Source organism: Bombus huntii, chromosome 2 (genome assembly GCF_024542735.1).
Source record: "Bombus huntii isolate Logan2020A chromosome 2, iyBomHunt1.1, whole genome shotgun sequence".
Classification (NCBI taxonomy): Eukaryota; Metazoa; Arthropoda; class Insecta; order Hymenoptera; family Apidae; genus Bombus; species Bombus huntii.
The window spans coordinates 361,900-506,078 of NC_066239.1; the positions used below are offsets into that span (position 1 = coordinate 361,900).

At 38.0% G+C, this 144,179-nt stretch overlaps 2 protein-coding genes and 1 pseudogene across 2 annotated transcripts; 2 read left to right on the forward strand and 1 right to left on the reverse strand.

The window, feature by feature from the left end:
- The first annotated feature begins 855 nt into the window (after positions 1–855).
- Positions 856–103,597, forward strand: LOC126873505 (lachesin-like). The gene is made up of 11 exons (XM_050634445.1): positions 856–1,326; positions 23,416–23,503; positions 51,989–52,095; positions 54,551–54,736; positions 87,465–87,548; positions 90,543–90,666; positions 92,650–92,678; positions 95,468–95,582; positions 95,700–95,819; positions 98,605–98,772; positions 100,663–103,597. Exons 2-11 carry the CDS (start codon positions 23,434–23,436, stop codon positions 100,956–100,958), a joined length of 1,299 nt encoding a protein of 432 aa, XP_050490402.1. The 5' UTR covers positions 856–1,326; positions 23,416–23,433; the 3' UTR covers positions 100,959–103,597.
- Positions 103,598–108,058: 4,461 nt separating this feature from the next.
- Positions 108,059–108,177, forward strand: LOC126878406 (5S ribosomal RNA; annotated as a pseudogene).
- Positions 108,178–108,997: 820 nt separating this feature from the next.
- LOC126873548 (farnesol dehydrogenase-like) lies at positions 108,998–113,284 on the reverse strand. Its single transcript, XM_050634552.1, has 5 exons — positions 112,945–113,284; positions 111,725–111,851; positions 110,539–110,671; positions 110,122–110,256; positions 108,998–109,581 (listed from the first exon to the last, which is right to left on the reverse strand). Exons 1-5 carry the CDS (start codon positions 113,237–113,239, stop codon positions 109,522–109,524), a joined length of 750 nt encoding a protein of 249 aa, XP_050490509.1. The 5' UTR covers positions 113,240–113,284; the 3' UTR covers positions 108,998–109,521.
- Positions 113,285–144,179: the final 30,895 nt, after the last annotated feature.

Below are 144,179 nucleotides of genomic sequence, written 5' to 3' on the forward strand. Positions count from 1 at the left end.
CTCTACTGTGAACCTCTTCTCAATCCTTTTCTTATCTGTCTTTTCCTGTTGATCATTTCGATCATTCCATGATTCTTCGCTATTATTTCTATCCTCTTCCTTTTCTCTCGCCGTTCTTTCTTACAACGTACAATTAGAGATTTTGGCAAATATTACTATTTATTTGGATTCAAACAGAAACGAAAGATGTCAATTTGAAATAATTAATCGTTTCGATTACTTTATTCTTGCTACTTCAACAATAATGTAGGAAGAAATTAACATAATTTTGCGTTGCGCGAGATAATAGAATCAGGAAATATATGAGAGATTATTTTGAGAAATATGTATTCGTATACGAAATAACAAGTAAGATAAATAAACACTGAAATAATTCTAAAAATAATACTTTGCTCACTGAGATAGTGGACGTGTAATTTCAATAAGTAATAATATTTCAACGGATTTATTGAAGATAGACATCAAATTTTGCAATATGAACGGCGTGCATCTTGCATCTCATTTCTATCTTTTATACCCTTCGTTAGTTCTATTCTCACCAATGTGACGTCCCTTCCTCTCCCGTGGCCGCGTGTTGCTCTCTGTCACTCCTGCGCTTCAGCGGGCTTGCGCACCTTACCCTGTACGGAAGAGGTTTTCTCGACGAAGGAAGATCACCGTCAGGATCACGATCAGTTTACCGGCATCTCTCAATCCGTGAGTGCGTGTTCGGTATCAGTAATCCATGTGCTGTTGAACACGTGCATCCACGCGAGACGTCGACTCTCACCACTCGGACGATCACCGTGCGATCGCGCGACCACATAGAGAAAGAGAAAATAGAGAATCAAATTGGTTAGTTTTCACACAGGATGTCGGAAAAGTTTCTACATACGAGGTTAACTGACTTGTGGTTCTCTGGAAGATTTTAAGATATGAGGAACTTCCACGAGGGTATCGGAGCAGATTTGAAATAAATTCATTTAAATAAAATAAATAAAAAAATCTGATTCCCTTTATTTCACACGTGCAATCGAAAGAGGGATGAGTTTCGCGAATTGAAAGAAGATCTCCGCGTGTTCTTCATATGTACATACATATTTTGTGACAAGTCGTTGACAATGAAAACGGGACGAATTTTTTAGTTACACTAGGAGGATGTTTTTCTATTCGGGATAACTCAAAAATTCAGTGAATCATTGTGTATCGATGAAGATCGATGGAGTTGAGGATCTATGTAAGTTCCATCGAGTCTCGAGTAGCACTCCGTCTCGATGCTGATAACTCGATTGTGGTTATGTTAATGGAAGACTGATCGCGAATGAGGAAACCATCCAACGTTTCACCGTGAGTATATTAACGCGTACAGAGAAAGAGAGAGAGTGTCTGCCCGACCCTGTTTAAACATAAGAAAAATAGTTTCTTCTTTTTTTACTTCGAGGCAAAAATTAGTTTATGGTATTCTTTCGCTATCCTTGTTTCAGTAGAAAACATCATCTTTGTTCTGAAAACTACGTTTATTCCTCAATTATTTCATTTGAACACAGTTAGCTTTTCGTGTCAGCCGTTCCATGATGCGTTTGGAACGAAAAGGATTAAATCCCTTAACCTATAATGTCGTGTGAGAGACATGATACGTCAATCGGGCCAAACATAAACAACACGTGTGAGAGACGCGGTATGTGGATGTTATTGATTTATTATTTACTTCAAGATAATAAATCCTTCATGTTCAATGATCAATTGGTAGTAACAATTTACCAAACATCTTGCAAAATAAAATTAGTTGTACCTTACACATGCATTTACATATCAAAACATATCAATTACATATCAATTTGCACAACTCGAACGCTCAGCCAAACTGTGAAAAGGTTCGACGTGTGACCAACCTTGTTGTTTATGGCACGCCCCGAATTTTCCAAAGTTACTACAGCAATTTTTCCATAATATGTTGAGTATAGGAGACATTGTTGTTCTGAAAGGTCTCCGATATGGGTAGGTAGGTCTCGGAAAGGGTCGGATATTGTCGGGCAATATTTGACTTGAATTTCTAGAAAGTTTTCTTTGGGTAGCTATATAATGTTTACGATTCTAAAGAATCTAATAACACTGACGTACTTAATCGCTTTTTACGATTATTTATAATTTGCAAAATACAGGAACAAGCGAATGTATTACAGTGTTATAATGTGCAACGAAACTAATTTCTAAGGGGCTTCTTTTCGTGATTTTCGTGATTTTGAGTCCTTAAGCAGGGACATAAATGGTGAAAACGCCACGGGAATGACTGGATAACTGTTTCTGCTCGGTTTCTTCGTTATCTTTTTTAATTGAGACATATTGTACATGGAGGCACGTGCTTGGTAAGCGTGTCTGTATTTGCATGCTGACCCCGGAATATACACTAGACTATAAACTATAAAACGGTGCAACGGCTGTGGTTGATATTACCGTATCGGGACCGGTTGTCGAATTCTTATGAAAAATAAAATTCCACGGGCGGCGTAGCTGCCGCTTCGCTATGGGGCCTTGCGATCGTCTTTGTAATTTAAGATAATTGAGCAATTAGCAGGAGCTTCCTAATCACGGGGGATCGCGTGAAACAATACGAAAATTGATTTACACCATACGCGCCACTCCCAGTTTTTCATGAGCTGATCTCTTATCAAATTCTCTTGCTCTCGAGTCCGTATGCGCGATTATTCGTGTAATGCATATGTGCGACAGAGGGAATTTGTCAGACATAAGAATGCAGAGTGAAACTTTGTAGTTGCTCGCATCTCGCATTTATGCTTCGATGATTCTTAAATGTAATTTACGACACGTTATCGTAGGGCTGTGGCTCTAAGTTAACAATGGGTTCTTAATTGTATTACTTTGCAAGTTCATTCGCTTTTCAGATGCGTTCTGAATTCGGTTTTATTCTTAAAAACCTATTTGACGGTACAAGTTTGTAAATATCGATGATTCAACTGTTTTTTCCTTTTCTATATGGACCTAATTAACCTTGGATTGAGAAAGTCATAATATATCGTAAATATAGGGAAATGGGACGAGTTCATTTAGAACGCCAAGTTACTGTAGATGTACGTACAATTTACAAGGTAACCCGTCTATTATGCATATTTATAATTGTTGATACGTAACAAGCTCCATTACCATTTAAATAAAATAGAGTAGGATTATGTTCGTTTCCGAATTCAATTGTGAAACATTACTATTTATTTTACGCGAAAAACCGAGCTTCTTTAACGCGAGCTATATTCAAAACAGGAGGGAGAAGAATATTTTTTTTATTGCAAAATCACGTGAATCGGCATATAACAAGTTGTGGTTTTAATAGAACGTCCGATTAATAATTCGAATGTGTACATTTCCAAGTAAATAATTCAGTTCCCTCATCGTCAAATTATCTTTCAACATGTACAGAGTCAAGATATTTATTATACATATTGTATAATATTTGTAACTGGTAAATTGAAGCTAATTATAAAATCGATATGTACTTGTTACACGCTCAAAATATGAGGTATTTATATTACTTTCATTGTAATATGAATGTAAACGATTAAGTAATCAAGCTACTCGTTAAAATTACTACCCGCTACTGCCCGCTACTATGATAGGAATACTTCCTACCTACTTCCTAGTATTGGTACCTGGTTATTTATTGATCAACATTCTACATGGCTAAATTAATTTTTTCACCGTCTTTTTTACAGTCTTCTTAAACTTTTTACATTGCTACTATTATCTAATATCAAAGCAACAAATTTTTACGAAAATTAATTTACAACAAAATTGAATAAATGAAACGATCGTCGATAATCGTATTTTCGTTTGTAGTCTTTGGAATAATCGTTATCCATAACGAACCCTAATTACATTAACGATATCGGAAAATCGAGAAGGACGTAACTGATTTCAATAAAATGATAACAGTTAATTAGTACAACCTATACGAATTTTATTCGTTTGTATTTGTTCGAATTAGGCTAAATAAATCCCAATAAAAAAAATCCAGTTCCCAGGAAAGTAGGTCGCGAATGCTTGACTATCTTTCCTTGTAACCGCTAATCCCGTTAATCGTTAAGAAAGTTACAACATGCCGTTAGTTCAGCGAAAAGATCATAATTTTGCATTTGTATAAAATATTTTCTTAATTTTTTCAATTAACCGCATGTTATTGTTCTTTCAAAATGCAAACATATATAAATATATGTCGGAGATGAAAGAACACCGGTGCCTTGGAATTTTGGACAATCCCGCAACATTGTAATCTAGAGTCTACTATAGCTGTAATTAAACAATTGTAGTTATTCAATCCGATTGTAATTGTTCGAGAGTTGTGATAATGAGCTTGGGCTCGAGGCGACAGCCAGTCGCCGGACGAGGCTGCGGTCACGGGATGAAAGTTTTATCTAACAAAGATATGGAGTAATTTTACAGCTCTCCTTAAAAGAAATATTTGTAGCGGCACGCGACAGTAAACATTCCAACGGTTTCTATTCTGTGGCTCGCCACACGCAGATCCTATTCTTCGGGTATGATGGTTACCAGGTGCCGACGCGCCTCCACAGTACGTGATCAGCTAGTCCGGGGGCCGTTATAAGCACTAAGATCTAGTTACCTAAAGTCCTTCAAACAGACAAACAGTCTTTGCCCCAACTACGGAAAGATAGGGGAGATCTATTTTTTTCAACGAACGACATCTCCCACTAGCAACTTTCTCTCGAGGGCGGCTAGCATCTTTTTCTAATCACCGATATGGAGATTGACCAATTAGCAGAAATTTCCCTTACTTTCTGAACGAAGGCTATCCTCGACGAATCCGATGATCTCGTGTCCTTAGACACACTCCATCATAGCTTTCCTCTGTGGCATCATCGGGACGGAAAGTCATTCTCTCTTGCGATCTCATCGACGGAAAGAGTAACGCCTTACGATCAGTGAATATTAACAAAGAATTCAGCATAGATTTCGTAAGCATGTACATCTATCATCCCGCTGACCGCGGATTCGTTATCGAACCTAAGACCATTGTCACTAGTGTCGCCTAATCGCTGTGGTTGATTGTCAAGTCTGTAGTATCCATACTTGTGTTAATAAACCGTACCTTTGTTATACCATAACGATGGCTAATTTCAATGAAGATTTATCAAACGCCCACAACTCTATTCCCGACGTTACCCCGACATATATATAAACATGAAGACTATGCCAAAGATTAGAACGATGCCGTAAACTGCGATGCGGTGACTATTTTTTCCGGTTTTGGTAAGTTTGGACAGTTAAATCTGATATTAATATAATATTTAATGTGCCCTTAATTAACGTACAAAAAGTCACGCAAGTACTCTTTAATCTTTTTTTCTAAAATCAATTAAAAGTTGATGAACATTCAATATAAAACATTAGTACTAATAGATACTCTTGTAAGAAAAAGCTACTTACCAGTATGGAAGACAGTATACTATCAAACTGCTTAAACAAGCCAAACTAGACATATAAACAATCGTCAAGTGAATGCAAAAAGTGATTGAGAAATGTGTCGAAAATAGCAGTAAAATTCTAGCATCATTTTCGGGAACCAATTGATAAATTTAGGAAATCTGTGTCTTCTACTAAGAAGACTATTATTAAATCTAAAATGCAAAATCACATCCCACCGATAAAAATAATTAGTAAAGACGAAACATTGTACATAAATAAAACAACAAATATTTCAAAACCAAGCCAATTAATAAACGAAGAGCAGGAATGCTCAGCTACAAACGAAGTCGAAATGGAACCAATACAAAACAATGAAGAAAACCAGTAACGAACTAACCCACCAGGATGAAAGCTGGAAGGTGGCAAGTTATAACAAAAAACAAAAAATATCACCAAACACAAACGTTAGGAAAGCTATAGAAGCAGAAAAACAACAATGGCTATAAGAAATCACACTCCGAAACTCCTTCAGCGCACTGCCAGAAGAGAAAGAAACTGACCCGGCCGAAAAACCAATAATCCACATCGCCAAACCACCGCCAATTTACATCGAAGCCCAAATAATAAATCCTCTAATGGAACTGCTAAACATCACGGCAGGTAAAGAAAATTACAGCATTAAGCAACTAAAACTGGACCAGGTAAAAGTGCAAACTAACACCCCGGAAACTTATAGAAAAGTGGTAAAAGTGCTAAAAGAGAAAAACGCCGAGTATCACATTTACCAGCTCAAAGCTGATAAAAGTTATAAAGCAGTAATCAGAAGATTGCATCCAAAAACAAATACAAATAACATAATGGAAGAACGAGCTAAAATCGGGCATCAGGTAAGAGCAATAAACAACATAACCAGGTACGATACTAAACAACCATTACCGTTATTCCTAATAGAACTCGAACCTAAAAACAATAACAAAGAAATTTTTGAAATAAAAAAGGTTCTAAACACAATAGTAACAGTGGAGCAATCTAGATATAAAAAAAGACATACCGCAATGCACACAGCGTCAGCAATATGAACACACAAAAAATTACTGCAACAGAATCCCGGCGTGTGTCAAATGTGCAGAAAAGCATCTAATAACAAACTGTCCATACATAGGAAAAATAAATGAAGTAAAATGCTACAACTGCAATGGAAACCACCCAGCTAGCTACACAGGCTGTGTAGTCAGAAAGCAACTGCAACGTAAACTGTTTCCGCCGTTTCGAAACAGGACACGCAACAACTATCACGCGCAACAGGATAGCACAGAAACTCTGACAACACAAATTCTACAGCACGTAATGAACAATAACCACAGTAACACCAACACCGTTGGTAGCCGAAGCTAGGCGCAAGTAGTCAACCAATCGTCATCCTAAGACAACTAAAATCAGAACAACAACAGCAATGACACTACAGAAATCAAGGAACTGCTCAAACAATCCATCAAAAACACCGAAATGCTAAAAAAAATGACAAGCGCCAAAACGCAGTTCTCAGACAGCAAACGTGACAAATCACAGTCATGCTACAACTACTTACAAACATGCTAAGCAAAAAATAAAAACGGACACGCTGAAAATAGCAGCCTGGAACTCAAACGGCCTGCAACGACGGGCCCTAGAAACTAAAACATTCCAGTATAACAACAATATAGACATATTACTAGTTTCAGAAACACACTTCACTCCAAAAAGCTACATAAAAATACCGCACTACATATATGATATATGATACTACACTACATATATGATACCAAGCATCCCTCAGGAAAAGCACACGGAGCTACCGCAGTGATAACAAGAAACGATATCAAACATCACTTACACAGCCAAGTAGGAGAGGAATATACCCAAGCAACCACCGTTACAGTACAAACTAGCAGCAACCACTTCCAGTTGTCAGCAGTATATGTACCACCGCGACACAAAATGACAACACAAATGTAGGAAGAGTACTTTCAACACTTAGGTAATAAGCATATCGCAACGGGAGACTATAACTCAAAGCACACACTATGGGGATCAGGAATCACCACACCTCGAGGCAGAACCTTGGAAAAATACATTAGGAACCACAACCTCAATATATTATCCACAGGAAGGCCGACATATTGGCCGACAGACCTGAGCAAAATTCCTGACATACTCGATTTTGCAGTTACAAGGAGACTAAACGCAAATAAACTAACAATAACACCCAGCCTCGAGCTTAGCTCCGATCATACACCCATAATAATTACATACAGAAACAAACCAATACTTTACAGCAACTCAGAGACACTATGCAATAAAACCGAGAGCAAAATCAACTGCAACATCCCATTGAAAACACCCGAACACATCGAACATGCAGCAACAGCATTGACAGAAACGATCCAAGAAGCAGCATGGACAACCACTATACCTGAACCAACCAACAGACAAATAAAAATAATTCCACCAGACATACTTGACAAAATCAGCGAAAAAAGGAAAGCGAAAGCAAAATGGCAAAAACATAGAACACGAGAAAAGAGAAAACACAAACAAATTTGCAAAGGAAATAAAAAACAAAATAAAAGAGCACAACAATAACGAATTCACAATATTCATAGAGTCACTCTCTGCACACGAGAACTCCAACTACTCCCTATGGAAAGCCACGAAAAAAATAAAGAAACCAATAAAACTAGTCCCAGCAATCAGAAAAGCAGACAACACATGGACAAAAAGTAACGAAGAGCAAGCTAAAGAATTTTCCAACCACATTTACAACACATTTACACCACATAATATCAACAACAGCAACCCCAAATGACATACCCCAAACCACTAGTACCTCAACTGACAAACACTACACCATACCTAAAATAACAGCACAAGAAATTAGAAACACAATCGAGAAGTCAAAAAATAATAAAGCACCAGGAATCGACCTAATCAATGGTAAAATCTTGAAAAACCTTCAGCCAAAAGCGATAAGATTAACTACAATAATATTCAATGAAACACTAAGAATTCAATACTTTCCTAAGTTATGGAAACTGGCACAGATCATAACGTTACCTGAACCAGGCAAAGACCCACACCAAACTACATCATATAGACCAATATCATTACATCCTGTTTTCTCTAAAATACTAGAGAAAGTAATTTACGACCGCATAAAACCCATAATAGAGAAGGAAAAATTAATATCGGATCACCAATTCGGATTCAGAAACAAACACTCAACTATAGAGCAAATGCACAGACTGGTCAACGAAATAATACTAGCACTAGAAAACAAACAATACTGTATAACCCTCTTTATGGACATAGAGAAAGAATTTGTCAAAGTAAACCACGAATGCCAGCTACAAACAATCAGGAAACAATTCCCGGAGCAAATATACCAATTAATAAAATCTTACTTAAGCAGCAGAACCTTCGTAATAAAAATCAAGGACACATACTCCAAAGTCAAAGACATCAAGGCAGAGGTTCCGCAAGGAAGCGTCTTAGGATGAATATTATACACACTATACACGGCCAACATACCAACAACTACCAATAGGAAAATACTGACCTTCGCGGGCGACACAGCGGTACTAGTCAGGCACACTAACCCTGTAACAGCAGTCACATTACTACAAGAACATATGAAAAAAATAGAAAAGTGGCTACAAGTTAAACAAATTAAAGCAAACCCCAGTAAATTCGACCATATTACATTCACACTGCGAAAACAGATACCACCAAACATCTTTCGTAACGGCACGCACGTAACACAAACAAGGCGAGTCAAATACCTAGGACTCCACATAAATACACATCTCACATGGAAGCAGCATATCAAATCAATCACAGACAAAATACAAACAGCAAGGAGACAAATGTATTGGCTAACAAGTCGAAAATCCAAACTTCTGGAAACCAATCTGGACGGATTACCACTATGTGGGACAGCAGCAATGGTCCATATAAACAAAATAGAGACAATAGAAGCTAGAATTCTTAGAACAATAGTAAACGCCCCATGGTACGTTAGAAACGAGGACGTACGGAAGGACCTGGGAATACCAACGGTCAAAGAGGAAATTAGCAGATACGCAGGAAAATACAAAGAAAGAATAGAAACACACCCAAACCGGCTAGCTGCGGAGATGATCAACACCTCAAACATGGATAGAAGACTGACAAGGTAACACCGAGCAGACCTCACAAAGGACACAACCTAACAAATACGAAGATGGTACCCCGCTGGGGGTAGTTACCTACATGATAATCAAGTAGCCAATAAATTCTACCAAATGTCCAAATCGGACAAATTGTGAATGTTAGCAACTAAATAAAAAAAAAACGAATCGTTGGATCCCTTATTTCTTGCGGGATAATAATGTGGGAATATAACTCTTTTATTAACTGGTTATTATATATTTTGACTTATCCAACAACTTCAGTATGATACAAGGCTGAATATTTGATATGACAACTACGAACGAGTGCGACCTGAGACTCCTTTCGTGTTGACGATGATGATGACTATTTTCGACTTGTTGGTTCTTGCTGGACTTCCGACTCCTGCCGTTCCTTGCACTGGCCTCTGACTCAAGTTGATTTAGACTCCCTGATGAGATTTGACTGTTACTTGACTGTTCTGTTGACGTAGGCTCGAAATAGACTGACTGGTCACTCTTATGTTGTTACGGAGGAAAGTTTGGTGTGGGCGTGACCTTTGAACGAAGAACGCGGATTCGTTGTTCACACTTTCCGTCAGGAAAGTGAGGGTAACGATCCGCGATGCCAATTGGTTATGACCCACGTTAATGCATGAAGATATGAGGGGGAAGCCTCCTACCAACGTGGCTCGTGGGTGATCTTGTTCATGGGAAAAATCAGCTTTTTCGTTAGACAAACATTCATTTTTCCCATTAGGTGACTACCCCATTAGGTGATATTTTAGAGCGCCTAATAAACCCAAGGACTTTTCTAAGAACCAGCTATAAACCGAAAACTCTTATAGGATTAGAAAATCCTTCCGAATAAGCACATTAACTTGAAAACATATGTTAACAATTAAGTTAAAAAGGTTTATGGTGGGTCCTTAGGTTTATTGAGGTTCGGAGTGACGGTACGTGGACCGTAGGCTGCCAGGCAATGAAGAACGTCGCACAAACCATCTCATGCTACGTAACAGTTACTATTATGTATTAGTATGTTACTGGTATTTAATTCCGTATAGGTAAGTTCGGAAACGCTGAGTCACGCAAACGATTGCTAGTAACTTCTTTTCCATTGTATTATAATTAATTTCGGCTTTTTTAACCACTGTACTTGCAAAATCTTGTCCGTAAAACAAACCGGTAAAACACTGGATGTTGTAAAAATGATGCAGATGTAAACTTTTCTTTAAATATGTCAAAAGCCTTTTGCTTCTGATCAGTCCATAAGAATCCTTTATCTTTTTTTTTTTTTTTTGTAACTGCGGCAGTGGACCCGCGATATTTGAAATATATACTATAAATTTTTGGTTATAACCTACCAAACCTATCTAAAAAAATTTATGCCGCTTCAGTAATTACATGTCTTAGATAAATTGTGTTTTTATGCAGAAATTGGCATTTATTAGATTACAACTTTAATCTACTCTCTGTCACTTATTTTTTAAGAAATTTACTATAATCTTCTTCAATGTGCTTTACATGAACGTCAATGAACAACTATATCATCCATATACAGTATACACGAAACATTTTATTCCGCGTAACCTTTCTAGCCAGCTCCATTGCTCGTTGGAAAGTTGGAAGAGCACCCTTAAGCTCGGACAGCATATGATTAAATTCAAAATACCCATGCTGTGTTAAAAATGCCATTTTCTCATGATCCTCAGAGTCCATGTCAATCTGATAAAAACCTGTTGATAAATCTAACGTGGAGAAATATATCTGTTGGAGATGAAAAGAACACCGGAGCCTTTGGAATTTTGGACAATCCCGCAATATTGTAATCTAGAGTCTACCATAGCTGTAATTAAACAATTGTAGTTATTCAATCAGATTGTAATTGTTCGCGAGTTGTGATAATGAGCTTGGGCTTAGGGCGACGGCCAGTCGCCGAACGTAGCCGCGGTCACGGGATGAACGCTTTGTCTAACAAAGGTATGGAGTAATTCTATAGCTCTTCTTAAAAGAAATATTTGTGGCGGCACGCGACAGTAAACATTCCAACGGTTTCTGTCCCGTGGCTCGCTATACGCAGACCCTATTCTTCGAGCAAGATGATTGCCAGATGTCGATGCGTCTTCGGAGTACATGTTCAGCTAGCCTGAGGGCCCGTCATAAATCTTAGAATTTAGTTGACTAAAGTCCTTCAAACAAACCGTCTTTGTCCCAGCTACGGGAAGATAGGAGAGACCTATTTTTCAACGAACGGCGTCTCCCACTAGCAACTTTCCCTCGAGGGCGGCTAGCATCTTTTTCTAACCACCGATATGGAGATTGACCAATTAGCAACATCGCCAAATTCCCTCACCTTCTGAACGAAGGGTATCCTCGACGAAACCGATGATCTTATGTCCTCAGACACACCTCATCATAGTTTTCCTCTGCAGCATCATCGCGACGGAGAGTCATTCTCTCGTGAGGTCGTATTAGCGAGTTACTTAGAGTCTGTACGCTCGGTGGATATTCCCCGTTTTCGCAAAGAGTCCGACTTAGATTTTTGTAAGCACGTACATCTATCATCCCTTTGACCGCGGATTCGTTATTGAACCTAAGACCAACATCACTAGTATCGCGAGTGTCCAACCGCCGCGGTTGATTGTCGAGTCGGTATCATCCATACTCGTATTAACAGACCTTCGTTATAACAGTACCTTCGTTATAACACGACGATGGCCGATTCCAATGAAGATTCATCAAACGCCCACAACCTTATTCCTGACCCTTCTCCGACATATCTAAATGATCGAATATTTCAGATATATTTGGTAGAGAAAATGAGTCTTTAACCTCTGAAAATCTCCATCTCATACAATTCCATCAAGGTTTCTCTTCGTCATTCAAATTGCTTTTAAAATCTATCTTTATATTATCACGTAATTTCTTCACTCTGTCTTTCCTAGTCAACGCTTGGGTATCGTGTGCTCGCATAATGTTGCGGTCTTCAGCGGCGATTTCGTCAGATAGATCAGTGTACTGTACTGTTGGTAGTGTTTACAGTTACATTATCGGAAGCTCTAACCGTATCGTATAAATAGTCATGTTAATTATTGATATGGGGCACGTGGCATTCCTAGCCGTAGTCAAATAATTTTCTGCATATACGCCTATTTCTATCATTCATTTCTCTACTAATCCTTGTCCATTATTGTTTGTAAGCTCGTATTATGGTCTCTATACGTGATTGTATACTAACCTTTTATACCAGTGGTCAATATTTGCTCGAAGTTTCTACGCGTGTTCTCGGTTTAATTATTGCCTTGCATTTACTTATGTAATTCTAATATTCTATCAACTTCTAACAGGAAATTTCCTTCTTTTTTGTCCTTCACTACAACACAATATATAACGAACCTGTTGCCTATTCTCACGTTAATGTCAATTTTGCAAATCGTAGGAATTTCTGTGAGTCTTATACCCTTCATGGTTATTATTTCGCGTGTAGTATTTACTAATCCTATTTGCTACTATCAGAGTAAAGTTATATCTGCTCCCGTGTCGATTAACACATGCTCTGTCGCATCTTTTATTTCTTTTCCTTCTATTTCTACTATATTCTTTTATCTAAATCTTTCAAAAATACAATTTACCTGATAAGAACTAATACTTCGTCTCTCGTTCGAACCTGATCCTCGAGGTCTATTACTTGCTTCACTTGTATACGATCTAATTACTCTATTTCTGCTTACTGCTGTCATGTCGGTTTCTGAACGTTTCTCTGCTATTTCTACTTTTCGTTTCTCCGTCGTTGACTGGTCAACGTTTTATGTGCAATCACTCAGGACATATCTGGAGCTCTTGCAGTAGACATAAACTATTGCAGCGCGATGTACCTCCCGTTGCATTCTAAAGTTTTAGCGATTAGACGGAGGGCGATCAGGTGGTGAAACTAATCGTAGAATGCTTAAACGTGCATAAAAATTCTTTGCAAGTTCCCCTTATCTATGGCATTGCCTACATTCTGGAACATTAAATCTGTGGCTTCTGCTTCCTCTAAAATTCTGGACCTTCCTGAATTTTCACAGCTACGCGTGGAATTTCACCCTAATGCCTGCCCTTTCTTCATCAAAGTAGTCACGGCTCCTTTAAGCGCACCAAATTGTCATGATCTTAATATTACTCCCAATTTATCTTTTAACTCTAAGCTAAGAACGTTTGATACCTGCTCGTTCACCAATTTTCTTAGAGACATGTTTACCACGAACTGCTTTCGGCTTTTGTCATCAATTGTGACAATTCACAGTTAGTTTCTCTAACGTGATCGCGAATGATATGACAGTCCCGTCGTCTCTTTGCCGAAATACATTAAATTCAGTTTCTACCGCGCATAATAAACATTTCTTCGTAAATAATGATAACAAGGATATGTTTAGTGTGTTGAAGCTGTATGTATTTCAGTATTCTAGTTGTATTCCTCTATCTTCTAGTTTCCTTCTATCCTCTAGTTTCATCCTTAAAACTGCTCGCAATAATAAAAATTACTCTTCAGTGCAAACTAACAAATAAGAAAGTCCACAAATAAAGCCGTAGTGAACGTATTATAAACGTATTATAAAATGGAATTTAATATCGTGATAATTAATATTCTTTATAATATTAATGACGAATCATTATTTAGATTATTTTTTCTTATGTATTGTAAACTATACTACCTTAAATATTTTTTAAATTAAATTAATTGAAGAAATATTGCTCTAGATTAAGATTTCATCCACACCCAATTTGCTCTATAAAATCATTTGTCTTTCAACATTTTTTAATAATTATTTACAAAGCGGTTGGCCTCACTGATTTCAATGGCCTTGAAATATGTTGTCAAGACCAACATTCTGAACAGTTTCTTCTCATACATATTATTGTTGCCGGAAATTAATTTTCGAAATATTTGCAAAAAAAAACCGTTCAATTTACGTTACGATTACAGTTCATTCTGCGATCCGTGCTTTTGTATAACATAACACAACTCATTTTTGATAATTATTTTCAACTCACTTAAAAACGAAAAAGTAATGGGGTATTTTGGGTAACTATTCGACTACATTAAGGCCGCCGATAACGCTATTGTGTGAAATAAGGTAAGGTATTAAATAATAAGACAGATACAATACATATTAAGGCTAATATTATATCATCGTTATTCGAAATTGGAAACACTTCCGATACGATATTGAAAGAAGCGAATAATGTTTACATGATTCCGCGCTAGACACGTTCGATATGTTATATCTTACTGTCTGGATCAACAAAATTTGGTTTATGAACAATTAAATGCTTACATCCTTCTTTATCCAAATCCCAGTAGAATTTCCAGCAATCTGAGATAATGATGGTTCCAGGTCTAATAAGGAATTACTTCGATAAATAAAACCTTTAGAAACTCACTGGCTAATAATGAGTCGACCGTCGTTGAATTTTCTCTTTACAATTTTCGTCTCATCAACTTCTACAATCTCACTCTCACCACCAATTTGAGTCGAATGTTTTTCCATCCATAAGATGCACACTTCTTGACAAAAGCTTGCCCAATCAACGACTGTTTTCAATAATAGTCCCAATTCATTCTTTAGAAATTGCTGCTGTCATGCTCCTAACATCAAACGGTAAATATCTTGTACAGGAACATGTATGCTACTGAATTAAGACTGATAGTATGCACTTATTTTCGTATTACATTTGGTCTGGTGGTACTTTATGACATCTATACATCAAGCTGTCACGATGAAATTTCATTGCATTTCCACATTTAATGCAATTCATGTTATCATGAATTACACTCTGCTCAATTAAAAAATTAATTAATTCATTGCAGCTACTACACATAAATATGTGTAATATTCATTTGATACTATTCGTATAATTTTATTTTATTTAAATATATTCATTTAGTAGTGAATCTTAATACGATATTTCTGTGAAGAATTAAATTACTACATCGGTACTGAAGCAAACTTCTGAAGGTACTACAATCTTGCGATACATCATTTACATGCAAAAAAGTCTAGAGCTGCGTGGCTTGTAATGTAGAGTATCACAGACCAGCGATATACATATTGTAACAGTAAAATATGAATCGGACATATTTGTGCGAATATCTCGGAAACTAAAACCGAGCAACGATAACATATATGGGGAAAGATTGTTTAGAGTGTCGACTTAAACAACATATTTCATATTGAAATCAGTGAGTCCAGCCGCTTTGTAAATAATTCTTGAACAGTTTAAGTTTTCTTTTTTAATAAAACCGTTTCGATCATAATATATTTGCCGGAGAAGGAAAGACAGCGGGATTTCCCGTCCGCAATGTTGGGACAAACCCCAATACACTAGTCCAAACTTTCACTATAGCCGCCCTAAGTAATAAAAATAAGAAATAGTCTTAATGTTCCAATCTAACTTTATGACGATGGGTTTGGGCTCGAAGTGACATGACAGGTCACCGGTCGTAGCCACGGTCATGGGAGGTCATGTACCTGACAGAGGTATGAAATGATATGGCTTTCCTTAAAACAAAGATTAACCCGAGAAGCGGGGACAGGAGTATATAAGGGCAGCCTCTTTTGGATTGACGGAGTTAGTTAGTGAGTCGTTGGACGATTGAGTTATCGGGAAGTTATCCGAATCGAGTAGCACGTTGATACGAGTCCTCCCGTGGACCGTGGATTCGTTGTCGAACCTGAATTCGCTGCCACCATCATCTCGACTATCCTATTACCATTACTCCTAGCCCCTGGTAGCGTCCACATTCGTACTGATAGAGATTGGCTACATTCGCGACGGTAAAGTAAGTAAAGGTTCATCGAACGCCCAAGTGCCAACCTGCCTCCGACATATTATTAATTTCCTAATAAGGCAGACTATTTAATATGAATTAATATCCGCCCAATCATAGTGACAGAATGCTTTTTCCCTTTCTCTTTACCACATTTCAGCCATTTCAACACATTATAACACTTTCATGAAAAATATCGGCAGAAGGAAGTATAGTGAAAATAAACTGCTGGGAAAGAAACTTTGAGTCTCCAATAATTTGGAGAATCCATAACTATTAAGCGATTGAAGCTAATAAATTGCTTCAGGAATCTTTGCACTTTCTGCTATTAAACATCAAGAAATACATCACGTTAGGCTTCGAAAGAACTCTGTTGAGTTTCCGATTGAGAAATTTATCTTAGCGTCTGAAACAGTATTTCGGAGTAAATATATTTGTCAGATTTGTGTAGAATGTACAGAGTATATACATACATAGATATATATATGTTAATATAACGAATATGTTAATATAGTAAGGTAAACAGTAATAAGGATGGGCTCCAAATAGTACCGAAAAGTGCCGAAAGGTGAGTAATAATAAAGGTCTTGAAATGCAAGTATCATCTCCCATTATATTTTCGATCTAATACTACAGCAGAGATCTGTATTTATCGCACAGAATAAAAACAAGCATTTTTATTAATAATTCGTATCATTTTCAAAGATTTCATTTTTGCCAGTCATTTTTTCATTATCGTCCAAAAATAATAAATTTTTTATTGTATTTATAATTCAATTTTTATAATAAAAGGTACTACTTAAATGATATCATAGCAATTATGACAGCTGATATATGGTATAATTTATTTTCGTTAGAAATAATAGGACACATTGAAACCTACGGGGTCTGTAAATATAAGTAAAGAAATTGTTATATCCATGAAATTGGAAATTCCAATGACATGTCCTTCCAAGTTAACAAGAATACAAATTCCGCGTTAATCACGCTATAATCACGAGTCAAATTAAAATTCCACCGAGGAAATCACTTTTCGTGTGTTTTGTGGCAAAGGTGAAAAAAATGTATGAAATATGTCCCAGCTAGGCGAAACTTCGATATATGTATATGTTTCGGGCGAAGTCTGCAGGACGCGCGGCATCCACTTTGCCCCAGTAATGTCAACTATTACGTCCTGTGACACAAACCATATTCCATCTCTCGGTTAAAATGCTCAGCAGATGTCTAAACATCCTTATTCGGACCCGCAATAATCCTAAGGACCGACATAAATTTTAGTACTATTTACAATCAAGGCCCTCAAGTATCTTTCAAGTCAAAACGTTCCTTAGAGTTAATGTTCATTCCGAAAAAAACACGGGAAAGCGGGTTTTTTTCCTGTGTACAATGCCACTCATGAGCGACCTTTGGTCCAGGGCGGCCAACATTCATCCATTTTTTTCTTGTCATCATCCAATTAGTAACGATGACGGTTGCCCTCAATTTCTTAACGAAAATTGCCATCAACGAATCTGGTTGTCCAGTGTGCTAGATACACCCATAACTAGTTTTCCTCCTCGATAGTGCTACACACTTAAAAACAGTATAGTAGGGTAGACAAAACATCCTGCATATCACAGCCATCGAAACAATAACCAGATAATAACAGAATAGCCGCGTCTGATAGACAATTACTTTTTTAACTACTCAACTTACAACTAATAACTCACAATAACTCAACAACTCTTCTTTTTTACGTGGAGAGAACCTTAATGGGCACTCCGCGATCTGCGGAGAGGGCACAGAATAGCGCCAGATTCATATCCCCACGATGATCCTCTTAAGCGCATCAGGAGGGACCCTGAAACCGCAAAAACACACTCACGAGTCCCTCCCCCTCCTTGAGCTGATGACCGTCCTCTCTCTTCGAATGCGCGAAATGCTGTCATACCATATCGCGGCTCATCCTCCGTGTCGGCGTACAAGATTGCCCGATTACCTAACCAGACATTCTGGTAACACTGCGGTACTGATATCGGTCAGAGTCTAATGATCTTACCTGCGAAGTGGAGCTAACTTGCCTTACTAAGACGCGTCCACGACCTCTACCCTATCTTCGCCTATCGATCCACATTGGATGGGATCTTTGCTACCTTTTCCTTTCCGCTGCCTCCTTCCGGAGCATCATCTGCTCGCAGAAGTAGGTAACCGCACTTCTACCATTCTCGCTCGTCAGCAGAGATATAAGCACCACCGGTGGCGAGAGATTTACACCTATTTCCGCGGTGAGAGCAAACGCCGGGCAATTTTCCAGCGTGGACTGCGCCGAGTCCAGCTTCTCATTGTAATAGTGGCAGCTTGCGGTCGCCTCCTTCCCTATCCGATGCAGGTACTCACCGAAACACCCGTGCTCGGTAAGCGTATCTCAGTACATCATGGGAACCCGGGGGGGTTCACCCCCCCCCCCCCCCCCCCACCGGCTCCGGAGGGAGCCAATCGAATGTTCCACTTTGGCAGAACGACATCGACGACCCTAAGTGCGGACACGCCCACTCTCTCATGAAAGTTGGTCCGCTAATTCTTCGGTTCTATCACACCTGGTCTCTAATGTCGGCACCCGCAGGGTCAACCCCATCCACCAGATTTCTCGACCAACAGGAGGCGGTAACGGTTGGCCCTCAAGTCCGCCGCTCAGACCGGAGCATTAACCGCACCACCCCGGCGTGCAGTCGGTGCCCCCTACCTCCTGGCCCGCAAGTTCCAAGCAGTAAACGTCATAAGGCATTCGTCGTGTCCTCAACCAACGGTATTAGGCGCTACAAGTGGGCACCAAAGGTCCAGTGGCTGTCGAGAATGTGACCCATATATTTCATCCGCGTTCCCACCTCGACCTCCATTCCTTCCAGTCTCAGACGATACCCCGCTGGAGGCGTCCCGCGATCTGCCTGACTACAAAACCGCAGGGCTTCGGTCTTTTCAACGGACACCTCAAATCTCAATCCCTTGATGGAGCCGACATCATGGACAGATGGTCCCCAGATCAACACCAACGTGTCATCTGCGTAACACGTCAGTGCCGATTCCCGGCATATTGTTTATCATCTCTCCTCCCCCGCCGATATAGATGATACTTCGGTCCCGGACATACGCACGAATTATGCCGTGCAGATAGGGAGGCTCCCGATAGAACTCCAGGGCTTCCTCTATTTTCTCCCAGGGCAAATTATTGGAGACAATGATAATGTCCAATGACACCGCCAATGCCACATCTCCTTGTCGCTCGGCCTGAAGAACTAGGGAGCGAACGATAGCATCGGTTGTAGAACGCTCCCTCGCCAGCCATATTAGCCCGGACTCTGGATAAGTGCTCCTCTAGGTGGACAGCTATCACTATCTCAAGCAACTTGCCTGCCTTATTCAGCAGACACAGCGAGAGGCCGAGAGAGAATACAGAGATCTCCCCGGCTTCAGAAGAAAGACCATCCGTCCCCCCCCCCCCCCCCCCCCCCACCACCGGTCGGAGAATTCACCCCAAGCCAATTCGCCTCAGCCTCGGGGCCAATTCCTCGGTAACCCCCCTACACAGGCGGCCTGGGACTCCGTTGGGACCCGGAGATTTGCGCGTTCCGATCGTCCCTACGGTCCCTGCCCACTCTCCTGCTGACACCGGCAGGTACAGGTTCCAGTCCTCCGTAACGTGCTGGGAACGTAATGGTCGCGCCTTCTCTCCCCCTGCTCTTGACAAACAGAGTATCGACGACCCATTTCAGGGACTGAGGGTCCATCGCTTCCGTCGCGTGAGGCGTCAAAGGGCGGAGTATTTTCAACACCACCTTGCAAGGATGTCCTCACGGGTCGGAATCAAGGGTGGCCAGGAATTCATCCCAGGCCCGCTTCTTCGCCTCCCCGACAGCTCGCTGCTTAAATCCTCGCGCTTCGCGGTAGGCCACAAGCGTACTACGGTGGCCTCTTCTCTTCTCCGCCTGCGGTGGGCTCGGGTATACCGGCGTCACGAGCAGATACACGCCTCTCAAAGACACGCAATCTCCTCGAACCACCAACACACGGAACCGGCACAGCGCTGACCTCCGACCCGCGGCACGTATGAGTAGCACTTCCGTCCATCCCCTCAAGCGACGACTATAGCAGCCGCCGCCATAAAATCCTCATCGCGGTGCGTCGAACCCCACCGCGGCAATTTCATCCGCCCTTCCCGGCGGACGCCCGGGCCCCTTTAGCCTGGACGGGTCCATTCCGCTTCCATTCTGAAACAAGGTTGATGGCTGCGTGGTTCGTCCAAATGAGGTCCACCATGGACTTGCCTATCCGCGTGTTAGACGACCCCTCAATATAAAAGTCGGAGGTCCAGCGCAGCGGCCCACTCTAACACCATACGCCCGCTCCCATTGGAACTACTGAAACCCCACGCTGTTGCATGAGCGTTAAAGACTCCTAGGACCCGTGATGGACGGGCTTGTAGACGCCATGTGCAAGCCGCAAGTCTACACAGCAAGAAGGCGTACTCCGTGTTTCTAATACTGGGTGACACATATACGGTCACAACGGCCAGGTCCCCCCAATATACCGCTACAAAGCCCCGTACCCGCTCAAACTTCGAGCAGGTGGGGCTACCCCTAATCCCAGTCCCAAAAATGGCGACTAAGTTGTCCCAGTCCCCAGCGCCTTGGGTCTCTTCGAAACTGTGGTTCAGTCGTCACCGTCAAACCGATCACCCGCTCCACCATGCTCTGTGTCAGCGATTGAAGTTAGTCTGTAGAAGTTTATTTAGTTTGGTGAAGGTGTTATCTCCATGGTTTCTTCCAAGCGTTTTCACACAGTCAGCTCGGCTGACTCTACCTTCTCTCGTTTTGCCAACCGAGCCATCCCTCTCTATATTCCACCACCGATGATACTGGTGACGGTGACAACGCTTCTCCTCCTTTTTGCCGGAGCCGTCGCGGTCACGTTCACACTGGTACCCTCTTTCTACCCCGCGTCGATATATCATCGTAGAACTTCCCGCCTCCACGTCACAAAGAAAGCTTATCGTAGGAATCCCGAGTCGCTCCCCCCAAACCCGACGCCTCCGATATATCGGAGTTTCTCCGGCTAATCTCTTTCTTTGCTTCCTCACCAGACGCAGAAACACGTCTGGAGGCCTAGCTGTCCACCCTGAGCGGCCGTGGTCGTATGATGACGACATGGTGGGATCCACTTTACTACCACCACCTACGACGATACTAGGGCATCACTCCCCTGCACCGTACACGTTGCTGTTTTGTTTGTCCATATCCATGATTTATTTTCTGTGGTCCAGTCGTAACGAGGAATTCACGTCTCACTCACTCCTTCGCAACCTACCCCGGTCAAGGCCGGTGTACGGTGACAGGGAGCCCCACAAGAGGGTGTGGTGGGCGGTTTTGACCGGTATAGGCTCATCAGTTTCTACGAAATTCTCCACACCGGACTGGCGTTAGGACAAGTGTCCTAAGGCACCGATCGGTAACTACCCAACTATAAGAAGATATCAGATCCATTGGGGTTCCCTGCAGCGTGGTCTTACTCCATGAGAATCCATACCCGTCCCATGCTCCCCACAACTCGACAACTCAAACCTCGATAACTCACGAGTAACGATTAACACGCACCTTCTCGCAATTTACTCGTAAGAGCAACTAGTCGCAACTCAATCTTATCTACAATTGTAATTATTAATCACTAAGCATTCTCTCCACCAAGATGTCCCCTTTTATACCAAAGTCTTCAGTACTCGTACAACATACGTATGTTCCACAGTTGTGGATAACCTAAGATGGTCACCGACACCTTTTTTAATTGCCCAATGTCCTAAACTTCCACGGACATATGGCCAATTGGGATTTTCCATCCTTCCCGGCCTGTCAGCACTATCACTGTCTTCTACCTGTAGTTCTTCAGGATTTTGCCAAGAATTTTCCACGATAGTGCAATAATGTGAAGTAAAGTTTATTACTAATGCTATATAATTGGAAATATTTCTGTCATTATATTGAAAAACAGAATTATTTAGTTGTCGACATTATGCGTTCCGCGAATCTAACTATACAGTTTCACTGAAAACCTCGTTCATATTTAAATTATGCGAGGCTATAAGAAACGTTCTTTGAAAATTTTATTTGCACAAAATCTGCTTCAACCCAATACCAATCACATATGCAAGGCAAAAATTGTTAACAAAAATATTTTTTGGCCGAAAATCAAGCCGCCTTTGTTTTGTGTGAGATTGGTATTGAGTTGGACTAGATTTTCACAAGCGAGCAGAGCAAGCGAATGGAATTGAAGTAAAATTTTCGAAGATACTTCTTATAGCCTCAGATACGTAGTTACGAACGAGGTTTTTGATGAAGCTGTATATTCAGAGTTATAAAATATGATAAAAAGATAAGGAGTTCAACGACTGGATAGTTCGATGGATGCAAATGGGACATTCCGCGGCGCACGGAGCGATGAACATGTCAGTTATGCGTGTGACTGTGTCACAAATCGCACATGTAGGCATAATGCATTGTAGTGATACCGATAATTTTTTGCAAATACTTCAGAAAGTAGGACTGCGCAGCAGTTACATGTGTACGAGGGATTTGTCCCGAATGATGATTTTGACAGTATATTTTAAGTTCATTGAAATAAAAAAGGACCAGTTTTCCTCACATTGACCTCCCTTTACTATTAGCAAAATGATTGCCAAGGTCGGTTTCCGCCAATCGAAGATTTTTATATCCCTAACCCTATAACGATTCTTTGTTTCAACAGGAATGTCTCTATGATGACTAAATTAGGAAGAAGTTAAAGTTAGTGTTGCGCTACTCATATTGATTGATTATTATCCAAAATGAGATATGAAATTAAACGGAAATTTCACACGTAAAGTTAAGAGTTCTACTTGTTCTAAATGGTTAATTACTGCCGTTTAATTATTTCGAATATTGTGTTAATCCTTTCTTTTTCATGCGTTTAATTACCTTTTTCTATTGTTCTAGCTAGATCGATAACCGTAACAAAATGGTGAATCGGCAAAAAGCACTACTGATGACGTTAATAGCTCTCTTAATTTATCCGAACGACATTTTTGGTAAGTCTTTCGCAAAAGAAAATTTTAATGAAGCATTTTCATTTCACAATACACTTGAACACACACAATGTTATAAATATTTCAAATAAGTAACTTAGTTGGCACATTTTTCGACAAGTGTTAAAAATAACACGTATGACATCTGTCAAAATATTACTTGAAATTTCGTCAACGAACATAAACGAACAACACGCCACAATAATTATCGTCTTATATGAAAGAGCCACATTTATATCGGCAAATATGAAACATAAATATTTCAAATAATATTAGTAATTATATTAGTATTAATATAAGTAATTCGACTAGTACTCAACAAATAATACAGAAACAATAATCAATACCATTTTAACATGCCTTGAAGTTGTTTTCTTAATCCTGCATTTTCTGAAGTATTCTCGATAAGAAACTATCTAGCTTATAAGAAAAGAGCCAAGACTGATTAATTAATCTTGTTTCTATGTAAGTGTAGCGGCACGCGAGCAGGATAAATTCAAATCTTATTGTTGTTTTGTTTCGGAGTATCATGACCGTTAGGTCACGGGTATTGCAAGGAGTAATGAACTCCGAGCAAAACAATGTCGCCGCTACTTTCAACCGTCAAACGCAGTCGAGTTCAAACTTTCCGACTGTCCACCGACCAGTATAAATAAACAAACGAAATGACGAGCGAGAGTTCAGCGTAAGCATATCGACGCATCATAGTGTATACGGAGTCTCTTGACACGCGCGTATTTATTTCGATAGATTATTATACCTGGACTTGCGCTTCGTATCAAAGTATACCTTTAATAAAGTGCTCACGACATATAGACCGTTAATAGTGATATTTGAATAGATCCATCCTCTACATAAGAATTGCTATTATTTTATCGGATTTGCTAATATTTCCAAATAGAATCCGCAAATTGATTGTATTTGAGATTGCAATCTCGACTTGGTGAAAATTTTTAGCGCACAATCACAATATCACATAGCGTTTAATCTTAAACAAAACATAAATGACGAATGTTTTGGCACACGATCAATCTTGTTTTTAACGAAAGTAATTAAGTTTAAGTGGAAACAATTGAAGTAAGGAACTATATATATAGTTATTTATATACGATACGATGTACGTGCGAGCAACTTCTCATCTATTCCTCGAGACAGGAAAACAAAATTATCTTAACTAACAATATTCAGCAACCAGTTTCTGAGATCGTTAATTACCGTGGAAAATTATTTCCATATGAATTTGAAAAAACGAACAAAATACAACGAATGCCGCGAGTTATTATAATGCATCCACAGATTGCATGATCAATTTTACTTCTAAGCTGTTCTTTTCACGACCACTTGTAAATACAACACCGAAACTAATCCGCCTTTGAAATGCGCGCTATCACCGACAATATGCGTTGATATTGACTTTACGGCATTCCCTCCCAGTGAAATATTAGTAATACTTTTTGCGAACCGAGCCAGCTATGCTGTTCTCTTTTCACAGACAAATCGAATAAAGCGGCAACTTCCCAAAAATACTTGTATGAACCACATAAAAAGAACGTGAAACCCACCGTGGTTGTAAATGTACACGTTTTTCCTTCCTTCCACTGCTCTCCTCTTTTTTCACACTTGTTGCGATTTTTCTTAGAAGTTTTCGATATTTTCGCGTGTATGAGATAACTTTTAGTAACGATAGTAGGCTACTATAAAAGGAAGTAATTACAAAAATGTGCAACATTTTCTTTGTATCTTTAGAACAAATACAAAAAGATATTCTATTATATTTATAAGTAATATGTTACAATTTGCTCCACACTTAGGCAGATTTGTATTTTTCATTCGTACAATTTTTGATCACTTGGTCTGCGAATTTTAATTTCGCAAAAGAGGTATAATGCAACTAAAATGCGACAATTTATTGTCAAATATCAAATGTATTTTACCAAATGTCCAAATCGGACAAATTATGAATGTAAACAACTAAATAAAAAAAAATATCAAATGCTGCAATAGATCGTTTTTAACAAAAGAATACGGAGATATTCACCTGTAATGCGAGATAGCATTTAATTACAAGCATCCTTTAATTTTTGCCGATTTCCGTAAAAAAATGAACTTATTCAGTGAAAAATACTCACATTTCTATGTACAAGGTGTATAAAAAGGAAGTGTAAAAATCATATTAACACGATTCTACGCCCCTGGCTCGGAAGAGATTTGTGAAAAAAAGTTCATGCAAACTTAATCTTCAAGGTCAATAATTTTTATGATTTGCAACGAATTCTACTCGTCACGAGGAACAAAAGTCTCAAAGGTACCATGAGTCGCAAATCATCCCTTCTCCCGAAAATAAATGTTAAAGTATTAATAGTTCTTAAACTAGCTTTGTTCGCAATATGTTTACATTTATATGTCGGGGATGAAAGGACATCGGAGCCTTCCCTTCGGAACTTCGGGAAAATCCCTTAACACCGTAATCTAGATTCTATCATAAGCGTAATTAAACAATTATCGTCAATCGATCTGATTGTATTTGTTCGAGATTTGTGATAATGAGCTTGGGCTCGATGCGACAACCAGTCGCCGAACGTAGTCGCTGTCACGGGATGAACGCTTTGTCTAACAAAGGTATGGAGTAACTCTATAGCTCTCCTTAAAAGAAATATTTGTAGCAGCACGCGACAGTAAACATTCCAGCGGTTTCTGTCCCGTGGCTCGCCATACGCAGACCCTATTCTTCGAGTATGATGGTTACCAGATGCTGACGCATCTCCGTAGTACATGTTCAGCTTGCCGGAGGACCGTTATAAACATTAAGATCTAGTTACCTAATGTCCTTCGAACAGACAAACAGTCTTTGTCCCAACTTCGAGAAGATAGGGAGATCTATTTTTCAACGAACGATGCTTCCCGCTAGCAACCTTCTCCCAAGGGCGGCTAGCATCCTCTTCTAGCCGACATGGAAATTGACCAATTAACAGCAACGTCAATTTCCTTCACTTCCTGAACGGGGGCTATCCTCGACGAATCCGATGATCTCGTGTCCTTAGACACACCCCATCATAGTTTTCCTCTGCAGCATCATCGCTACGGAAAGTCATTCTCTCGTGAGGTCGTATTAGCGAGTTACTTAGCGTCTGTACGATCGGTGAATACTCCACGTTTTAACGAAGAGAGTTAGTTTAGTTACACTTCCATCGTAGCCAAGCAAGTCGAGTACGATTTGGGCTTTGGAAGAAAGCACATCCTGTTATCCCGCTGACCACGGATTCGTTATCGAACCTAAGGCCATTGTCATTAGTGTCTAATCACCGCGGTTACTTGTCGATTCTAGAATATCCACACTTGTATTAATAATCATATTTGCACTAGTCAATGTCTTCTCTATTGCATAACAACAATGTGTAATCCTAACGAAGATTCGTTTCACGCCCCTAATCCTAATTCTAATGTAAACCCGACATATATTTATATGTAATGAAAAAGTAGCATATTATTTTCGAAGCGACGGGAAGTTACAGACCAGCTCGTGAAATGTATCAGAATATAGAAATAATGGAAGATATGTAGGGGACATCCCGTAATATTGCGATTTTTAGCGGCTATGTTAATAATGTAGTAATCAAGAATAAATTACGATATCTGATGATCGATCCTTCATTAATTGGTGTAAAAATGAACCGGTTAATTATCGCTTTTCCTCGTGCTTATCTGCTATTAGACTTACATAAACTGGTTCGGCAATCACATGAATAATTCGAGAAAAAGGCTTACAACCTTACAAAATTCGTCGAGTTCAAGCACTTCAAACGAATGATTATACTACTTAATGAAGCTTTTGTCGTTGAATGCTAGATAAGTTACAATTCGTCCTACACTTTTTGGAGCATATATTATTTACGGATGAAGGAAGTTTTTTAAGTTGTAGTATCCTCAATCGACAGAGTGTCAAAATTTAGGCATATAGATATCCACATGTAGTGGTTGAATGATTTAACTAAGGATGATTCACCACAAAAGTATGGACAGGAATTATTGGAAATCATATTATGGACCATATTTTCTTACTTGCATCGATGAAGAGTGCAACATAATTGCAAATTCCATGCTAACATCTCCTAAGCGAATTACGTGTAATTATACCACAATAGAGTCATCACTTCACTCATTTTATGCACAATGGTAATATACCTCACCATAATCGACTGATATAGAAATTTTTAAACGAATTGTTTGAGATAAGATTGATAGGGCGTAGACCTGTTCCTCATATGTGACCTCCCTGTTCATGGGATTTTATGGCACTGCACTTTTTTCCTTGACAAAAGAAATTGTTTATAGTTCAAATGAATAGATTACACTCGTTAACCTCTTAGGTACGGCTGAATTTTGCGCGGGGCTGTTTCTCTGTACGGCAGAGTTTGACGCGAATTATGCGTGAACGATACACCACTACAGAGTGTGACATTTTACACAAACACGTCGGAATGAAGTTTTTGATATCTAAATTATAATTTTTCTTAAAAATATGATGCATATATTTTAACTTTAATAATTTACTTTAATAATTAATAATACAATTGTGTGTGATATACTTTAAAGCATGTGTCACGTAAAATAACAAAATAAAAAAAGAAATTTGAGGTGAAAAATAAAAAAAAGGAACTTTATTTTTTTCTAACAACAATCCACTTTACAATCCACTTCCGAACTCTACGTGTGACTTTCCAAGACTGAAGCTCTTACAATTTGACTTTCGATCGGATCCGATTACTTTCTTTTGTCATCCCTCAACATCCCCACCGTCCATGCATTTGCTCGGCGTCCGCGACCGTTGCCACGTGCTCTTTCTTCTAGAACCTTCGGTGGAAGCACCGTTCGGATGTTGATGGTTCATTAGGCACTTCAGCGATATACATTGTCGCTGAGTGCCGCCACATCTTTATCTCCATCGTCAGTCCATCGGATTTGAAGTGCGCAGATCGTGACACTCTAACCGTCGCTCGTGGTACTACAATGTCGCAGACAGATCGTCTTATATGACCGGCGAAATATATACAATCTAGCGACAAGCGCGTAGTTCTCATCAAGCAGCGAGTTCTAGAAACGTCGATTCGCCTTCGGTCCGTTATTTCATATACAATAAGAAGGTGGCACACGTGATCATAGGCGCTAACGGTGGCGCGACCCGAGCATAGTGAGGGTCGTGTCCGAGAGAAGACAAAGAAAAGGATCGAAGGGCAATCAGTATCATTTGAGGATTCAAACGGAACGCAACGAGAGGTACTGACGAATAAAATCGCTTAGTCTAACGAATACATCAAGAAATATTATAAAGTCGGGTCGAATTACTAACAAACTAATTGTCCCTATCATTAAATAATTTGTGGCGTATTCATTACATTACTTTTAAATATTGTCAAATGTACAAGTTTATGTTAACCCTGTTAATTCAGTGTTAAACTCATTCTAACCACCTCTGTTATCTTAATCGAAACAAGGGAACGACTAATTCGCGGCATCTATTATCCGAACCGTAGCGAGAATTTACGCCTCTCGCTGATGCGTTTTCCTCGTGACCGCGTCTCTCCGCGATCAGTCGTAACATAATTAACAGGTCTATTTTATTTCTCTATTGTTATCGTTACCATAGATTGATAATATTTATCAAACGCATTACAGAATATCAATTCTCAGAAACAGTATGAAATTCGTAAAGATCGTCATTTATTATGGACAACAAAACAAGAGAATAACAGCAGAGAAGATCATATTCCTCGAATTCGTGACACACACAGATTTTAATTATTCTTTGACGATTTCACACGCTGCGTTACGCATAATTCACAAGCAGGTATCGTAATCGCATTTAAGATGTTCTGAGAAATGCGTAACGCTTCCAAAGTCGCATTTCGATCACCAAATACATCGAATAGTTGGCGATGTTGGAACTCGTTCGAAACAAGCATCGGGTCTTTTTAGTGTAAGGACGGAACTACCATTCCGCAATCGTGGTTATTTCAAGTACATACTTCTATTTTCACAGAAGCATCCGCCTCATAATAAGTGCAGATAGCATTTCCTTGAAGAGGAAGTAGAAGAAGGACATGCTGAAATGAAAGCATGTGGCTTAGCAATTCGTAATGACGCCGCTTTCTAGCATCAATTCCTATCGATTAACCGAGGAGTTCGGTGAGTTCGGTTTTATACTAAAAAAAAAAAATATAATTTTGTAGTTTTTCTTTGGTTGAAATGTCTGTTCTATTGCGTACTACGGCAAGATTTTCTTCTACATGTTTAATGTCTGAAAAATGTAAGCAAAAAGTGATGTATTTTCACTTATTATTTAAACAATTGTCATTTAAACATATGTAAATGTCTATGACGTACTAACAATCCATATTATTTTATCTGGAAGAGTCCAGAAAATTTTTCGTATTGAGAGCAACTCAATAATTGCTACTGTAAAAGCGCTAAAAATCTCCATAGTAGAAAGTTTATAGTGACAAACAATTGATTTGTTTCAAAACTGTATATGGGTATTTGTCGTTTGTGAATTGGTATTTAGCCCTCAAAAGTCTACAAGAATCGCCTATTGAAAGTTACAAAATTAGAAGAGTGTTATTCAAAGCAATAGTTAAGTGCGCGTCCATTCGATAAAAATTTCAAACTCGATTTTCTCGAAAACGGAGTCTCAAACGAAAAAATGTTATTCTTCTTTTCCTACTTAATCTTATATGTATCCTGTACCACCCGTCCGACCTGACTCTGTACATATACACATACATATACAGGCGCACGCGTATAAAAGAAATAATTTTTCAATAAAACTAAGATCTTCTGTGAATTATCAATTACTTGAATAATTCTATAAGCTCAAAGTGCTTTCGTAAGTTCGACAAAGGTATCCAAACAGACGTTCAGAAGAAGATATAAGAAAGACTCGAGTAAATCATGCTTATAAAACGATTTTCGATGGGAACAGATTTACGAGAAATAATAATTCTGACCTAGCTAAGGATGGTGAACTTGTAAAAAGGGCAACGGGCGCGAAGAGTTCAACATGTTCGTTATATCGAATATTGAACAACAATGGCCAACAGTGAATGGGATAAATAAGATTCTGAAGGAAGGTGTGAATTCATGAAGGGAGGCTTTTAGTTAATTGGGAACTTGTGCTTATCGCCTGCTTAATTAGCAGCAAAGCGAAAAGGGAGGGGCTATTCAACTCAAGAATAAGCAGCTATACTCAAAAACAAATTGAATTGAATCAGTTCTGGCTGCTATTTATGGCCTTGTTCGAGCGTCCTTTTAACGGCCGCGATGAAATTTTTTACGTTTTAAAGAGCAATCGAGATGAAGTGAAAACAAACAGAAGAAAAATGAAGAAATGAAAAGTTATCAATAGGATTTTAGGAAACCGGTACATTCTTTCGTTCCTTTTTTCTTTTTTCATCGAAGCAATAACAAATAATTAACTGCGGATGCACATTTCACTTGCCCCTTCCTCCTCTGCTACGCTCTAATTTTTCACGAATAAAATTATGATAATTTATGTTTCTTCAACAATCTTTGATCGTTTATTACACACCCAAACCACATAACTTTTCATTTTGTCGTTCACAGATGGTGATTTTACTATTAGAACTTTCAAAAGTTAATGTACAACTGAATCAGGTATACTGTCGTTTAATTCTCATTTTAATTCTGCAACTGTTTAGATGCAGCTTTTATAAGCATAAGGTTAGACCAACACATTTTTGCATTCACCTTGCGATTACCTTACAAGATTAACAATAGCTATACATATACAGGACGGTATTCTACTATAGACCTTTAAAATAGTCAATATATTTTTCTTTGTCTTTCCTTAAGGAACATCATTTCAAAAGTGAAAAGCTCTTATGTCAAAAATTAAGTAAATGAATGTTAGTGCGGTAGTTACTTCTGGCTATTTAAAACTTTTCGAATTTAGCGGTCAAGTTCAAAAAAGGGGTGAAACTGTAATAATAATAAATAATTTTTGGATATGTTGCTGAAATCAATATTTTGAACAACCTTTTCTTGTATATGTAACTATCGGTCGGCCATAACTTTCGAGATGCGCGCATAAAACTATCGATACCATCATACTGAATTCTACCTATAATTGTGCGTTCGTAAAGGCATATGAGTTAGCATCGGTTGCCGGCAACCTTGCGGTGGACGGATATAATAACTTAACTCTTCTCTTCTATTAATTGCATACACATTTTAAACGAGAATTGGAGGAGCTCGAGTAACTAACTAGTGCACAGCTGCATATGTGAGACTGTAAGAGATGTCTGTTATAATTGAATAAAAACCGAATATCATCAATGTATTGGATTTTCATTTGAGTTAGTTTCCTTAATCTGGCTTGCGTAAAATAATAAAAGTATTTTTTTTTCATAATTTTCAATATTCAATATTAATTCATTTACGATTTTTATAATAAATTTTTTCTTATTGCACGCAAGCATTGCAGGTTGCTTCATAGTGGCCGAATTGAAAAAGCTATCTCAAACCTGATACATCGATGACATTCATTTTTAATTGAATTATAACAGACATTTTTACAGTCCCGGGCATGCAATTGTACATGGAGCTTTACCCGAGCTCACCCCATCCTCTTTTGTATAAATAAACAGAAGATTAGTGGTAGTTTTCGACCAGGTCACTCTATCCGGCTGTTGGAAACTAATACAGACGCATACGCTATGGACACACAATTATAAAGCAGAATTCACTGTAGTGGTATCCATAGTTTTTTGCAAATATTTCGGCAATTATTCCCGACCAGTAGTTATATGTAAAAAAGAAAGTTGCTCAAAATGTTGAACTTTGCAGCACATTTAAAAATCATCAAAATCGGAAGGGACGTAGGTTTTCTATAGTTTCAACAAAAAAGAAAAGTGGATTCTGTACGTTACAGAATCTAATATAAGGATAATGGAAAGCGATAGTTTTCGTAATTTTCTTCTATCTATTCATAAATATTTGCAGTAAGAGTATTGCAATCCTAAGTGTTTTCCTCTCCAGCATTGCATTTTACCATCGATATTTATGACTTGTGCAATGAAATGTACGTAGCATGCATGTAATAGTGACAGGTTCGTCTTGAAATTGAGTTCACGCTCGTGTCCGTTCTCATTTCATCTGCTTTGGAAAGTAAAAGAAAAGGAAAGAAAGAAAAGAAACAAAAAGAACGGAGAGAATTGGATAGGAATGAAAGAGAAAACATGACACAAAATAAATGTACAAAAATGCGGTATTTTAGAAACAATGTCAATTAAAAAGAAACAAGCGAAGCGAATTGGAGAAAGATGAAAGACTAGAATAAGCAAGACAAGAAGTGGAAAGCCGATTCATTAGAAGGACGACAGAACTTTTAGTCAAGATAGGATAACTAGGATATTAAGGAAACTAATTGTAAGATATAGAAAAGTTGGGAAAGAAAAATATACGAAGAACAAACGAGAAATTACAGAATACCGAAGAATTGGAGCAACTAAAACTTAAAAGACTACAAAATGCGGGTAGCAATAACAATCACACAGCGAAAAATGTTCCTTGATTCAATAAATACTAAGTAGATATAGAGAAACACAATACCAAAGCTGTTAAAGTAAGGAAAATAATTTCTCAACATTACAAATCGACTTTGCGAACATTTTTCTACCTACATGTGAATAACTTATTTGTATAGTGCATTCGTAAGAGTAGTTTCGCATCCCACTTCCTATATATGATGTTTTATAGAAGATAATTCAAATCTTCCTTTCAAATATTATAACAGTTCTGTCCGAGCAGCCGAGCTAAGCGGACGTGAAAAACAGTGCTTCAGAAAAGTGCGGCGAGTGGGGAAGAGAAAGTTACGAACGGCTACACCCATAACTAAATGGTGGAAACCCTGGTGTCTTCTACTAAGAAGACTACAAGCAAACCTAACATGAAAAAACAAATCTCACCGATAAAAATTATTAACAAAGACGAACAATGCTACATAAATAAAACAACAAACACATCAAAAACAAGTCAACAAATAAACCAAGAACAGGACTGCTCAGTTACAATCGAAGTTGATATGGAAACCAATAAAGAAACAACTCAACAGGATGAAAGCTGGAAAGTGGCGAGCTACAATAAAAAACGAAAAATAACAGGTAATCTAGACACAGAAAATCAGCGATGGCTGCAAGAATTACCATTAAGAAACTCCTTCAGCTCGCTAACGGAAGAAATAGACGATGACCCAACAAGCAAAACCACAACTCAACCAACACACATTACAAAACCACCACCAATATTTGTTGAGGCGCAAATAATAGTCCCGCTTATTGATCCACTAAACAATATAGTTGGGAAGGATAATTACACAATAAAACAAACAAAATTAGAACAGGTAAAAATTCAAACAAACACCCCAGAAAATTATAGGAAAGTGATCAAAGAATTAAAGGAAAAAATGCTATATACCACAAATACATATACAAAATAATTATAAGAGGATTACATCCAAAAATTAACACAGAAACATTAAGTGACGAACTAACAAAAATTGGCCATCAAACAAGAACAATAAACAATATCACAAGATACGATACGAAGCAACCATTACCATTATTCTTAATAGAACTTGAACCCAGAACCAATAACAACGAAATTTATTCAATCAAAAAAATTCTAAACACAAAAGGCCAGTATATATGCTAGCTACTTCCAAAAATCACAGGTGTATTTTTATTCAGGGGAAAAGTAGTAAATTAAAGCCAGACATTTTGTTTTTTATAATGATGCTAAAAAGGGGGCTGGTCTATCCGATGAGATGTCATCCTATTATAGTTGTTTGCGCAGAACCGTAAAATGGTTAGAAAAATTGTAATAGAATTAATATGCGGGATTTGCCTCGTAAATGCATGGTATGTATTAGGTTGTCCGAAAAATTTCTATCGTTTCATAAGGTAATAATGGATGAACAACAATTTCTGTTTTATATTATTTTATTGAATTAGGCATGTTCCATTTCGTTCTATTACTATTATTATGTTCGTGCATAATTCAATAAACTAATATAAAACAAAAAACATTGTGCGTCTATTACTTCCTTATAAAACAAAAGAAGCTTTTCGAACAACCTAATATATAGAAAATGGGATACTAAAAGTATTAAAATTTTAAAATTTCGCGAAAAAAAGCTTGATCGCCTTTTAAGTACAGTGAATCGCCACAGAGACGAAATACCAAGTGAAAATGAAGTACAGCCTAAAAATCATTCACATTTTCTGCAGTCGTACCAAGGGCCCGCGTGAAAAACGAGACGGTGGTGTAAACAACGTTATAAACGTATTTCTAGAATAAAAGGTAGAGAGTATGCTACGAATAATGCCAAAAAAGTATCGACATATTGTAATCGTTGTAAGGACCAGCCGGCACTCTGTCTAACATTTTTTAAAAAATTGCATAAAAAGTAAATAATTATGTTAAGTTTATAATATTCAATTGTTATGTTCTTATTATTGAATATCTGTTTATAATGTTGAGATGAAATAACATGAACCTATTTTGTACTATCTATTTTGTGAAATACAAGTGCGACCCACCGTGATGCGCTCCGCCTCACGGAACAGACACGTGTGACCCACCAGTAATGCACGTCGGCGTTGTCACGTAAATTCGTGATAAAAAAAGAAGTAACTGAGCAACAGCTTAACTTGACTGTCCTTTTATATTTTTGTAGGTTTTTATTCACAAAAGTGATTAAATACAATATTACAATGAAGTAGCGAAGTTAAAATAATTTTTATATGTTAAGTTTGTAGGAGTTGAGGGGCAAGGAGAGGATCCTGACTGCCCTACGTAATGGGGAAAATTTAGTGTTGGACCATGTGCAAAGGTTAGGTCAAGGCCTAACTGTCATCGTCATTCCACACTTCTTGATAATAAACTTTTAGACTTTGACCTTACCTTTACACACAGCCCAGCACCAAACTTCCCCGCATCACGTAGGGCACTCAGGATCCTCTCCTTGCCCCTCAACTGCTACAAACTCAAACATATAAAACTGCGAGTATTCAGTCTTGGGCATGGTCTTGGCCGCGGTTTGAACAACCACTTTAATACTTTGTAACTTCGCTACTTCATAACATTGTAATATTGTACTTAACCACCTTTGGAATAAACCATATAAAAATATAAAAGGACAGTCAAGTTGAGCTGTTGCTCAGTTCTTTCCTTTTTCTTCTATTTCCTCATCACGAATTTTACGTGACACGAACCAGAATGAGTAAATAAGAGGACAATTAGTATAAACCAAAAATATTACGAATTGGTATATACGACATATATGTACGATGTATAGGTGCGACGTATTGGTATATAAAAAATTTTCCGATGCAACGGTAGGCTTTTATTTTATAATTTACTATCAATGAAGAATGACGTACAATAAATTAGGACATGCCACAGTGGTTTAGGAATTAACAGAGTAATTGAATATATTTCCAGAATTTGTCGGTTTTTGAGTGTGTCAAAATGTCATGAAATACATATTGTCAATGATTGACGGTTTCACATAATTTTCACCCTTATAAATCTACAACGGCAATCGAAACAATCAAACACTTAAGGGCCTATTTTCGTAATTATATTATTAGAAATATACCCCATCATATAATAAGTGATTGCGGGACCCGTTCCTCTTCGGACACATTCAAAATTTTTCTTAAATAGTAATTAGTTAGGAATATCTTTTGATCGCAATCGTAACACCTCATACCAACGCAACATACATGTTGACGTTTTAACCGCGTTATCGCACTCATATTGGTAAAATTATCCAAATATTCAGAAGTGATTTAAAATTTTAAATAAGGTAAAGTTTGGACCAAACAATTCTGTCTGTCGTTCGACTGGTGAAATACCAAGTCGTTTGCTATTTGGGATGGATCAGTTAAGGTTACGTTTAGAATTAGTAACGATATTATAATATCAAAGTAGAAAGAGTACCATCCCGCGCAAAAAAATTTGGTGTATGTCTTATTCGATTAGGAACAAAAATCAATTTTCTCGAAATTTATCTTTACCATTTCAAGGATCAAACGTTCTTATTTTAAAACAGCAAATTTTTATAACGAGGTACTATTAAGACATTTTGAAAATAAGAGTACTATGTAATATCAGATTCAACTTTTTATATTCATTTTCTTTTAAATTAAGGAAATAGAGTGCTTTCAAACTACATTGTTAAAGCTGTCAAATTCGTCAAAATGACGCATTTTGTCATCAGTGAGAATTCGGTCATTCTGTTTGTGCAATTATCTAAATATGTATAAATGTTTTTGATGCAAAATTGTAATTATTTACACGCATTGTATGAAAGTACCTACACGCTAAAGAGTACATATGAATCCTAGCTACTTCAATCCAATTTCTTTTTCAAAATAAACTAAAAGATATATATAATAGCGATACATATATGCACGTCGCTCCTTGAAAAATTGTGTTATTTTATACACATTATTTCTTTTCCTCTGTTCGAATGGAAAGAGCACTCTTTACGAATGACTCATGAAAATAGCTAGTACTCCTATTCTCGAATAAATGCAAGAAGCCAGTCCATTTTCCTGCAACTTCTCAAAACCGGGTCAGAACAAAGAATGTAAGCACATCGAGGGCCATTCAAGAATTTATGCCAATCTCAAATTAAAATAATACAAAAGCTTCCAGTTTCAGACTCAATACAAAAATCTTATTCCTTCCCGGTTCGGTGCTGAGGGAGTGTTTATTCCTCGCTTTTATTTCCACGTAATACAGCCACCATCAATTTACTTTGCTCCCTGCCACTCGGCAGACTGCTTGTCCCACGGCGATTGTTATTTCTACTTATAATACTTTTTGATCTTATTATCGCTGTTATAAGATAAATAGGTCAACCTTGTTCTCTTCAAGATCTCACGGCTTGATTCTGGGCTTATCTTTGCTCCGGAATCTTTCCACCCCTTTTGTCCTGCAATTTACCTAACGAGCGCTACCTTGCCCCGTCGAACGAAAATGTGTCGTGCCTCTTATTTTATTATCTCGCGACTTCTCAGTTCGGCTCTTTTACTTAAACTTTCCATTCTCTCCTTCCCTTTCCTTATCCATGCCCTTCTTGTTCTTTTCTATTAGTTGTTGTCGCTTAACATTTGTTTTCTTCCTCCCTGTGTACTTTTGACATGACGCAGAAAAGGGATTTAAAAGTCTCGAGCTTGGACAGCGTCGGGCTAATTATTGTAATTTCATGCCCTTGTGATACCCTCTGCAACCGGCAGCTTCTAATTAGTCTTGCACTCTGCTTGTCAACAGCAGCTTTTGAGCAAAAATTTTGTAAGACAGCGACGATAATTGTCATGGAAACTTCTTTGAGCTTATTTATCACAAAAAGAAAAATGATGTTTAATAAAAAGTAATTGGGCAAGGAATCATATTCCTGTGATTTTTTGTCGAATATTTCTTGTTGTCCCGTTGAACGATTCGGATAAAATATTTTGATTTATTTTTTGGATACTGCCAAAAAAAATTAGCATTATTGTAGGATCTTACTACAATTAGTTTATTTACAATAAATGGATTAAACAGATGTTGGTTAAACAGGAAACGATGGTTGTTTAACATGAACTAGTCACAATGACGTACCATAATTAAGACAACTAAATAGTTGATTTGCAACTCTCGTCACTACGGTTCTAACGTTTTCTCTCACGCAGACCACACTCTCTGGAAAACGCTAGCAACACTATCTCGACAACTCAATTCGCACTCTCTGACTTCTCAACTAATACTCTGTGGCTTCTCAACTAACACTAACTGTTGATTCGTCTTTGACTCTTAGCATCCCTTTGTCTTTTGTCTTAGCCCCACCACGCACGTATTCCGCAACCGCTAGTGGTTAGGGTCACGCAGGCTTTTTCTGCGAAACTATTCGATTGAAGGACCGGCGGTACATTATTGGGCCTGTCGGCACTTCGGCTTTCTCGCGACATTGTTTGTAGTTCGCTCGATATCTCTTAGGCCTTTCGCCCACGATACTATATTATTGACCAGTGAAACGGAAAAATGGATGACGACAAAGCAAAACGTACTTTAGATTCTAGATTAGCATGTCAGATGTAACAACGAGCAGTTACAATAATTACAAGCTACAACCAAATTGTATCCAACAGACTAGCAAAAAGTACGATTCTTTGTTCGGAATTCAACGCTCTTGAAACTTACAAAACCACGAAGCGTCTCTAGCAAACTTGTTAGTTACATGTATGTATGTAGAAGGACTTTAAAGTTTCTCACCTGGAAAACAAGTTATTTCCGAAAGAATAAATTAATAAAATTGCAAAATTTTACATCGTTTCTATTCGCTGAAAATGACATACCGATTAATACAACTAGTACAATCAATTTATTTAACAATAAATGAAAAATTTAAATAAATAGTGATACGTTAATTTTTACGAAGCATGTATGTATTTATGAAATTACATATTTTTTAGCTATAAATTAATTCCATATAAATAAGTTTGTTCACTTGTAATTAGACAAAAAAGTAAAATTACTGTATTATAATATATATCGTAAATGTTGTTATCTGTATTGTTGTAACTCGCAAATGAATTAAATGTTTATATTATTGTAAAATATATTACATTGATATCGATACTTCGTTGTATGTGCTTAAAAATTTATGCAGTTGAAAACTTTGTTCAAAGAAAATTTTTTAAAAGATACGTTGTTACAAACCGAATTTACCAATACACATCACGGGAAACGCAAAAATGTTTCGTTATGCATAGATGAAATATTCTATTTGCCAACCTAATAGCTTTACGAATCTCGCGTAAGCAAATTGTATAATCGATACTGGAAAACTGCTTATACATTTTCAATGAAGAAGTATGCATCAACACTTTATTGTGATTGAAACGCATAACAATTAAAATATCGTAAATATCGGGATGCTTCAGAAATTGTATTCTCATATCAACGTTGAGCTTGCATGATAAATAATATACATGTATCATCATTATTATTATTCGCGTGTATATAACTCTTTAGCATACAAATTCGGTTACGAGTCGTTTGTGGTACTTTACTTGTGGTACTTTGTCGTACTTTATGTGATATTATTAAGTTAAACATAATCAAACATAAATTTAACTGATTTTGCATGTCCGAGAAAACGTGATAATACGTTAACCGCAGATGACTAAACGGAAAAATCGATGTGTATTTTCAAACATATTACAAAGGTAATACTGATAGAAAGGCGAGTCTGCTGATCAGTATTGCAAGTGAGGAGGAATACACGGATAATAAGACAGAATTCTTAATGTACATGTTAACGTTCTTAAATAATCTAATGACTACGTATGTTAGGAAAACCGGAAGTTTTAAATGCACTGCTGGTTTTATTGAAGAGGTATCTAGCAAAAGAGAGGTTTGACGAAAAGGTAACGTCAATATCATAAATATTATTTACAACAGACAACAGAAAATTAATTATGCAATAAAAAAATGTATGTAGTGCTTTTTCTATGTGTGTAATGAATAATACTGTTTCTTAAATAGATTAAGAGTTAATTTATTTCGAATCAACTATAATTCTAGGCTGGTAAGGTTCGATTATATAAGTAGCTGACTGCGATAATTATCAATGGCACGAAACAGCTTTAAATCACCCGCAAACAGCAAGAACAGGCAATATTAACCTTTAATTGCGGAGTCTAGTTTCGAAAATCCCTTACGGGGTGCGCAGATAAAATCAAACAATGACGAGTACACGTCGAGAGCAGAGTAAATACTCCTGTTATAAATTTAAAGAAAAAATTAAAGCAAAACAAGGGAGGATCACATTTTTATTCGATAAAAAGCTAACAATTGATTGTTGAAAAAAGGTATTGTTATTAAAAACTTAAAAATTGTCAAACAATAATAAAGTAAAGTACACAAAGCAATTCGGGGAATAGCCGATGCATTGAGGAAAATAATTAACCGAATTTATAAAAAGCAATACATTATACGGGGCATAATGATATTACCATAGATATACATATACCAAAGAGCATAATCAAATAATCAAACTTCTTGTTTCGACCGTTCGCGGGGAGACGCGATCTCGAAGAAGTGCGCCAACGGGTGTCGTAAATTCCTGTTACGATTTGAATAATCGACGCCACGAACCGATCGATCCCTTATCTCGATTAAGACAATAAGGGTGGTTGAATGAGTATAACGCTGATATTAACAGGTTATAATATATATTTTCAACAATCCAATAACTTCAATATTTTATATAATTATGCGTATGTTGACTGCCATACTACGAGTGAGTACAACCTGAGATTCGTTTCGTGTTGGCAACTATGCTGATGTGACTTCTGTCGATTGAATGTCTTCGATTTTGGCGACTGTGATGACTGATTGTTACTTCTGAGCTTCGATTGTTACTGTTACTCGAACTGTTTGTAGAACAAGTCTAGAGATGCGGTGACTGTTCTGTAGTGTAGCTCAAGTCCTAAGAACAAGTCTAGAGATTAAGTGTAGTTCGTTCCCGTGTTATCACGGAGGACAGCTCGGTGTGGGTGTGCCTTTTGAACTAAGCATGCGAATTCGTTGTTCACACCTTTCATTAGGAAAATGAGAGTAACGATTCGCGATGCCCATTGGTTATAGCCAACGTTAATGAATGAAGATAGGAAGAGGAAACTTCCTACCAATGTGGCTCGTGGGTGACCTTGTTCATGGGAATAACCAGCTTTTCCCGTTAGGTAAATACCCGCTTTTCCTGTTAGATAACTACCTGCTTTCTCCGTGATTTTTAAGAGCGTATAATAAACCTAAGTGTTGAAGTGGTTACCACTTCTAAGAAAACTCTACATCTGGTCTTTTTTAGTTTTCTCAAGCACTGAAGCCATCGACAGCGTGTAGACAAAAGACTGCGACGAAGTCAGGCCATAAACAGTAGACAGGCGACGTTGGCTTCGGGGTTTTTCAGTTATTAGGTAACACAGCTAGCGTGCGGATCTGGACCAGCTCAAATTGTATTTTTACTTATTACACTTCTATTTAAATATATTTTCTACCTTACAATTTATCCACGTGTTTTCTCTGTTTACACACCGAATAACCTCAACAGGTTATGGGCCCAGGGCTGTAAATTGCAAGGTAGCAACGTGAAATGAATAAATTGTTAAAGTGTTGTGCTTAGTAAAATAAGGGATAGTGCTAAAATGGAATCAGCAAGTGCGAAGGTCGAGATGTTACGCGGCGAAGAAAATTGGCTCCAGTGGCGTTTTGTTATTCGTACACTTTTGGAGGAAGATGACGACCTGATCAACGTGTGTGAAGAGAATTTGTGTCATCCAGGTAACAGCGCGGAGAAAGAAATCGCTCGTGGAAGATTTTTGAAAGCAGATCGATTAGCGAGAAAATTAATCGTGACCTCAGTAGGAAAGAAACCGTTGGATCTTCTTTTATGTTGCACGACAGCACATGAAATGTGGAAAAAGCTGAATACAGTATATGACATGAAGTCGGATGAGAATTTAAATATGGTCCAGAAGCAGTTCTTCGATTTTAAATGGGAAGAATCTGAAAATGTCTCTTACAACCTATCAAAGTTGGAACTCATAGCGGCGAAGATGAAAGTCCTTGGGAGTGAAATTGGCGAGAAAATGCTGATAACACGCATTTTATCGGTGTTACCAAACAAATTCGATCATTTTCACAGTGCGTGGGATTCCGTGGAAGAAGAAAAGAAGACCTTAGACAGGCTTAGTACCAGGCTGATGACGGAAGAAATTAGATGGAAGAAAGACGACCAGGAAACATCGGTGGCACTGGTAACAAAAGGTAATAATTATAAAAGGGAACAGCAGAAGCAGTCAAGTAAACGTGAATACGAGAAACAAGGACCAAGTTGCTTTAACTGTGGAAAAGTTGGTCATCTAAAGAAGGATTGCTTTAGATGCTTTATATGCAAAAGGAAAGGCCACACCAGCAAAAACTGTTTTAAAAATAACAAAAGAAGCAACAATAGAGACAACCAGGAACCTAGAAACCAAAATCGGGATCACAGCGGAATTGGTCTATTAGGAAGTACCTCAGCGATACAAACGGCAAACGCTGATGTTTGGATAATCGACTCAGGAGCTACGGATCACATGACAGGACGACGGGAATGGTTCAGCGTTTTCGAAGAATTCGATAACACGGTGAAGATAGAGATCGGCGATGGTCCGTTCATGGATGCGTGCGGCAAAGGAAAAATCAGAGTAGAGACTTTTGTGGACGGCAAATGGGTAACATGTACAATGAACGATGTTCTATACGTACCAGGTATGAAAAGAAATCTGTTTTCGATTAGATCTGTCGCAAGAAGGGGCATAGATTTTTGTATTTCAAAGGAAGGGACCAATTGCATATTTTTACAAAATCAGAAAATAATAGCAAGAGGTTCTGTTATCGGAAATTTGTATAAAGTAGATATGCGAGTTATCATACCGTCAGTTTGTAATTTTAGCAATAGAGCGGAGTCAAACGCGGACACATTGCAGTTATGGCACGAACGGCTATGTCATCAGAACATCAGACATGTTAAAGAATTCTTAAAGAATTCAAATATGAAAGTTGTAGAGGATAATAACTTTTTCTGTGAAGGTTGCGCGTACGGGAAACAGCATAGATCGAGTTTTCACGAGAAAATCAATCGGGCGACTAAACCTCGCGAAATTATTTATACGGATGTATGTGGACCTATGGAAGTCGAGTCATTAGGCAAGAAACTGTATTTTCTGACATTTAAAGATGATTTTTCAAAATTCACAAAGATTTACTTCTTACGACGTAAGTCAGAAGTAATTGAAAAACTAAAAACCTTTCGCCTAGAAGTTGAAAATCAATTTAAGGATAAAATTAAAGAAATTCATAGTGATGGAGGGAAAGAATTCCAAAATAAAGAAGTCAAAGAATTTTTAAGAAGTCAGGGAATTAGGCACACGATTAACGTCCCATACACTCCTGAACAGAATGGTGTCGCAGAAAGGGAAAATAGAACAATAGTAGAGGCAGGTCGGTCGATGTTATATTCGAAACCAAATCTACCGCTGTTCTTATGGGCCGAAGCCATGAACACAGCAGTACATGTCATAAATAAGACGGGGCCGACAAGACAAGATAAGAAAACACCATATGAACTGTGGTACGGGAAACCGCCGAATTTAGAAAAGTTTAGGGTTTTCGGTACTGAGTGCTTTGCTCACATACCTGCGGAGAAAAGGACAAAACTTGACAAAAAGGCTAACAAAGGATATTTGGTAGGCTATTTAGATGACGGACGAGGGTATAGAGTGTACGTGCCAACAGTAAAAAATGTAATATTAAGCCGTGACGTAATATTTAAGCCTGAACTAGAAAATGCGAAATTCGTAAAATTAAGTTTACCGAAAATTGTCGAGCGCGAAGATGTGAGTGCGCAGAGCGATAGAGCATGTACGTATGAAAGTGCAGAGAGTGAACATGAAAAACAACCTCATGGAACTAGCGACAATATGAGACAATTGAGAGATAGAGATAAGATCAAACGAACCGATTTTTATGGTAACCCAGTAACGTACGTGGCGGAAAAATTACCGGTGGATTTTAACGAAGCGATGAGATCCGAAAAGAAAGAGTTATGGGAAACAGCTATGAATGATGAAATGAAATCGCACCATGAAAATAAGACGTGGATACTTGTAGAAAAACCTAAAGATCAGAAGGTACTTAGCAATAGGTGGGTTTTAACGATAAAGCTAAATCCGGACAACTCGGAACGATACAAAGCGCGACTTGTAATAAGAGGGTGTTCACAGAAAGAAGGCATAGATTATAATGAAACATATAGTCCCGTTGCTCGGTTTGACACAATTAGATTAATGCTCAGTATTGCAGCCAAAAATAATTTACACCTCGGACAGTTCGACATTAAAACCGCATTCTTATATGGAAGTCTGAAAGAAGATATTTATATGAAACAACCTAAAGGTTATGATGATGGTACAAATCGGGTTTGTAAATTGCTAAAAAGCCTATATGGCTTAAAGCAGTCTCCAAGATGTTGGACGGAACGTTTCACAAAATTTATCTCGAACTTAAAATTTTATCAGAGTAACGCAGATCCTTGTTTTTATATTTATACAGAAGACGACAAATTAATGTTGATGACCATATACATAGACGATGGACTGGTAGCAGCTTCAGACGAATCTTTAATTGATAAATTCTTCGATGATTTAAATAAAGAATTCAAAATTACGAGTTCGAAAGAAGTAAAGAGTTTTCTTGGACTTGAAACTAATAGATTAGAAGATGGTTCAATATTCATTCATCAGAGTAGGTATATCGAAAACATATTGGAAAAATTTAATATGAATGAGGCAAACAGTGTTTCTACACCTATCGAGACTAATTGGAACGAAAGTAACATAGGCGATAATGATTGTAACGCACCATACAGAGAAGCCGTAGGGAACTTAATGTTTTTACAAACCGTAAGTAGGCCAGATATTAGTTTTGCAATAAATATAGCGGCGAGACACTTAGAGAATCCAAACCAGTATCAATGGAAATTAGTCAAACGAATTTTGCGCTACATAAAAGGGACCGCAGACATGGGACTCTTATATACAAAAGCAGGCAGTCTCGAAACCTTTAGCGACGCTGACTATGCAGGCGACAAAGAAACAAAAAAGTCGACATCAGGCGTTGTATGTAAGTATGCGAATGCGGCCATCACATGGCAATGTAAGCGACAACAATGTATAGCTCTATCTACGACCGAAGCTGAATATGTCAGTGCAGCCTCAGGAGCGAAAGAAATTATGTGGTTAAAGAAAATATTTCTTGAATGTAAATTAGAGATCCTTAAGTATATGCTATGTGTAGACAATACTAGTACCGTGAAATTAATTAAGAATCCAGAATTCCATCAAAGAAGTAAGCATATTGACGTAAGATATCATTTCTTGCGAGATTTATACAATAGAGGCGAAATTGATATAACGTATGTAACAAGCGAAGAGCAGTTGGCAGATATATGTACAAAGGCGTTGCCAAAACCGAGATTTGAATATTTAAGGAAAAAGTTAGGTTTGAAAAGTAAAAAAGATATTAAGAGGTAATTGTTTGTAAACATGTAGAGTTTTTAGGGAGGGTGTCGAAGTGATTATTACTTCTCAAAAAAAAAGAGGAAAAACTCTACATGATCTGTTTAGTCTTCTAGTTTTTTTTTTTGTGTGTAATAAATTAATTTGTATGGAAAAGAGAAAGGCGGTTGGCAAATGTACTTGAGAAGGCATTGACAAATTAATTTTCAGATATTTACGACAAGAGTCAGAAAATATTAAGAGATAATTTGTAAATTTGAGATAATTGTTTGTAGGGATGTAGAGTTTTAGGGAGGGTGTTGAAGTGGTTACCACTTCTAAGAAAACTCTACATCTGGTCTTTTTTAGTTTTCTCAAGCACTGAAGCCATCGACAGCGTGTAGACAAAAGACTGCGACGAAGTCAGGCCATAAACAGTAGACAGGCGACGTTGGCTTCGGGGTTTTTCAGTTATTAGGTAACACAGCTAGCGTGCGGATCTGGACCAGCTCAAATTGTATTTTTACTTATTACACTTCTATTTAAATATATTTTCTACCTTACAATTTATCCACGTGTTTTCTCTGTTTACACACCGAATAACCTCAACACTAAGGATTGTGCTAAGGATCAGCCATAAACCAAAAATAATTGCAGGATTAAAGATACCGTTAAAAAGATTCTGTTTGTGGTGGTTCCTTAGGCTTATTAAGGGGGGGGGGGTAAGGTTTTAGAATTTTTTTTTGCATTTTTTTAATTGCACGCATAACATCTTAAGAATATTGTGTCAAAATTTCAAGTTGATTGGAGCAAAATTGACGAAGTTACGAGTATTTTTATACATTTTTATTTTTTATTTATTTATTAAAATTACAATCAATTCTCGCGTTGAGAATTTTCAGTAATTTTTCTGGCGTGGCGCAGTGACATGGCTGATTATTTATAATAAGTTAATACTTATTATGGATAAGTATAATTTATAAGTAAGTTTTATAAATAAGTAAATCTTACTTAATTTAGATAACTAATTGAATCTGGCGTTTAGGTCTAGCGGGTAGTGCCTCCTCAGCCTGCGAATCTGGTCCGTCGTATCAAGTAGTCCAGTGATTAGGGGGTTTCGGTGTTTGTTGATTCTTTTGCTATATCTGTCGCTGTATTTTGCTATTTCCGCTTTGACTGTGGGTATCTTGAGCTCGCAGTGTATTGTTTCATTGGTTACATACCAAGGTGCATCAATTAGGGATCTTAGCGTTTTCGATTGGAAGTGTTGAAGTATTTCAATGTTGGAGTTACTTGCTGTCCCCCATAGTTGGATTCCGTAGGTCCAGACAGGTTTTATTACGGTCTTGTAGAGGCTAATTTTGTTCTGTGTGCTTAGGTTGGAGCGTCGGCCAGTCAGTCAATAGAATTTCTTGAGTTTGTTCTTGAGTTGCTTTTTTTGTCTGTGATGTGATTCTTCCAAGTTAGCCTCCTGTCCAGGGTCATGCCCAGGTATTTGACTGAGTCCTTGCTAGGAATTATTGTGTTGTTAATGGTGACCTGGGGGCAGGTTTGTTTTCGGAGCGTGAAGGTTACATGTGTGGATTTTTTTTTCGTTGATTTTGAAGCCCCATTCATGAAACCACTTTTCCATGGAGTCGAGACATCGCTGGAGAGTGGATGAGGCAATTACCGGGTCTGCGTGAGTAGCTAATAGCGCTGTGTCGTCAGCAAATGTTGCTATTGTTATCTCGTTTGATATAGGTAAGTCGGCAGTGTAGATGGAGTATAGTAGGGGTCCGAGGACACTACCTTGGTGTATGCCGGATTCTATTGGGAATGTTGCGGAAGTGGCGTCTAGGCATTTAACAATGAATTGTCTATTGGTTAAGTAGGATTTTAGGATGAAGTGGTAGGGGTGAGGTAGGATCTTTTTAAGTTTGTATAGTAGCCCTTCATGCCATACTTTGTCGAATGCCTGTTGAATGTCTAGGAATACCGCTGAGCAATATTTTTTCTTTTCAAGGGTTTGGCTGATCATGTGGGTTATGCGATGGATTTGCTCTACTGTTGAATGTTATTTTCGAAGGCCGAATTGGTGATCTGGGAGTGTTTTCAAGTTCTCTAGGATTGGAAGGAGTCGGTTCGTGAGCATCTTCTCGAATAGTTTGGACAGGGTAGGTAAAAGACTGATTGGGCGATAAGAGCTGGTTTCGTATATCGGTTTACCGGGTTTAGGGATGAGGGTAATCAATGAGATTTTCCAGGCCTTAGTATAGTGTTCCAGACGAAGGATAGCATTAAAAATCGATGTGATGAGTGCTATTCCTTTTGTGGGAAGTTCCTTGATTGCTTTATTGCCTATTAGGTCGTGTCCTGCTGCTTTCTTGGGGTTTAGGCGACTGATTGTTTCTATAGTCTCTGCAGAGGAGAAGGGTTCGATAGGAGGGGACATTTGGAAGGGGGTGTGCAGGTATTCAGTAACGTCCACGGCGGCTTTGGGGGAATGGGGTTTGAATACTTTTGACAAGTGTTTAGCAAACAGGTCGGCTTTTTCTATAGGGCTTCGCGCCCATCCACCTTGCGGACGGCGGATAGGTGGGATTATTTGTGGGGGGCGTGTGAGTTTCCTGGAGGCCTTCCATAGTGAGTAGTTGGAGTCGGCTGTGGGGGATAAGCTGGCGAGGTATTTATGGAAACAGTCGTTTTTATAGTTTTTTAAGGTTCTGGATAGCTTTCTAGTTGCGTTGTTTAGTTTGCGTTTGTCATCCGGTGTTCTATGGGTCTGCCATACTCTTCTTAGTCTACGTTTTTCTGCTATTTTTTTTAGTATGTATTGGGGATATTCTTGTTTGCTGTTAGATGGCTTTGTCGGTGTGGAGAGGCGGATTGCGTTTATTATGCTCGTGTTTAAGTATTCCGTGGCTGCTTCGATTTCTTCCTTTGTTTTTAGTGGGGTGAAGGCTGAGGTTGAGTGTGTAAAGACTTCTCTGAAGAGCTGCCAGTTGGTGTGTTGGTTGTGAATGGAGCCATTAGGTGTATTCTCGATGATTGTTGAACTGACTGTTGCTATCACGGTCAGACAATGAAGGACATCGTACGGATCATCTCACACGACGTAACACTTCTGTTTTTTATACTTCCTTCTTTATAAATTACATAATAGTTCTACTGGAAGTATAAAGCGGATATACCACAAAACATCATTTATATTATTTTACTTTTTACTAAAATTTTGAGTTTTTATAGTAAATGGTAATTTTTTATTTTGCACGACGAATGTACACATCACTCGCGCCGAAATAAAATTTCGGATTGACGTGTATATACGTCGGACACAGTTAATTGCTTAATCCCCTCGTCAGTTGTGACAGCGATGCTGAGGGGACAACAGGAGTTCCTTGTAATCCGCTCCTATTGCGAAGGAGTAATGCTCTTAAAGGAGTGGGCAGAACGGGAGAACATCCCACCCTAGTAGGGTTCCGCGCTGAAGGGCGGCCCTACGCCGCCCTAGGTGGTCATAGGGGTCGACACGCCGAGGAGTTTCTGGGATCTACTCAGAATTGTATGACGGTCCAGAGAATAGCGTTGAGAGGGAAGGTCCCTACCAATGCCCGAACTAACCTCCCCCAAAGTGGGAGAAGACGCAGGAGTGCTTTGGCAGTATTTCGAAAGAGGTCCCGGGGCATCCCTGTTGAGCGTCAGGCGGACCACCGTGGGGTTTTAATCGGTAAAGTCCGACACTACCCCGCCGCTTCCCAGGAGCGTTAACTGCCTAATATGTGTTAATAAAAATATTGTACTATAATATCTTTTATTTTATTCTTTGTTTCATATATTTTCATATCTTTCTCGCTTAATAAATAAATTTTATAATTGTTTTTTCATGTTAATAAGAATTGACGATAGTTTAATATAATCAGAAAAAGTTTTGTGAAAAGAAAAGTAACAAAAGAATTTTTTCATGATCGATAATGGTTATCGGTAACTAAAATAAAATTCGAGTCATGATGGTCATTGGTAATCAATATTAAATTTCCGACATCGATAATGGTTAGCGGTAGCCATAAAAGATTAATCATTATAAATGATTATTCGTAATCAGAACAGTTAGATATTAATATCATTTAATCATTCAATTTTCTGAGAAATTTCTTTGAGATTTATTTATAACACTTTCAGTTAAATAAAAATTAATTTTTACTCAATGACTTTTTTCCAAAAAATGTTTTTTAAAATAGCTATTACTTCATCTTGTGAAGGAAGAAATCTATACCAATTTATTAAAGATTGCCCGAAGAATTCTGGACATTATAAATATACATGATTTCACAAAGCAAGGGTTGATACTATCATTATCTGGATCTGTGTTTACATTTAAGTTATTAAATGTTGCTAATATCTATGCTGAACCTTGCGATGTTAAGAACACAGTTGTGGTTACAGTTCTATCGTGTGAGCAATCCGTATCATCTTAATATACAGGTTCAAAAAATTGAACATAGTACGTAGAATACGAAGATTTCAAATATATTAACACTGATTAGTACATCCTATAATATAGCGTTACTTTATAAAAATTCGTCGAATTTTTTTCGAAATAAATTCCATAATTTTCATACTGTTTTCCGTGGAGCAACGCGCGCGAAGGACATGAGATAAAATGCGCATAACTTCGAAATTCATCAATGAAGAACTCGTAGGAAGGGCTAGTTAGGATTAACCGAGTACCCTTTAATATCGTACGAAATGTAAGGCATTTAATATTATAGGCGTCGTACAACCATGGCTCGTTTATTTTGTATCAAATTATCCTGTAACGCGCTGCGTCACTAAAATTAAACATGAAGTTTGATGTATGACCGCATCAACTACTAAAGCATCTACTCTGCGATTGCAAAATCTGCGTCTTTTAGTGCCCAACGAGGGATGAATAGTTTTCCTTCTTATGGATAAACATACACAACGATATTAAATATAATCTATTCTTATAATATAAATATTTCCATTGATAAGTGTTGTGAAGACTATACGGAAATTTCACCGAAATACACGAGAATACAACACGGATTCATGGTTGATCTAGTGACCGTTTATTTTTATTGGACAATTTGCACGTATGTATATGTTGACAATAAATTAACTCGAATAATCTATAAAAGTATTACATAAATGTGCTTAAGACTCGTCGCCACTACCAAGCGTCCAGAAGCAAAAGTCTAAAAATCATCATCTGAGCAACCATGAAACATTTGGCTGTGAGTTATAAATAAAATATAATAACCTTCTCAAAAATATCATGTAACGTGTCATGTCAGAATTTAATCTAATCCAACAGCTCTCTTTACAACGACCATTTCGAATGCTTATCCGTTACAAAATTCATTTTTGTTTTGTAATTGTGATTTTTATAGGTATTACACATGTTAAAAAGAACTTGTATACTTAATTCGGTGAATTTTAGAAAGGATATGATAATAGAAGCCCGCATGCGTATATACGTACACAATGCAGGGAAATAGATGAAAATAGAGGAAAGAGGGGAAAGATAGCAACATCATTTCTACGAGTAAAATATTCGAAAAGCGTATCACTTGTGCGCATCAATCTATCAAATAATAAATCGTAAATAACGGTGGCTCGTTAAGTACCAAAATAATGTAACAACGTTATTACATATGAAATGCACTAAGCAAATTTGAATGTTATTCCGTTTCCGAAATCGCGCACCGTTCTATCGTGTCTGTTCCACCTATTACCAAAATTAGAAAGAAGGTCATGATGAAAGCCGTCCTATTCTCATCTTCAGGTATTTTATTAAGTCTGGAAATAGAAATTGATTCTATGTTTTTAATTTCATACGCTGTTTTGTGAGATCAGATTCAAATATCAGTCGTTTAACGTTCCTATAGATTGTTGTATAATAAACATCGTTTCGAAATGACAAACGTCACAAATGTAGCTTGTTTTAAAATGCAATATTTTGAATTAAAGTATTCGAACTACTAAAATCGATATGTTTTCCTTTCCGCGATTGGAAATATTTTAATTTTTAGAAAGGAAGATATGTTTTCTCATAGGAGCAGGAGTGTCAAAGTAAAAGCACAAACTCACCTACATCTGCTAATTAATTAGAACCACGGAATTTTCCAACCTTCCGCGACTATGAAATCTTCCGTTTACTAGACAAAACTTATCTCCTTTCTTGCTCTCTACTCTATAACTGCTCTACAATTCTTTACCAAGTGTATCTAACTTAGTAAATGAACGTCATGTCTTTAAATTGCAGGGAGCAAGATATGCAAATCTAAAAAGTTTTTCACGTGCATCGTACCTGTTTCAGGCGGTGCTTTTCCACCTGAATTCGCTGATACTATCCAAAATGTAACGGTATCGCTGGGAAGGGACGCAACTTTTACGTGTCTGGTCAATCATTTAGGGGGCTACAGGGTAAGTTACCCCTAATGAAAATTCATTCGATGAAGGTGGGACACGCGTACACCGGCCAGATTTTTTATTCGTTTAACTTTTTCCCCTCGTCGACGCTATTGTTTCATCCATTGTAAAAAGCCAAGAATTTACTAAAGATTCATTACGAGTCGCAATTATGGAATTGCATTTTATTCAAATCTTTCTATGTCTCATTGACAGACAAAGAATCGTAGTAGCTTTTTGCAGTGAATTGGAAGTGAACTCGTTTTATACAATTTTCTTTCCAAATTTTTCCAAACGAAAACATTTTATAACTTTGTTTTAAGGAATTTTTTCATACAATCATAGAAAATAATAAAATATGTAGAAATGTCTTCTATCCTGTATCTCGGCGAAGATAATGAAAATGTAGTCAATAGTACACATCCGAAATAAATAACTTATTAAATATGTGACTAGTCGGTATAACATGTACTTGAGAATGTTCTTAGCGCATTTTGTGCTTAAAAATCTATGTACTCCAGACTGAATACATACGTACCAAAAGAAAAATCGATCACAAGTATCCAAGTAAAGTATCTTCGCCAACAAAACCAATTCCTCAAACAACGTATACATATACCACTAAACCGACAAGCGCTCTTCATTCGATATTCTTCTTACTGTCACATCCTTATATTTGAACACAAAAATGAAACCATTTTCCCTGTCGTATTTGATTTCATATCTGTCACCGCGAAGACAATTTAGTTACGCATCGTCGGATGTACTAATACAAATCTGATGTACTGTTTGCTATTATTGAAACTGTTATTGCCAAATTTTTACAACGGCAGCCTTGCCATCTTCTGTGCTGTCAACGTTTAAGCTAGCAATTTTCAAACAGGATAGAAACGACCAGGCAAATAAATTAATGTTTGTTCGGTTAAAACGGAGAACAACTTTTATCCTGTAAACTATAAATATTTGGTTATACACGTATGAAAAATTGTACTGTTTATCATACCGTAAATGAAGGCCGTCCGTATAACGTGTGTTTCAACTTCAACGAATTAGACAAATGAGAAGATGGATAATAGCAAAAAGACGACGTCAAAAATTCAAAGGGTAGCTGTTCACAGAAGGTGAGCAAGAGGTGTTGTATAACAGCAAGCCTGCTCCCTCCCATTAAGAACACTTTGGCACAGTTATAAAGAAATAAATAATCTAGTTGCGATCGTCTAATGACATTATGCGATAGTAAAGTGGTAACAAGCAAATTTGCCGCAGCTAATTTTTTATTTACAACTTAATGCCGAGTCACGGTAAGTTCAACAATGCGACTGAACCGTGCATACACAATTTCTGCTAGAATGTTTCGTAATACAACACCCTCTATCCGATCATATCTTAAACCAACCAATTAAACTAACTGCATCATATTCTAAAAATTCTAATAGAATTGTTCAAGTTGCAGATTTATATTTGAAGTGCCAGAAATAAAACTAATATTATAGAAGAGACATTATCAAAAAAAGCAAATGACAAAATCTCAATGTGTATGAAATTATAACTTAATTATAACAATTATGTATAACTTTGACTCAAATTCAATATTTTTAAACGATGAACAGATTGGCTCGGTTTCCTAACTGGCCGTGAGAATTTCTGGTTCTTATACATAGATACGACGAAAACAAATTTCAACTACATCTTTCTAGTAAAGAGAGAGTCATTCTCCGGAAACAGTTTCGAACACCATTACGGCATTGCCCCAGTACACCCCATAACACATTTTCCATTAATACAAGCGTTCTCAAGATCCCCACAATACGCCTCTGCGACTTCCCAAGATTTGGAATATTCTAAGGAAAATGCAAATATCGTTTCAAAATTTGGCCAAGGAGATAGAAGACGCATACGCTCCACCTATACGTGTCTCCCCGTCCGTGTCGTACGTATCCGGCTTGTTTGCATTCCGTATTCGGCCAGTCTATAGGAAAATTGCGGTGTTCTCGACCATCGAAATCTATGAACACGTCTGTGCTCTCTGATCGTTCTCGTTTGCTCAGTGTGCTACCGTCTCATTAACCCTTTCGATCTGACTGGCTTGAGGATTTACATTTGACTAGCAGGTTCAACCTACATGCCACTGGCTCTAGTAAATTGCTCGCTAAATTAAATTAAAACTAACTTCAAGAAGCGAACACTCTGCCGCATCTCTCCCAGCAACCGCCGTTTCATTGCGTCTGAAACACTATTTTGCGAATCTTCTTTTCGAATTGGAAGCTACGTAACGATATAATCAATTGGCATTGTACGACACAATTTTTCCTTCAAGTAGAATGTTTGTTTGTGAGAAAAGTTATGGTTAGAAAATAGGACAGTAAATTGAACGATCGAACGTTTAAAATATTGCAATACCGTATCGACGTTAAACTGTCAATTTAATTGTTTGCATCGTTTTTCTTGTAATAGATAAATATTTCCATAGGTTGGTTGGCTGAAAGTGGATACTAAGGCGATCCAGGCGATCCACGATCACGTAATAACTCACAATAACAGGGTCTCGGTATCACATAGAGACCATACTACTTGGAATCTTCACATAAAGAACGTACAAGAGCAAGACGAGGGACGCTACATGTGTCAGATTAACACAGATCCGATGAAAAGCCAGGTAAGTTTATCATGCCATTTCTTCGAAATTCTTCTAGTGCGATAATAGTAACAAATGTCTCAATTAAATTATACTTATTATGTGGAGTACTTGCTCAGGGGATGAACTAGAAATAGATAAAAGTGAGAGTTCAAAAACTAATTGTTGAATATATAGTACATTTGTATTGTACGTGCGAGAGTGAGGGAACGTAGAGCGGAAACACACACGAGTATGTATCCCATCCTTAATATGTATGTGAGCGTCGTCTGATGGCCTAAGACTCCGTTGAGACAAAAGAGAGAAATGCAGTGTGAAATCTCGTGCCCTGGGCCTCCGGCGAGTAGCCTACGTGGCGAGCTAAGTTATGTGAATATTACAATGAAGTTCTTTGTAATACCTCTCTAAATCATCTCCATACTTTAACACTAGTTAATTGGGGACATCAAATTTCGAACATTGGTTTAAATATTTAACTATGCAGGATTTTCCAATACAAGAAACGGGTTATTTATAGAATTTAAGCACAAATCGCTATCAGACACATTTAATTGGTTGCTATTTTGAGTATTATCAGCACTCGAAATCAGAGCTTTCTGCGATTCTGCGCACAGTTTAACCGATAGGACGAATCGTGGTAAGCCGAGAAACTTGGTGAAATAATTAGTTGGAAACCTATTTAGATCAGTAAAGTTCTCGAATGCATGTCGATTGTAGAGCATATCAATTCCAATTAAGTGTACGCCGCTACACGTCTTTCCGATTAGTTTACACGATATCTTTGCCGTGACTGATTGGATTTGCGTACTTTAATACTCAATTCGCGTACGAACGAATATACATAATCGAATATTATCGAGTTATTTTAACGGAACCTGTGTTCATATAATTCTGACTACGATGCAGTATTAGTTGAATTTTTAACTAATCAACTGTACGATGATACACACATTTTCATATTTCTGACAGTTTCTAATGATTTTTATGACTGGTATCGTGATGGAAATACATAGCAGCTACGCTATTATTATCTAAAATATGAAAATTTGGGAACGGGGACGAGAATGGAGACGGAGAGTATTAGTTACTTACAATGTTACAATTTCTGCAAGTATCGAAGGTATTCCTCTAGAAGCTCCAAAAGCATGGCATATCAGGAAATCTCACAAGCTGTCTAGTAATAGTAGTAGATACCTTTTTTTTTGTACGTGGAGAAATCCTCATGGACACTCCGCTGCTGCAGTAATCGCGTAACAGCAGAGTAATGTCGGACTCCTACCGACTAAAACTCCACGATGACCATCCTACGCGTGTGACAGGAGTGTGACAGGAACCTCTTATGAATTAACTTCCGTTGCATCCCCTTCTCGCGTCCTCTTGTTCGAGCCAGTCCTAATACCTCCCGACTATTGAATTGGCGTTAGGGCGGGGGGGATCATTGCCCCTAGCGCTGTCGCTCCTTCCCGTCGTGGTCCGTGGAGCGGCGGTGGAGTGGCTCTAGGTCGTCTGACTGCCATCCTTCTCCATAGTCTTATCCTACAAGGGTGAGAGTTTTTCTTTCTCTCCCTTTCCGCTCGCTCCTTCGCGAGCACAACTCGCTCGCAGAAGAGGCGGACGGCCTCGTATTTCTGTGACCCTCTCAACATCGCTTCTACAATCACTGAGGGGGTCAATGTTTCTCCTATGGCGTGCCACAGAGTGTAGCGGGGCAGCTCCCACGCCGGACAGAGCTCCAGGGTGTGCTGCGCTGTGTCCCTGCCCTCTCCGCAGTGGCGGCAGATGTCTGTCGTCTCTCATCTGATTCTCCTCAGGTACTCGCCGAACACGCCGTGTCCCGTGAGCACCTGGGTCATCCTGAATGTGAGCGGGAGGCCGTGACGGCTTCTCCACGCCTCCCAGTTTGGCAGGACCGCCTCCGCGCCTCGATGTTCGCCTCCCTCGTTGATCAGCTGTGATCGCCACAGGTCCCACGTGTCCTCCTCGGAATAGTAGTAGATACCTAGCGGGAACTCCCGCTTATGAACACCTTGGAAATAACAGTTAAGTTTCGATCACTTTTGCCGTAGCAAAGAGCAAACTTTTTTAGACGCTACTTATTAACCACGTATATTTATATTGTTATTAACAAAAATTTTATTATAAATCTTTTATTAGTATTTTTTATTTAAAAAAAGTCTCGGTCAATCCTTTTTTTCTTATACTTAACATTAATACAATTTTTTTCTAATAATTTGAACAGAGCACGAGTTATTTCGGAATTTGCAGAATTGTAGAACTTGTTTCCAACAAAGTTAAATCTACGAACAATGACACGCGATGTTTACGCAGCAATTTAAATGCATAGCATTTGTATTTTGCATAAAATAAAATTTGTATTTTTACCTATTCCACCAACTTGATCTCTTTTAAAAGCGTAGACGGCAAAGAACCTTACATAAAATTGACGAGTAGCTAGACGACTCATTTCCTTTCTATATTAAACATTTCAACGCATTCATGAACACAGAATTCACGGTGGAATAAAATTTCGCTTTTAAAAAGAAGGGATATAATGCATTTTCGACTCCAATAAAGCCAGTAAAAATTATGCTTTCCATGTAATTGAAAAATGACTATCGCATCCTATTTAAGCAGTCATGATGTTTTTGGAAAGTACAATTCAGAAGAATCTTTTTCATAACTTTTAGTGATCTTTCTTATATTTACTAAATTCTTTGACGTGTTATATTAATAAACATTCTATAAAAGTGACTTCGATTATCTATTATTACAATTACAATGTGTCTGTTTCTTAATTAAGAGTTACTTTATTTTTTTTTAAAAATGCAGGTCGCCAAATTTTATTTCACAAATATAAGACATCTAAATTCTTTGCTTGATATGCATCATGGGCAATAAATGCATCCAGCTTTGTTCTATCTAGCTCCTTCTTAGTCCCCAATACTTTAAATGCTTCTTCTTCCATACATTTTATTATATCATCCCTTATACGGTGATCAATGGTAAGATAAAATGTCGTCTTTACTTGTCCTTTCATTGTATGCCATTTGGCATATCCTTAAAAATATTATGAACTGATGCCCTGCCAGGTTTGGGCCTTGCATCTATTTCTTTCTAAACTGTTCCATCGGGCCCAGTTTCGATACATTGGTTCTCTACACCAGTCTCACTCTCTGATGTCAACGATAATTTGTTTCGTTTTTACCCTGGACGTGAAAGCTTATTTATAATACTTAACTCTGCTTCGGTTGTAAATAGCTTTTCATGTGTTTCCATACTGTTTTCAGTTGCTGAAGTTTCTTGTTCATCGCATACTGAACGGTCTTCTTCTATGCCCGTTATTCTTTTTAATAATTCTTTTTTCTTTTTTGGAAAGTGTTGACATTTTCAGGGTAAATATTTATCACAGAATAATACCATATACGACATACAAAACTATTGTCAAATTATATATGCTTTATTTTTTCTTTTACAGCAACTTTACACAAAACGCTCTGAGATGTTTTCTGTCTGAGTTTTAGAAATAACAAGGTTAGATGTCGACTGATTGACTACCAAACCGAGATGTATTCTGGTCAAAAGGACAATAGCAAATGAGAATATGGTTTGTAACGGCGATATTTATATGAAAATATTGATGGATGCTGGCCGTTCTCCACCAACGGTTGCTCAAGAGTGGAATTGACCATTGAACATGGATAAATCCCGCTTTTCCCGTGTTTTATCGGAATGAGCAATAACCCTAAGAAACTTCTCAACTTTTAAAATGTTTGTAACAATTGACCGTAAAAAATGCCAAATTTTATGGCGGTTCCTTAGGATTATTATGGACCTGAGTTGATATGTTTTGACACCTGGTGGCAATCTTGATCGAGGGATGGATTATTGTTTATAACAAGATTACGGGCGTAACAGTTGCTATTAATTCTTATTACTGATTTAGTTTGTTATCTGACCTTGAGATGGCCTTTTATTTGTACTGATTGCATTTATTTTAAGAGTAAATAAAATATTTTATCGACCGGTCAAATTGACCGCCTGCAATAGGCGGGACAGAGCACAATTTTTTCTTAGAAAAAAAAGCAAACGAGGTAAATACCAAGAAGTATGTTGTATGCATGTTTTGTAAAAAGTCATAAATTATGAAGTGATATGATAACATTTAAATATGGTTAAATTCTTGTAAAAATTTGTAAATGGTCAATTTGACCAACACTGGTAGGTTTAGTGTAAAATACATTATTCTTTTTTAGATTGTGGTCAAATATAACATGACGATATTTTATAATAATAAAATTTCTATAAGTATTGAAATATTATGTTAGAGAAGTTTACTGTAAGTTTAGACGTAACTTTCTTTTGAATTATGTCACTAATAAATATGGTTGGGAGATATTTATTTTAAGGCACTATAAACTATACGAATTTGTTAAAATAATAACATATTGTTTAAAATAGCGCGAGTTTTCTTGATATAGACATTTTTGTAATAAAACCTTTTGTTAGTTTATAAATATTCCAAGATCTCCAATTTCCCCTTAACCAATTGTTGTTACAAAACTTTTCTTTTCTACATTTTCCGTTGGAGATGCTTATGACAGTAAAATCTGCTGGATTATTTTTCTTCGTTAAACTTGGCTGCTTTCGTGTTTGCTAGTCGTGGAAACACGGAAGTTTTCAAAAATAAAATTGAACCGCATATCGATCTTAACGGTGCATATTATTCTTTATGGTTCCCTTTCATTGTTTATTACGTCACTGTTTTACATCTCAATTGTGCTGTAAATTTAAGGAAAATGGAGTGTTTTTCAAGGTCCGAGCACGAGAAAAATAGAGTACTTATCGAGATATTTTCTGTACCAGACAAACGTCACTGTTCATTCTTTCGAAGTCCCACAAGGAAGCTGTACCTTTTGGTTTCAAAGCATGGCTGCACCAACATACACGCTGCTGTACAAATTGTACGACCCCTTTCTCTACCCTATAGCTTCCCCTCGTATGGTCATTTCACCTCGACAAAGTATGATATAGTTCTAGATAGAGTCAAGATTCTCTTTTGAGACCTAATTTTCCAACATTTCAGATCGAATCCAGACTTTCTACGGTACAAGTATTACTAAACTAGCTCTTTGTTAAAATGTAAAATATTCACCGAGCGTAAAAACGTTATGTAACTCGCTAATAAGACCTCACAAGAGAATGACTTTCCGTCACGATGATGCTGCAGAAGAAAAACTAAAATGGGGTGTGTCTAAGGACACGAGATCATCGGATTCGTCAAGAAAAGCCTTCGTTCGCAAAGTGAGGGAAATTGACGTTGCTGTTAATTGGTCAATTTCCATGTCGGTGGCTAGAAAAGGATGCTAGCTGCCCTTGAGGGAAAGTTGCTAGCGGGAAACTTCGTTCGTTGAAAAATAGATCTCCCCTGTCTTTCCATAGTTGCGACAAAGACTGTTTGTCTGTTTGAAGGACTTTAGGTAACTAGATCTTAATGTTTATAACGGCCCTCAGGCTAGCTGGTGGAGATGCGTCGGCATCTCGTGATCGTCTTGCCCGAAGAATAGGATCTGCGTGTGGCGAGCCACGGGACAAAAACCGTTAGAATGTTTACTGTCACCAGCCGCTACAAATATTTCTTTTAAGGAGAGCTATAGAATTACTCCATACCTTTGTTAGGCAAAGCGTTCATCCCGTGACCGCGGCTACGTTCGGCGACTGGCTGTCGCCTCGAGCTTATTATCACAAATCTCGAACAAATACAATCGGATCGAAAAACGACAATTGTTTAATTACGCCTATGATAGAATCTAGATTACGGTGTTAGGGAATTTTCTCGAAATTCCAAAGAGGAGGCTTCGATGTCCTTTCATCTCCGACACGGCCATCCTGACAATCACACGTCCTCGTGCGTAACTAAAATATTGCGTTTTTCCAACATTAGACTCGACGTAACTGATATCATTTACCGTTCAACTAACTGTTCCAAATAAGTCAAGGGTCCACTTCAACAACGAAATTTCGTTCAGAGGTTTGACAATAGAAAAATAAAAGAGAACAAGAATTTGTAGCATTATAATTTGTATTCAAAGTGGTAGTTGCATTCTGTGATTTATCAGTCGGATCGTAATGGCATGATGGACTATTTGCGATTTTGTACCCAGATGAATCTCGATTTTCTAGATTGCACGACCGCACAGAGTTTTATTATATTGTCACTGGTAGTACGTGCGAATATATGACTAATTTAAATTCGTAACATCGCCGCTGGCAGTACGTGCGAATACACGACCGCTTCAGCTTCGTAACATTGCCGTCTAACGTTTTTAGAATATATCTGTCTCCCTCCAAAATCCTGCTATTACAAATGGACCCTTAAATTTCGGATCTAATTTACTTTGGTTTCTTTCCTCATTCAAAATCACCAAGATTAAACCTAACTACTTTAGCTTTAGTTTTGTCGATCTATCTTTATCATACTTAGCGCTAGTCTCTATATTCTTTATTGCTTGCTGTCTTACATCAGAGGTGCCTACTTCTCCTTCTTCGATATTGTCGGGTAGGGACAAACCGTAGGGTCTTGCTGTTTTACCGATTAACAGTTTCAATGGGCCCGACTTAGTCACGCGGTTGGTGGTGCAATTTAAAGCCAGTTGTATTTCCCCAATCGCGTCTTGCCAAGACCGCCCGGTCATTTCTATTGTTGTGAACATATATTTTTTTTAGAGCACCCATAATATGCTCTACCTGTCCATTGGTCCTACTAGCACCGGTTGCCATTAAGTGGAGTTCAATGTGTCTATCTTGACAAAAATCTTGAAATTCTTTGCCCGTAAAACATCTTCCCTGGTCCGCTATTATCCAGCGAGGACTCCCGAATAAAAATATAGCATACTTAAGTGTTTTAACGATACTAAGGGGATCTGTTATACGAGTATGATGCAGATATACGAATTTAGTGAAGACGTCGACCAAAACAATGACATATTCTTTCGAATCACTTACCGCTTAGTTTGCCCGTTATATCCATGTGTACCGTATGCCAGGGTATGCTGGTCTTAGGTATGGGATGTAGTTCAGCTTGTACTTTACCTGAACTAGCCTTCGAAACTCGACAAGCATGACAGTTCTCAACGAATTTGCGAACATATTTCGCCATTCCTTCAAACCAGTAATACTCGTATAGTTTCTCAAGCGTTTTATCCCAACCTAAGTGCATAATGGACTGGTGCACATGGTTAATAACGGACCACCTAAAACCTCTTGGGACAATGGGCAAGCAGAGAGTTCTGCCTTTTCTTTGTATTTTACGATGAAGGGTACCGGACCGTAACTCATACGTATTCGCGATATCTACCGTGAGCTTCTAGTTTTGCAATTTATTGACGATGTCAGAAATTTGAAGGTCAAGACGTCGTTCCACTGATAGCCAATCTTCGGAGGTTTCGGTCAGATTAATTTCCTTCTCTACGGGGGTGATCCAAGTCTACGGGGTTTCGCGAGAAGAAATTTACGTGGGCCTTTCGTTTACCTTCTTGATACATAATGTCAAAAGTAAAATTTTGTAAGTAAGCCCACCGCCTGTGAACCCTGTCATTTAAATTCGCCCCATGACTAGATGCCTTCAAGGAATTACAATCAGTAACAACAAGAAATTCTCGTCCATGTAGATGGTGGCGAAAATGTTCAACAGCGTTTAACAACTGCTAACGTCTCTAGTTCATATAAATGATACCTAGATTCCGCAGGGCTAGTTCTTTTGCTGTAATATTCCACTACCCTGTTTTTATCTTCGACCTTATGCATTAAAGTAACCCCATATACATCCGAACTAGCGTCAGTATATAATCCTATCGGATAATTAGGGTCAAATATCTTTAACACCAGAGTATCAGTCAGGACAGAAATTACCTTTTGCCTCATCTTTTCGCGTTTATCTGTCCAAGTTATGTTTTTGTTACCGAAAGTAGGTGTGCATAGAGGTTTCATTACCTGTGAAAACTTAGAGACGAATTTTCGGAAGTAAGAAACTAAACCTATGAGCTGTCTATGCTGTGTGACGGTCGTTGGTCAGGAAAAGAACTCAAGGTTTGTATTTTACCCGGGTTGGGGCGAACTTCTCCGTTATGAATTACATGTCCCAAATAGAGTACCGATATGTTTAGGAAAGAGCATTTAAAAAATTAGAAGAAAATCCGGCATTTACAAGGGTCTTTAATATGGTATACAATCTTCCTAGAGCTTGATCTATGGAGTAGGCAATAATTAGAACATCATCTCAATAAATAACAACGTACGAATGGCACGCTGGCTGCCACACGTGTTTTCAAAGGAATCTCAAGAATGATCTCTCGTTTTGTTTATTCGCAACATCAAAACCACCAGCCGTTGTTGAATACAATGAAGGTAAGTGTGGCACAGATCACTCCGACCAAATGGTTTCTTATGCCACCACAATTATAGAAGGAATCAAGTGGTACAGAAGACTTGCATGCAACTGACAGAACTCAATTCTGACACCGCATAACACAGGTGTAAAATGTAAATATTGTAAATATTTGTAAATATTTGTAAATATTTGTAAATATTTGTAAATAATCCTATTTGACCCCCCCCCCCCCCCCCGCCCCATCCCTCTCATCCCACCCCTCCCCAAAGTTACACAGCACCCAAAAAGCAAACTACTGAAGCGTCCTGTTTTGCGACCAAGTTTTTCAGGACAGAAAAAAAAATAAAAAAAAAAGCTCCGCTCCCCAGAGGCTTAAATCCAAAAACTGCATCATACAACAAAAAATGTAAAGCGCCGACACATAATACAGCATGGCTACGTCCTACCGTCGCGTATCGGTACCTTTACCTCACATACCATTACAAAAATTCATGTTTATTGTGAATAATGTACTTAAAATCTGTATTTTCTGGACTTAATAAACTCCCCTTGTAAAAACTTTGCATGCAACTCCTTCTAGGGATTTCCGTTGTAAACGCTTTGATGGTTTACAAAATTGCAACAAGGAAGAACATAAATATTAGAATATGTAGACAAGTATTAGTTGCAAAATTATTAGGGTTGCCTGAAAATGCAAAAATCCTTGTTTTCGACGGAGTCAGCATAATATCGCCGTTCGGAAAAACGATTCCGGAAGAAACACTAGACGCGCATGCAACCATGCCATGCAAACAAAAGACGTCGACTAGACCGAACAAAGGCACAAAAGAATTTTGAAGAAAACAACAACTTATTGTCCAAATTGTCCATCGAGGGAAACCAATGCTGTATAATTAGGATAAATAGGGATTTGGCGAAACCTGCTGGCCATGTCCAGACTAATAAAATATCTTGCTTTTGCAATCTCGCAATTTGATCCGCAATAAGAGGTAAGAGATACCGATCCGCGACTGCATTTTTATCTAGTTCTCGAAAATCTACAAATCATCTATCTGAACCATCGTTCGTCATCACGAGTAACATAGGGCTCACGAACGATGAATTACTAGGCCTTATGATATTTTGCTCTAATTAATTAGCTTATTCTCTCACGTACTATTCTCCGTTCTTCCTCGCGAAGTCTATTAGGACTCCTTTGTACGGTGATGTTAGGATCAACTAATTGTATTTCTAACTGGCTTGTATTTACGCGAGTACGTAGGAAACGCGTATCGGATGAATCTCTGAATTTTTGAAAAGAAAGGTTAATCGACTTTTATCACTACCACGCACCTCATTGTCAACTTCATTAACATCGATCTCGTTTTCAGCGGTTTTATTACAGGCATGAATTATTCTTGTTTTGCACATAGCGAGGTTATTTTGTGTAATATTACGTCAAAACGTTGGCTTAAAATTTTTAATCATATTCAAAATTTAATAATTAAAATTTAATCATATAAATCATATTTTAAATAACTATCAGCGAGAACATGAAAAATGTATCTCTAATGTAAAACCACTAACATCGGCAACGGACAAGATTTGAGATGTACGTTTAATACAAATATTTCTTATTCCTCGCATTACTACTATATCAATCGTTCTTTTGCCAGAAAATCTCAAGACTACGGATTCTTTAATTAGTGAACACTCGGTTCTAAAATCGGGGTAAAATGGAAACGACTCACCCGGATGACTTGATCCACCAGTTGATCACTACGTAAGTCGATTCGACACTTGTTATTGAAATTATATTCAGGGCACTGCTTTGTAAAGGATTTTCCTCCATAATCGGATTGACAGCTACGGATCAAGCAGCGGAGTCGGAGCCAACGGTTTTAGGGTTAAAACGCGGTGGCGGAAAATTGTTAGGTTCCACACTGAATTAACTCGCGCACGATGGTCGTAACCTCTTGCACTGTTATAGCCGGCACTGATGCCACTTCTGATGCCGGAGTAACATTAGAATTAGGGTTAGGGGCGTGAAACGAATCTTCATTTAGATTACACATTCAGTTCGCTGTGGAGTACCGAAGCGTGCAGACGTGTCTCTAGTGCCCAGCGTAGTTCGAAAACAGCACGTGTCGTCCAACCGTCGAAAGAGAACACAGCTAAGTGTCCCTTACCCTTTAGGGAGAAGAAAATCCCACGCACCTAACCCCAACCCGAATACTAGCCTCACAGCCTCACGACTAGTTGTTCATTCCGAATTAACTAGCTCGATGATGGCCCAGCAACCGCGACCAGGCTCTCCGGAGCAGACTCGCAGCTACCCCGTGCTACCCCCCCCCCCCTCCGTGGCAGAAGTGTAGCAGAAATCTCCGCACTAACGACGCTAACATTACAAAGAAAAGGAAAATAGAAACAGCAACGCAAATAAACACACACAACAGGATCGCCGTATTGGAATCCTCAAACGACGCCATGGAAATCGTAGAACCGCCACCAAACCAACACTCACAGAGAATCCCCCCTCCCCCACCAATATTTGTGGACGACGTCATCGACATACAGACAATGATCAAGTCCCTAGAGAGAGATATCTGCAAGGAGGAATATAACCTTAAGATAAATAACAATAAAGTAAAAATACTGCCGAGGAACCCAGAAGCTTACAGAAAACTCACCAAGATACTTAGGACCCTGAACGCCAACTTCCACACCTACCAACTCAAACAGGAAAGGCCTTTCCGGGTGGTCCTACGAAACATACACCACTCAGCAGACATAGACGAACTCAAATACGAACTCTCAAAACTCAGCCACGAGGTCATCAACGTAAGTAATATAAGGCATAGAGTCTCGAAAGACCCGTTATCCTTATTCTTCCTAGACATTAAACAAAAGCCGAACAATAAGGAAATCTACAACATCAGTCGCCTAATGAACGCGATAGTAAAGATCGAACCACCGCTCGTGAAAAAGAAATAGTGCAGTGCAAAAGGTGCCAAAGGTACGGTCATACGCAGAAATACTGCAACCATACTTTCCGCTGCGTTAAATGCGCAGGCTCTCACTCCACTGACCAGTGCGCCAAATCACCGGAAACCCCAGCGAAATGCATCCACTGCCAAGGGGACCACCCTGCCAACTACAAAGGCTGCCCAGCATATAAAACACTATACACGAACAGGTACCCTAAGCTCAGAGCAAAAGAGGTATCCAACCAAACACCCAGCCCGCCGAAATTCACGACTACCCCAACCCCCTCAACCAACCAAACACCCAGTCCTACCAAATTCATCTCCACCTCAACCTCCTATGCCCAAGCAGTACAAGGCATCCAAAATAACCCGAACAGCCAAAGGAATCTTCCCCAAAACAGTGTCCCCAACCCACCTAACACAGACAACTCCTTAAGGCTTGAAAAGCTAATAGAGAAACAATCAGAGCAAATAAATCACTTGCTATCGCTACTAACACTCATCGTGGAAAAATTAGCACGCCCCGACTCAAAATAAAACCAAGGCGCATAGCACTGTGGAACGCCAACGGTCTAGCGCAACACAAACTTGAACTAGAACTCTTCTTAAAACACCAGCAAATCGACGTAATGCTCGTATCGGAAACCCACTTCACCGACAAGAGCTACCTGAAAATAAATGGTTACAAATTCTACCATACCCAACACCCCAGTGGAAAGGCCCACGGTGGCACCGGAATAATAATCAAAGCAAGTATTAAGCACTACGAACTTCCATCATTCCAGAAAGACTACCTCCAAGCAACAAACGTAGCAATAGAAGACTGTCATGGCTCAATCACCACCTCAGCAGTATACTGCCCTCCCAGACACTCCATCGCCAAAGAAGACTTTGATAACTTCCTGGACACCCTGGGCAATAGATTCATAGTTGGAGGAGACTATAACGCCAAGCACATCCAATGGGGCAGCAGACTGGTTACAGCAAGAGGCAAAAACCTCTTAAACAGCATAATAAACAACAACCTCAACTACCTCACCACATACGAACCCACATACTGGTCCACTGACACCAACAAAATACCCGACCTTCTCGACTTCTTCATAACTAAAAATATCCCATCAAGACACGTCCAGACCAACTCCTCGGCTGATCTCTCCTCTGATCATTCTCCCGTGATAGCAACAGTCAGTTCAACAATCATCGAGAATACACCTAATGGCTCCATTCACAACCAACACACCAACTGGCAGCTCTTCAGAGAAGTCTTTACACACTCAACCTCAGCCTTCACCCCACTAAAAACAAAGGAAGAAATCGAAGCAGCCACGGAATACTTAAACACGAGCATAATAAACGCAATCCGCCTCTCCACACCGACAAAGCCATCTAACAGCAAACAAGAATATCCCCAATACATACTAAAAAAAATAGCAGAAAAACGTAGACTAAGAAGAGTATGGCAGACCCATAGAACACCGGATGACAAACGCAAACTAAACAACGCAACTAGAAAGCTATCCAGAACCTTAAAAAACTATAAAAACGACTGTTTCCATAAATACCTCGCCAGCTTATCCCCCACAGCCGACTCCAACTACTCACTATGGAAGGCCTCCAGGAAACTCACACGCCCCCCACAAATAATCCCACCTATCCGCCGTCCGCAAGGTGGATGGGCGCGAAGCCCTATAGAAAAAGCCGACCTGTTTGCTAAACACTTGTCAAAAGTATTCAAACCCCATTCCCCCAAAGCCGCCGTGGACGTTACTGAATACCTGCACACCCCCTTCCAAATGTCCCCTCCTATCGAACCCTTCTCCTCTGCAGAGACTATAGAAACAATCAGTCGCCTAAACCCCAAGAAAGCAGCAGGACACGACCTAATAGGCAATAAAGCAATCAAGGAACTTCCCACAAAAGGGATAGCACTCATCACATCGATTTTTAATGCTATCCTTCGTCTGGAACACTATACTAAGGCCTGGAAAATCTCATTGATTACCCTCATCCCTAAACCCGGTAAACCGATATACGAAACCAGCTCTTATCGCCCAATCAGTCTTTTACCTACCCTGTCCAAACTATTCGAGAAGATGCTCACGAACCGACTCCTTCCAATCCTAGAGAACTTGAAAACACTCCCAGATCACCAATTCGGCCTTCGGAAATAACATTCAACAGTAGAGCAAATCCATCGCATAACCCACATGATCAGCCAAACCCTTGAAAAGAAAAAATATTGCTCAGCGGTATTCCTAGACATTCAACAGGCATTCGACAAAGTATGGCATGAAGGGCTACTATACAAACTTAAAAAGATCCTACCTCACCCCTACCACTTCATCCTAAAATCCTACTTAACCAATAGACAATTCATTGTTAAATGCCTAGACGCCACTTCCGCAACATTCCCAATAGAATCCGGCATACACCAAGGTAGTGTCCTCGGACCCCTACTATACTCCATCTACACTGCCGACTTACCTATATCAAACGAGATAACAATAGCAACATTTGCTGACGACACAGCGCTATTAGCTACCCACGCAGACCCGGTAATAGCCTCATCCACTCTCCAGCGAAGTCTCGACTCCATGGAAAAGTGGTTTCACAAATGGGGCTTCAAAGTCAACGAAAAGAAATCCTCACATGTAACCTTCACGCTCCGAAAACAAACCTGCCCCCCAGGTCACCATCAACAATGCAACAGTTCCTAGCAGGGACACAGTCCGATACCTGGGCATGACCCTGGACAGGAGACTAACGTGGAAGACACACATCTCAGATAAAACGAAGCAACTAAAGGACAAACTAAAAAAACTCTATTGGCTCGCGGGCCGACGCTCCAAACTAAACATACAGAATAAAATTACCCTCTACAAGACCGTAATAAAACCTGTCTGGACCTACGGAATCCAACTATGGGGAACAGCAAGTAACTCCAACATGGAAATACTCCAACGCTTTCAATCGAAAACGCTAAGGTCCCTAATTGACGCACCTTGGTATGTAACCAATGAAACAATACACCGCGACCTCAAGATACCCACCGTCAAAGAGGAAATAGCAAAATATAGCGACAGATATAGCAAAAGAATCAACAAACACCGAAACCCCCTAATCACTGGACTACTCGATACGACGGACCAGATTCGCAGGCTGAAGAGGCACTACCCGCTAGACCTAAACGTTAGATTCATTTAATTATCCAAATTAAGCATATGCACTTACTTATAATACTTATAAATTATACCTATCTATAATAAGTATTAACTTTTTGTAAATAAACAGCCATGTCACTGCGCCACGCCAGAAAAATTACTGAAAATTCTCAACGCGAGAATTGATTGTAATTTCAACAAATAAATAAAAAAAAAGATTACACATTGTCGTTATGCAATAGAGAAGACATTGACTAGTGCAAATACGATTATTACAGAATTTGACAAGTAACCGTGATAATTAGATACTCGAGAATCTAGTGACAATGATCCTAGGTTCAATAACAAATCCACGGTCAGCGGGATAACAGGATGCGCTTTCTTCCAAAGCCCAAATCGTACTCGACTTGCGTGGCTACGATGGAAGTATAACTAAACTAACTCTTTGTTAAAACGTGGAATATCCACCGAGCGTACAGACTCTAAGTAACTCGCTAATACGACCTCACGAGAGAATGACTTTCCGTAGCGATGATTCTGCAGAGGAAAACTATGATGGGGTGTGTCTAAGAACACGAGATCATCGGATTCGTCGAGGATAGCCTTCGTTCAGAAAGTTTTTTTTTTATTTATTTATTTACATTTGACAATTTGGTAAAATATTGTAAGTTAGTGATATAGTAATATAACATGTGGATGGCTACCCCCAGTGGGATACCATCTTCGAATTTGATTGTTTTATTTCTTTGGTGTGGTGAGTGTTTGTATGTTAGGTTATGTCCTTTGTGAGATCTGTTGGGTATTTCCTTTTTAGTCTTCATTTTATGTTTGTTGCGCCGACAGTTTCCGTTGCCAGCCGGTTCGGGTGCGTTGCTGTTCTTTCCCTGTACCTTCTTGCACTTCTGTTAATCTCCTCCTTGACCGTTGGTATTCCCATGTCTTTCCGAATGTCCTCGTTTCTTACGCACCATGACGCGTTTGTTATTGTTTTGAGTATTTTAGATTGCATTGCCTCTATTTTGGTTACATAGCTCATTGCTGCTGTTCCCCATAATGCTATTCCGTATGTCCAGATTGGTTTTATGACCATTTTATGTATTTTTAGTTTGTTTTCTATGCTTAGTTTGGATTTTCGACTTGTTAGCCAGTACATTTGTCTCCTTGCCATCTGTATTTTGTCTATTGTTGCTTTAATACGCTGTTTCCATATGAGTCGTGTATCTAAGTGGAGTCCTAGGTATTTGACTTGCCTTGTCTGTATTATGTGGCGTGCCGTTTAATACAATGTTTGGTGGTTTCTGTTTTCGCAGTGTAAATGTAATGTGTTTGCATTTGTCGTGTAAAAGTAAGGTAAAAATAAGGAACTTGTTAATTTCCGAAAAGGAGATTAAGTTCTTTTTATTTTTTTACTCAATTTATACAATTTTTTCGGTTCGCGATGATACACTTTCGATACTTGGATTAGTTAAGAATTTTTTTATTAGACTGACTGGATGATTTTGAAGGGAGCATTTATATTCTTCCATTCGTTGGAGTGGGAGAAGGTTTTGTTTATACTTAGTGTAAAATTCGGAGAACGGCTGGAGTGATCGAATGCCACTCAGGCGGCTGAGAACGGGTGCTGACCGGACGGTCACACGCGATAAGGCGTTCGGAATTTCGGTTTGTTATATACAGTTGCTCGAATTTCGTCTGTGACATTCCCCCCTTCTTAGATTGAACTTGATCCCTCAAGTTTTCTTCAGAAGACTTTTGTGGAATCGGACTTGACGTGGCTTGAAAATTACAGCTGATTCCTCCTCTTCATCTGAGTGGTATGTGTTGATTGGAATATAGATGTTGGGTGTTGAGCCCAGGGTGAGTGGTACTGGTGGGGCTGTCGCATTGTGGCTGTTGATTACAGTTTCATTTCGGCAGCAAAATAAATTGATACATAATTTGTTCGGTATACATTTCCTGATGCATTTGAATACCCCTATTTTGTTTAATCCATATACACCTAGTATGCCTAATGCTATGTACCCTAATATCTGGAGCGTGGTTAGTCCCCAATACTGTATATTTTTAATTCTGTGTTCGAAATTAAGAGTTTCTATCTCGTCGCCTATTTTATCGATCGTTGTTTTATAGCCTTGTAAATTATCTATTATTTTCGGTGCTCGCTCGAGTTTATCTAATAGATGAGTGAAACTATCGTTTGTTTTGAGCGCTAGGGTTTTTGTTTTGATTTCGTATATGACTTCGTTTTTTGTTTCGCCTATACGCATGTGTTCGTCTTTGTACAATATATCGCAAGAAGTGTTAGCTCTTATGATGGAAGGCTTGTCAAGTTTTTGTAAGGTATGTTTCGTTTGGCAAATTGTGTCTATTTCTATCGGATTTGCTGGTATCGCAATGTAACAGTTGCTAGTTTTGAGCGGTATAAAGCTAATGTCTTCAATCTTAAGTACAGTTATTTGACAATGTTCAATGTGTGGTTTGAAATTTATTATTTCGCTGCGACAATCGGTTCTTGAATTTCTGTCATAGATTGGTAGTGTTTGTTTGCATATAGTGGTTCCGGCTCGATTCTTACAAAATTTGTTGAAATACTCGATATCAGCGTTTATAAATGAAAGACCTGAAGTTAAATATATCTGATGTTCGACTACTGGAGCCAAAAATACTCCATTTCTTTTACTCGGGATAGGATATACTTGTAATATGTTCCATTCTGTGTTAGAGACTAAAGGTACTATGATCTTGAAAAATATTTTGTCATCTATTGTGAAGATTTTAAGATCACTGATGTCGAGTATGAATTGAAAATGTTCGGTTTTGGCAGAAATCGCGGTGTTGTACATCTGGCTACCTATTGTCTTGGCGTAATTTTCTATGAATTCATTGGGGTCAAGTATTTGTGGACTAATTATTCCTTGTTTGCCTAATATCATGACGTTAAGTATTTCATCTAATTGGAAGTGTAAAGTTTGCATCGCGGTGTCGACTTTCATGATCATCTTAAGCATAGATCTATCGATATTTGCCTGCTGTTGTAATTTTAATATATCACTATATGATCTCTCTAAGTGGTTTAGGTTTTCTGAGTTTACAATTTTTCTAATAAGTGATATTTGATTAGCTATTATGGTCTTGATTTTATTATTATCATCGAATAGTTTGTCCATATTTTTGTTTATGAGCGTAAGATCATCATCGTTGAGAGTCCCGAACAGACTTTTCGATACGGAACCTATGATGTTAAGCAAACCTCGTGTGCTCCGGGTATGTGTTAACGCTTTCAAGTGTTTTGCGAGTTGTTTTAGGTTATTGATGCGATTTTGTAATCCGCCTAACTCTTCGACGTATTGTTTGCTGATTGCACGTGAGTCTATTGTTAATTTATATGATTCTATTGCGCTTATCTGTTCGTATATGTCGCTAGTGTCTAATCCTACTATTACATTGACAGTGTCGCTGTATAAATATCCTTTTCCTATGTTTTCTACGAATACAGAGTTTCCTTCTAATGGTGTAATATTTATTTGCGCGGATACTATTCCGGCAAAGAGGAGCGTCGACCTGGAAAGTAAGGTTTTAAACGATTACCGTGTATCTTTTTGTCTTGAATCAGATAGTATGGAGTACATACTTTATCAATCGTGTACGGTCCTAACCATTCCACATCAAGTTTATGCCTTTTATGATCGTTATGTATTAAAACAGAGTCTCCTTCTTTGAAAACTGATTGAGGTTTTATAATTTTACGTTTTTGATCGCGCTGATATCGCTGTTTACTTTTGATCAATGTTTCGCGAGCGTGTCGGAGTCTAGAGTCCCATTCCTTTTTGTGGAACGTGACTTCGTCTGCGTATGTGCGTTGGGGATTCTTGGATATTGTGGAGGGAAGATTGGCTTGGTGTCCGAATGTGAGTTCGAATGGCGTGTAACCAGTAGAGTCGTGTATCATTGTGTTATATGCAAGGCATACAAAGTTAAGTTGATCGTCCCATTCTTCATCCGAATTTCGCTGTATCGATTTTAACATGTCTGTTATTACTGCGTGTGTCCGTTCTAACGATCCGTTACTTTGTGGGTGGAAGGATGTCGTTTTGATATGTTTGATTTTGAACGCGTCTTCGTACTGTTGCATTAAACTAGATATAAAATTCTGTCCGCGGTCAGTTAATATCTTTTTTGGAGCGGAAAAGATGTAAATGTAATGATTCAAGAGTGCGTTCCAAATTGTTTCCGTTTGCTGAGTTTTTAGTGGTACGAGTATTAAGTATTTTGTCAATTCGTCATGTATGGATAGAATGTACTGATTGCCTTTTTTCGTCTTTTTCAGTGGGCCTAATAAGTCCATAGCAATTTTATCGTTTGGTTCGAGGGGTTTGGTTGTCGGTGATACAAGGTTCTTCGCGCGGTCTGATACGTGTAGTTTTAGATGTTTGGCAGGTGTCGCATGATTCTATATGTTGTTGTATACGTTTCATCAAATCTGGTACTCTGTGCCGTTCACGAATTCGGTCGTATGTCTTTTGTATACCGGGGTGTCCTACTAAATCGTGATTTTCTTTCAATAATTAGTCTATTTCTTCGTTGCTATATGTTTGAATTGGTTCCCATGCAAAATTTAATTCTTTTACGGTGTCGTTCAGGAATAGTAAAATTTGTTTGATCGCGTTCTTTTCGGTCTCTGTGAAACTGTCGTCGCCTATACCTATCTTTTCGTTTATATGAATAATTTCGTTTAATTTAGTTAACCATTCGATTCTGTCGTAATTTCCTAGCTCTGTTTTGGATAATTGATAGAAAGATTTACGGTTCGGAGTCATTTTGAGAATTTTGGGTAACGCGTCGGTAGATTTTTCCCAATCGTGATATTTTTTATCGAGTTCTATGTTCAAATTTTCGCGTCGTCTGGTCAGAACATGTATTCTAGATAGTGCGTCGGCTGCAGTATTATCTTTTCCTTTCGTGTATTCTATATCGTATTCGTATTCTTCTAGTTTTAATCGCCATCTCATCAAGCGTGATGAGGGGTCTTTGCAATTCTGTAACCATTTTAGTGCTTGGTGATCGGTTCGGATGAGGAATTTCCGTCCTAACAGATATTGTCGGAGGCGTTTCACGGCCCATACTATTGCTAAAAGTTCTTTTTCTGTAGTGGAATAGTTTCGTTCCGGTGGGTTTAGAGTTCGCGAGATATAACAACATGGATGTCCGTCCTGTGATAAGATTGCACCTATACCTTCGTTACTGGCGTCAGTCGTTAATGTGAATGGTTTCGCAAAGTCTGGGAATTTTAGTACGGGTGATGAACAGAGTTTGTTTTTTAATGTCTGGAATGCTTCCTGGGTTTTATCTGTCCAATGAAATGGTGTCTCCTTTTTTGTAAGTTCGGTCAATGGTTTCGCGATCTTAGAAAAGTTTCTGATGAACTTACGGTAATAACCTGCTAGTCCTAAGAACGATTTGATGTCTGTGGGATTACGTGGCTGTTTGAAATTGCTAACGGCTTCTAATTTTTTGGGATTTGGCTTTACACCTTCGGCGGTGACTATATGTCCAAGATATTCTAATTCTGGTTTGAGAAATTCGCATTTGTCCGGCTGTATTTTGAGTCCGAATTCGCGTAGGCGTTGCAATACTATCGCGAGGTTGCTATTGTGCTCTTCAATCGACTGTCCGAATATTATAATGTCGTCTAAATATACGAAGCAATGTTTATTTATGAGTCCTCTTAGCGCGGTATCCATCATGCGTTGAAATGTTGCAGGTGCATTCTTTAAACCGAATGGCATCCTATTGTAATGATAGTGTCCTTGTGGTGTGGAGAATGCTGTGTACTTTTTAGAGTCTATGTCCATTGGGATTTGGTGGAATCCGGAGGATAAATCGAGGGCTGAGAAGAACTTTGCGTTGCCTAGTTGGGATAGTATGTCGTCTATGTCAGGTAATGGATATGCGTCCTGGTCAGTTAGTTCGTTTATTTTTCTGAAGTCTATTACAATTCGCCATTTCTGTTTCCCTGAGGCGTCTGCCTTTTTTGGTACTACCCAGACTGGTGAATTGTAAGGAGAATCAGATGGTTCTATAATGTTCTTTTGTAGCATTTCGTCCATTTGTCGTTTGATTTCTTCTTTATGGCATTCAGGCGGTCGGTAAGATTTTGTGTTAATGATTTTATTTTCTTTTAACGTTATTGTGTGTTTAGCAAGATTAGTGCATGGTAATAAGTCGGTCTCTAGATTGAATACGTCGAGGTAGAACAGCAATATCTTTTCGATTGGTTCACGGAGGGTTTTCTCTATATGCGAAAGTCTAACTAAATCTTTAAACGTGGAGACTTGATCATACGTATTTGAATTTTCGATAAAATTAGTCATTTTGGCTGGGCACTCACCACCATTGATAAAGCATATCGTTGTCGGTTTTCCTTCCAGGTAGACTGTTTTTGACACTGCTTGTTTTGGAGGTACGTCGTTTTCCTGTTGCAATAAAAGTATATTATTGTCAAGTTTTAATTGTTGATTCGAGAGTTCAAATTTGAATTTAGATAGGGCTGGCAAACCGAGTATGCCATCTTCTATAATTGGAAAGTTGTCTTCTACCACAAAAAATTCTACAGTTTTGCCAAATAGTTTTATCAAAGCGTGTTCGTTGGTTTTAAATTTAGAGTGTCCCATCGAGAATTTCCGTTCTTTTGTTATTCTTGGTCGTAATACGCATCTTCGCTTGAGTATATTAATTCCTGCTCCGCTGTCAATGAGGAATTTATGTCGCTGTCCGTCGGATCGTAAAAGTACTGTGGGTAGTCTTCCTGTTGTGGCGTTAATTCGTAGGTCTGGTCTATTGGTTCCTCTATTTCTTCCTTGTGTGTCTCGAGATTGTGGACTGCTGGTGGTCTCGGAAATTGGCTGGGTGTTCGAAAATTTTTACATTGACTGGAGACATGTCCGATTTGGTTGCATTTGAAGCATTTTAATTGTGTCCTTTGGGCAAGTGGTATTTGTTCGGTTTGTCGGAAGCTTCTTGGCATTGGATTGGGTGTTGGAGTTGGTTTTTTAGTGATCGGATTAGGATTATTGGTTGTTAGTCGTTGCTGCTCAGGAAGTCGTAATCGTTCTATTGGTTTTGGTCGTCGATTTCGATCTTCCCTGAAGAATCGCTCGATGTCGGTGGCTTTCTTTTCGGCTTCAAGGATATTGTATGGTGGATTGGCGAGTAGTAATTGTCCTATTTCGCCTTTCAGGCCTCGGATAAAATCGATCACGGAGTCTTTTAAAATCCTGTCGTTCATAGCTCGTCTAGTAATTTCGTCGCGGTATTCGTTCGTTATACTGTATTGTAACTTATTGAGCGCTCTGCGGAACCTGATGATATAATTTTGCACACTTTCGTCGTGACGCTGTCTCGTTTCGCGTAGCTGGTCTTGATGTTCTCTAACAGAGTCTTGGGTGGCTACGTTTCGTCTTAGGGCATCGTACAGGTGTCCGTATTCGTATATCGGTATATTGCAGATGGCCATTGCGGCTTTACCCGCGATTTTCCCGATTTTGATCATTTTTAATAGTAGCGTGGGTTCGCTACACATGGCTCGTAATTCGCGTACTTCGCGTATGAATTCTTCTACTCCGATATTGTCTTCGCCGTTTAATTGCGGAATACATACTATCGCGTCTTTGGCCCGTAAGCTCGGAGAGGCGAATTGCGGTGGACGGTCTTCGTAAGAGGGATGGTTGCCTTCTTCTGTTCGAATTGGAACGCATGGTGGGGAAGTTCTATCTCTCGCGGCAACAGATTCGTCCATAGTAATAAGGGAGCCTAGTTCTGTAGTAGCGTCGCGTCCTATTTTTATTTTAGAGATATTTTTGCCTAATAGTTCTATTTCCGCTGCACGCTTCTTATTTTCACTGTCGGCCGTCCGTTGTGTCTCTTCTACACGTTGCGCAAGAATTTCAATTTGTTTTTGTATCACGTCGAGTATGGCACGAATCGAATTGTCCGTACCGCCGTTTGTAGAAACGGTTTCAATAGTTTCGACTTTGTCTTTTCGTGATGTGGGCATGATTCTAATTGAGCTTATGGAGTCTGAACTGCTGTTGCTATTTGGACTCGAAGCGCTTGAGAAACTGGGTTTTCTCACACGGTATCGTGAAAATGAATCCAGATTTTTCAGCTTACCGTAGTAGCTATGACCGTTGAGGAGTCTCAGGGATGTTTCCTCTCTGGCTGGTTCTAGATTCCGAATCTTATTCGTAGGCTTGCTCTGCGCTGACCGTAGTCCTCTCGTCTAGTTTCACCGTAGTGGAACGTTGAAAGTTGCTGCAGGGCTTCGTAGTAGCAAAGATTCGCACTGGGTCCGTTGATCCTTCGATCTTCAATGATGCGCGTACGCCGAAATCGTAATTTCGTTTGCACTGAAGTGAATAGATCCTGGCACGGATCGCCAAAAATGTCGTGTAAAATTAAGGTAAAAATAAGGAACTTGTTAATTTCCGAAAAGGGAGATTAAGTTCTTTTTATTTTTTACTCAATTTATACAATTTTTTCGGTTCGCGATGATACACTTTCGATACTTGGATTAGTTAAGAATTTTTTTATTAGACTGACTGGATGATTTTGAAGGGAGCATTTATATTCTTCCATTCGTTGGAGTGGGAGAAGGTTTTGTTTATACTTAGTGTAAAATTCGGAGAACGGCTGGAGTGATCGAATGCCACTCAGGCGGCTTAGAACGGGTGCTGACCGGACGGTCACACGCGATAAGGCGTTCGGAATTTCGGTTTGTTATATACAGTTGCTCGAATTTCGTCTGTGACACATTTATCGGGGTTTGCTTTAATTTGTCTTGCTTGAAGCCACTTTTCTATTTTTGTGATATGTTCTTGTAGTAATGTAGCTGCTGTTGCAGGGTTAGTGTGCCTGACTAGTACAGCTGTGTCATCGGCGAATGTCAGTATTTTGTTATTGTTAGTTGTTGTTATGTTGGCCGTGTATAATATGTATAAAATTGGTCCTAGGACGCTTCCTTGCGGAACTCCTGCCTTGATTTCTTTAACTTCAGAGTATGTGTCTTTGATTTTTACTATGAAGGCTCTGCTGCTTAAGTATGATTTGATTAATTGGTATATCTGCTCCGGGAACTGTTTCCTGATTGATTGAAGTAGGCTAGTGTGGTTTATTTTATCGAATGCTCTTTCGATGTCCATAACGAGTGCCGTGCAATATTGTTTTGTTTCCAGCGCCTGTAAGATTTCATTGACGAGTCTGTGCATTTGTTCTCTTGTGGAGTGTTTGTTTCTGAATCCGAATTGGTGATCCGGTATTAGTTGATTCTTCTCTACTATAGGTTTTATGCGGTCGTAAATTACTTTCTCTAGTATCTTAGAGAACACCGGAAGTAATGAGATTGGTTGGTAGAATTTGGTTTCATGTGGGTCCTTGCCTGGTTTGGGTATCATTATGATTTGTGCCAATTTCCAAGTTTTTGGAAAGTATTGTATTCTTAGTATTGCGTTAACTATTATTGTGATTTGTCTTATCGCTTTTGGCGGAAGGTTTTTCAAGATTTTGCCGTTAATTAGGTCGATTTCCGGTGCTTTATTATTTTTTGTTTTCTCAATTATGTTTCTGATTTCTTGTGCTGTTGCTTTGCGTATGGTGTAGTGTTTGTCAGTTGTTGTACTAGTGATTAGCGCATCCTCGTCCGTATGACTATTGTGGTCACTGTTATTGATATTGTGTGGTGTAAATGTGTTGCATAGGTGGTTGGAAAATTCTTCAGCTTGCTCTCCGTTGCTTCTTGCCCATGTGTTATCTGCTCTTCTGGTGGCTGCACCATTTTTATTGTCTTCTTTGTTTTTTTTTTTTTTTTTGTGGCTTTCCATAGGGAGTAGTTGTAGTTCTCGTGTGCAGATAGTGACTCCATGAACTTTGTGAGCTCATTGTTGTTGTGCTCTTTTATTTTGTTTTTTATTTCTTTTACGAGTTTGTTTAGATGTTTTTTGTTTTCTTTTGTTCTGTGTTTTTACCATTTTGCTTTCGCTTTTCTTTTTTCTCTAATTTTTTCGGGGATGTCTACTGGAACTGTCTTTGTTTGTCTTTTGGTTTGTTTGTCTGTTGCTTGTTTCAGGTATAGTGGTTGCCCATGCTGCTTCCCGGATAGTTTTTGTGAATGTTGTTACTGCTTGTTCAACGTGTTCAGGTGTTTTCAATGGGATGTTGCAGCTGATTTTGCTCTCAATTATTTCTTTAAATGTTTGCCATTTGGTGGTTTTATTGCATAGTGTCTCTGTGCTGCTGTAACGTATTGGTTTGTTTCTGTATGTAATTATTATGGGCGTATGGTCGGAGGTAAGCTCGAGGCTGGGTGCTATGTTTAGTTTATTTGCGTTTAGTCCCGTTGTAACTGCGAAATCTAGTAGGTCAGGTATTTTGCTCAGGTCTGTCGGGCAGTATGTCGGTCTTCCTGTGGATAATATATTGAGATTATTATTTCTAATGTATTTTTCCAAGGTTCTGCCTCGTGGTTCCTGATCCCCATAGTGTGTGCTTTGAGTTATAGTCTCCAGCTGCAATATACTTGTCACCTAAGTGTCGAAAGTACTCTTCCCACATTTGCGATATAATTTTGTGTCGCGGCGGTACGTATACTGCTGACAACTGCAGTTGGTTGCTGCTAGTTTGTACAGTAACGGTGGTTGCTTGTATATGTTCCTTACTAACCTGGCTGTGTAGGTGATGTTTAATGTCGTTTTTTATTACTACTGCCGTCCCTCCGTGTGCTTTCCCTGAGGGATGCTTGGTATCATATATGGTGTAGTACGGTATTTTTATATAGCTTTTTATTGTGAGGTGTGTTTCTGAAACGAGTAATCGATATTATTGCTATACAGGAATGTTTTAGTTTCTGGGGCCCTTTGTTGTAGGCCGTTAGAGTTCCAGGCTGTTATTTTAAGCATGTCTATTTTTATTTTTTGCTCATCATGTTAGTAAGTAATTGTAGCATGCCTGTTATTTGCTGTGTTTGCTGCCTGAGGAGTTCGTTTTGTTCGCTTATCATGTTTGTAAGTATTTCGGTGTTTTTTATGGAATGTTTTATTAACTCTTTGATTTCTGTAGTGTCGTTGCTGTGGTTGTTCTGTTCTTGATTGCCTAAGGGTGACGACCGGTTGACTACTTGTGCGTAGCTTCGGCTTCTAACGGTGTTGGTGTTAATGTGGTTATTGTTCATTACATGCTGTGTATTTGGTGTTGACATAGATTCTGTGTTGTCCTGTTGCGTGTGGAAATTGTTGTGTGTCCTGTTTCGAATCGGCGGGAAAAGTTTGCTTTGTAGTTGTTTTCTGACTACGCAGCCTTTGTAGCTGGCTGGGTGATTTCCACCGCAATTGTGACATTTTGCGTCATTTATTTTTCCCGTGTGTGGGTAGTTCACTGTTAGGTGCTTTCCTGCGCATTTGACACACGCCGGGTTTCTGTTGCAGTAGTTTTTTGTGTGTCCATATTGTTGACACCGCATGCATTGTGGTATGTCTTTTTTATGTCTGGGTGGCTCGACTGTGATTATTGTGTTTGATTTTTTTAGTTTCAAATATTTCTTTGTTGTTACTTTTAGGTTCAAGCTCTATTAAAAATAGCGGTAATGGTTGTTTAGTATCAAATCTGGTTATATTGTTGATCGTTCTTACCTGGTGTCCGATCTTGGCCAATTCCTCGCATATTTTGTTTGTATTTGTTTTAGGGTGTAAACCTCTGATTACTGCTTTGTAGCTTTTGTCAGATTTTGGATGGTAAATATGATACCCAGCGTTTTTTTCCTTTAGCGCTTTTGTCACTTTCCTATAGGTTTCTGGGGTATTAGTTTGTACTTTTACTTGATCCAGTTTGAGCTGTTTAATGGTGTAGTTTTCTTTTCCTGCCGTGCTGTTTGGCAGATCAATGAGGGGGTCTATTATTTTAGCGTCTATGTAGATTGGTGGTGGCTTGGGGGCGTGTGTTCTTGGTTTTTCTGTAGGGTCTGTGTCCATCTCTTCTGTCAGTGAGCTGAAGGAGTTTTGTGTGGGAATTTCTTGTAGCCATTGTTGTCTTTCTGTTTCTGTAGTCCTCCTAACATTTGTGTTTGTATTTATTTTTCTTTTTTTGCTGGGAGCTACAGTCTTCCAGCTTTCGTTATGTTGTGGTAGATCCTTGTTGATGTTGTTCTTTTCGTCGTCTTTTTGTATGATTTCCATCTCTATTTCGTTTGTATTTGAGCAGTTCTGTACTTCACTTGTTGGTTTATTTGGGCTCTGTTTATAGCGTATGTTTCTCTTTTGTTTAGTATTCTTATTGTTGGTATCTTTTGAATGTTTTCCATCATCGATTGGTTCTGTTGCACGTCCCTTCTTTCAGTCTTGTGGCACTTACGGAGGCACTAGTTTCCACGTCTGAATAGCTCGACTGCTCGGACAGAAAGTGAGGCGTCTCCACAGTACGTGATCAGCTTGCCCGAGGGCCGTTATAAACACTAAGATCTAGTTGCCTAAAGTCCTTCAAACAGACAAACAGTCGTTGTCCCAACTACAGGAAGATAGGGGAGATCTATTTTTTCAACGAACGACGTTTCCCACTAGCAACTTTCCCTCGAGGGCCGCTAATATCTTTTTCTAACCACCGATACGAAGATTGACCAATTAGCAGCAACGTCAATTTCCCTTACTTCCTGAACAAAGGCTATCCTCGACGAATCCGATGATCTCGTGTTCTTAGACACATCCCATCACAGTTTTCCTTTGTGGCATCATCGGGACGGAAAGTCATTCTCTCTCGTGATCTCGTCGACAAAAGAGTAACGTCTTTACGATCAGTGATTATTTCACGTTTTGCTAACAAAGAGTCAGACTTAGATTTTGTGAGAACGTTTATCTATCATCCCGTTGACCACGGATTCGTGATTGAACCTGAGGCCATTGTCACTAGTGTCGCGAGTGCCTGATCGCCGTGATTAATTGTCAGAACTGCAAAAATCCCATTATTGCAATAAACTACACCTGTGTTGTACCGCATCAATGGCTAATTCCGGTGAAGATTCATTTGACGCCCACAACCTTAATCCTTGTACTCATCCAACATATATATACACATATATGTATGTAAGACATTTAATATTATAATTATGAAAAATTGTCTATCATAACTGTGGTATCGTGGACAAAAGGCCTAAGAGATATCGGGTAAACCATAAACAGTGTCGCGAGAGCCGAAGCGCCGTCGGACCCATCAATGTGTCGTCGGTCCTTCAATTGAATAGTTTCGTAGAAAAGGCCTATGTGACCCTGGCCACGAGTGGTTGCGGAACACGTGGAAGACAAAGGGATGCTGAAACAATCAGTGTCAGTGGAGAAGGCAGAGAGTGTGAATCGAGAAGTCAGAGAGTGCGAGTTGCGTTGTCGAGATAGTGTTGCTAGTGTGACGTCAATGCACATCTGAGGCCAGATGTGTGCAGGTCCTCACCGCGTACCCTCAATAACCTCAAAGACCCACCATAAACTTAAACTTTCAGTTTATTAACCCTGTAAGTGTTATTGGTTTATGGATGGTCCTTGGAACAGTTCTTAGATTTATTATACGTTCGTACAAATTACGGTGGAAAGTGAATATTTACCGAACGGAAAAGCTGCTCTTCCCCATGAACAGTGTCACCTACGAGTCACGTTGGTAGAAGGCTTCCTCCTCCTATTTTCATTTATTAACGTGTGCTATAACCAATTGACATCGCGGGTCGTTACCCTCACTTTTCCTAACGGAAAGTGTGAATAACGAATCCACGTTGTTAGTTCAAAGGGCACACCCACACCGAGCTTTTACCGTAATAATACCAGAACACCTCGGGACTGAAATTACAAACTCTCATCAGTCAACATCCCTCAGATTAGTCGCGTAAACTGTGTTTATAAAGTTATGTTATCTAATAAAGTTCGATAGAAAAGAAATATAAAGTTGTGCTACGGCTCAACCTTCTTGTCTTTAAAAGCTAAGCCTTAATTGTACGTGACACTAGCGTTGTCGTGAGAGTGTGGTCAGCGTGAGAGAGAGAGAGAGAGAGAGAGAGAGCGTTGGATTCGTGATGGCGAGAGTTGCAAATTAACTATTGAGTTGCCTAAATTATAGTCCATTATTGCGATTAGTTCATATTAAACAACCATTTGTCTTCCGTTTAATCAACATCTGTACAGTCCATTTATTGTAAATAAATCATCAATATTATATTTACGATACTACATATCCTACACATATGCTTAGTTGTTAATATTTGACAGAAACAAAAAATTTAATTATTTTCTTTATTAAAATTTTGTTTTCAATACTATAATAGCTTTTCGACATAAATAGATTACTAATTTGTTATAAGAAATGCCATAACAGATTGATTAATGTATTAAAAAATATGTGGTTCCATTAAAAATAATGGAGCTGTGCTTTGTTCGACGTTGCGCACGGTTTAGTCGTGTTACTTGGCGGCTTACGTGCCAATAGTGGTAAGTAGAAAAAAGGGCTTTAGTCAATCAGTGGAAATCCCTTCGAACTTTCTTTTTTTTTTATTTATTAATAATTGCAATCAATTCTCGCACTGAGAATTTTCAGTAATTTTTCCTGGCGTAGCGTAGCTAATTATTTATAATAAGTTAATAATTATTATAGATAAGTATAATTTATAAGTAAGTGTTATAAATAAGTAAATATTACTTAATATAAATATCTAATTAAATCTAGCGTTTAGGTCTAGCGGGTAGTGCCTCTTCAGCCTGCGGATCTGGTCCGACGTATCAAGTAGTCCAGTGATTAGGGGGTTTCGGTGTTTGTTGACTCTTTTGCTATATCTGTCGCTGTATTTTGTTATTTCCTCTTTGACTGTGGGTATCTTTAGCTCGCGGTGTATTGTTTCATTGGTTACATACCAAGGTGCATCAATTAGGGATCTTAGCGTTTTCGATTGGAAGTGTTGAAGTATTTCAATGTTGGAGTTACTTGCTGTTCTCCATAGTTGGATTCCGTAGGTCCAGACAGGTTTTATTATGTAGAGGCTAATTTTGTTCTGTGTGCTTAGGTTGGAGCGTCGGCCAGTGAGCCAATAGAATTTCTTGAGTTTGCCCTTGAGTTACTTCGTTTTGTCTGTGATGTGATTTTTCCAAGTTAATCTCCTGTCCAGGGTCGTGCCCAGATATCTGACTGTGTCCTTGTTAGGAATTGTTGTATTATTGATGGTGACTTGGAGGCAGGTTTGTTTTCGGAGCGTGAAGGTTACGTGTGTGGATTTTTTTCATTAATTGTGAAGCCCCATATATGAAACCACTTTTTCATAGAGTCGAGACATCGCTGGAGAGTTGATGAAGCAATTATCGGGTCTGCGTGGGCAGCTAATAGCGCTGTGTCGTCAGAAAATGTTGCTATTGTTATCTCTGTTGATATTGGTAAATCGGCAGTGTAGATGGAGAATAGCAGGGGTCCGAGGACACTACCTTGGGGTATGCCAGATTCTATTGGGAATATTGTGGAAGTGGCGTCTAAGTATTTAACTATCAATTGTCGATTGGTTAGGTAGGACTTTAGGATGGAGTAGTAGGTGTGTGGTAGGATTTTTTTAAGTTTGATTTGAAGCCCTTCATGCCATACTTTGTCGAATGCCTGTTGAATGTCTAGGAATACCGCTGAGCAATATTTTTTCTTTTCTAAGTTTTGGCTGGCATTATGTGTTATGCGATGGATTTGCTCGATTGCAGAATGTTGCTTCCGAAAACTGAATTGATGATCTGGGAGTGTTTTCAAATCCTCTAAGGGTGGAAGGAGTCGATTCGTTACATCTTCTCGAATAGTTTTGACAAAGAAGGTAGAAGACTAATTGGGTGTTAGGAGCTAGTTTCGTGTATTGGTTTACTGGGTTTAGGGATGAGAGTAATCAGTGATATTTTCCCGGACTCAAGATAGTATTCAAGGCGAAGAATTGCGTTAAAAGTAGATGTGATGAGTGCAATCCCTTTTATGGAAAGTTCCTTGATTGCTTTATTACATATTTGGTCATGCCCCGATGCTTTTCTGGTATTCAGGCCACGGATTAATTCTGTAACTTCTACAGAAGTGAAGGGTTCAATAGGAGGAGACATTTGGAAGGGAGAGTGCAGGTATTCGGTTATTTCCGCGGCAGTTTTGGAGGAGTGAGGTTTAAATACGTTAGATAGGTGATCAGCAAACTGGCTTTTTCTATAGGGCTACGCGCCTAGCCACCTTGCGGACTGCGGATAGGAGGGATTATTTGCCGGGGACGCGTGAGTTTCCTGGAAGCCTTACATAGTGAGTAGTTGGAGTCAGCTGTGGGAGACAGATTGGCGAGATATTTTTGGAAACAGTCGTTTTTATAATTTTTAATGATTTTAGTTAGATTCCTAGTCGCGTTATTTAGTTTGCGTTTGTCTTCAGGTGTTCTATGGATCTGCCATATTCTTCTAAGCCTACGTTTTTCTGCGATTTTTGTTAAATATGTAATGGGGGTATTCATGTTCGTTGATAGAAGTCTTAGTAGGTGTGGAGGAGCGGAGAGCGTTTATCATGCTGTTGTTTAAGTATTCCGTGGCTGTTTCGATATCTTCATTTGTTTTTAGGGAAATTAAGGCTGATGTTGAATGATTAAAGACTTCTCTAAAGAGCTGCCAGTTGGTGAGTTGGCTATGAATAAAGCCATTAGGTGGATTTTCGATAATTGTTGAGATAATTGTTGCTATAACGGGGGAATGTTCTGTAGAGAGTTCTTCCGAGGAGTTGATTTGGACATATCTTGGCGAGATATTTTTAGTTATAAAGAAGTCAAGTAAATCAGTTATTTTGTTGGTGCCAGTGGTCCAATATGTGGGTTCATATGTGGTGAGGTAGTTGACACTGTTGGTGTTTATGCTATTCAAGAGATTTTTGCCTCTTACTATGGTAAGTCTGCTGCCCCATTGGATATGTTTGGCGCTATAGTCTCCTCCAGCTATGAATCAATTGCCCAGAGCATCCAGGAAGTTATCAAAGTCTTCTTTGGCGATGGAGTGTCTGGGAGGGCAGTATTCTTGTTTAGGTTGATAAGTGTGGTAGTTTGCATTCAAGGTTTTTAGTAGCTTTGTTAGTTTTCTATAGGAGTCTGAGTTAGTCTGAGTTAAAATTTTAACTTGGTTATTATTTATTTTTAATTTGTAATCTTCTTTGTTTATATCTTTCTTAATGGACTCTACCATTGTTTGAATGTCGATGCAATCACAAATGAATATAGGGGGGGGGATTTTTTGTGTATGTTGGTTACTTAGTGTTTCAGCTACGTAACGTCCATGGAGTCTGTATTGTGTTTGTGGATTCTAGTATTGCGTATCTATTGTAGGTGATTACACGGCTTGTTGACTGTTTTGGCTAGTGTTTGCGTTTGTTTTAATTGTTTCTAGTTTACGCTTTTTAGTGTTTTTAGTGTCGATTGTAAGGAGGGATATATCGTCCTCTTGCCACGGAGGAGGTAGAGCGGTGCAGTTATGGTTTTGCTCAAGAGAGCCTGATCGAAATACTGGGCCCATCTTCGAGCTAGTTAATTCAGCTTGAAATAACTAGTCGAGAGACTATGATTCGAGTCAGAGATTAGGAACGTTGGATTTCCACTAGTAAGTTAAGAAACACTTGGTTTATGTCTGTTTCGATTCACTTTCGACGGAGATCTGTTACTTTGACGAACTTGATTGAGATAAGAGAGGAATTACCAATATCGTGTAACTCCAACGGAATTCCTGTTCCGATTGGAAAATGTCTTGTTAGAAAGATATGTTCACTCGCGACTTTTCATTTCTTTTAATGCGCATAAAACTCACCACTTTCCATTTGCTCGTGTATTAATTAATCGACACATGACGTAAAATATTTGACAATTGTATCGGCTAGACACGGTATTTATAACAAACATTCATCATTATATTTTCAGCTTTACCGATTTTTCCCCGAAACAGTAACGTATTATTATCACTGAAACACGAAGCTTGTTTGTGCATTACTAATGCGCTCAATATTTGATATTGAATGAAATGAAATATTTTGGATAAGACCTTCATAAACCAATATTAATAATTGGTGCCTTTTTTTTACAAAAAAGATTGTTTCTTCGAGCTTTAAAGATTTCTGTTAGTAAAATGAATATCAGCAGCGTAATAAATGAATAAAATTAACTGATACAAGGTAATATTATATCTTTTCAGACAGGTATGTTATCGGTTGTCGTGCCACCGGACTTTATTCCCGAAGAAACATCTAGCGACGTCATGGTACGCGAAGGAGGGCAGGTAAATTGATGGCTAATTAGTCTTTCTCATTAAATTTAGTCGAGAAATACGATAGGCATACATTTAACTCGCACTTAATCGTGATAGTAATTGTTACGTCCCGTGGCCTTCTACATAAAATTGCTCCTCGGGCAAGATGGCCGCCAGATGTCTAAATATCTTTATTGCATATCCTCAATAATCCTAAGGACCTAACATAAATTTTAGAATGTTTTACAGTTAAGGTCCTTAAGACCACCCAAGTATGTTTTAAGTTGAGGCAGTCCTTAGGGTTATTGTTAATTCCGGGAAAGTACAGGAAATCTGGTTTTTCTGACGTACGATGTCTCCCGCGAGCGACCTTCTTTCGGCGACGGCTAGCACCCTTCTTTATTCATCAACTTTTTTTCTTAGCCAATTAGCACCAATGGCCGTTGCCCTCACTTTGCTAACGAAAATTGTCATCAACGAATCCGCTTATCCTGTATCCTTAGAGACACCCATCACTAGTTTTCCTACGCGGTATCATCGTCACCGTACTTCACTTGCGTTGCGTTTTTTGATCAGTCACTATCTTTACTTATATTGTGTACTCCGTTCAGTCAGATCTTAACTTATTGGCTATCAGTCGACGTCTTAACTGTTATCTCTAAAACTTATATTCTACAAGAAACAGTTGTTGGAATAAGAGGTGTATTGTTAACGCGTTAACTCAATGTTATAATCAATTAACCACCCCTATTATTTTAATCGAAACAGGGTATCGACTGATTTCAGTGCGTCGATTGTCAACTCGTAACGGGGAAAGCTCATCCCGGAAATGAACGAAATTCTAAGCTGATTCTATTTTCAGATATGCTACGAAACTTCGAATCAATCGAATTTCACCGATTGTGAATCATGTACATGGCCCACCTTCGAAACATCGACTAAATTGAACATTTACTATTGTCTAATGATAAATTGGTTGCAATTTGGTCAGCGGAGTTTGATATTCTTAAACTGATAGAGAGAACTTTATCTCGTTCCGTTCAACGACGAAATTTTGTTCAAAGCCACCTTCTTTCTCCCTTTCTCTCTTAAACATAGTGTAAGCTGATTCTTCAAATTCGAAAGAGACATTCGCACGTGAAATTCCCGTGAAAATGAGTAACGGCAAATAACGAATAAGGAATAATAAATAAAAAATAGCGGTCATAGATTTGGTGTAAGAGGTTGAGAAACACCTCGTGGATATCGATCAATTTTAAGTTAATTTAATTTATTTAGTTCTCATCAAATAGGTCGTAAATTCATAAACGTCGTAAAGATATGTCAAATTAAATTCCAATCGTGATATTAGAAATGCAATGTTCCAATTTAATATATCGAAGCTCAGAGCTTTATCGGTGGTTCTTTGGTAATTATTGGTAAACAATTTACGTAATATAATTTATGTCATGTTATTTAAGCATCACACAATTATAATATCGAGAAAATCATTCAATTTTAAAAGTCGGAGCATTCTTTTATATTTAACAACATTTAGTTTACGTGTAATATCGTAAATGAGATTTCTGTAGCGTCTTACGTGATGCTCTTGTATTTATTTTCAATCATATGAATAATATATATTAATATTTTGTCGTCTGTGTTATATATTTTATCATTCAAATATGTGTAATATTTTTAACGTCGTTAAACAGAATCCGTCTCCTACTTGGCATCATATTGATTGATTTCATGATTATTGAAACTGATCGTTTGCGATACATATCTTTGTTAGTATTGTTCGCTACGTACAGTAGGAAATTTATTGGTCTCTAAAATGGTGGGAAAATTTAATTTTATCGCATGACATATTTTTGCTGTAAAGTCTCGCAACACCAAAGCACTGTGCATTATAAATTCAAGCTACTTATAGTTTTCTTCAACACGGTCCATCTTGAATGATAAGCCTGAAATTTTATCGATAAAGAATTTAAAATACTTCAAAACGCCTTTTACCTAATAAAGTAAAACAATTATTAGATTGTGAAACGTAGCGATGAAATTTATCACTCGGTAATGAACAATGTTCCATATGAAACTATAAATTTCTCTGGTTATTGAGTTTCCAAAGAAACGATTTTCAACGATAATTAACAATTGCGCCATGTAATTTCATACAAAAGTTTCATAAATTTTCATTTCATAATAGCTGACGTCACGAAAATTTTGAAGTCAGCCGAGACGTTCTCCGTCGTCCGAAAATTTGTCATTTTAGAATTAGATTATCGCCTTTGTGTTACCTAAGGCCCGACCATAAACCGAATCTTATTAGCTTGCAGGAACCTTTAATCCTGTAAGTATTTTCGGTTTATAACGGATATTTAAAACAGTCCTTAGGTTTATTGCACGTTATCGCGGATCGTTACCTTTGACTGTCCTAACGAAAAGTGTGAACAACGAATCCACGTCCTTAGTTCAAAATACACACCCACTCCGAGCTTTCCTCCGTAATCACATAAGAACGAACTTCACTTATTCTTCATCGTTAGAATAGTCAATATGTCATTACCGGGTTACTATCCTTAAATCAAACACTTATTTAACTTGTACATACGCCTCAGTGTAACTCTTAAGTGTTGGAAACATAAATTTTGTAACCCTGTTAATCGCAGCGTTATACCACCTCAACCACCCCTATTGTCTCAACGGAAATCAGGGGATGGATCTATTCATGGCGTCGATTATTATAATCGTAACAGGAATTTACGACTCCCGGTGACGTGTTTCTTCGCAATTGCGTCTCCTCGCGATTGGTCGAAACTACACTTTGTTTTCCCTTTAATTATAAATTTTCGAAATTTCTCTATATACACCATTTCAACATGAACAACATTTCAACAAATTCAGTTCAACAGTTCGCTCGAATAGTTTTCACGCACGAGCCTGCGACTTTAATTTTTTCAAACATTTATACGTGATACGGCCTTATTCCGCGGCCGGTAATAACGAAGTTTCTTTATAATTTTGGTTCCATAACATGTACAGGTGAAGCTGATGTGTCGTGCAAGAGGCGTGCCTCCACCTAGCATATCGTGGCGCAGAGAAGACGGAAAGAACATTATAATTCGAAAACCATTTGCAGGGAACGCCTTGAACCAGAAGTCTCATGGTGAGATTTAATATAGCTGACGTTTCAACCATTTCGTCGATATAACGTGGAGTATACAATTATATTTTCCTCTAACCTGATTCACTTCGTATTTTAGTTTCCTTAGTTCATCGAGAACCGTTACTTCGCGACGGACTCACCCGAAACTGCCTATAAGGGACGTGTAACTATCTAGAAATTGTTAAGTAACATTTTGTGCAACGTCTTACGGAATCGATAAAAGTCTCGATTGTACAGGTCACGTTAACGATTTACTCACGAAATTGGTTTATCTTTATATACATAAGCACGTTCGTAGACAATTTCGAGATATCCGCATCCTCGATTTATTACAAACGTTGTACCGCTAGTATTATTTCATTATATAGTGTCGTTTTATGACTTGTATTATTTCCATAATAGTACAGACTGAAACACATACCTGCAACTGAATATCTATTTTCTAAAATATTGGGCTGTTCGAAAAGTTCGTTCCAATTTTCGGTAGGTAGCATTAGAGCAAGTCTGAGTATATCAGAAGATTGAAAACAAATGACATGTGCATATATTCTAAAAGGTGATATTTCAGGCATTTTTAAAAAAAAGTTTGGTTAAGATATATTAACTTTTGTTAGTTTTATAGACTCTTAAATATGAAAGGAAACAAAGTGCATTATAGGCATTTGATGCTTTTCTTTTACTGGAGAGGCAAAAATGCCACACAAGCAGCAAACAAAATATGCGCTGTTTATGATAACAGTGTTATAGCTGAAAAAGCTGTGCGGGAGTGGTTCGTTAAGTTTAAAGCTGGTGATTTCGACTTGGAATATCGGGTACGTCCGGGTAGGCCCTCCACCATTGATGAAAATCAGAACATAACACTGATCGAGAATAACCCACGACGCGTGAATTAGAAGAAATGTTAAAAGTATCGAAATCCATCATCCATGAGCATTTTGTGAAGTTTGACTATGTAAAATGTTTTGATATATAATTTCCCACGATTTAACGGAAAAGAATCTGATGATTCGCATTTTCATTTGTGATTCGCTCTATGAATGAAGAGACATCATTTTTTAAGCAAGTAATGACGGGGAATGAAAAATAGATTATTTACAATTACATTTTACATATTACGTATTACATTTGTATTACGAGCTTCCACCAAACAGCCAAATGATAAATTCGGAGAAGCATTGCTAGCAATTAGACGAATTAAAGATAGCAATTGAACAAAAACGTCCAGAATTAGCGAATCAAAAAGCTGTTCATTAGGACAATGCGCGGCCTCATGTGTCTTTGACTACTTGACAAAAGCTGTTAGATCTTGCTTGGGATGTGTACCCCACCCGTATTCACCAAACATTGCACCCTCAGATTTTCACTCATTTAGGTCATTACAAAATTCCCTTCATGGCTAAAACTTTAACCTTTTGGTCGATATTAAGAATCATATTGAAAAGATTTTTGTCGAGATACCCGAGAGGTTTGGAGCAATGGGATACTTACGTTGTGTAAAAGATGGAGAAAGGTTGTGGAACAAAATGGCACTTATATAATTCAGATGTAGATCGAAATTTAAATGTGCTATGTTTGAATTTTCTTTAAAAATCAGGACGAACTTTCCGGACAACCCAGATATTTTTGCCTTTGTTTCCTTTATTCTATATTATATTCGTATGCATAATACAGGTTCTGACTGGTTTAACTGTTCTAATTACTAATTGTAAAGCAATCAAGATCGTGACTCGCATTAACATTCAGACACCATGGTATTCCAGATGTTATTGCTGTATATGCATCTACTGCACGTTTGCGTCGAAACTAAACAAAAAAATGTAAAAAAAAAAGGAAAGGATTCTCTCGGAATAATCCACTTTTTAATAATATCACCGGCCATGCATACAACTGTATTACGTTCTTGGGGCGTTGGCGTGGCGTGGCGTGGCGTGGCGTGGCGTGTTGTGGCGTGGCGTCACAACATGCCCGTGAAACGATCAGTAGATAGCGTTCATAAAATTGCGGAATGGTTGATCGTGAAATGCGTAGCATCAGTCGGAGTTATATTCCTCATTGTCTCTTTATGTTCTACATCGATGATTCGACCTAAACGACGCATTTAGCATTCACTTCAGCATGGTGTTACTAATAGCAGGCGAATTATATCGAAGATGCTGTGGCAATGTATGCGAGTGCAACCCTCTCGACGCGACACGTGCTAAGTGCAGTGGCCCCTAACTGCGCGCAAACGGGATAACTTATTGTTAGCCTACAATACCGATAATTATTGGGTATCGAGGGAGAAATGTTGCCAACCCAACTACGAGGTCTGCAACTTCATCCATTGTAAGATGTTATTTCAATTTCGTGTACGCGCCTATGAATAAACGGTAAGATAACGGGATGCTGATTTCGAACAAACTAATTATTTAGACTGCAGTGTTTATGCATTTGTAGGAAATTTAAACGTGAATTATTTGATATTTTTCTTGTTTTCATCTTGATTCGAACATGAAGTGTCATGTTATCGTAATATCAGAAATCACTAATCAATGTCAGTAGGATACATCTTTCACAAAAACGAACTTCAATTTTTTCACTATCTTTCACAAAATCTGTAGAATGTTTTATGATCTCTATCATATTTTAGATATAATTCTGTCGTAGAAGATGACAATTATTTCCACCTCAACTCTCCATCTCTGGCTACGAGAAATATCTGAGCAACATAAAATTTCAGATAGTTGAACATTAAAATATAATACATATTATGAAATCTGAATTATAAATGTCATACGCGATTAATTTATAAGAATATATAATATCGTCGTTCCAATAATAGTAATAATTATTCACTATTTTCTTTGCTTTTAATCATATTATAATATCGTTATCTAGAAGATTTCGAGGTTTCTTAAGTTATTTATTTTGTATTTCTATCTTTGACTAATCATTCACTTTCAATTTTCAATTTGTTCAAGAAATCGTGGTTTCCTGACAAATTTTGAATATTATACTTGTGTAATTACCGATGTTACACCACATAATACAGCTCACCGAAAGTTTAAGCGATGATTTATAATTTACAAACTCATTAATTAGCGATTTCGCATGAAATGGCTAGCAAGCAGTACGACGATTTTGCGGAACTTACCTTTTTAGTTGAAATTTTCTCTAAGAAAATTATATGTAACTTATTTAGTTTCCAACGTTTCTGTTAAAAAAAAAAGAGAAAAAATATCGATATTAGTCGTCTTAACATACCGTAGAGTAGTAATGATATAATATTATTTAAGATTTGTAGATAAATTTTGATGTTATGAAGTTGACGTTATGAGTTACAGAAAACATATTATAAAATGGTTAACTCGAATTTTCGCTATAAAAAGACGTTTATTTTAGCGCAGAAATTGTATTACCGTAGCTAAATAGGGACTGCATCTTAAACGATATGGCGCAACATTGTTTCCTTAATTGATCCTTACGGACAACAACTTAGGCAAAGAAGAGAAACGACAGCCTCGAGTACCTTCGTCAATTTTAATAATGAAAATTTCTGCTTAACGACTGTAGATTTTAATAGTATTACTAACAGAGATTTCTATTCATCTCCAGGTAGAATCCTGTGACTGTTAATGAAACTGGAGGAACGTACGATGCACGTTTGCTGTATGCAAACGATCCTACTATTTTCTGTTCTTATATAATTAAATGGGGAATTACGAGTTCTGTGAACCGATACCTTAAATATATCTCGAAATTTTAAGAAAATCGATATTTTCACAAGTTTGTGGCAGAACACATTAAAGATAGCGTGTTTTAATGCAATATTATCACTAGCACAGAGAAGGAACAGGTGTAACAAATTGTATAAAAACGCTTACATTAGGTATGTTGGCTAGTTTTTCCTGCCAATCTAAATATATTTTGGCATGATTAAAAAATGCCCGAATATAGTGTTTGTTTTATATTATCTTGAAATTATTTCAACTATCGTATATTCAATCATATCTCAAATTTTAATATCAGACTATAAGAAACACATTGATAAATTTCTAATTATCATAGCAATTTATTCTAAAACTACAAATGACTGTGTTCAAAACTAATTAACAAACCGAAACCGTAAGAACGATATTAGGTTTGAATGCATTGTTAGGAATATATTTAAAGAAATTTTGTATGTTTTTTGAAATTTCTTGTTTACGTTAAAATTAGCTCAATTCATAAGTTTCTTTATTGCTTCACTTGTGTTAAAAAGAATATAAAAATTCAAGCTAAAGTTCGCTCAAAAACTTAACATAACGATTCAATCGTTCCTGCCACTGTAAATTATAAATTATTAAACAATATACTTATACATGCTTAGTTATATAAAATTTCTTTTAGTTGCATAGAATTAAACGTAAATTCCCATATATTGAATAAGATAGATATTAAATACATATTAATAAAACACCAAATAATAATAATGAAAGAAATGATTCACAAGGTATCGTATATCCTTTATTGTTATGTATTGTGAAATACATTTTGCGTAATTTAATGTTTTTAAATTCTCTGTTGCATTTTACATTTTCTGCAAATATGTATTGTAACCTATTTTTTGTTCAAACACATTTGTAGAATTAACTAACTTTGTTAAAAGTAAGAACACGTCTTTTACGAAAAATGAAGAAAATATTTATTTTGTTTTTGTACATGTATATGTACATATAACTTATTTAGTTGTACATATACAGTAGAAAATTTCGTAATATCGCATTAACAAGATCTTTATCGGTATTTATCTGGTTTAGTAACTTCAGTGAACGACTACCACGGCGAAGAGCTAAGACTGATGAAGATTTCGAGGAACGAAATGGGAGTTTATCTGTGCATCGCTATCAACGGTGTGCCACCGGCGGTCAGCAAACGTATTTCTATCAACGTCCATTGTGAGTAATAGTGACTATCCTGGCCGATAATAATTTACCAATCTCTAACAAAACGAGCAAAGAAAAACATACTAGCATTCTACCTCTACAAATCCTATTTGGAATTCTGTTTCACAGTCTCGCCGGTAATTCATGTGCCTAATCAACTGGTAGGTGCTCCTCTGGATACAGATGTAGTCTTGGAATGTTTTGTCGAGGCTTCGCCCAAGTCAATTAATTATTGGGTCAAGGATAACGGTAATATCTTTCTGCTGGCTATATAGTATTGTAGTTTGATGCGACTTTGCAAAAATCTTCTCACGTAGTATAATTTCATTTATATAGCGTGCGCGCAGCTCGTTGTTTCTTTTTTCCGCTCTCTATCGTTTTGCATCGCTTTTCTAAGACACCCTTTCTGTTTACTTTCTACATTTTTAACTACAAACGTATAATAACCTTATTTTGTTCCTTTTTATTTCAAACAAGAAAAAGGAATCATTCCTTGAAAAATTCAGTGTAAATAATTTCTAATACGATAATTCTTCTACTAATATACAATATGTAGGTTATTCGTGCAACATTTGAGTATGTTACATTCATTTTATTGCTGAAAAGAAGAACAGGGATGCAGACCTAATTGGCTATTTTTAATAGACTCGACATGGTCATAAATATAAGCACGCATATTGCTATAAAAGGCCAAAAGCGTTACATTGTCACATATACGTATGTACAAATAAAACAATATAGCAACGCATGGTGGTAAACGATAAAGGGCAATATCTTGCTTGCCCCTATGCTGTTGTCACGTAAAATAACAAAATAAAAAAGGAATTTGAGGTGAAAAATAAAAAAAGAAAACTTTATTTTTTTCTAACATCAATACACTTTACAATCTACTTCCGAACTCTAGGCGTGACTTTCTAAGACTGACTCTCATGATTTTACTTTCGATCGGATCCGATTACTTTCTTTTGTCATCCCTCAACATCCCCACCGTCCATGCATTTGCTAGGCGTCCGCGATCGTTGCCACGTGCTCTTTCTTCTAGAACCTTCGGTGGAAGGACCGTTGGGATGTTGATGGTTCATTAGGCACTTCAGCGATATACATTGTCGCCGAGTGCCGCCACGTCTTTATCTCTATCGTCAGTCCGTCGGATTTGAAGTGTGCCGGTCGTGACACTGTCGCACGAGTCTTCTTTCCAACAATGACGATAGACATTCTCTTTCTATAGATATACCATTTTTTAAATAAAATCGACTTACTCGCCATATTATTTGATTATTTTAGTAGTTTTATCAAATCGAGTTAGTATCATTCAGAACAATACATATAAAACATTTTTTAAATAAAATTGATTTACTCGCCATATTATTTGATTATTTTAGTAGTTTCGTCAAATCGAGTTAGTATCATTTAGAACAATATTAAAATATTTCATAGCGCAACGGTAATATCTACACGATAAATTATATTATACTTTATATGTACTTAAATTGGATAAAATCATTCATCGGTCGCCACAAAGTAATTATGGTAAAGCAAAACCAGATTAAATATTTAACGAAGTCTCGTAACGTGCAACTACATTCATTACTCATCGACGAATGTGAACGCTACGTACATATATACGTATATACATTGTATCTAACATTTACTAAATTATGTGAAACACTAGCCGAACACCCCGCAGAACGCAGTGTTCTATATCGATCGGTTTACATACCTGATTTATTTCAAATAGGTAGACAACTTCTAAGAAGCTAAAAGATGCTGTATGTCAGAAACAAGAGATAGAATCAAAAAGATATTCGCACTTCAAAATTACTTCTCGAGAAAAAAGGATAGCTTTGTTAATTGAAGAAATTAACTCGCACGATTAAAACGAATTGGCCACGTTTTATGTGTTTCTTCTAAGGCGTGCCCGCGTAAGAACAGAGAAACGCATCTCTCTTTCCTTATAAGGTTTAACATTTCCGTGTAGAAGTTAGCAAAAAGGTATAGACAAATGCATGAATGAATTACACTCGTTCGTTCGCAAATATATTCTCCGAGCAGTTCATAACACTGTATGGACGACATGCTTTCGCTTCAGCACAATTCTTGCGGAGCAGTTCGTTCCAATGCATTCGTATGTAATTTTCAGCTTGTACGAAAAATCCAGTGGCCCTTTTTCTTTATCTTGCTTATGCATATATACATCTATATAAATATACATAGATGCGTATGTGCGCGCGTGCGTGTTCATGTACAAGAACATTTCAACCGTAATATGGAGTCTCAGGGCGCGTTTAAAGAAGTGAATTTTTGCATACTTTCATACGTTGTTCCGTGTTCTTTCCGTTCGTTTGCAATATTCGCAGGTGATGTCATATACTGTATATCTATATATCGATACTACATACAGAAATACGCATCTTATACTCATGCATAGAATATGTGCCACTTACGATCACGGTTCCTTCTGTAGTGAAAATTATTTTCAAATTTATTAACGCTAGTAATAACTTTCTACTTTTCAAATGTGTATTAATCCAGTAGTTATCATTATTGTTCTTAAATTACAAATTTTTAAAACTCTCTTCGGACGTTCGCAATAATTTTCAAGAGAAAAAATTTTTCAGCTCAAGTGTCATGTCATTGACAAATAACAAAGTAAAACAACAATTTCATCAAGTTCGGTATAGGTTTTTGTCGCGAATTAAAACGTACACAGAACTTACTGTTGAGAATTCGTATCGTTTGCCATTGATATTCGCCGATATTGATATTTTCCCCATAAAAATCATGAGAATTATTTCATTCTTATCTTATTGTTAAATAGGTTATAGGTTAGATTAAAAGGTTTATTTATCACATTGTATATGCATAAGTTGTAATGAATGAAAATATGCGACCTACAGATTGCATCGCATGCGATCCGTTAGCATGTCCCTGTTAACATTTCTACGATATGATTACGATCTGTGATTACTATGACTAAAATACTTTCTTCGGAATAAAATTATAATTAAATACAATATAAAAATTGTTTCTATAGCGATGATAATATCAAGCCAACAACATGACGTGCAGACAATTGAAAAATCAAGGTTCGAGGTCCGGATGGTGTTAACAATTCGCAATTTACAAAAAGACAACGTGGGTACTTACAAGTGTGTGGCAAAAAATTCTCTTGGTGACGTTGAGAGCAGTATTCGATTGTATGGTAAGTATGATTTAGAATTACATATCTATCTCCAATCAATTTTGTAAATAGCTATAGTTTCGTATACACGTATTAAAATTTATATTTTAATTATATCATATTATTCTTTTATCGCCATTTTTTAGATGTCGTTCTCTGCTCTTCTTTATGCTTGCTTTTACTTACCTTTTTCTCTTTCAACAATCGTTTTCAAATTTTTAACCTAACAAAAAATGCGCTAATGTGCGTTAATGTGCGCTAATGTACGAAATGTCCCCTTTTGAAATTATAGCACTAGCCACGGTTCGATTGCTTATGGCATGACTTCTGTATTCCCCTCGACAGTAGTAATTTTACCTTCGATAAATCATGAAATGTAGCTGTGCATATACTACACACATATACAAGAGCAAATAAAATTTATAAAACAGAAGCTGTGTATTTCCAAGAAAGGTAAATAAATGCAAGAACAAATACCGAAACCGAAAACTAACGACACAATGACAACAACTATGGTCGTCGATCTGACGATAAATAACGAGATAAGATGAATAATCAGTTACATTCGAAAAGCCTCGTACTACACGGGTCCAGCTGAAAGAATCGTCAAGTATCAATTAGAATAGGGCTTATTCGATTGATAGTTGTAACGCTCAACACTGAACATTCATCTCCGGTCTGGCATTATTCCACGGCTAATACGAGCAGTCTAGACGACGGGTTAACGAATCTTTCCGGAAAATCCGAGTGGAAATTGTTCTTGCCCGGCTGCATCTTGGATAAAAGACTGATCGCAGTGTGATAGAAGGCATTTCGCTCGAACGTGTATCGAACACGCTCGCGTTTACAAGCATCTTCACTTTGCCACGGAATCCTCCAGAGGATTTTCCCTCTAACAGCGTTCTTCTTCCCTCTAACAGGCTTCTTTCGGTCAATCCTCATTTTCTTACGTACGACCCTGGGAATCTTCGGTGCACTTCGGTTCAAGGATCTCGCACGGCCGTGTCCTTCATAAATCGTCGTGAGAGCCTCTCACGTTTTAAGAATCAATGTTGTTCCGTAATACAGGGATTCTACTACTTTTCGTAGCACACAGCATACTGCAGCGTGTAAGTTTTCCTTTCTCATGAGAACATCGCCGACGACTCACTGCCACCATTCTCAATGTGTAAACTTGTTATTCAATATGAGTAAAGTAATTTTAATTAGAGTAGAAAATTTTTAATTAGTCAAAGTTACTTTAAGAATTTCACTCAGCTAGAACTAAGGCATTTTCTTCTTGCCAGCCCTATATAAAATTTCGGTTCTCTCTGTAATTAATAAACTACAAAATTATTCTATTTATTCATGGTTAAACTTTATATCGGTCTTGTTTCTAATTTTCTCATGAAAATTACTGATTTCTTGTTGTTCTCGCCGATGAAGCGAATGTCTTTAACAACAAATCAGTGAACTTTTATTATTTGTATACAGAATATTTGATCGAAATATTACAAACAAATTCAATATCTAATTTCTTCAGTTATCAATCACGTTAAAGTAAAAGAAATTTTCTGCACGCTACTTACGTGCATCGAATATTAATCTATCAAATAATAATAAATCTATCAAATAATAATAAATAGATAATAAATCTATCAAAACCTCGTTATTAACTAGTATTAGCAGAAAACATAAATTTATCATTCGAGGAAAGATAAACTTTATTCCATCTATTCTATTTATTCTATCTAGACAAAATTTCGCTGCCTAAATTATCTGAAAAAGAAAATATACCAGAACTGTTCATTCTAAAAATTGTAGGTTCTTACGCTTGATAGAATTTGGAAGAAGGTAACACTATTTCTCTCTCTCAACATTATTTTATAAAAAGTAGTAAATGTGGAATGACCTTTCTCTCATTTATTACAGAAATTTCAGGACCTACGAAAGCTCAAACAGCGGCTCGGCCATCTGTTTACGATGAAGAGGATGAAACCGTCTATGGTTCAGCAGAAATTGAGAAAATCGAAAACAAGCTTCTATTTATGGATAACATGATCAATGGATACGTAGAATATCCATCGGTTGCAACTTCAATGCCGACTGTAAGGATCGGTAAGAAGAGGCAAACGATCGGCGCGAATTCCAACGCGGATCATCGCCGACGAGGCTCTGATCTCCTTATCGTCCTAATGCTCATTATCGGTCATCAGAAATGTCAGTGAACGAACAGTCTGGTAAAGGTTTGGAGAACTTGCTGCTATTATACATACATCCAGATCGTAACAATTCGTAAGAAAGGATTGATGGTAAGAAGGATGACGGCGTGTTTTATACATCGGTTGATTCTGTACAGATCCAGCCTGTATTCACATTCTTCGGAGACTTATTCATTTAAATCAAAAGATTTAGATCAAAAAGAAAGTACACATGCTGTAACGAATAAGAACCAGAAACTAAGAAATTAAGAAATTGTCAACGAGAATTTTTTTTTTGAAAAATGAGACGAATTTATATTAAAATTGTCTCCTCAAAAGCAATCTCCTATAAAGGAAAGGAGATATTAGTACTAATAGCGCAAGCTTTATTTATCGAATGATTAATCGTTTCGAAGTTATGACTCAAATTATAAATATACATATTTTTTAATTAAAAAATATATTGTACGGATACGGTATGTCGCTTGAAATTTCCATCACGAGGTTTATATAATATCTCCTTTTGAAGTAAAAATATTTGATAGGAAATGGTAGACAATTTAGTAACCAACTAAATAGTAAACAAATGTTTGCAAACATCTTTAATAATTATTTTTAAGAGCAAGATAATAGTTTTATTGCGGTGTTATAAAATCCTGAAGAATATATCAACAAAAACCATGTAACTGATTAAGGTTGTAATTGATGCTTGACAAATTATTTCTGAAATATGCTCATAATTGAACTATATTTTCATATTTTTTTAATCAATAGTCCATATATACTTCTACGTAAGTAAACTTTAGAGTAAAGGGATGCGTTCCGTATCCTAAAATTGAAAGGGTCACATTCTTTTTTTTTCGTTTCTTTTCTTTGAAGTTAAATATTCTATTCATACTCATTCAATGTTCATACTAATTCATTCAACTCAAATAGCAAGTGTAATTATCCTGAAGTACTGCGCAATGGGACATTGTCCTAAGACCCACGCTTTAATATTCGCCGATTTTCGAAATCTGTTAAAATTTACATTTTAAGTAAAAAATCTAAAAAATTTTTAATTTCTAAACATACATCTACAAAAGAAGATTCGTGAAGCCAAGAAAAGATATTTTCTGTTATAAAATGATATGTATATCATTTTACTTATACGTGACTAATAATGGATAAAAGGTTTACAGAACTCGTATTTTTATGTGACTGGCATAATATGTTCTATCCTATAAATATGAGCTTGCCTTTTATTCTGTAAGATTGTTATCACTCCAACATTCCTTAACACGAAGAGAGAATGAGATTGAACTAACTAGCCTCCCCCCTTTATTGTAGCAAAGGTAGACAATCTAACTTGAGCATATATACATATAAATATAATTCATATATGTATGTATATATGTATTACATAGGTACGTAATAGAGAAAATGAGAAATGTGATTTGCGAGCATATAGCGAAGTGAGATATTAAAGCTTCACTTCGAATTAAAAATAAATAGATGAAATATGTATATTATCAAAATTATTCCTGTTGTATGCGAATATGTTGTTTGTATCGATCTAACATGCTTGATTATTCATATCAATATGTATTTTGTTTCGTTTACTCGCTGAGAGAAAAAATGTGGCACTTTTAGTCCTCTATAAGGTCTACTACAGGTAGTGCTATACATAAGTACACGATACGATTGCAGCGCGAATGTTCAATAAAACTATTGGATGTATGTAAGTTGCAACCTCGTTTCCTACCTAGACGCACGATTTCACAAAAGAATATCTAGAACATTTTTATAGACTTCGATACGATTTAATAGACGAAAATTTCTTTCCTAGAAATTCCTGTTCTTTTGACAAATTAATACACGAAAGTCGTAAAAGACTTTTTAGAGTTGTTGAAACTGATCCAACTTAAATTCGATACATCTAATGAAAATTTTGCACTTTTAACAAATTTAGTTATAACTAATTGAAAGATTCATTTTGATCGCGTCATAACGCTCTCCGTTATCAATCCCTGTTATTCTACGCTCTGATTAAAGTCAATATCAAATATAAATGGCTAATGGGAAAATTTTCAGTAATCCGATCCTATACGTTAACTTTGAAAGATGATTGAAAAAATATGAAACGACGATGCGAGAATAAGAAACTCAAAGAGGAACAATACCAAGAAGAGCAGAAAAAGGTAAAAAATACAATCCTGGCAACATATAAACATGGCCATACGCATATGAGACATATACGTTATATTCGCGAATCATACAGCCACGTGTGTATTTACTTTTCAGTTTTAACGGCAATAAATTTGCGTGACGTACATGTACATATTTTTGTACACGTATCTATGTACCATATACACTTGCATAAGTACTACTTATTAAGTATTACTAAGTATATACCTGCACATGTATATGCGTGTGCATACTGACATATCAGGGTAACTGAGATATCTCTATACAGTTACCCATTACTATTCTTAGACACACTCCATCATAGTTTTCCTCTGCAGCATCATCGCGACGAAAAATCATTCTCTCGTGAGGTCGTATTGGCGAGTTACTTAGCGTCTTTACGCTCGGTGGATATTTCACATTTTAACAAAGAGTTAGTTTAGTTATACTTCCACCATAGCCAAGCAAGTCGAGTACGATTTGGACTTTGGAAGAAAGCGAATCTGTTATCCCGTTGACCGCGGATTCGTTATTGAACCTAGGATCATTGTCATTAGCTTCTCGAGTATTTAATTACCACGGTTACTTGTCAAATTCTGTAATAATCGTATTTGCACTAGTCAATGTCTTCTCTATTGCATAACGACAATGTGTAATCCAAATGAAGATTCGTTTCACGCCCCTAACCCTAATTCTAATCTAAACCCGACATATATATAATCGTTCGTATGCATTTGTATTCATTATCAGCGATCGGATAGATAACCTGATCGAAACTTAACACTAACTTTTTGTTTATCTAGATAAGTGAGGGCGGAGCGATCTTGTATAAAGATTCGTGCACAATAGCATATGCGGGACTGTAAGAATTGTTTTTTATAATTCAACTAAAAATGAATAAAATTGCTTGTGGTAAACAAGAACGATTCTTCTATTTTGTGAAATGACATCAGTTATTTATTCATCTATTATTTCTATAATTAATTAATTTTTTATTATTTTATATAAATATCCCTGATACCCTCGCGGCTACAAAAGGGAGAACCATCCAAGACGCAAAACCAATATATTAATAATATTCATTTTTAATTAAATTACAACAGACAGTTCTCGCAGCCTGGCATATGTAGCTGCACGAAGCTTTAACTATGCCGAATCCTCGTTCACTATGTACTATGAACAGAATATAGGCAGTCGACAAGCAATGCTAACATGTACGCTGTTACGGACACGCAACTGTAGGTAGAGTTCACCGTAGTCATATCGATAATCTTTTGCAAATATTTCGGGAACGATGGCCAATCGACAGTTAGTTGCCGACCACAAGTTGCTCAAAACGTTGACTTCTACAATATATCCAAAAATCATCGAAGTCAGAATTATGACCTAGTTTTTCTACAGTTTCATCAAAAGTTATTCTGTGTTAAAGAGTGTCCAAATATTAATAAGAGCAACTGTATGTAAATAGACCTTGCAATAGACCTTTTTATGTGTCGAGCAACGATCTTGGCCAAGTGGAGTATTTTATCTTTAACAAACAGATTCCTCCGATCGGCCCAAGATTTTAAGCAGCGCATATACGCTCTATACACACTCGCTTTCAGACAATCAGATCGAACCTTGATTAGATACGTGCGATCTTTTCGTTTACCTACGTTAATTTAAGGTTGTTATATCTTTGCTTCGAAATATATACATATATTTCTTTAGAATATGCACATTCGATAATGATATTAATTTAGGTACCATGGCATTTAGGTAAATGGTTTTGTGTAGATAAATGTTATATTGGGTAGGGCAAAACAAAGAGCGATTTTGAAAAGCGCGGGAATCGTGAGGTTCAGATGGGAGGAAGTGGGGATGGGCCATGTTTCATGCCCATTAGCGTTTAATAGTAATAGCGCGGTCGACTCTTTAGTACCGCCTACGCTGTATGGTAAAAGTGTTTTATCTAAACGGTAGTTCTTACGAGCAGGCGTACCGTGCTTTGCGGAACTGTTTTAACATTGATCGGAATTAACCGCTGCTGTCTGCCTGTGCGATTAAGAAGTGGATTGAGAACTTTGAAGAGACTTCGTCCACGACAAGAAGTGGTTCAAATCCCACTGACAATGCTGCGGAATGTAGTGAGTAACTTTAAGGCCCGGCTGGAAGAAGTATGTACGCCTGAAAGGACGTTAGCTTACTGCAGTTATTTTTAAAAATTAGTTTCTTTCCCATTCTCATACTTACTTTTCTTTAAAGCTTTTTTATGTAGTTTAAGGTGGTGCAAATAAAATTTGGAAAAATTGATTCTTAGAGATTTTTTGCCCCATCTTGTACATTTGTCCTTGCCTCTGATAAAACTTCTGCGTAACTAATTGATTTTTCCATCAATTCATACAACAATCTCTTTTTCTTGTCATAATTTTTCGAATTAAAGTCGAGCTGTTTTGTCGGTAGCAAAGTCTTTATTTAAACATATATTTATACGTACTTATTAACTGCGAATCAGTAGAATCGCTTCACTGTTCAATTTTTCTGCAAACTTTCATATCGAAAAAATGAATGATAAGGTATGCATGTACAGGTTAAAATGAAAATTTTCATTTGCGTTTCCGCGATTTGTTTGGAAAAAAAATTTTCTTAATTTTTTTACATAAATATTGTAGAAACTCATTGGTTAGTGATCTCTACAATGTTATTTATCATAATTTAAACGGGAAACAATGGATATTTAACGTGAACTTAATGCAGTAATGCGATATAACTAAGACAACTTAAATTGATGATTAACAACTCATAACAACTCGGCAACTTATAACTTACAACTTATAACGACTTGACAACTCACGAGTAACGATTTATCCACAACTATTCGAAGCTACCTTGCTACTTACTCGCAACTCCCTCGCTACTATAACCCTCAATTTCAATTCTCAACACCAATTCTTTTTTTTCTTGTGTGGAAGAAACCTTCATAGGCACCCCCGTCCTGCGGGGAGGGGGCGCGGATTCATACCGACTAAAACCTCTGTTACGTCGCGTAACCCTCTACCTAGCCGAGGCCACACACCGCTGGCAATATGGCTACCAGATGTCTTCGGATACTCGCAGCGTATCTTCCATGATGTCAAGGACCTTCCATAAATCACATAGATTTCCTAGAAAAGGTCCTTCAAACGAAACAAACATCTGGTTCGGAGGAATTTCTAGAGACTATTGTCTACCACGGCTTAACAAGGGAAAGTCAGTTTTGTCACGTCCGCTGCAACTTTCCTCCCACTAACCACTTTCTCTCGAGGGCGGTTAAGATCCTTCGTTTAACGAATTAAAAACGAAGCCTATTCCCTCACTCTCCTAAATAACATCGGCACCAACAAATCCGATGGTCCCGTGCGCTAGACACACTCATCCTTAGCTCTCCTCCGAGACAGCATCGTCTTCCAATAGTACTGTTTTTGCATCCTTCGAACGGTCAACATCCATCGAGCGGGTATACACACCCGCAGATCACTCAGTCACTCATCTCGTACATACGCACCAGTGTAACTATCCTCGTTATAAGTTGTGGAATAAACGGTGAAATATAACTTACTACTGTGTCATATTCATATCAACCACCTCTGTTATCCTAACCGAAACACCGAAACGACTACTTCGCGGCGTCGATTCACCGAATCGTAGCGAGAATTTACGCCTCTCGCTGACGCGTTTTCCTCGCGACCGCGTCTCTCCGCGAACGGTCGTAACAACCTCCACGATGACCTTCTGAAGTGTATCATCACCCCCGCCAATCGCGAATCACGAGCCCCCTCTTACTGATAACAATCCTTTCTTTCCGATGGCGCGATGTGTGGTCATGACACATTGGTTCCCAACCTCGGTGTCGCCGTGCAAAACTGCCTGACTCCCCAACCAGACAGTTTAGTAACGCCGCGGTGCTGGTATCGGCCAGCGCCTAATGTTTTTACCTGCCGGAGGACGAGGTGAACCAAACTTGCCTTGTCAAGGCGCGTCAATGGCCTCTGCCCCGTTTTCGCCTACCGATCCTCTCTGAATGGGAACCTCGCTCTCTTTTCCACTCCGCAGCCTCCTACTAGAGGATCACCTGCTCACAAGTGTTGTTGCCTTTGGTAACGGGTTCTTTCCTTAGCGCAAATTTATCGCCATACAGTACCCGGGCACTCCTAGGGCCATAGGGGTGGGGTTACGCCCAACCAGCGCACAAGGCACTCAGTACCTTGCTGCCTGGATTAGTTAAGCCTGCAGGGGCTGTCGCGCGTTACAGGCGGAACGGGGCGATTCTAAGCCCTACCGCCTCACCAGGACGGCTCCGGAGCAGGTGGGACGCTGCTCACCCGCCGAAGGCCATTTGGGGCGAGCCATTACCCCTTAAATCGGCCCTCTTGCCAGCATCGTGGCCATCAACCACTGCCACCACGAGTTCAAACCTATAATTGGCCGAGCAGAGGGGTCGCTACTCCCTCCGGGTTTACACTCGACCGCCCGTGGTACCATCCTAAGTCATTGGTGGGACTATCGCGTGGATGTACTGCCACGTCACTGCCGGCCGGCGACCTGCTAACCGTACTCGACAGATCGAGTGGGACTTACGTAAGCGGGGGCCTCAAGGTACAAAGTACCCGGGAACTTATCCCGACGGTCCCATCCTTGGCATCAGGATCGTGGGTGCGTTACTACCCAAGGCCACGTAGAGAGAGGGTAACCGAGCCTCTCGCTTACACTCCCGGCGATCTTCCCTGCGGTGTACATAGAAGACTCACCTAAGCGGGACACTTGTCCCGACAGTCTGCCCTGGCTGCGGGAACGTGGGTTTGCCAGCTCCCATAGACTTACATAAGCAAGTCCTCCCTGCGGAGCGTCGTTCGCGAACAGTTTCAAGAGTCAAGGTCGTCGCAGATCGGCGATCTTCGGACGATCTCGCGAAAAGCTGCACCCCAGTACGAAAAAGTCTGGCCGCCAACGCCCTGGTCGCGCTGAGTGCACTCGTTCCCGTCAGATCACGAAAGTTAAGCAGCGCCGGGCACGCATAGTACTTGAATGGGTGATCGCCTGGGAACTCCGTGTGGCGTTGGCGAAGCGCGCTGGGCCCGCCGCGCCCCCCGGTGGGGTTCGGGCTTGGGCCCTGGCGGCTCAGCGCCTCGGGGTCGCCAAGCAGTCCGGTAGGGGAACGGGGCTGCCTGGCACGGCGGCTCCGGCGACGAGGCGTGGTGTGACAATGGCCACACACCGCTCCATCAGCGGTGGTATTAGGAGCGGGGGAAGGGGGGAGCGTTGCGACGCTCACACCGATTCCCAGGCCTCCCTCGATCGCAGCCGGGACGGTCATCGTGGAGGTTTTAGTCGGTTGGAGTCCGACACTACCACGCCGCTTTCCCCAGAAGCGGCCTGGCTTCCGTGCGGATTTCCTCCACGTAAATATATATATAAAAAAAAAGAAGAAAAGTACGAAAAAGTCTATATAAGAATGTCGCGAATTTCATAAATAGCCATTAGTTATTTCATAAGTACATAAGACTACTGTGTACAGTTAACGTTCAACAGATACATGAAAAAAGGGGAGGAGAACAAAAAGTTCAACAGACGCGCATTGTGAATAGTAACAGCATTTATGTACGATTCAAATGACAGATAAAAATATAGTGGAAGTGGATTGGATTAGGGCTCTGGGAAGGTCGCGTATGTAGCCACTTCACGCGGTAAGAACTGCCAGCTGATATTTGTTTTCAGAAATTAATCCGTAGAAAACCATGCCAAGATAAAAACAGCGAACGTCGTAAAATGTATATGTACCAGTTTTAATTATGTGATAAACATATCTAGGCTAAGTCTATTGTACGCACTTTACGCACAAAGACGTACTTTTTTATATTTAAGGGGAAAAATATAAAGCTCCGTTTTCTAATCCATTTCTTTATTAAATAGGATAATCCATTGAACAGAGGGTCTAAAGTTCTACTCCATAAAACATTCCTACATACATCTTGATTTTACCATATTGCATTAAGATTCACAATCGTCCTGATGAAGTCATCGGTTCTTACATTCCTTTGTATAAATGGTAATAACCTAATAGTAGTAATAATGTAAATACAAAACGTTAATCGCATATCTAACAACATATGTCTTCAACTACTCTGATACTTGCAAGATAGGAGTAACACACTGATTTTTTCGCCATTGTACATTGATATAATGATGTGATCGGGCGTGAAGTTCATTAAAATCGGTATATTACAGCATCTAAGTAATGACTGTTTTTTTATTAACGTTGAGGAAATCCGCACGGACACTAGGTCGCTTCTGGGGAAAAGCGGCGTGGTAGTGCCGGACTCCAACCAACTAAAACCTCCACAATGGCAGTCCCGGCTGCGATTGAGAGGGGCCCGGGAACCGGATTTAAGTAATGACTAACAGTGAGTCAATCCCGCTGTGGGAAAATAAATCCCGTGCCGTGTGGTATTACAGTGATTTCCGGAATCTGCAAACAGTATTTCTATGACTATTGAAGTTAATCATTACCAGTAAAAATAATAACGTTCACATAATATTGACATATGTTCTTAATTGAGAAAGGAGAAATTCTATCATCCTATAATCATCTATCATCCTATAATAACAAAATGGTTACTTCCACATATTATAGAAAGAAATATAAAAATTGTATGCATAGAAAGAAATAAAAGAAAATATCAAATAGGTAAAATAAAGGAACATAAGTAAATAGAAAAACAATAAAATAGGAAAGAAGGTAATTCAATAATCAACTGTATAAAAAGAGTTATCTAGCTCTATAGTTGTTATACAAATTATATGAATTAATATAACGACGGAGTAAATAATATTTTTTTATACAGATCTTATATTAGGAACGAAATAAAATGAGTGCAAATGCGGGAACGTCGGAACGAAATTGGCATAAAGGAAATTAAAGATGTGGGTTAAAATGTGTGTCGATAATCTTACTAAGAGACGTTACAGTGTGTATGTTCTTGTGGACAGGTATTTTATGTATACATACCTCGACCGTTTCCGGTGTTCCTAACGCGTAGATCACTGCTTCGGCAATGTCTCCAACTTTTAATATAAAATTATTGCTCACGACATCTTGGACACCTTTTATCATATCTGTCATCACAGCTCCGGGGCTGATGTTCTATTAAAATATACAGATAAAACCCTGTGAGTATTATTTATTCTTATAGTATGTGCATGCGTATATCTGATTATTCAGAATTACATTAACAAAAAATCATAGACAATTTTGTTGAGCCAATTTTAATTATAGAAATGGCAACGATATCTATCAACGCCATCTGTTAGATTTAGGTTTTAAATGTTCCCACACCTTCGAAAATTTTCATTTTCTTGTCTGTACGTATGGACTAACGATGGCATTAAATAATATACTATACATATGTAAATAACGAGCTGTTACCGTGATTTTGACGTTCAGCTTGGCCGCGATTATTTCGTGACGAAGTTCTATCCCTAGAGCTCTTAGACCGTATTTACTAGGACCGTACATGCCGATCGGTACGGCTATACCTTCAAGATGTAATCCGGCAATGCTATAAATATGCTTCATATTAAAATATGTAATAATTTAATCAAGCTGTCTGTGAAAAATTAGTATAATGGAAGACAGTATAGTTTAATTTCTACGAAATCACGGAATTTAATGAACCTTTCTGAAGTTTTTCGTAATAAAGTACAAACTACGAAAAGATAAGCACAGATATTTTGCTTATTTTCATATTTTTTTTTTATCTCTTTCGGATGTCTTGCATATATCGGTAGAAATTCGATCGATTGGGGAGATTGTGGAATATAAAAATCTAGAGATACACAGTGACATTGACATATTGCTGAATTTATTCTATATATAAAATCTTAGTTTGGTAAATCAATCTACTAGGCTGTCCCAAAAGTTTGTTTCGTTTTATAAAGTAGTAATAAATGTAAAACATTTCTTGTTTTATATTATTTTATCGAATTATGTATCATGCATTCTGTTCCATTGGAACATATGAACAACACATGAAAATAATATTAATTCCTTATAAAACGAAAGAAACTTTTGGTACAACCTAATATATCTGGATGAAATGCAAATATTCTTTATTTTTCTTGGCCTTATATTGTATTGAAGACAAACTTGTTTCCGTTTACTTCGTAGCTGATATGTCTATTATAACTTTTTTAATAATTCTAATAATATGCTAGGGGAAGTGTTTCATGAATTCAATTCAAGTTTGCTCTAGAATGAAATAAATATCATTTGAAAAACGATAGTCTTTATATTATTTAATTATTTCAGAAATAACATATAATTCAATAAATACGTAAAATGTGCATATAAATATATATATATATTGGGCAAAAAATTAAATTCAAACGAATTGAGTTTATTTGGTAGTGTTCAATATAAAAGTTTCATTTTTGTTTTCTCCGTTTGTAAATAGAAGATGAAAACTACTTGCTTAGATTAACAAAAAACAATTAAGATTTGAGAGGACAAATGGAACGATAGATTCTTTGGCATTTTCCACAGATATATTTATCCGACGCTGCCATCAGTAAATTATGGTGGAAATATATTCTTATGTAATACATGAAGTTACCTGGAGATATTAATTATATGGCCGCAAGCGTTGCATTTTTTCATAGATTTTACTGCTTCTCGTGCAAAAATTGCTGGTGCTATCAAGTTGGTATCAATGACTCTACGGTATTCTTCGGTTTTTGAGTCTGTAACAGAATATTTACGATTAGTTATTACAAACAGAAATGTATCTATGAGTATTATTATATAGCCAAGCTATTATTAGTAAGAGTAATTAAATATAACAGTTGGGGCATGTAAGAATCAACGTTTAGATAAAAAAACTTCAATTTCGCGAGTAAAACTGTATTATTTATGTAATATTTGACATTTGTAACATTCACATTTAAAAATAATGACTAGAAAAGCATTATTATTTTGAAATAGTAGATATTGTAGGGAAGGAAACATCTGGAAACAAAATTTGAATTTTACTTGTAAAGATCAGTCGAAAATAGCGAACACAACTTTTTTGTATCAGATTTGATTTTCCCAAAAATTCTTCGAATATTCCTTAAACACGTGTAACAACCTTTTTATCTGATGAATTTAGAAAATTTGAAGCAAGAAAATCTCGATCAGAACATAACTAATGCACAGCGAAGTTTTGATATTGCAAAGCATTTTTAACACAGCATAAGTGCTAATCGTCAGTAATATATCAGTGATAATTAATAGATAGCGATTTTTCAGAATAAATACCACTCAGAGATTGCAACAAATGAAAATCACATAGCTTGCAAAATAAAAGGATCCTATTTGTTTTGTTCGTATGGTTGAATTTCTGGTCTAACAAAACAAAAGTTGTAATGCTTATGTTTTAATGCAAATGTATATAAATACTTCTTCCGCGTACTATGGTACGCTTTCCGATGGCATGAAGATTAATTTAATCAAGCTCGATAATTTAAAGGAATGATTGCAATCACTCGAGCGGTTATACTGATAACGAAATTGAAATTTTATTGAAATTTTCCATACAACTGACTTCTCCGCTAATACTGAAGAAACCTGGGACATTAACTCCAAATCAACACTACTTGTACAACGAAAGCTTTCCTACTACAGATAGTAGATAAACGAATCTAAATTATTCTAACCATTTTACATCTGTAGCATAATAATATAACCTATGATTACTGGCAATACTTAAAAAAAAGAAGATTACAGAAAAAAGGAAAATTCAAATCGAAGCATATTCGTAAAATACCATATATCGATATGAATAGATATTTTTACCGAGGATAGGTGTGGAACTAAGAACTCCAGCATTATTCACTAGAATATCAAGGCGACCAAACTTTTCGTCGATCCATTTGAAAACCTTAAGAATATCTTCTTCGTTCGTTACATCGCACTCGATCGGAAAAAATTTATCCTTCCCAATTTCTACTGTAGCATCCTGAAGTTTGTCTATTCTTCTTCCCAAACCAACTATTTTAATGCCATGGGTAGCCAGAGCTTTCGATATCGCGAGACCGATTCCTCCGCTCGAACCGCTCACAAGTGCTACTTTTCCAATCCAGCGATTCATCGTTCGTATTGCCGTGCTACAAAGTCACTACGCGTGGAAGTATTCCGTTGTAGTTTAAAAAGAGATTTCGGGCTCTTGCCCCTACCAATCGCGGCCACTTGTGGCGTCTCATAGCAACTAACTACCTAACATGCAATCTACAGAGTGCTCAGTTTCAACGCAACGAGTTAAATATCTCAAAACATAAAGTAAAAAATACATAAAGGTGTAATACGAAAAATACGGAAAGTTATAGAGCAGCCGATGTTGCGATTCTGTTAATGATCGCGATTATATTTTTTTTTATGAAGTATATTGATATAGGAATTATAGTTATAACTATAACTGTACGTCCGCTCCCCTCGCCCCTCCTCCAGAGTTGAATTAGTCAGTGCAAATACTCGAATTACATTACGTAAAGATACGTAATAAATACCTATAGCGACTAAAGTTAACGAGTGTAATTTCTAGTCAGTTACTAATGTTTAAAAACAAACATCGTCGCAAAAAAGTAACAATATAAAAAATAGTTCTCTATTCTATACCATCTCGAAAGGCTATTCTAGTCAAGTGATCGTTACATGTATTTGCTTTAAATAGCTGACTCATGTTTAACGTAGCTATTACATGTACTATACCCATAAAATAGTGATGACCCACTCATGAGTTGGCCGTTACGATTTCTTCTAAAAATTTTTCTGCTGTGAGCGCGTTTCTTATATGTTTTAACCCAGGAGAATGACGAGTACATGTTGTTGTTACTTTATAATAAAAGATTTACTTGAAATCTTGGATAATGGATCGAACGTATAACTCCATCATAGTATTCAATTAAGATCGCAATATTTTCCAATGTGGCAATTCTTCAATTAATGACATAACATTCATAACTACCAGCGAAGGGTAGGTAAGATAAGCAGATTAAATATTGTAGAATTACCACTTTGTTATTTTGTTAATGATGACCGCAGATTTGTATGTATTTATGAAAATTTTCAAGATGTAAAAACACACTTTATCTAATATTACAAACCGCTTATCTTGTTACATACAAATTCTGCCGATTACTTAGATACACGCAATTTCAGCAATACTACTTGATTAGCTTTATCAATTTTGCTGATAGACATATCACCGTTGCAGCACCACAATAACGCAAATACGAAGCACTATTTCAGGATCCGAAAGAAAACAATTTCATTTAGTAAAGCTTGTAATTAGGTAACAATGCATATGTTATATAATATTAAGATAAACAATATTTTTTGCCTTCTCTAGTTACTCTTAAATATGTCTGTGTAATTAACATTCTTATCGTTATTCTTACGAAGTACGATAGCCAACAACGAAATTTTTTTTTATTTAAAAACTGAACGGGATTGATCCATAAGCTGTGATACGAAAGGTACACAGAACTCACTGGGCATTATTTTAAACATGAGATCGTGTTGCTTGTCACACAGTTTTCTTAAGTCTATGTTACGATGCTTTTACCTTGCACTAGTGTTATTATACACTACTTTATACCTTATACTTTGTACTTAGCCATACTGTATGTTTCATACATAATTCGACCTTATAATTCTACCTTAAGGCCGTGAGTATACATAAGACCGATAAGCGATAAGTCGTTCGATAGGCAATAAGCGGTAAAGAGGCAAATCGAGCACGGCTGAGCAGCAGAAAATAATTCAAACCTATATCATTGACTAAGCCACGTCTGTGGATTTATTGTATGTAAGGAATAAGTCATACAGCAGTTAAGCGACGAGTGTCTATTCGCTTAGCGATTCCACGATCTATAACTTTAATTTATTTCATGACACACAAACATCTTTTGCTGCTTGTCGCTTTTTACTCATCACGGTCATAAAACGCTATTTAACGCAGTTTTAAGTGCCCAACAACGAATATTTCCATAAAAACATAATTAAAATTATGAAACTGTTATACTGAAAATATGAGATATGTCTGAGACAGAAAACTTGTTTATCTCAGAATTTGCAAATTTGCAGTTAGGTCGGTATTGCCTTGGAACGAAGATATCTACATATATTGTAGATGGTACATCACACCCGACAAGAATGATTAATTAAATCTTATTTTTCTTCTACGATTTATCCCAGTTTCATTTGGAACAGACTTATATTTCAACTAGTTACGAGAATTACACTGCAAAGTTGGATTGATCTGAAATTTCATGAAACTTCAAGTCATGCTGAATGGCTACTCTTCATTAATTTATTTCATTGATCTATGCACTTACTACAAATAGAAAACATAACAAGGACCAGAAAATAATTGTCAGTATAAAAAATATACATATATTAAACGCGTTGCAATGCATGTTCACTACATGCGTTATGATTGGAAATTATGTTTTATATATTTCTCACATTAACTTCTATAGCGACATTTAGCTTGACGTAGATAATAATTATGCCTATGTAAGCTGTTAGATATTATTCGTTTTGGACATTATATAAAATGTGATACATATACGATTAATATGTACTTGTGGTGCTCTATTCTGATGGCGATTTTTATCTATATATATGTCGGAGATGAAAGAACACCGGAGCCTTTGGAATTTTGGATAATCCAGCAACATTGTAATCTATAGTCTACTATAGGTGCAATGAAACAATTGTAGTTATTCAGTCCGATTGTAATTGTTCGAGAGTTGTGATAATGAGCTTGGGCTCGAGGCGACAGCCAGTCACCGAACGTAGCCGCGGTCACGGGATGAACGCCTTGTCTAACAAAGGCATGGAATAATTCTATAGCTCCCCTTAAAAAGGAAATAGTTGTAACACTCGACAGTAAATATTCCAACGGTCTCTGTCCCGTAGCTCGCCACACGCAGACCCTATTCTTCGAGTAAGATGATTGCCAGATGTCGATGCGTCTCCGCAGTACATATTCAGCTAGCCCGAGGGCCCGTTATAAATCTTAAGATTTAGCCAACTAAAGTCCTTCAAACAGACAAACAGTCTTTGCCCCAACTACGGGAAAATAGGGGAGACCTATTTTTCAACGGGCGGCGTCTCCCACTAGCAACTTTCCCTCGAGGGCGGCTAGCATCTTTTTCTAACCACCGATATGGAGATTGACCAATTAGCAGCAACGCCAATTTCCCTTACTTTCTGAACGAAGGCTTTTCTCGACGAATCCGATGATCTCGTGTCCTTAGACACACCCCAATATAGTTTTCTTCTGTGGCATCATCGGGGCGGGAAGTCATTCTCGCTCGCGATCTCATCGATGAAAAGAGAAACCCTTTACGACCAGTGAATATTACGCGTCCGACTTAGATTTTGTGAGTACGTTCATCTATCATCCCGTCGACCGCGGATTCGTTATTGAACCTAGGATCATTGCCATTAGTTTCTCGAGTACCTAACTACCACGGTTACTTGTCCGGTTCTATGATAATCGTATTTGCACTAGCCAATGTTTTCTCAATTGCACAACGACGACGTGTTATCCAAACGAAGATTCATTTCACGCCCCTAACCCTAATTCTAATGTAAATGCGACATATAAAAAAGTATCCTACACTCAGAGCTAAAGAGACAACTAATCAAATACCCAGTCCTCCTAAATTCACTACTACTTCAAACTCCTATGCCCAAGCAGTACAAGGAAACCAAAATAATCCGAATAGCCACAGGGACCATTCTCAAAATAGTGTCCCCAATTCACACAACACAGACAACGTCTCTAGACTAGAAAAGCTAATAGAAAAACACTCTGAACAAATAATTTGCTATCACTATTAAGACTTATCATGGATAAATTAATACGCCGCGAAACAAAATAAAACCAAGACGCATAGCTCTTTGGAATGCCAACGGTCTAGCTCAACACAAATTTGAACTAGAACTTTCCCTTAAACAGCAGCAAATCGACGTAATGCTCGTATCTGAAACCCGCTTCACCGACAAAAACTATCTGAAAATAAATGGTTATAACTTCTACCATACCCAACATCCCAGTGGAAAGGCCCACGGCGGCATCGGAATCATAATCGAATCCAGCATTCAGCACTACGAACTTCCATCATTCCAGAAAGGCTACCTCCAAGCAACAAACGTAGCAATAGAAGACTGCCATGGTAAAATCACCATTTCAGCAGTATACTGCCCTCCCAGACACTCCATCGCCAAAGAAGACTTTGATAACTCCCTTGACACCCTGCGCAATAGATTCATAGCTGGAGGAGACTATAACGCCAAACATACCCAATGGGGAAGCTGTCTGGTCACAGCAAGAGGCAAAAATCTCCTAAACAGCATAATAACTAACAATCGCAACTACCTCACCACATACGAACCCGCACACTGGCCCACTAACACTAACAAAATACCTGACCTCCTTGACTTCTTCACAACTAAAAATATCTCGCCAAGACATGCCCAAATCAACTCCTCGGCTGATCTCTCTTCTGATCCTTCCCCCGTGATAGCAACAGTCAGTTCAACAATTATCGAGAATACACCTAATGGCTTTATTCATAACCAACTCACCAATTGGCAGCTCTTTAGAGAAGTCTTTAATCACTCAACTTCAGCCTTAACTTCACTAAAAACTAATGAAGATATCGAAGCAGCCACGGAATACTTAAACATGAGCATAATAAACGCTATCCGCTCCTCCACACCTACTAAGGCTTCTATCAGCAAACGTGAATATCCCCATTACATATTAAAAAAATAGCAGAAAAACATAGACTAAGAAGAGTATCGCAGACCAAGAAAACACCGGATAACAAACGCAAACTAAACAACGCAACTAGAAAGCTAACCAAAATCATCAAAAATTACAAAAATGACTGTTTTCATAAATATATCGCCAATTTGTCCCCCACAGCTGACTCCAACTACTCACTATGGAAGGCCTCCAGGAAACTCACGCGCCCCCCGCAAGTAATCCCTCCAATCTGCCGTCTGCAAGGTGGATGGGGGCGTAGCCCTATAGAAAAAGCCAACCTGTTTTCTAAATACTTGTCTAAAGTATTTAAACCCCACTTCTCCAAAGCTGACATTACTGAATACCTGCACTCTCCCTTCCAAATGCTTCCTCCTATCGAACCCTTCACTTCTGCAGAGATTATAGAATCAATCAGTCGCTTAAATCCAAAGAAAGCAGCAAGGCAGGACTTAATAGGCAATAAACCAATCAAGCAACTTCCCATAAAAGGGATTGCACTTATCACGTCGATTTTTAACGCTATTCTTCGCCTTGAATACTTTTCTAAGGTCTGGAAAATCTCACTGATTACCCTCATACCTAAACCCGGAAAACCGATATATGAAACTAGCTCCTATCGCCCAATCAGTCTTTTACCTACCCTATCTAAACTATTCGAAAAGATGCCAACGAATCGACTCCTTCCACTCCTAGAGGATTTGAAAACACTCCCAGATTCGGCCTTCGGAAACAACATTCAACAGTAGAGCAAATCCATCGCATAACCCACATGATCAGCCAAACCCTTGAAAAAAAAAAATTGCTCAGCAGTATTTCTATACATTCAACAGGCATTCGACAAAATATGGCATGAAGGGCTACTATACAAGCTTAAAAAGATCCTACCTCACCCCTATTACTTCATCCTAAAATCCTACTTAACCAATAGACAATTCATTGTTAAATGCCTAGACGCCACTTCCGCAACATTCCCAATAGAATCCAGCATACACCAAGGTAGTGTCCTCGGACCCCTACTATACTCCATCTACACTGCCGACTTACCTATATCAAACGAGATAACAATAGCAACATTTGCTGACGACACAGCGCTATTAGCTACTCACGCAGACCCGGTAATTGCCTCATCCACTCTCCAGCGATGTCTCGACTCCATGGAAAAGTGGTTTCATGAATGGGGCTTCAAAATCAACGAAAAAAAAATCCACACATGTAACCTTCACGCTCCGAAAACAAACCTGCCCCCAGGTCACCATCAACAATGCAACAGTTCCTAGCAGGGACACAGTCCGATACCTGGGCATGACCCTGGACAGGAGACTAACGTGGAAGACACACATCTCAGATAAAACGAAGCAACTAAAGGACAAACTAAAAAAACTCTATTGGCTCACGGGCCGACGCTCCAAACTAAACATACAAAATAAAATTACCCTCTTCAAGACCGTAATAAAACCTGTCTGGACCTACGGAATCCAACTATGGGGAACAGCAAGTAACTCCAACATTGAAATACTCCAACGCTTTCAATCGAAAACGCTAAGATCCCTAATTGAAGCACCTTGGTATGTAACCAATGAAACAATCAAACCGCGACCTCAAGATACCCACCGTCAAAGAGGAAATAGCAAAATATAGCGACAGATATAGCAAAAGAGTCAACAAACACCGAAATCCCCTAATCACTGGACTGTGTTGCACTAGACCGTTGGCGTTCCAAAGAGCTATGCGTCTTGGTTTTATTTTGCGTCGGCGCGTACTAATTTATCCATGATGAGTGCTAGTAGCGATAGCAAATTATTTATTTGCTCCGATTGTTTCTCTATTAGCTTTTCAAGCCTAAAGAAGTTGTCTGTGTTAGGTGGGTTGGGGACACTATTTTGGGAAAGATCCCTTTGGCTATTCGGATTATTTTGGATGCCTTGTACTGCTTGGGCATAGGAGGTTGAGGTAATGATGAATTTGGTAGGACTGGGTGTTTGGTTGGTTGAGGGGATTGGGGTCGTCGTGAATTTCGGCGGGCTGGGTGTTTGGTTGGTTACCTCTTTTGCTCTGAGTTTAGGGTACCTGTTTGTGTATAGAGTTGTATAGGCTGAGCAGCCTTTGTAGTTGGCAGGATGGTCACCTTGACAGTGGATGCATTTCGCTGGGGTTTCCGGTGATTTAGCGCACTGATCAGTGGAATGAGTGCCTGCACATTTAACGCAGCGGAAAGTATGGTTGCAGTATTTCTGCGTATGACCGTACCTTTGGCACCTTTTGCATTGCACTATTTCTTTTTTCACAAGCGGTGGTTCGAATTTTACTATTGCGTTCATTAGGCGACTGATATTGTAGATTTCCTTATTGTTGGGCTTTTGTTTTATATCTATGAAAAATAAGGATAACGGGTCTTTCGAGACTCTATGCCTTATATTACTTACGTTGATGACTTCGTGGCCGTGTTTTGAGAGTTCGTATTTGAGTTCGTCTGTGTCTGCTGAGTGGCGGATGTTTCGTAGGATCACCCAGAAAGGCCTTTCCTGTTTGAGTTGGTAGGTGTGGAAGTTGGCGTTCAGGGTCCTAAGTATCTTGGTGAGTTTTCTGTAAGCTTCTGGGTTCCTCGGCAGTATTTTTACTTTATTGTTATTTATCTTTAAGTTGTAGTCGTCCTTGGAGATATCTCTCTCTAAGGACTTGATTATTGTTTGTATGTCGATGACGTCATCCACAAATATTGGTGGGGGAGGGGGGATTCTCTGTAATTGTTGGTTTGGCGGCGGGTCTGCGATTTCCATGGCGTCGTTAGTGGATTGCAGTACGGCGAACCTGTTGTGGGTGTTTATTTGTATCGTTGATTGTTCGTTCCGGGTGTCGATCGTGTATGGTTTTGATGTTTCTATTTTCCGTTTCTTTGTAATATTAGCGTCGTTGGTACGGAGAGTTCTGCTACACTTCTGCCACGGGGGAGGTAACGCGGGGTAGTTGCGAGTCTGCTCCGGAGTGGCTGGTCGCGATTGCTGGGCCATCATCGAGCTAGTTAATTCAAAATGAATAACTAGTCGTGAGGCTATGAGGCTAGTATTCGGGTTGGGGTTAGATGCGTGGGATTTTCTTCTCCCTAAAGGGTAGGAAACACTTGGCTGTGTTCACTTTCGACGGTTGGGCGACACGTTTTGTTTTCGGACTACACTGGGCACTAGAGACACGTCTGCACGCTTCGGCACTCCACAGCGAACTGGGTAGAAATTATGTACCTACATCGGTAACAAGTGCATTCTATTTGCGATGTTTACATTGACTACACTGTAGTAAAATACGCAAGGTTACAGCACAGGCATCAACAATTGTGTACGATTGCTCACGCTCCACCTCATAGTTGACCCATCCACCAATTTTTGAATGAAATGTTTGTATTATCGTGGAGAGAATGCGAAGCTGCTCCTCACGGGCCACTTTGTTCTCCAGATTTGATATCACTGATCAAACTTCTTTCTTTCAATTTACACCCATAGAGCAGCAGTCTGAAATTAAGTATACTTTCCGTCAGCCAAGAGCAAAAATAGATATATGCAAAGAGAAAAAATTTTACTATTTTATTGCTTACAATGCGGATACCTGCCAGAATAATCATTAGTGAAAAAGAAGCCGGGGTGAAATACATTTAATTGAGCGTGGTTTATTTTCTGAAATGAAGAATTCTAATTTTTGAAATAAAATATAGCAAGAAAAAGAAAAAGAAAAGAAAAAAGAAAGATATTCAATATATAATGATAGATTTGGAGTATTAACTTGTATCAATAGATACTACTTCTTTTGCATCTGACTCCAGAATGTGAACACATTGTGAATAGAACCACTTTAAGAATTATTAAAATTGTGTTTTCGACCAATCGCGGGGAGATGCAATCGCGAGGAAACACGTCAACGGGAGTCGTAAATTCCCGTTACGATTATAATAATCGACGCCCCGAATATATCGATCCCCTGATTTCCGTTGAGATAGTAGGGGTGGTTAAGGTAGTATAACGCTGCGATTAACAGGGTTATAAACTTTATATTTCCAACACTTGTGAGGTACACTGTTGAGCATGTATAAGTGATTGATTTAAGGATAGTAACCCGGTAAAGATATGTTGACTACTCTAACGTTGAAGAATAAGTAAGTTACAGTGCCGATGCTGTGTCGGAGGAAAGCTAGTCATGGATGCGTCTAGCACACGGGACCATCGGATTTGTTCATGACATTTTTAGTTAGGAAAGTGAGGGCAGTATACATTGCTTCTGATTGGATAAACGAAGGTTGGTGGACTAGGAAGGGCCTTAGCCACCCTCGATAAAAAGTTGCTAGTGGGAAGCATTGTACGTGAGAAAAACTAACTTTCCCGTATCAAGCCGTAATAGACAATAATCTTTAGAAAATGATTTAGAAAAAAAGATATTTGTTCGATCTGAAGGACCTTAGCTAGCAAATTACTGAGATTTATGATGGTTCCTTAAGACTATTGAGGGTACGCAATAAGGATGAGCGAACATCTGGTTCCTGTCTGGCCCGCGGTGTGTGGCCTGGTCTAGGTAGAGTGTCGCCCCACGTAACAAAAATTTTAACATCTTATACGGGTCGCTTTTTGCGATCCACAGTTCCTGTGAAGCTTTTGTTCCTCGTGATGAGTAGGATATATTGCAATAAAAATATTTGACCAAGACCCTCAAGATCAAGGTCGTTTTTGCATCAATTTTTTTTCCAAAATTTCCATCGATTCGATGGTGCAGAATTACGCTATGACCTTTCTTTAAACTTGCTTTCTCTACACTTTGTAGAAATACAAGATATACAGTGGCTCACAAAAGTATTCGAACGCTTACATTTACAAATTTCAATTAATGAAATAAGATGTACTAAACTAATTTGTTAAAACAATTTAATATCCATAGTGACGGGAAAATCTCAAGATTACATCAGTAAAATTTGAAAACGATTCAATATGTCGGAGATGGAAGAACAGCGGGATTTTCGGGAATGCTGGGAAAAACCCCCCATCACCATAGTCAAGATTTTAATGTCTAAGCAATAAAAATAAGGAAAATAATTTTTAATGTTCCAACCTGGCTTTACGACGATGGGTTCAGGTTTAAGGTGACATAACGGGTCACCAGACGTAGCCACGGTCACGGGAGGGCCGCGTACCTGACAGAGGTACGGAATGATTTTATGACTCTCCTTAAAAACAAGGATTGACCCGAGAAGCGGGGACAGGAGTATATAAGGGCAGGTTCATCTGGATTGGGAGAGTTTTCAGTTAGTTAGTCGTTGGGCGAATTGCCGAGTAAGTCACGCTGATACTGGTCATCCCGTGGACCGTGGATTCGTTATGGAACCTGGATTCGTTGTCACCATCATCTCGAACATCCTATTGCCGTTACTCATAGCCTCTTGTAGCGCGCATATTCGCACTGATAAATACTAGCCACATCCGCGACGGTAAAGTAAGTAAAGGTTCATAGAACGCCCCAAAGTGCCAACCTGACTCCGACAAATAATATAGACAGGAGTTATGATACATTGATTAGAAACATTCGTGATAAATGTCTTACAAAGGTATTCGAATGCTGTAACACTGTTGATAACTACGTTTTCATCTTCCTTTACATCGAATATAAACATTATTGCTAAATGAAAATATTGGTACGTTCACTTGATGTTAGTATATCGTTTCAGTAACAGTAACGTAAAAGTGTCCACAATAGTATTTAAAATGAATACCAAAAAGTCTGAAACAAAGAAGTGTTCGGAATTTTAGTTGGCCGTCCGTTTATGGCACGGACAGGCCCATTTCCCTCGTTAGGAAATTCCGAATTACATGTCCTCCCAGGGCGGTAAACGTAATGACTCAAGGCCAGGAAAAAACCCAGGAAAGGACCAGCCGGAAGGGCACGGTGGAGAGAAGAAATCCAGCGGCGGGATGAGAGAATCAGGAACGGGGGAGTTGAGTTCATCTCCAACCATCGGACAGTACAGACTTAGGATGACAGTTCGGTCCTTACTTAGTTCGGTTAAGTGCTACAACTAGTACAAATAAAGTGCCATCTGAATCTAACACTCGAGTTATTTCATCTCCTCCACCTTGAACGTTAAGTCATTCGCAGTACGCGATATCGACCGATCGGTTTGACCTGACCGGTTGCTCTTTAGTCGATAATGCGTAACAAGAAGTATGAAAGAGAAATAATATTCCGATTACATGAGGACGGCAAATCATATAACGAGATTGCCGGAATTGCGAACAGAAGTAAGTTCACAATATATTATATCATAAAAAAGTCAAAGAATGGGGAAACACTTGTAAACAAAGCTCGATCAGGTCGACCAAAGAAATAGACTGGACGAGAGGAGAAAGTTATCATTCGCGAATTAAAAAAATTCCTACTACATCCACTCCTAAACTCGCAAGTATAGTAATTGATATGTTTCATAAAGAAGTTCACCAGGAATTATGTCGACGAATATTACGAAACAATGATTTTCATGGCAGAGTACCGCGAAAGAAGCGATATATTAATGCAGTAAATCATAAAAAAGGATTGACTTTTACAAAAACCAACATTAATAAAGATAATTCTCTTTGAGATAAAGTCATCTTTTCGGACGAGTTAAAGTTTAACGTTTTTGGTTCGGATAGTCAAAATTATGTGTGGAGAAAACCAAATACGAAATTGAAAATTCGACATTTACATCAGACAGTGAAACACGGAGATGGATCGATCATGGTGTGGGGGTGCATAGCTGCCAGTGGCACCGGAAATTTGATATTTATTGATGGAATACTTGATAAATATAAGTATTTAAATATTTTAAAAAATAACCTGAAAGAACATGCCCGTAAATTAGGATTATTGGAAGATTTCCACTTCCAACAAGATAATAATCCTAAGCATACTGCTAGAATTGTCAAAGTATGGATCGTATATAACACATCATGTATTGAAAGATAAAATTACAGAAATATGAAACCCCGTTGAGTGTAGTTTTACAAAACCATTGGTTTACAGTATGGAACGTCGATTGAGACACATTATTACTGCTAAAGGTGGTCCAACAAAATATTAATATTAAATAATTTAATAATATATGTGACGCTCAAATACTTTTGTGTGTCACATACAATGCTTGTTTCTAACAAATGTATCATAACTCCCACCTACATTGTTGAATCCTTTCCAAATTTTACTAACATAATCTTAAAACTTCCATCTTAATATTGACATCTACTTGTCTAAGCAAATTACTTTAATGTATAATACATTATTTTGATCATTGAAGTTTGCATATGTAAACGTTCTAATACTTTTGTGAGCCACTGTACATTTACGCGTATAGTATCGTATAAACCCAGTCTAACGGAATGTAATGTTAAATACTTCACCGAACAACAATTTTGTGGTGCGTCAGGTTATCGATCATGCATTTGTCACGGCCGGCACACTTCAAATCCGACGGACTGACGATAGAGATAAAGACGTGGCGGCACTCGGCGACAATGTATATCGCTGAAGTGCCTAATGAACCATCAACATCCCAACGGTCCTTCCACCGAAGGTTCTAGAAGAAAGAGCACGTGGCAACGATCGCGGACGCCTAGCAAATGCATGGACGGTGGGGATGTTGAGGGATGACAAAAGAAAGTAATCGGATCCGATCGAAAGTAAAATCATGAGAGTCAGTCCTAGAAAGTCACGCCTAGAGTTCGGAAGTAGATTGTAAAGTGTATTGATGTTAGAAAAAAATAAAGTTTTCTTTTTTTATTTTTCACCTCAAATTTCTTTTTTTATTTTGTTATTTTAAGTGACACATTTCGCCTACCTGTACGTATATTACATACTACAGAGGACTGATCACAAAATTTGTGATGAAATCAATTACGTGAATGAGAAGCGAACCGTTTGCGATACAGCAAATATTTGACTATTCTATGATTGTATTGTACGATGATTAAATTTAATGGATAGATATTGGTAGTTTCCGAATCCCTTCACGATCAAGGCTATGTAATTTTCTTCTAGCAGATGCCCGATAATAATGAATCGATATATGTAAAAATACTACTACGATTCACCAACAATATGATATAGCTTGTTCAATGGTGGAATATTTTCATCCTTTTCCTTTTTCTAATGACACGTACAAGGTAGAGGAATATAAACTGACCTAGCTGCCAAAAATCACGCATTGTGCCATTCGTGCGTCAACAACAATAATAATTACATATAGAAACAAACCAATTCTTTATAGCAATCCAGAAACACTATGCAACAAAACCACCAAATGACAAACTTTTAAAGAAATAATCGAGAGCAAAACCAACTGCAACATCCCATTGAAAACACCCGAACACATCGAACAGGCAGTAACAGCATTGACAGAAACGATCCAAGAAGCAGCATGGACAACCACTATACCTGAACCAACCAACAGAAAAACAAAAATAATTGCACAAGAAATACTTGACAAAATCAGCGAAAAAAGGAAAGTGAAAGCAAAATGGCAAAAATATAGAACACGAGAAAACAAAAAACACAAACAAACTTGTAAAGGAAATAAAAAACAAAATAAAAGAGCACAACAATAACGAATTCACAATATTCATAGAGTCACTCTCTGCACACGAGAACTCCGACTACTCCCTATGGAAAGCCACGAAAAAAATAAAGAAACCAATAAAAGTAGTCCCAGCAATCAGAAAAGCAGACAATACATGGGCAAGAAGCAACGAAGAGCAAGCTGAAGAATTTCCCAACCACCTTTACAACACATTTACACCACATAATATCAACAACAGCAACCCCAAATGACATACGGACGAGGATGCGCAAACCACTAGTACCTCAATTGACAAACACTACACCATACCTAAAACAACATCACAAGAAATTAGAAACGTAATCGAGAAATCAAAAAATAATAAAGCACCAGGAATCGACCTAATCAATGGTAAAATCTTAAAAAACCTTCCGCCAAAAGCGATAAGACTAACTACAATAATATTCAATGCATTATTAAGAATTCAATACTTTCCTACGCTATGGAAACTGGCACAGATCATAATGTTACCTAAACAAGGCAAAGATCCACATCAAACTACATCATACAGACCAATATCATTACTTCCTGTGTTCTCTAAAATACTAGAGAAAGTAATTTACGACCGCATAAAACCAATACTAGAGAAGGCAAAATTAATACCAGATCACCAATTTGGATTCAGAAACAAACACTCCACGATAGAGCAAATGCACAGACTCACTAATGAAATAATACTAGCATTAGAAAACAAACAATACTGCACAGCCCTCTTTATGGACATCGAGAAAACATTTGACAAAATAAACCACGAAAGCCTACTTCAATCAATCAGAAAACAATTCCCGGGGCAGATGTACCATTTAATAAAATCTTACTTAAGCAGCAGAACCTTCGTAGTAAAAATTAAAGACACATACTCTGAAGTTAAAGACATCAAGGCAGGCGTTCCGCAAGGAAGCATCTTAGGACCAATACTATACACACTATGCACTGCCAACAACTGCCAATAGCAAGATACTGAATTCGCGGACGACACAGCTGTACTAGTCAGGCACACTGATCCTGCAACAGCAGTCACATTACTACAAGAACATATCACAAAAATAGAAAAGTGGCTTCAAGTTAAACAAATTAAAGCAAACTCCGATAAATGCAACCACATTACATTCACACTGCGAAAGCAGATACTACCAAACATTATACTGAACGGCAGGTACATAATACAAACAAGGAAAGTCAAATACCTAGGACTCCACTTAGATACAGGATTCACATGGAAACAGCATATTAAATCAATAATAGACAAAATACAGGTAGCAAGGAGACAAATGCATTGGTTAACAAGTCGAAAATCCAAACTAAGCATAGAAAACAAATTAAAAATATACAAAACGATCATAAAAACAACCTGGACGTACGGAATACCACTATGGGGAACAGCAGCAATGAGCCATATAAGCAGAATAGAGACAATCCAAGCTGAAATTCATAGAACAATAGTAAACGCGCCATGGTACGTTAGAAACGAGGACATACGGGAAGACATTGGAATACCAACGGTCAAGGAGGAGATTAGCAGATGCGCAAGAAGGTACAGAGAAAGAATAGCAACGCACCCGAACCGGCTGGCAGCGGAAACGATCAACACATCAAGCATAGAAAGAAGACTAAAAAAGAAACACCCAACAGATCTCACAAAGGACATAACCTAACAAACACGATAATGGTACCCCGCTGGGGGTAGCCACCCACATGATAATCAAACAGCCAAAAAATTCTAAAATTCAAATGTCCAAATCAGACGAATTGTGAAGGTAAACAAGTACATAAAAAAATCTAATCCATATCATTAATGATAATAATTTTTAATACGCGGTTGTGCACAGTATTACATGTAAAGAGAAGATAAGATTTAGGTTTTTAATCATATGGTGTTACGGACGCACAATTATAGGCGGAATTCATTTTAGTAGTACTGGCAGCTTTTTCGAATGTCTCGCAAACTGACTCATCGAGCAGCGGTAACATGCAAAGGAAGAAGTTGTTCAAAATGTTCTACAACATATTACAAAATTATCGAAACAAAGATGCCAATAGCTTTCTAAATAATTACAATTTTTCTTCATTTTTACGAGTACTATGTATCTGTAGCTTTCAACTGTTTCCGTTAATTGCGGTGTCCAATTCCTGTAGCTAATATTGATTGCGGTCGTATCGTGAGCACGTTGCACTGATAGTGCATAAACCAAATCAGAGACCGGTGATGTCATATAGCGAGTTTGAAATTCAGAAACAAGTTCAGTCGTGTATCGCAAAAAAGGAACGCTCAGATAACTAAATAAAAACTTTCGGTACATAAATATTGAAGAAGCATACTCTTCGCCACCTGGCTTTGTATACTTCTTTATGTACCGAAACTTGCTGCAGTCTAGACACGAATTTTGCATAAAGCTGAAGAAAGTTTCTTTACTTAAACATCTCCGATGTTCACGCATTAAAATTCGTACCAGAACCTACCCCTACGAAAAAGTATCGCGTGCCACGTCTATTGTATACCTCGTCTCTGCTTAATGGTACAACAGCTGCTAGAAACGTTATTCTTTAAAATCAAGAACTTGATTTTTATTACGAAGGTTCTGCTGCTTAAGTAGGATTTTACTAATTGGTATATTTGCTCCGGGAATTGTTTCCTGATTGTTCGTAGAAGGCTTTCGTAGTTTATTTTGTCGAATGCTTTCTCTATGTCCATAAAGAAGGCTGTATAGTATTGCTTGTTTTCTAGTGCTAGTATTATTTCGTTGACCAGTCTGTGCATTTGCTCTATAGTGGAGTGTTCGTTTCTGAATCCGAATTGGTGATCCGGTATTAATTTTTCCTTCTCTATTATTGGTTTCATGCGGTCGTAAATTGCTTTCTCTAGTATTTTAGAAAACACAGGAAGTAATGATATTGATTTGTCAGTTGATGTACTAGTGGTCAGCGCATCCTCGTCCGTATGACTATTGTGGTTGCTGTTGTTGATATTATGTGGTGTAAATGTATTGCATAGATGGTTGGAAAATTCTTCAGCTTGCTCTTCGTTGCTTCTTGCCCATGTGTCATCTGCTGTTTTGATTGCTGGGACCAGTTTTATTGTCTTCTTTATTTTTTTTTGTGGCTTTCCATAGGGAGTAGTTGTAGTTCTCGTGCGCAGATAGTGACTCAATGAACTTTGTGAACTCGTTGTTGTTGTGTTCTTTTATTTTGTTTTTTATTTCCCTTGCAAGTTTGTTTAGGTGCTTTTTGTTTTCTTTTGTTCTATGTTTTTGCCATTTTGCTTCCTCTTTTCTTTTTTCTCTAATTTTCTCGAGGATGTCTGGCGGAATTATTTTTGTTTGTCTATTAATTGATTCAGGTATGGTGGTTGCCCATGCTGCTTCCTGAATAGTTTCTGTAAATGTTGTTACTGCTTGTTCAATGTGTTCAGGTGTTTTCAATGGGATGTTGCAGTTGATTTTGCTCTCAATTATTTTTTTAAATGTTTGCCATTTGGTGGTTTTATTGCATAGTGTCTCTGACTTGCTGTAAAGTATTGGTTTGTTTCTGTATGTAATTATTATGAGTGCATGATCAGAGGTAAGCTCAAGGCTGGGTGCTATGTTTAGTTTATTTGCGTTTAGTAACTGCAAAATCAAGTAGATCAGGTATTTTGCTCAGGTCTGTCGGCCAGTATGTCGATCTTCCCGTGGATAATATATTGAGGTTATTGTTTATAATGTAGTTTTCCATGGTTCTACCTCGAGGTGTAGTGATTCTTGATCCCCATAGTGTGTGCTTCGAGTTGTAGTCTCCATCTGCGATATACTTGTCACCTAAGTGTTGATAGTACCCTTCCCACATTTGTGATGTAATTTTGTGTAGCGGCGGTACATATACTGCTGACAACTGTAAATGGTTGCTGCTAGTTTGTACAGTAACGGTGATTGCTTGTATCTGTTCCTTACTAACTTGGCTGTGTAAGTGATGTTTAATGTCGTTTTTTATTATTACTGCGGTCCCGCCGTGTGCTTTTCCTGAGGGATGCTTGGTATCATATATGGTGTAATACGGCATTTTTATGTAATTTTTTGTAGTGAAGTGTGTTTCTGATACGAGTAGTATGTCAATATTATTGTTGTACAGGAATGTTTTTGTTTCTAGGGCACTTTGTTGTAGGCCGTTAGAGTTCTAGGCTGCTATTTTAAGCATGTCCATTTTTATTTTTTATTTTTTGCTCAGCATGTTTGTAAGTAGTTGTAGCATGACTGTGATTTGTTCCGTTTGCTGTCTGAGGACTGCGTTTGTTCGCTTATCATTTTTGTTAGCATTTCGGTGTTTTTGATGGATTTTTTTAGTAGTCCTTTGATTTCTGTAACGTCCTCGGTGTTGTTGCTTTGATTCTGATTGTTTATAGTAAAAATTGTATTTTTTTTATTCTGAATTTATAAATTTGATCAGTATTCTAGGCGATTATGTTAATATCCCTTTTAAGATTAAACTAAAATTATAACACATCAGAAAAATGAACAAATGTACTGTTAAGTTTCTTGCATAATATATAAATATATAATAAATTTCATGGAAAATACACACGGTTTCATGAGCCGAAAGAACGCTGTTTAGCGTGAATTTGTTCCTTTCGGCGGATAACGTTAATTTTATGGTTCGATTGTTTGCGACATCTGGTCCTGATACCAGTTAGAGTACCAAGTACTTATGATTAAAGAGACTTAACTCGCGAGTGAGTAATTACTAATTAGAGTGAAGAATTTTACGTAATTTTGCGGCTGGTGAAAATTTGTGAAAATTTCAAGGAAGATACGTACTCGCCGGTTTTTACGATAGAACTTACCGTCTTCCTCTATTGACCTTGTTATGTTGGGGAACATAATTCTTTTTTAATTCATATTTATTTACACTACAGTATCGGATACGTGCCAGGAATTATTTTAGCTTCATTTAACAGTATTCTAATTTAAAAAGTTAAGAGATTTGTATTTGAATATTTCTACATTTTTCAAGTGTTTAGAATTTTGGAAATATACTTTCGAAATGGAGAAAACTTTCACCTTTATGGGGTAGAATTAACATTTTTCAAGATCTTTTTTCCAAGAAATAATCAACATTTATTTTCAGAAATCTCTATCTCTTTCTCCATTTCTATGTACAGGATCTCTATATACAGACGATCCAATAAGAATTACCATTTTGAATATTGAATATCGAATATCGTTGGAACTATGAGAATAAGAGAACAATTTTTTCGAATAAAAGTTATTTAGCACAAAAGCACTAGCGAATACGAAGACCTACACAACACACAAAATCAATCACGGCCATGAATAAGCGATTACATAGTATAATATATATACATACATATAACTTACTTCTTTTAGATCTTATATTCAAAATGTTGATCACTGGCAGCAAACTCTACTTGTTTGCTTCTAACGACAATGCTATTAACGTATATAAAGAGGCTCCGAAATAAATTCAGAAAGAAATACACCCGGGAGAAATCGAATACCAATAACTAATATATGCAAAGGCGGATAAAAGAAAGTTTAAAATTGATAATCTATGAATTTTAGTAACTTTTGTACTAAAAATGTTTTACCATATTAACAACAATATCTATTCATTAGTATATACTATTAGGTTGTCCGAGATGTTCCTTTCGTTTTATAAGGAAATAATGGATGCACAACATTTTCCGTTTTATATTATTTTATCGAATTACGTATGATTCATTTTGTTCTATCAAGATAAAAATTACAACGTTCGACAGATTAGATTTCATGTTTGTATAAAGATGCGTCGTTGTAAAAGACGTGTCTGTAAAAGAAAGACACTTCTTGGACAACCTAATACATTTACTCATTACTCTTATTAGACGTAAATCCATTTTAAAAAGGTATGGTATCTTTTCATACTCGTTATTTTATAGATTTTCGTTTGTTCATCATTGTATGTACATATGTAGAAGAAACTTTGAATGATCGTTAAAGCTTGTCTATTTTGTAAAGAGACACTTAACATTTATCGAAGTGTTGACACGTATTGTCATATAAATCGTAGAGTAAAAGATTCAATATCAAACGCCGAAGTTTAAAGTTCCAATCCAGTCTCATTCACTAATAAACACTATTGTTCGAGATTTGGAGGGGTCGCCTGGTAATTACCGCTACGGTATGACCACCAGACGCGAGCCTCGGGCAGGACGATCGTCAAGGGTACCGTAATGCGGACCCATCATAAACAATGGGCCTATTGTACAGTCCAGGTACTTTAGGACCTACCATAAGATACCTATATTTTTATGCGACATCTCAGGAAGACGGGACACGGGGGTTTCCCCAAGAGTAAGGTCACCCGCTCGAACCGTCACTAAAGCAGCCAGTCCATTCAGAAACATACGGCTTTACCCAAGGACCAGGTAGGAACAGACCTAGGACACCCCCACGACGAACCTTCCGCTACAACAGCAACAGCCCCAAGACTCACTCTTGCAGCAGTATTCGAAGAGTCAACACGTACCAGTGAACAGTATATTCAACAGTATATTCCGTAACCTATGGACAACAACAAACAGTATATTCCGTAAAGGGATAAAGGAGGGCTCAAGGTACGAATGTTCAATTCCACTTTCGAAGAACGTTACGGAACTTGTGCGGTTCCTTTGTTCGATTGATGTTCAATACGGTAAATGTGACAGCCGATACTTTACTTCCTCTGCGATATTCCGGCGAGATAAATGTCGACGAAGATCGTGGACGAGTATTCAGAGAACAAATGGACGGACAGTGGGGCGTTTCCTATTCTTGGTAGATTGCTAATTCTATGAAATTTCAGTTTCTACCTCTTCGACTAATTAACAGTTATTATATTATATGTATAGCATGCGTAAAATTTTAACATATTTTACGTATATGTATTTTTATTCTTTTAGATATATATGATTTTATAATCGATAAAATTGCCATTTGTACTCCCATTTATATTTAATCGTGATAAACATTAAAAATTTGTAGTATTTAAATAATAAATGACGCAAACAGCAAAATTAACTGATATTGAAAACTTCCGTTCTAGCATTTGGATCTATCGTTTCAATTTCTCTATTTATCATTGATCAGCAAACATCAATTCCTTATCGCTACCGTTTATATTTACGTCTCAATTATATTTTACGTCTTATCATTTTTTTATACTATCTTTGTCTTTAGTTGTATTTATATCACTCCATAAGCGAAAAGATATTGCAGCTAACAAAGCTGTCTTTGCATAGTGGTTGGCTTCTACATGACTAATGACTACTCCCCATTCATCCGAGAAACGAATCTTTGCCATTCCTTGCCAGCCGAACCCCCCTTAACCAATACAACGGATCATTATAAACAAGCATCATAGGCTCTGCTCATAACAAATTTTGGGTTATATATTTCCGCGTTGCTTTTATCATCCGTGCGAATAAATATTAAAAATAAAATATTAAAAAATAAAAATAAAATAATAAAAATCATGGTCCAGCATCGTAATTACATCGAATTGATCCGCGTTTCGCGAATATACTAAAAGCAAAGAGATTATAGAACGGTATCTACGAAGTGGGATACGGGAAACAAATAAAGAGCGAAAATATGAAAAATTTAATCAAATTTGCGATTGCATTAGCTCATTACTGGGCTAGCGGGTAAAGATAGAATTCCTGACAGCGTATTGTGTATTAGGGTTAACAAAGTAATTTTTAGCGCTCTTACGAATGTAGATTTAGTAGGAAGGTAACTATTATTGTTTAGCAAATATCATACATCCTTTCATTGAAACTTTATTATTAGGAAGAAATGGACGTTTTTAAGTAAGAAGTGCGTTATTGTAAGAGTAATTTGTTTTGTTGATTAGATAGATAGTGACATTGGTAACTTGATAAAAAATTATAATGGAATTGATCAGTTCGGATCTAATCCCGATCAAAGAAGCAAATAGAATCCATTGGAGACACAGGATACGGTACTCATGTCTGGTTCAGTATGTGTACGGTACGTGCCTCGAGTATGTATACAAACACGAATGAGCGGAATTACATGCAACCTTTAATGATTGGTGCTATTACAAAGAAGAATTAGGCATGTGCCTCTACAGAACCAAGTTGTATAGCGTATGTTAGTAGAGGGCACGCGTATAAACGACGGACAATAAGTCACTTACACGGACCCTGGAACAGGGGCTTGGCTGCATGCCAATTTTATTCGCGCTTTGGTTGTTTCGATCTATTCTATACCGTGCACGTCACACGCATGACGCTCTTAATTAAATTATGGACAAAGTAGACCTATTCTATGGTTTAAGGGGCACTCGCAAAGTTCCTATCTGAATGGAGATATCTGCATTGGAGAATATCGTGAACATGCGAACGTTGATGAATCAAAATAGTAAATCGTTACGTTTACGCGATATGACAATGAAGTTGAAGAAGATATGAGAAGTATTACAAAAGATTGCCATAGAACATGCTATGACTTTTGGCATCATCAAAATTATGGTATCGTTAATGGGATCGCCGTTTAGTTAGAAATCTTCTCTAGCAGAGAGTTAAAAGTTTTTTTATTAAAAATTTTTCACGAATTAATTTGTTTTAAACAATGCTAGTCAATGAAGTTGTTCTAAACCCTTTTCAATGATTAACTAATTTCAAATATCATTCCAAATTCGTAAAAATTATTGGGTACTATGCATTATCGTGTATTATTCTTATTATGTATATTTTTATTATTCTATAGAAACAACGATATTGATTTTCATTTGTTCATTAACGTAAGTCGTTTCTTTATTAATTCTACATATATTGTATTTCATTGATTTTTTTCAAAGTGTATATTTGTAAGAAGTTGTAAGACAGATTGTAAGATATTATAATGAACAACACTTGAAATTATAGTTGAAGTATATATGTACATTATTGTACATATTCTTCGACACGATGGTTTTAGCATACCAATTTTATCAAGATGCACCTACACAGCACAAGTTCAGCTAGCCTGAGGACCCGCTATAAATCTTAGGATTTTGTCAATTAAGGTTTTTCAAACGGACAAGCAGTCTTTGTCCCAAATTGACCAATTAACAGCAGCGTCAATTTCCCTCACTTCCCGAATGAAGACATCTCTCCACGAATCCGAGGATTTCGTGTTCTTAGACACACCCCATCATAGTTTTCCTCGACAGCGTCACCGTGACGAAAAGTCACTCTCGTTGGTGTATGAGCTCTTGTACGAGTTAACTAATGTCTTGCTATCTCCACGCTTGGTATCAATTCCAACATAGACTTTGACGAAGAAATAAACCTACTAACCCGTTGATTGCGGATTCGTTATCGAGTCTTAGATCATAGTCACAAGTGCCTAACCATCGTGAGCCTGCGCCAACATTGTAACACCTTTATTTGTATCAATAAACGTCACTTCAGTGGTGTAAGAAGATGGATAGCTCCAGTGAAGAATCATTACATACCCCAAGCCCTTACTATGAGAGCGACCCGGACCCGTGTTACGGTCATGATTCGACATATATATGTGCATGTGTGCGTCGGTGGGTGTAAAAGATTAACAAGCGCGAGCGAATTGATCCATATGCGTGAATGCAATGAAATGTGTATGTGAGGTTGTAAATCCTGATTCGACATCAGGGGAAGGGACTAAGAAATATTTCCTATTATACAGTGAAAAATATTTTAATTTTAAGATAACATAAATTGCTTCCTCTTTAATAATTCAACCAAAATGAAATAATATTTACATATAAAAATCCTTTTAACGCCAGGAGATGACATTTTGCCTTCCACCATATATACATGTCGGGTTTACATTAGAATTAGGGTAAGGGGCGTGAAATGAATCTCCGTTTGGGTTACACGTTGTCGTTATGCAATAGAGAAGACATTGACTAGTGCAAATACGATTACTATAGAACCGGACAAGTAAGCGTGGTAGTTAGGTACTCGAGAAACTAATGACAATGACCCTAGGTTCAATAACGAATCCGCGGTCGACGGGATGATAGATGAACGTACTCACAAAATCTAAGTCGGACGCGTAATATTCATTGGTCGTAAAGGGTTACTCCTTTCATCAATGAGATCGCGAGCGAGAATGCCTTTCCCGTCCTGATGATGCCACAGAGGAAAACTATATTGGGGTGTGTCTAAGGACACGAGATCATCGGATTCGTCGAGAAAAGCCTTCGTTCAGAAAGTAAGGGAAATTGGCGTTGCTGCTAATTGCTCAATCTCCATATCGGTGGTTAGAAAAAGATGTTAGCCGCCCTCGAGGGAAAGTTGCTAGTGGGAGACGCCGCTCGTTGAAAAATAGGTCTCCCCTATTTTCCCGTAGTTGGGACAAAGACTGTTTGTCTGTTTGAAGGACTTTAGTTGACTAAATCTTAAGATTTATAATGGGCCCCGAGCTAGCTGAACATGTACTGCGGAGACGCATCGACATCAGGCAATCATCTTACTCGAAGAATAGGGTCTGCGTGTGGCGAGCCACGGGACAGAAACCGTTGGAATGTTTACTGTCGCGTGTCGCCACGAATATTTCTTTTAAGAAGAGCTATAGAATTACTCCATACCTTTGTTAGACAAAGTGTTCATCCCGTGACCGCGGCTACGTTCGGCGACTGACCGTCGCCTCGAGCCCAAGCTCATTATCACAACTCTCGAACAATTACAATCGGATTGAATAACTACAATTGTTCAATTACAGCTATAGTAGACTCTAGGTTACAATGTTGCGGGATTATCCAAAATTCCAAAGGCTCCGGTGTTCTTTCATCTCCGACATACAAATATATTCAAAATGATATGGAAACTACTGCGATATGTTCTGTTAACGACAATCACATTCGTATATTCAGTTGTCACTATAATTATATATTTCTAGTCGCCATATAAATATTGCTTGAATGATACTTATGTTTTCGAATGTAACAAAGATACTCGAATCTAATCATTTAGCTATCTTATTCCCCTGGAGATTTTATTTTTGAGACGAATGAAATTTTCGCATTTTTTCGTTTCGTTTCATAAAACATAAATAAAGATGAGATCGCTTTCTTCTCTCTACTATTCACGACTTCCAGTGAAATGGTTATTTGTTATCATCTGTTACATAGTATATGGGATTATAATTGGCAAGTGATTAAATCGAATAAGAGGTTCTTACTTGCCTGACATTAATTTTATTTGCTTGAAACACGAAGTGTTTCGATGACATTTGCACTAATTTATTTTTTCAACCATTCTGTACAATTCATACATAAATTATTATAAAATATCGTAACATTTCTCATGACGATTAAAGAATCATAAAATAATTTCGAAAGAAATGCTACGAAACGAAAGACGGACATTAATGAAGAAAAATAAGGAAGAATTACATATTATCACAATAAATGCCGTCATTACTATGAATGAGATTTGCACAGACGATAGACATTTGATATTTCGCACATTTGATAGACGATTGAATATTTTATTAAGCAAACCAATATATCCTCCTTACTATGCACAAGTCAAGACGTCTGCAAATAGCAAAGATTGGTCAATACATGGCAAATATTTGTTTTGACTTGTTATCGGCATTGGAGACAAGCTGAAAGATCCTGACCTAAAGGATATACGCATCTTTTTCCACGGGAATTCGCACTAGTTTTAATATTGTCCTGCGTTTATGCGACATTACCTGCAATATACGCACCGAGGAAGATATGGCCTCCAGCGTTTTGCAACGGATATGCACATTTTACAATCGTACTAGCTGGAAGCTGCGTATGGTAGGAAATAGGGACTTGTTTACGCTTTGCGCTGCCAAGCAACCGATTCCACTTTCTAGCAACGCCATGCTGGAATTTTACGCGTAATATTATCGCGCTTTTCTCGGAATAATAAACGTGGCGTTATTAAGGCAACGTTACCCGAGGTTACGTTGAGTTTTTATAGGCAACGACAGGCAACGATAAGGGGGACAAGGTGGTTCCGCATATATGTAAATATCTAATCAATGAAAAAAAATATTCGATTCGTAACTATTTCCGAAACTCGACAAATAAAATGCTCTGTGGTTTCCTCGAAATTAATTCTCTTAAAGACATTTTATGTCTTTTTCCTTCAACTGACGCGACGTTGAAAAAATGTTTTGCAGGTGTTGTGAAGATGTCTATTCTTAACATTTCGCTATCATAATGCTAACACGATTATTGCGTTATTGTTCTATTCAAATATTCGTTACTGCCGTATCTTCACACTTAAAGGGAAGATATCGTATCGTAATAATAGGTACACATGATGTAATTGATTTTTTATAAGTTTACCCAAATAATTATTAACGGCAAAGATGTTTCTGATAAAATATTATTATTGCTTCTGAGAAAAGAAAATGATATATTGATAGCACCAAAAGTGATAAACTCATAAAGTCACAGTTATCAGTCACTTCAAAAATACAATACTCGTTGATGAGCGCCTTTGAATGTAATCTTAATTAAATCTAGGAAATGATTCCAGGAAACGTTAGCTCTAACAGACGAAATCTCACGTAATCTTCTGTCGTATCGAACCTATCTTCGGTGATCTTTTCTTCTCGGCAATCCTTATCGATGTATCAAAGTATTTATAGCACGGCAATGTCAAACAAAAGTAATGCACGTTATAACTCGGAATCCATACTCTCCACATATGCTAAGATTCTCCCGATAAAAAAAAACTTTCTGGCCGTCTGTACTTTTCAATTTTCATATCCTCACCAATGCTCGTTTTGTGTGTATACGTGCGTACACTAACAGATAACTGAGAAAGAAACAAATCGGCAATATCGTGTTTACTAAATTACGCTCAATATTGTCCACACGAAATCTTTGCGACTATACATCCTTTATTTTCCCAGTTAAAAGCAAGGTTAACCTCTAAGTTAAGACAGACATATTTTTTTTTATTTATTTGTTGAAATTACAATCAATTCTCGCGTTGAGAATTTTCAGTAATTTTTCTGGCGTGGCGCAGTGACGGCTGTTTATTTACAATAAGTTAATACTTATTATAGATAGGTATAATTTATAAGTATTATAAGTAAGTGCATATGCTTAATTTGGATAATTAAATGAATCTAACGTTTAGGTCTAGCGGGTAGTGCCTCTTCAGCCTGCGAATCTGGTCCGTCGTATCGAGTAGTCCAGTGATTAGGGGGTTTCGGTGTTTGTTGACTCTTTTGCTATATCTGTCGCTATATTTTGCTATTTCCTCTTTGACTGTAGGTATCTTGAGGTCGCGATGGATGGTTTCGTTGGTAACATACCAAGGTGCGTCTATTAAGGCTCTTAGCGTTTTCGATTGGAATCGTTGTAGTATTTCGATGTTGGAGTTACTTGCTGTTCCCCATAGTTGGATTCCGTAGGTCAGGACAGGTTTTATTACGGTCTTGTAGAGGGTAATTTTATTCTGTATGTTTAGTTTGGAGCGTCGGCCCGTGAGCCAATAGAGTTTCTTTAGTTTGTCCTTTAGTTGCTTCGTTTTATCTGAGATGTGTGTCTTCCACGTTAGTCTCCTGTCCAGGGTCATGCCCAGGTATCGGACTGTGTCCCTGCTGGGAACTGTTGCATTGTTGATGGTGACCTGGGGGGCAGGTTTGTTTTCGGAGCGTGAAGGTTACATGTGAGGATTTCTTTTCGTTGACTTTGAAGCCCCATTTGTGAAACCACTTTTCCATGGAGTCGAGACTTCGCTGGAGAGTGGATGAGGCTATTACCGGGTCTGCGTGGGTAGCTAATAGCGCTGTGTCGTCAGCAAATGTTGCTATTGTTATCTCGTTTGATATAGGTAAGTCGGCAGTGTAGATGGAGTATAGTAGGGGTCCGAGGACACTACCTTGGGGTATGCCGGCTTCTATTGGGAATGTTGCGGAAGTGGCGTCTAGGCATTTAACCATGAATTGTCTATTGGTTAGGTAGGATTTTAGGATGAAGTAATAGGGGTGAGGTAGGATCTTTTTAAGCTTGTATAGTAGCCCTTCATGCCATATTTTGTCGAATGCCTGTTGAATGTATAGAAATACTGCTGAGCAATTTTTTTTTTCAAGGGTTTGGCTGATCATGTGGGTAATGCGATGGATTTGCTCTACTGTTGAATGTTGTTTCCGAAGGCCGAATCTGGGAGTGTTTTCAAATCCTCTAGGAGTGGAAGGAGTCGATTCGTTGGCATCTTTTCGAATAGTTTAGATAGGGTAGGTAAAAGACTGATTGGGCGATAGGAGCTAGTTTCATATATCGGTTTTCCGGGTTTAGGTATGAGGGTAATCAGTGAGATTTTCCAGACCTTAGGAAAGTATTCAAGGCGAAGAATAGCGTTAAAAATCGATGTGATGAGTGCTATCCCTTTTGTGGGAAGTTCCTTGATTGCTTTATTGCCTATTAGGTCGTGTCCTGCTGCTTTCTTGGGGTTTAGGCGACTGATTGTTTCTATAGTCTCTGCAGAGGAGAAGGGTTCGATAGGAGGGGACATTTGGAAGGGGGTGTGCAGGTATTCAGTAACGTCCACGGCGGCTTTGGGGGAATGGGGTTTGAATACTTTTGACAAGTGTTTAGCAAACAGGTCGGCTTTTTCTATAGGGCTTCGCGCCCATTCACCTTGCGGACGGCGGATAGGTGGGATTATTTGTGGGGGGCGTGTGAGTTTCCTGGAGGCCTTCCATAGTGAGTAGTTGGAGTCGGCTGTGGGGGATAAGCTGGCGAGGTATTTATGGAAACAGTCGTTTTTATAGTTTTTTAAGGTTCTGGATAGCTTTCTAGTTGCGTTGTTTAGTTTGCGTTTGTCATCCGGTGTTCTATGGGTCTGCCATACTCTTCTTAGTCTACGTTTTTCTGCTATTTTTTTTAGTATGTATTGGGGATATTCTTGTTTGCTGTTAGATGGCTTTGTCGGTGTGGAGAGGCGGATTGCGTTTATTATGCTCGTGTTTAAGTATTCCGTGGCTGCTTCGATTTCTTCCTTTGTTTTTAGTGGGGTGAAGGCTGAGGTTGAGTGTGTAAAGACTTCTCTGAAGAGCTGCCAGTTGGTGTGTTGGTTGTGAATGGAGCCATTAGGTGTATTCTCGATGATTGTTGAACTGACTGTTGCTATCACGGGAGAATGATCAGAGGAGAGATCAGCCGAGGAGTTGGTCTGGACGTGTCTTGATGGGATATTTTTAGTTATGAAGAAGTCGAGAAGGTCGGGTATTTTGTTGGTGTCAGTGGGCCAGTATGTGGGTTCGTATGTGGTGAGGTAGTTGAGGTTGTTGTTTATTATGCTGTTTAAGAGGTTTTTGCCTCTTGCTGTAACCAGTCTGCTGCCCCATTGGATGTGCTTGGCGTTATAGTCTCCTCCAACTATGAATCTATTGCCCAGGGTGTCCAGGAAGTTATCAAAGTCTTCTTTGGCGATGGAGTGTCTGGGAGGGCAGTATACTGCTGAGGTGGTGATTAAGCCATGACAGTCTTCTATTGCTACGTTTGTTGCTTGGAGGTAGTCTTTTTGGAATGATGGAAGTTCGTAGTGCTTAATACTTGCTTTGGTTATTATTCCGGTGCCACCGTGGGCCTTTCCGCTGGGGTGTTGGGTATGGTAGAATTTGTAACCATTTATTTTCAGGTAGCTCTTGTCGGTGAAGTGGGTTTCCGATACGAACATTACGTCGATTTGCTGGTGTTTTAAGAAGAGTTCTAGTTCAAGTTTGTGTTGCGGTAGACCGTTGGCGTTCCAGAGTGCTATGCGCCTTGGTTTTATTTTGAGTCGGGGCGTGCTAATTTTTCCACGATGAGTGTTAGTAGCGATAGCAAGTGATTTATTAAGACAGACATATTGCAACGGTATTGCGCGGACGAAAGTCGCTTGTTAGTATCGAGCTTCATAGTTTACGGATAGCATTCGGTATAAATGACAAAATTTCAACTTAACACAATGTCTGAGAGAATTCGCATTGCAAATAGCAGATTTGCAGAAAAAAGGCAGGAAAATAAGATAAAAAATTTGGCAAGAATGACGACAGCCAAAAAACGATATATTGTGTCAGTTTTGAAGGAAAATATAGAGCAAAAGATACAGTTTGCGAATAAAGACGGATTGTTGAACTGAGAGAATTTGAAGTGTAATGGTAATTTAAGTTTGCAAAATAAGCAAAGTAAAGGACGCGTTAGTCTTTATTCAGTGCCAAGTGTATTGTGTGATAACTACAATGTAGAAACTGCAACCCCTCAGGTAAAATGAACAAAAATTAGAAATATTCAGATCTCAACCTCGTAGTTGTAGTTGATAAGCTGTATTAAATTAATTTTTAATACAAATATTTTGTATTATACATTTTATAATTTGCTCACTAAATGCGAAATCTTCCTCGTACAGGTGCAAAGAAAATAAGTATAAAGAGGACTGTAACGTGATTTTACAATTTCGAATCAACGGAGATTTGTAAAAATAAGTTTTTTTTAATTTATTTATTTAAATTTTACAATTTGTCCAGTAAGACATTTGGTAAAATATTATAGATTAGTGGTATAATAATAGAACATGTGGGTGGCTACCCCCAGCGGGGTACCATCATCGTGTTTGTTAGGTTATGTCCTTTGTGAGATCTGTTGGGTGTTTCCTCTTTGGTCTTCTTTCTATGCTTGATGTGTAGGCCGTTTCCGCTGCCAGTCGACTCGGGTGCGTTGTTATTCTTTCTCTATACCTTCTTACACAGTTCTGCCCGAGCAGTCGAGCTATGCGGACGTGAAAACTAGTACCTCCGTAAACGCGACAAGAGTGAAAGAGAAGGGACCGAACCAATCGATGATGGAAAACATCCAAAAGATACCAACAATAAGAATACTAAACAAAGGAGAGACATACGCTATAAACAGGGCAGTAGACCAACAGAGCCCAAATAAACCAACAAGTGAAATACAGGACTGCTCAAATACAAACGAAATAGAGATGGAAATCATACAAAAAGACGACGAAAAGAACATCAACAAGGATCTACCACAACATAACGAAAGCTGGAAGACTATAACTCCCAGCAAAAAAAGAAGAATAAATACAAACACAAATGTTAGGAGGACTACAGAAACAGAAAGACAACAATGGCTACAAGAAATTCCCACACAAAACTCCTTCAGCTCACTGACAGAAGAGATGGACACAGACCCTACAGAAAAACCAAGAACACACGCCCCCAAGCCACCACCAATCTACATAGACGCTAAAATAATAGACCCCCTCATTGATCTGCCAAACAGCACGGCAGGAAAAGAAAACTACACCATTAAACAGCTCAAACTGGATCAAGTAAAAGTACAAACTAATACCCCAGAAACCTATAGGAAAAGTGACAAAAGCGCTAAAGGAAAATAACGCTGGGTATCATATTTACCAACCCAAATCTGACAAAAGCTACAAAGCAGTAATCAGAGGTTTAAAACAAATACAAACCTAAATAAATAAACCCTAAAACAAGTACAAACAAAATATGCGAGGAATTGGCCAAGATCGGACACCAGGTAAGAACGATCAACAATATAATCAGATTTGATACTAAACAACCATTACCGCTATTTTTAATAGAACTTGAACCTAAAAGTAACAACAAAGAAATATTTGAAACT

Excerpts from the sequence above, each read along its gene's own strand:
- LOC126873505 (XM_050634445.1), top strand. The coding sequence starts at position 23,434 with ATGGTGAATCGGCAAAAAGCACTACTGATGACGTTAATAGCTCTCTTA. Across the intron at positions 54,737-87,464 it reads CAGATCCGATGAAAAGCCAG|ACAGGTATGTTATCGGTTGT; the intron begins GTAAGTTTATCA and ends ATATCTTTTCAG. Across the intron at positions 92,679-95,467 it reads ATAAAATTGCGGAATGGTTG|GGCGAAGAGCTAAGACTGAT; the intron begins ATCGTGAAATGC and ends AACGACTACCAC.
- LOC126873548 (XM_050634552.1), bottom strand. The coding sequence starts at position 113,239 with ATGAATCGCTGGATTGGAAAAGTAGCACTTGTGAGCGGTTCGAGCGGA. Across the intron at positions 111,852-112,944 it reads TAGTTCCACACCTATCCTCG|ACTCAAAAACCGAAGAATAC; the intron begins GTAAAAATATCT and ends ATTCTGTTACAG. Across the intron at positions 110,257-110,538 it reads AGCTGAACGTCAAAATCACG|AACATCAGCCCCGGAGCTGT; the intron begins GTAACAGCTCGT and ends ATATTTTAATAG.